The sequence below is a fragment of the Dipodomys spectabilis genome, unplaced genomic scaffold, assembly GCF_019054845.1.
Source record: "Dipodomys spectabilis isolate Male_0828 unplaced genomic scaffold, ASM1905484v1 ptg000102l, whole genome shotgun sequence".
NCBI lineage: Eukaryota > Metazoa > Chordata > Mammalia > Rodentia > Heteromyidae > Dipodomys > Dipodomys spectabilis.
Window position 1 is genome coordinate 488,190 of NW_024870779.1, and position 144,179 is coordinate 632,368.

At 36.3% G+C, this 144,179-nt stretch overlaps 2 protein-coding genes, 1 non-coding gene and 1 pseudogene across 4 annotated transcripts; 2 read left to right on the forward strand and 2 right to left on the reverse strand.

Annotated features, from left to right (window-relative positions):
* Positions 1-4,052: 4,052 nt before the first annotated feature.
* On the forward strand, positions 4,053-107,990 carry LOC122113987 (pleckstrin homology domain interacting protein). 2 transcript variants are annotated; one of them, XM_042687124.1, is made up of 40 exons: positions 4,053-4,303; positions 4,415-4,473; positions 4,603-4,632; positions 4,821-4,880; positions 18,112-18,262; positions 18,354-18,452; positions 30,569-30,729; positions 38,562-38,783; positions 39,012-39,112; positions 42,556-42,626; positions 44,855-44,955; positions 45,046-45,086; positions 45,568-45,666; positions 46,288-46,441; positions 46,864-46,998; positions 59,751-59,879; positions 60,958-61,183; positions 64,465-64,602; positions 65,533-65,716; positions 67,908-68,025; positions 70,646-70,786; positions 74,849-74,925; positions 75,211-75,439; positions 77,688-77,807; positions 79,871-79,978; positions 80,364-80,488; positions 80,617-80,699; positions 83,599-83,710; positions 83,881-83,942; positions 90,339-90,494; positions 91,673-91,793; positions 94,137-94,262; positions 95,846-95,915; positions 96,397-96,447; positions 96,883-97,032; positions 100,091-100,243; positions 100,839-101,002; positions 101,454-101,713; positions 101,979-102,167; positions 105,026-107,990. In XM_042687124.1, exons 1-40 carry the CDS (start codon positions 4,264-4,266, stop codon positions 105,664-105,666), a joined length of 5,457 nt encoding a protein of 1,818 aa, XP_042543058.1. In that variant the 5' UTR covers positions 4,053-4,263; the 3' UTR covers positions 105,667-107,990. The 2 variants fall into 2 exon arrangements, with proteins under 2 accessions (XP_042543058.1, XP_042543059.1); XM_042687125.1 differs by having other exon boundaries at positions 4,096-4,303; positions 67,911-68,025.
* On the forward strand, positions 51,413-51,485 carry Trnaa-ugc. Its single transcript has one exon. It is a non-coding gene; the product is annotated as a tRNA-Ala (tRNA).
* A 12,603-nt stretch (positions 107,991-120,593) lies between the features above and the next one.
* Positions 120,594-129,807, reverse strand: Irak1bp1 (interleukin 1 receptor associated kinase 1 binding protein 1). The gene is made up of 4 exons (XM_042687102.1): positions 129,183-129,807; positions 128,596-128,661; positions 121,064-121,194; positions 120,594-120,974 (listed from the first exon to the last, which is right to left on the reverse strand). Exons 1-4 carry the CDS (start codon positions 129,492-129,494, stop codon positions 120,698-120,700), a joined length of 786 nt encoding a protein of 261 aa, XP_042543036.1. The 5' UTR covers positions 129,495-129,807; the 3' UTR covers positions 120,594-120,697.
* Positions 129,808-136,882: 7,075 nt separating this feature from the next.
* LOC122113980 lies at positions 136,883-138,555 on the reverse strand (annotated as a pseudogene).
* Between the last annotated feature and the right edge of the window lie 5,624 nt (positions 138,556-144,179).

Below are 144,179 nucleotides of genomic sequence, written 5' to 3' on the forward strand. Positions count from 1 at the left end.
TTGCCATCTGGAATATTTTTTTCTATTTCATCCAGTGTGTTGCTCCAAATCTTGGGGGAACATGTTCTAAAATTGATTTTCTTCTTTAGTCTTTGTAATTGTACTGTTAAATTCATGGGTTCATTTTTTAAAAGAAATACACCAATCCATGAAGATATGTATTTCGTTCGCAAATTAAGATTAAAAACTTGAAGTTATGAGGCTCATTTAACTTGGTGGGGACGGGAGGAAGAGGGACGATGAGTGAGTTACTAACATTTAAATACAGATTAAATAGATTACAGAATTGCTGGGTCTGGGTTATCTGTCACATACTAAAAGGAAATACACTCTAAGATACAAGAGATACAAGAGAGAATTGTTAAATGACGTTAAACAGCAGAAAATTACTTAATAATGGAATGGCTTACTAAACTTTTTTATCTTTATTTTTCCTACAGGAGCCAGATGTACTTCAAATTTGATAAATACTCATGCTTTGTGAAGAATGTGTGTATTAAAAAAAAGACAAGCATAGACAGAAACGTGTAATAGTGGGGAGCAGGCCAAAGGAAGAGTGTGACTTGTTATTATTACTGTTGACATTGTAAATTTTTATTCTGTTGTTGGGTAGGTATTTTTCATAGGGCATTTTGTGGGAAATGTTTTCTACTTTTGCATTTCTTTACTTTATAGGGCAAAACTCATTATAAAAATAGGAGCATCTTAGAACAAGATTTAATGTATAATTTAACAAGTAGTGGTTGTAGAAATTTTTAGAATGATGGTGACTTTCATGAATAGAGACAACCAATATTTCACAAAAGTAGACTTTTTAAACGTTTATAAACATTCCTACTCAAGAAAAGACACAAATGGCAGAAATTGACCATTAGAACAATTGCTTATAAAAATTAGGAGAAAGTTTTTGTTAAATGCACATCTTGATGAAGAATTTCACCAAAACTTTCACATTTCAAAAAATTTGTAATTCTCTCAAAGAGACTATCATATAAAAACATCAGTCCTCTTTTCCAACTTTTACTCTTCTTTTTGTTAGATTTCTTATCTCAAGGGCATAGAAATCTTTTTAAGCTGGCATTTTGTTTTTGAAGTACATGGGAAAGTTAAAATAAACAGAAAAGCACATAGACACACAAAAATGTTTGCTGAGAAAATAATTTCAGTAGTCATTGTTTGACACTTCCAAATAGACTTCCACAATAGATTTTATTTCTACTTGATATATTTTGTGTACATATGTACAATAAATTATTTAATAACCTTTGCAGTTAATAGATGAGCCTAGGATTCAGGAATGTGTTTTATGTTAAAGAATTAAAGGTTATATGGAATGTTATTTTTTTTTTAGCATTTGAAGGGCTTGATAAAATTGTATTTAACAGTCATTTCTAGAAACAAGTAGCTTATTTGGCTGAGGTTTATTGTCAGGCAGCCTATATTCTCATAATAAATCAACATTAATTAGTTCAAGAGCAGGATCATCACAATTTTCAAATTAAATATTTTTAAAATAAACTTAAAATACCATCAAAGGTTAGTCAAAATCACAGGAATATATTTTGAAAGGAGACTTTTTCCTCAAAATTTTTTTGGAGATAAGTACTCATAGTATATTTAGGAAGAAATCTTTCATGGCTTCTAAAAAAAAGCATGCATATTTCATGTTTACATAACACCCAGAAGATATATATGGCAAACTTTACTCTGAGTAATTTTATGTTCCATGTCATAATTTGATTTGTTTTCCTTCATCAGGATGAAACACCTTGTAAGTATTAGACTCATATATTTCTAAACTAGAAAATCCCAACTGGAATTTTTAGTTCTTAAAATCTGGCTATTAGAAGAGTAGCACAATAGTGTATGACATCACATTGTATTCGGAGAACATAAGACATAAAAAAAAAAAGAAGTTAAGAGCAAATATAACATCAGTCATTGAAACTCACAGAACTGCAAAAAGACATACAAAATATTTAAACCCTATCCCTCAAGCAGCCAGCTCCTATACCTGTGAGAGGAAGAACAGAATTAAATGCTCTTAAGAAGGCAAACACTGGCAGCATCCGTGCATAGCTATGTCAATAAACAGCAGTGGCTCTAATAATCATACAGCAGAAGGACCAGTCATAGTAACCTCCTGGTTTGATTTTATTGAGTTAAAAAAATGCAATTTTGCCATCCATTGTTTTCAAAGGGCATAAGGCTTTAGTCCCTTCTTTCTGACTTTTGTGGGATATTTCTGGCTATTTTAGCACAGGGCACAGCACTGGGGCAGACTTGCAGCGCTGCTAGGGCAGCTGCAGACAGCATTTCTTACTAGGAAGGAAGGTAAGAAGACACAAGGGCACAGGGCTTGATGAAATAATCTAGAAAAACACCATACAGCTCACATTTGTGATTTCCTCACAAATAACCTTTTAAAACCAGGCTCATGGAAATACAGCTTATTAGCTACAATTTTTAAGGAGACTCTTTTGTTAAGGATTAACAAAAGAATGACTGTGTCCTAATTCTCTTTTAAAATGCCACCCCTTCCCAAACACTGAACTCCCAAGTCTTTTTGGAAAGTGCTTAAATCATCTGGAAATAAATATCACTTGCTGTCCTTGTTTTCTCATAAATGGCTTTTTCCATGGTTTCTGTGGATTTCACCTTCCTCCCCACTCCTAAAAAACGAAACAAAAAAACGGTCCTTACCCTCATCAGCACAACACAGACGTATGATTTAGCATATAAAACCGTTAATTACGTACTGATTTACGAAAAATTATATTCTTTCCCTCTGTTTTCGTCCCTTTTCAAGAAGTCTTCTTGTGATTAACTGTAAACAGCAACGGTTTGCACCTTAAATTAGAAGCCATTAATTAGCATGACGAAGTCAGCTGCAAGATACACAATTTATTTAATCACTAATCACCTTGGCTAAACTGTAGCATACCCTTTGAATATCCTTAGGTAAATTATCGATCTGCCGCTAATTTACCTCCACACCAGGGATAAATATTAGTGTCCTTTTCTTTCCCTTAGGTTTACATTATCCCTTCCTGTAAGCACTTAAAAAAAAAAAAGCAGCTTTAAGGGTCTTTAATCCCTATCCCTAATTAGTCCTCAGTAGCCTTTTTCTAATCAGGGAAAAGGAAGGGGGGGGGGGGGAAGAATATATTAAGTATAAATCTGGAGTTCGCCTCTCCCGTTTGATAACAATAACAACAATAATAATTTTTTAAAAAACAACAAAAACACACGCATGCTGAAGGCCGGGGTAGTTAACAGCACAACTATGCAGAGGTGGCTGCAAGCAAATAACGGGTTTGCACAAACGCCAGGGCTTGATAACAAAAAGCAGCCCGATCGTCTCTAACCCTGAGGCGCACAGCGCTGGGTCCGGCGGGGCGAGCGAACCCGGCCCGGGCTGCGGGAGGACGCGGGGCTCGCAGGGATGCAGCCCGCAGCCTCGTCACACATGCACATGGCACGAGACTGGCACCGGCACCGTCCTGCAGCCCGGGCCGGGCGGCGCGGGCCCGAGTTCGTCCGGCGTGAGAGTGATCCGCGCGCGCGCGCGTTTGTGTGTGTGTGCGCGCGCGAGCGTGAGACCCATCCTGCGGGCACTTCCCCTCTCCGGGCAGTTTTGCTTCATTTGTTTCCTATTTCTGCTACAGAGAAAAACTAACTTCCATCTCAGCCGAGCCAGCGCCGCGGAGCGGAGCGGAGCGGAGCCGAGCGGGTGCTGCGGCCTCGTGTGTGCGTCAGATCCCTCCGCCGCCGCGGCGGCGGCCTTTGCTGAGAAGCCGCCCGCAGCCCAGCCGGGGATCCGGACCCCCCGACATCTTCCTTCTCCGACTGGAGACAAATAAATAAATAAATCGCGCCCCGGTGGGAGGAGGCGGCGGAGGAGGGCGGGGGTCGCGCCGCGCCCGGCGCTGGGGTAGGGGTCGGGGCGGAGGCGCTCTTTTTCTCTCCCCCTCCCCCCCTCCTCCGCGCGGGCCGCGCTCTGCCGGGGCCGCGCAGGCGGGGACTCCTTTCCCGGCGGAGGGATCCGCGGAGGCGGCTGCGGCCGAGGCGGCGGCCTCCGAGTTGTTGTTTCCTCCTCCGCCGCCGCCGCCTCCTCCGCCGCCGTCGCTTGAATGGTGGAGCCGCGGCTCGGCTCGTGAGCTCACGCTGACAGCCACAGGGCGGGCGGCGGCGCCGGGCCCGCTTCCCCTCGCTCGGCGGCGGCGGGCGGCCCCGCCGGCGGCCCCGGAGCCAGCCGGGACCATGTCTCGCGAGCGGAAAGGCCTCTCGGAGCTGCGATCCGGTAAGTCGGGGGGCTGCCGGGGCCGCCGGCTCCGGGCGATGCCGCCCGCGGCGCCCGCGCCCGCCGCCGCCCGCTCAGCCCGGTCTCCGGTCCCCTCTCTCTCCCGCGCAGAGCTCTACTTCCTCATCGCCCGCTTCCTGGAGGACGGACCGTGCCAGCAGGCGGCCCAGGTACGGGGCGCGCGGCGCGGCCGGGCCGGGGCGTCCGCGGCCCGGGGCGGGGGGGGGGGGTGTGGGGGGCGGCGGCGCGGGGCCGGGCCCGGGGCGCGGGGCTCAGCTCGCCCCGCTTTGTTGTCGCAGGTGCTGATCCGCGAGGTGGCCGAGAAGGAGGTAAGGGCGGCGGCGGCGGCCCGGCGCGTCCTCTCGCCGCGCGGCCGGCGGGGCCGCTGCGGGGCGGCCGCCGCCGGGGGCCGGGGGGCGCGGGGGCGCGGGGTCCGCGGCGGGGCCGGGGCGGGCGCGGGCGGGCGCGGGCGGGCCCGGGGCCCGGGACCCGGCTCACGGGGCGCCTCTCCCCGCAGCTGCTGCCCCGTCGTACCGACTGGACCGGCAAGGAGCACCCCAGGACCTACCAGAATCTGGTGAGACGCTCGCCTCGCCGGGCGAAGAAACTTTTCCCCGAGTCGAATAAAAATTGAATTTCCCGCAATTTTTTTTTTTTTTTAAACTGAGACAAAAACTTCGCCCCGGAACCGTGAGAGCGCTAAAGGCCGACGGGGAGCGTGGGGAGGTCGGGGTGGGGGGCGGCGGGGGGCCGCGGCCGGGGAGGGGACCCGCGCTCCGGGGCCGCAGGGGCTGCGGACAATTTATTTGTGATATTTGGTTAATGTGCTAGAAATAAAGATACGTCATGAGTGTTGTGCAGTGCAAGGCCCGGCGGAGGAGGGGCCGGCGCGCGCGGCCGGGCGGGGGCGCGCGCGCGCGGGGCGGGCGCGGCGCGAGGCGGGAGGGCGGGCGCGCGCGCGCCCCAGCGCTCGCTCGCTCGCTCGCTCCCTCTGGCTGGCTGGCTCGCTCGCTCGCTCGCTCAGCAGCTCTAGCTCTGCACGCGCGGCCGGCGCGGCTTTCTCCAGCTCCAACACAATAGCTGGTCGCTGAGTGCCGGGACTTGGCGTGGGCTTCCCCCCCCCCCCAGCAGGCTCGGAACCGAGGCAAGCTTGCTGGTATTATTAATTATTATTACCAGACCCTGATCCTGCGCTCCCTTTTCCTTTTAAAGTTTCAGATCCATTTCCCCTGGTTTTTCTTTTTCTTTCTTCTTTCTCGAGTTGGAGGAGTTCAGCCGTAGGATGCTAATGACACCGGCTTGCACACACATAAAGATCTGCACAAGTGCACAGCGAGGAGCTTGGGCAGGTTTTTGCTACTTGTGATGTACCTCCTGTTCAGTTCACACCCATTAATGGAGGGCCCTGCAATACTTCGGGTTTTTCTTTTTCTTTTTTTTTTTTTTAATTTAACGTTTTTACTCTGGGACGGAACTTGGCCAACCAAAGTTCCTCTGTTTATGTTGGCGTAGATTTTGTCTTAATAGCTTGAACCATAGCCTGTTTCGTGCGTTTTAATTATTTCTAAAACCGTTTTCCACAAGTGGACCTCATTTTACTATTGGGAATAGTGACTTGTGAAGTTTGAAGGAGATAAGGTTTCCATCGCATTTTCTTGACCTCAGTAGATTTTGGTGGTTTGTGTAAATGTTTGCGTGGGACCACATCAAGCCTCTGCGATTTATATAATGCTTTGCTTTTTAGGAAACAGTTGTAACTGGTGTGTGGGGATGGGGGGTTGTTACAGTTACCAGTGTTACTCTGGTCTTTTGTAATGATCAAGGAGTTTCAGGAAGCTCAATATAATTGTTTTCTGTGAGGGGCAGGCCAGGCAGTTGGTTTTGATAGCTTTTGTTTCATTTCGCACAGTTAACATATGTTTCATTTGTACATAGTCACATTGTTTAATAGGTATTGATGTCTGCTCTTGGCCGTTGAAGTAAGCAAGGATACCTACGTTTTATAAATGCAATGGAGACTTAAGCAGATTTAATTTACACACTTCAGGTTTGTTAAGTTTTCAGATAGCGATTAAAGCTAATTTCATGCGATACTTGGCTGAAGTGAATGGGGTTCCACAATTTACTGATATTTGAGATTAGGTTTTAGGGTTATTAGTACTTGACAAACTTTAGTGAATGGTCATATCTTTGTTATTTGAGAGAATTATAAATGACATGTCATTCCATTTTAAAGTTGGAAGAGGTTTAACAAAACTCACTTGAATTTTTTGTTTTTAAAACGTACAAACTCAAGTCCCAGAGAATTTTTTTATTTACTTAAGATAACATAGATTGTGGTGTCTACCCAATACTTGTAGGAGTGTCATTTGTTGTTGTTTTTAGTAAAAATAAGATTTAGGCAATAAAATTGAGATTTAGACTTAATTATCAATGGCAAGGAAGAGAAAAAAGGGGTTCTCAACATTTTACATTTCTCATCAATTTCTCAAATTTAAGATAAAGCAACTGTCTTATCACCGTGTTATCCAGTACTATCATCTTTTTGAATGGGAGTGGCTTTTCTTGCTTGCAGAATTACTAGAACAGTCCTGTTGACATGCTTACAAGACAGTTAAGAATTCTTACTAAAACTTGGGGGTTCTTTGATTGTTTTTTGTGTTTTGATTTAATCAGCAGCAAACTCTGCTGGATGTAGTGTACCATTTGAGGCAGTCATACCCATCAAACTATATAAATGTATAGGTGAACATTATTTGACTTTTTAAGTAATAATTAGTTTAATAGTACAGTTTGAAATTTTATGTTCAGGTAGAACCAAAGTTTCTTTATTTTCTACTGTCTTAATCTTATGGCTGAAAATAGTTTGTTGTGTGTCAATTGAAATTAACATTGTTTTGAAGATTATTTTATGAGTGAAACTAAAGTTTCAGTAGTTTCTACTTCTATCAATGATTTGTTTACATACTTACTGGTCAATAGGGAAATCAGTCTACAATGGAATCATAATGTTTACATTTTGGTCCAGAGGAAAATGGAGTCATAAGGATAAGTTTAGAAAGTTCATAGATTAAAAAAATTGATGCATATATTTTAGGTATCATTAGGAAAGGAAATGCTCATAACCTGAGTATTATCTTTGTCTTTGGTATCATAAACTGAGTTATTACCACTTTCTTTAAGATTTAAAATATTTTAGCAGTAAATGGAATTTATAGGATATTAAAATTGTTTTTGCCTCTACTATTTTTATTCATATATATATAAATATGAGATTTATTTTAAAGCAAAAAGACAGTTTTTAAGTGGAGTAAAGTAAAAAACTTTTTATAGAAGAAAAACCAACTTTTTTGGACAAAGGCACTTTAGTTGAACTGGCTTCTTAATTCTAATTTATACTAGTCACCTTAATTATTGATGACTTTTACAAAATCCTAAGGTAGAATTGTTAAGCATTTTTACCAGATTGGTATCATTGATTGTATTTTTGCTTGCTTGCAAGCCTGTGTTTTTTTCCCTCTCCAAAACTGTGTTAATGTTTTACTAATTTGCTAGGATGAAGTCATTTTTCTTTTTCAAGCAGTGATATTTGCTTTTCTTAAAGTGATTCCATTTTATTAGAAATCTTCCTTTTCAAATAAAAGGCTATTGGGAGATATGGGTTCTGGTCTTAAGCTCTATTGACAGCCTGCTGGTAATCTTGGGCAACTGAAATTTCACTTGCCTCAGTTATCTTTGAAATTTTTTTCCTATTCTGAAAATCTGTGGTTTTGCTCTAGAAATCTTACTTATATAACAGCTAAGTAGATGTAAATTTGGAATCACTTTGTAGGCATTATGGGTAGACTGCTAGAAAAAGTTTACTAGTTCTAACTGATTTTGTGAAACAATGACCACTAAGTCAAGTGGTTGAAAAGTCTGACTTGATAGAGACTATTTGGAGCTCTTTTCTTTTGGTAATGATGGTAAAGCAATGGAGTATATGATGTGAGCCTAGATGGTGAATCCGGCTACTTGTTTACAGAAATCTGGGATGTAAAACCATCATAACTTTGTATTATTTTTGAAAATTGTCACAGAGGCCATGCTTTATTTTAGTGGTCTGTTTTAAAGATGTATTTGTTCTAAACAATTTAATTCAGTGTTTTGCATTCCTCGGTTAGAGGAGATAAGTTCTATCAGTGTTGGTTTTTAAGTCCACTTTGAGATTCTTTGTAAGGTAAGCCACAAGTCTTTGTTTTTGTTATTTAACCCAGAAACTCTGCTCATGTGGTAGCTGTTGCTCCCTTTCCCAAATTTTGTGGCTATCTACTATTTTGCTGTGGAATTACAGCAAATAAAATTATATCCTGTACAACTTCCTTTGGGCAAATAATTCCAAACAAGCCAATTTCATTCTTGCTTTTCCTTTCAACATAAATTTCCGGGTTTAGCGAAAAAACTTGAATATTAATCTAGTTGGCACACAGCAGATAATACTGAGCATATGCATTTAAATTAGTTATTTACTACTGAGCATAGAAGTAGTCTCACTTGAGTTTGAACACAGACAAGGAAAAGGGTGATTAGATGGAGAAATTTTGATGTTAAGGAAATGAAAAGGACAATCTAGTTTATGCATCTTCTGCTTAAGTTGAAATTAAATTTAATGAGATTTATAGAATAAGCCCTAAACCATCTGTGGCAGTATGGATAATGGAGTTTGATACAAAGGGATTATCAAGAACCAAAAGATTTAGGATTCTGACTGGCCTGATCTCTGTCAGAACAGGCATGTACCTTGTCTTGGCAGAAGAAATAACTCTTACTTGTATCATTTGACCTTGATTTCGTTTGGGATAGAAAAATACTAAATTCTAGGCAACTTGGTGAAACATGCTTTAACTGGTACTGTGGTCATACATACAGTAGTAGTAGTTACTTTGAATGCTGTAAAATGGACAAATTAATGAAACGAGTGCCAAGATTATATTGACATGTTAAACAGTTTTTAAGGATTTTTCTTCAGGTAATAACTTTTCTACCAGATTTATGAGTATTAAGTTATGCTAAATAAATGATTTCTTTAAAGAAAATTTCTTGACGGAACTATTTTTCACTCATAAATATGTCTGTGATTTAAAAAGAAATGTCAAACTATCTTTTAAGTAGTTAAAATTTGTCTTTTTTGGGGTCATGCTGAAGTTTGAACTCAAGGCCTCACATACTTGCTCAGCTGGAACTCTGCCACTTGAGTCACATCTCCAGTTTGGCTTTTTGCTGGTTAATTGCATATAGAGTTTCTTGGACTTTGCTACTCAGACTGGTTTCAAACAACAGTTTTGATGTTAGCTGGAGTTGGGACTATAAGCATGAGCCACCTTAAAGAGTTCACCTTAAAATAGTTTTAGTATGTCATGCTTTTTTTTTTCTCCTTCCCCCCCTTTTTAAACATTATGTAATCAGATTTTGACAAATACAATTTGGAACAGTCATATTGTCTTCAGATGATAAATTTATATTGATAATACAGATTAAATTATATGAGTGAGTTCTTAATAGTTGGCTAATTTTGGAAATAAGATTTTCAAGTTGAGTTGCAGTTGTTTACTCGCAATTATGAATAAACCAAGATTAATTTTGATACTTGATGAGGTTTTATATTAATTCTATTATACTAGTTAATATAGAAACTATAAGCATCTTAAATATTCTGAAAGTAGTTTAGCTTAAAGGATTTGACTTGGCATATATAGCTCTTATTAAGCCTTTAATAATCAAAATTGTGTTCTAATAAGGAAAAAAGTTTTGAGAAGGACATAGTAAAGTAATAAAAATAACTGTAAACTTGAAACCAGATTACTGGGTCTCATTATTGATTCCTTTTTTTTTTTTCTATTTTCTAAACGTATGTCATTGGATAAACTGTTGTGTTGAACTTAAGTTTTCTTTACCTATGAGATATGGAAAGTTTAAATTTATTTGTTTATGAAGAATAAGTAATTTTTGAATACAGTTTATTTTCTATGGAAAAGTTATTGCATCATACTAATGATCAGGAAATGCATGCTACTTTGAAGATTATATTTGTTATAACAGATTTATAAGTTTGAGAATTTTAGCTGATGTTTTAATAAACATAGCATAATGAAATAGCAAATATGTCTTTTTAAATTTATAATTTTGTTTATATGCTAGAGTGGACATAAAGATAAGAGCTATGTTTCACAAAGCTGGTTTTTAGAATTTAAAGTACATAATAGAGAGCAGAAGTGACCAGACTTTTGGATATGACAGAATTTAAAAGATCAATCAGGTGTTGAAGACAAAAGGTTGAAGTGTAGTCAAGACAGATTATATTGGTGCCAAACATTAGGAGACTTTTTTCATAAAGATTTAATTATATGTTAGTAGAATGGTATTTCTAAGCCAACACAAGCAAACCAAGAAATTGAAATAAATATATTGATCTAACTTCACTTGAAAAGTTCTTGGAAAAGATACCCAAAACTATTTCCCTGGTTAAGTAAAAAAACAACATATTCTTTGTTTATTTATTTATTTTTTTTGGGTCCGGTCGTGGGGCCTGAACTCTGGACCTGGGCGCTATCCCTCAGCTCTTCAGCTCAAGGCTAGCGCTCTACCACTAGAGCCACAGCGCCACTTCCGGCTTTTTTCTTTTTGCTTATGTGGTGCTGAGGAATCAAACTCAGGGCCTCAGGCATGCAAGGCAAGTGCTCTACCACTGAGCCACCTTCCCAGCTCCACACTATATTCTTTGTAATTTGGAGTGTAATTAAAGTAGCCCTTAACTCTTATATCAGGTACAGTGCTAAGGTTATATGATTTAAGTAACGAGTAATGGCTGCCTTCCAGATGGTGACTATTGGAATTCCATTTATACAGATGAAGACACTGAAGCTTAGAGTGTTTTCTCCATGCGTACAGTACATTCAGCAAGTTTAAATCCAGACTATTTGACTTGAGATTTCTTCTTTTAAGCTACTTTTCCTGAAAAATTAAGAAGCTCTTAATGATACTATGTCCACTTCATACTTTTCTTTCCTCTCACACCTTCTGCTAATGGCAAACTTTACTTGGCTGGAAAGGAAAACTGCTTATCTGGAGAAGTTTACTATTAGAAGGCAGTCTTCTCACTTTCTAACCTTTTTCCTTCAGCATTACAGTTCACATTTTCATATCATTGAAGTTGTAACTTAAGTATTCCAACTTCCTGGGGCTGGTGGGACTCGAACCCATGATTGACAAAAGGAGTCACCAACACTCAGTCAATCGGGTTGGCAATCTTTATTAGCCTCAGCGACTGCTCCCCACCATCAGGATAGCTAAGAATAGCCCTGAGCTCAAAATGGGGTAGGCTTATATAGGAGAAAACCTGCAAGGAGCCACTCACAGGTGGCCAATGGTAGTTTCACAATGGGCAAAGAAGCAAGTTATCTAGAAGCAGGGCTAGCATTTAGTGATTACAAATGGTGATTACAGTTTAGGTAACCAAGGCAATAGATCTAGAAATAGCAATTGTGTGTGTGTGTGTGTGTGTGTGTAATTTCGGACAAGATGGACAGGAGATGAGAAGAGCTGCTTCTCTTTCACAAGATTCTGTTGTACTATTGAAACATTGTTAGTTATGGGTCATTTTTTTAGAAGAAAGATTGGTAAACTATAGCTGCTGTGGGTAAATCCTATACGAAACTAGTTTGTTTAAGGCTTTTGAACTAAGGATATTACATGGAAATAGTATATAGACATCAAAGATTGAGATACACTGTCTAACCCTGGAAAATGTTTTCTGATCTCTGTGCTGAATAATGTTATGACTTAAAAAAAAATCTGTTAAATTCAGATTTTTAATAATTATAAACCATTATTTAAGGATTATTAATAGGTGATTTGCAGTGGATGTTAGGAGTGAAAACTCTATTACTAACCTTCTGGTCTAGCCAATGGAGTAGTAAGCCTCGAGTGAGTGGCAGACTCCGGGTTTGCATTCACAGTAGGCTCTGTCTGAGATACATCTTAGTGGTAGGAGATAAAAGGATTTGTTCATTTCAAAAGGGATACAGGTTTTAAAATTCTTGGACTGGAATGGGCACTTAAATTTTATATAGTGATCATAAGTTTTGTGGTATTAATGTTAATCTGTTCATCACACCTTTCTCACTTTAAACTGAAGATTTAGAAATAGAGTTTTAGAAACAGTGACAAAAGTAGGATTGATCACCTTGATTTCTGTAGCCATCTTTTTCTCATCACTGTAGATACATCTACTTATATATATATATGTGTGTGTGTGTGTGTATATATGTGTGTGTGTGTGTGTATATATATATATATGTATATATATATATATCTCGTTTTAGCAGGTATTTATTTTAAAGTAGGGGAATGGAGGAGATAGGGAAACATTTCCTGCTTCCCTGTAGGAAATGGAAGGTCAGGCTGGACTTGTCTCTAAAAAGCAACATGAATATATTTAAATGTAGGTATGAATGGGAAGTAGCTAGTTGAGAAGGAAGTTTGTTAACATAGAGAGTAGGGACTCATAACTAAGGAGCTCTGGGGAGTTAGAGAGTTAGGATTCAGAATTAAAAATTTAAAAATCCTTAGATTTTTGTCTGTAGGGGGAGGTATGCTTTTATACTGGTTTTCTTAGTAATAAAAGTGAGTGCTAACATTTATTTTCTGGTTTAGTTTAATGTTAACTGAAAACTGTTGGAAGTGTCTTATTTTATAATTTACCTTTGCCTACTAACACATTTATTTGAGGCAGTTGGTATGAATGTAGGTTCTGGAGTGAGATTGCCTTATCTCCTTTGTTTGTGGACTGAGAATAATGATACTATATACTAATTAGGGTTGTTAAGATAATTAACTGGGGGTTTTGTTTATATTGAGACAAGGTCTTGTTTGTAGCTCAGGTTAGACCTCACTTGAGGTCAGTCTCCCAAGTGCTAGGAGTGTAGGGATGTGTACTAGTAAAATTTACCACTGTTACCATGGGATCTGGCATTTATTCTGCAGCCAGTATGTGTTTGTTTTGTAAATATTAATATTGATCATTCTTTTAGGTTTGTAATTGTGTTATTCTTTATATGTGTTATGTATCTTGAGAGTTTGAAAGCCAGTGATTATCACAGCAGAAGGCTTTACAAAAGAGAAAAGAGTTCAATAGGGCTGGAGATTAATGAACCGTTAAGTATAAATTTAAAAATAACTTCTTAGAAGTCTCAACAATTAAGGTAAGCTATTTTGCGGTAAACTAGGTGTACATTTTCAAGATTTTTTGGGGGGCACATTAAACTGAACATTGATAAACATGTCAGATAACAGAAAGGTGAATGTGTGGTAAGAGCTCTTTTGTGTCAAGTCAGGAGAGTGAAAGCCTGGAAGACAAATGAGATTGACAGTGGATCATTCTTTAAATGCTACCAGTAGAGTAGCTGTGAGATTAAAGTTGAAAAAAGTAGAGAACTTTTCTTTTCCCTAAGAAGCAACATGAATATATTTAAATATAGGTATGAAGGGGAAGGAGCTAGTTGAAAAGGAAGTTAGTTGACACAGTGTGGAGGACTCCCTATAGTTTAGGAGTTCTGGGGAGTTAGAGAAGTTAAGATTCAAAGCGTAGGTAGAGTAATTTGATCTTAGATACTAAGAAGGGGTAATAATAAGAAACAGGCTCGGTACATGTCTAGGAAGCTTTACAGGAAACAAACCTTGAACTTCCTGATGTTGAGGAAATAAGTGGTGGAAAGGATTCAGAAGAAACATTGTTAGTCTACTATCATAATTTGTTCTGCATACCCTTGTGTGTGGGCACTTCAGAGACTGCTAAGTAGACATACTGAGTATATGTTCTCTGATGCCAATTTTTCTCTGTACTTCTTTCTGTTTTGCTTAGAATTTTGTTTGGTCATATATCGTGGTTTTAAAGTATTATTTCAATATAATAAAGCATTAGAATGTGTAAAGCACTTTTTTTCGTTCTCTGTTTTTATGTTCTATGTTTTGAGTTTGAGGGAAGTGGGAAGGTCAGTAGTTGTTTACATAAAGATTTTCCTGAATCTTTAAAGCAGGGATATTGAATATATATTTTTTTGTGTCATACACACTGTATTCAAAGTCCTGTTTTTCTTGGTTTTCATTTTTTGGGTGCTAATCAAGCACTCTACCATCTGTAGCACACCTCCAACCTTTTTTTCATTAGTTATTTTTGAAGGTGGGGCCTTTTTTTTTTTGGAGTCTACCTCTCAAGTGTCTTGGGTTATTCATGAGCCACCCAGCCTGGACCTTTTATTTCCCCTTGGTATTCATTCTGCCAAGATTTAACTATGGCATGCCAGACTGCTCTTTTAAAGTCTTATAGTATAATATGGCTTCTTCATGGCAGTAGTAATTATAAAGAGTAAGGTTGCCTTCTCTTATTATGCCTACCTTAGAAGTATCTGTATTAGGCAACTTTTTAAAAAATCTGTATTCTGGGCTGGGAAGGTGGCTCAGTGGTAGAGTACTTGCCTTGCATGCATGAGGCCCTGGGTTCGATTCCTCAGCACCACATAAGCAAAAAGAAAAAAAGCCAGAAGTGGCACTGTGGCTCAAGTGGTAGAGCACTAGCTTTGAGCTGAAGAGCTGAGGGACAACGCCCAGGCCCAGAGTTCAAGCCCCACAACTGGCCCCCCCCCCCCCAAAAAAAATCTGTGTTACATAGTTAAAAAGCATAACAGATAACAAAAGATAACAAGATGATACAAGAAACAAAATGATCTACTCCCTCACATAACAGCTCATTCTCCAAGTTGGTCTCCGGAAGAATTCAGTTTCCATTACTTGATATACTTGACAGCAATATACAAACTGTTTCTTTTTTTTAATTCCTTTTTTGGCTGTGTGTGTGTGTGTGTGTTTGTGCGCGCGCGCGCACGCGCGCATGTGCATGCGTGCATTCAGGTATGTGTGCATTTGTGCTTGTCCTGGTGCTGGAACTTGGCCTAGGAGCTGTCCCATGGCCTTTGTGCTCAAGGCTAGCACTGTACCATTTGAGCCACAGCCCTACTACCAACTCTTTTTTGGGGAGTTAATTGCAGATAAGAGCCTCATGGACTTTGCAGCATAGGCTGGATTTGAACCATAATCCTCAGACCTAGCTTTTTGAGAAGCTAGGATTGTGTGATCTACCGATGCCCAACGGTGTGTTTTCGAAGACGGTCTCACTATGTAGATTAGGCTGACTTTCAAACTCCTTGGTTTCAAGACCTCTTTAAACTGAAAAAATTAATGAGGTTCCTGTGTTTACATGGTTTCTAATCTACTGGTGCTTACAATATCAGAAAGAGAATTTAACATATTAGAAACTTATTAAATACTAACCCAGTAAGCTAGTTTCATATTAATACAAGTAGCATTTTATTATCCAAAAGAAATTTATGAGAATAACATTGTTTCCATTTTCATGTCTTTAGTATGTGTCTTAGTAGAAAACTATTTAAGAGTCCTGTATCTACTTTTGCATCAACCCCCCTGTGACATAGTTGTGTAGGTAGCCACTAGCACCCCTTGCCATATACTCATGAGAAGATGAAAGTGTAAAGCAAGTGAAGTCTTAGTGTTACTATTCATAGTTTTTACTGCAGAATCCCCTCAGGGAGAGTCCTTACCCCCCCCCCCCCCCCCCAAGTAGAATAGTTAGTTTCAGCAAGGAGACTTACTTTGTAGCTTGGTAGCTACATTTCAAGTGTTAATGCCTGGTTTATTTCTATTTCGATTATGATATTCTATTTTGATTATGATATTTACTATAAAAGATGCTATAAGAAACGTTAGCATTTCACATCATGGTTTCAAATACTGGCATCAATTAAGTAGCATTTTGAAGTTGTTCCTAAAGTTATCTCTTTCTAGTTGGTAGGTTTATTTTACAGTTGAGGTTGTTTAGGGCAACTGTTAGAATTTGCCTTTATTTCTATAAGATTTTTGGTGGATACTAAAATTTAGCATAGATGCGGTGTTAAGTATTCTTAATGTTATAATGAGAATGTAAACAATATTTGTCTTTCATAATTATTCTGGAGATTTTATCAGTCTCAAAATTATTTTATAGTCAGATACATTTGCCTTCTGGTTGCTTAAAGTTATTGAAAACCCAAATTGCAAAGTATTCCTTTATAGTGTTCTGAATTTTGCTTGTTTCTGTCATGATTTCTCATTTTTGACTTTTATTTATTTGAGTGTGTTCTCTTCTTTTTTTAGTCAGATTTGCCAAGGGTGTGTCAATTTTGTTAATTTTCTTCAATGAACCAACTCAGTTTTGTTGATTCTTTCTATGGTTTTTTTAGTCTCTTTAACTGACTTATTTTGGATTTAATTTTGATTGTTTCTGTCTACTGGTTTGGGGTTTGGCTTGTTCCTGTTATTCTGGAAGCTTGAAGGTACATCATTAAAGTGTTGGTTTGAGATTTCTTCAATTTGCTGAGATAGGCACTAGAGCTATAAAATTTTCTTAAAGTACTGCCTTTGCTGGGTCCCGCAGGAGATGGTATTTTGAGTGTTCATTTTTTGTTAAATTTCATAAATGTTTGACTTTCTATTCTAATCTCGTCAGTAACCCACTGGTCATTCAGCAATGTGTTGTTCAGTCTCCATTAGTTAAGAGAATTTTCTATGATAACTTTTTGTGTTGAGCTCTAATTTTATTCTGTTGTCTGATAAGATGCAGGGAATAATCAAGAAAATGTGGTATATGTACACAATGGAATTCTGTGCTTCCATTAGAATGATACTGCACCATTCATAAGGAAATGGAAAAAATTATATTAAGTGAAGTAAGCCAGACACAAAAAAATATTGGTTGCATGGTTTCTCTCACTTACAGTAATTAGAATGTGCCTATAAATCTACAAGTAAACACAGTGGATGGTAAAAACAAAATGTTACACTTGGGCATGATAAACAGGACTCTATAAACATTCGCACAATGAGAGCAAAGGATCACACAGTGAGACCAAAGGAGGAGATTCTTAGGAGAGGATCACAAAGGCTCAATAGGTAGTGCATATATGACCGTATAAATGATGTTTATCGAAATGAACTTCAAGAAATAGGAACAAGAGTGGGTTTTATTTTTTGTTATTGTTATTTTGCTTTTTCCTCCTCCTTTGTCTCTGTTTTTGATTTCTGTCCTTTTGTCTTGTGTGTACTCTGTTTTGGGGAGGGTAAGGGTAGCAAAGAAATGGTGGGACAAAGAGTGAACAAATATAGCAGTGTTAATATGCTGACGTAAACTATACAACTTGAGGGGGAGAGAACAACTTGGTCGGGAGAGAAAAACTGGGAGAACATAAGGGAAGAGGGGACAATGTTCAAAAAGAATGTATTCTTTACCTGACTTGGATAACTGTAACCCCTCTGTACATCACCTTTACAATATAAATAAATAACCAAATAGTGAAGTAAAAATATGCCATATACTTAGGATATACAAACAAGGCCCTAGGTCTGTGATTCTCAGTGTCCTCTCCTCAAAACCTAAATATAAAGAAAGACATACTATATAGTCCATATATTTTGTTATTGTTCATTATTCACATTGCTCAGGCCCTGGCTTTATAACTTGCTACATGTAGATTCCATTAGTATTTTAGTCTATTTTTCTCTCTCAATTAGTGATGGGTAGGATAACTTCTGAGGGCTAAGTAAAATGTGAGCAAATGTAAAATGTTGATCAGCTAGAAGAGATTACATATTTTTAAAAGCACATTTGACTTAAATGATTATTTTGCTTTAGCAAGTTTTTATGCTTGTCCTTCCATATCTAGGTGAAGTATTACCGACATCTGGCACCTGATCACTTGCTGCAGATATGTCATCGACTAGGTCCTCTTCTTGAGCAAGAAATTCCTCAGAGTGTTCCTGGAGTACAAACCTTATTAGGAGCTGGAAGACAGTCCTTGCTACGCACAAATAAAAGTATGAACATTTTCTAGTAGGATTTAGATGTTCTGTTTATTTTATTTTTGTGTCTTGTTTTTGTATGCATAAAAATATGTGTGTTTAATAGGCTGCAAGCATGTTGTATGGAAAGGATCTGCTCTGGCTGCACTACATTGTGGAAGACCACCAGAGTCACCAATTAACTATGGTAGCCCACCTAGCATTGGTGAGTTGTTTGAGTTCACTATTGTAGTTGGTATACTCCAGGTAAAGAGATGTTGAAAATACAAATAAGAAAGGTTTTTAGTTACTGTGACAGTACAGAACTAAATATTTAGGTAGACATCACTAGAAAAGAATTCCTTATTAATAGTTTTAATACTGAAGACATAAATCTAATTGTGGATTACATATTGTTTATTATTTAGGCTGATTAGTTGTCCCTACTTTTTTTAATTACAAAAAGTCCTTACTAAAGTGTACATTATTAGGTTAATGAGCATCATCAGTATTATAAGTTAGTTTTAGTGATAGAAAATTATTTGGCTGTTAACACTGCATGAATCTTTGTAAAGTTCCAAAGAAGGAAAACTTATGAGCATATTCTTCTTCTTGAATTGCTTTTCTAGATTTATTCCTTTTATCTGTTTCTATAGACCCTTGTTTTACCTGGATTAATGCACTGTCCTCTGAACTTTTTGCTTTTACAACTTCCTTCTAGCTTACTGTGTAACTTGATAAATACTGGTTTTATTCAATTCTGCCTTTGTACTTTTGCTTAAGGAATTTTAAAGAAGCTGAGTATATTTTAATGGTACTTCATCTCCCATACAAGTTAACCCCTGCTTTAATATTTTAATCATAACTGTAGCCTCTATTCTCCTGCCTAACTGGGAATGTTATTCCCTTTCCACTAATCCAAATTTTATGTCTTCCTTTTCTGAATCTTATACTTGTAATCACTGTTAACACTTTGTATATAATCATTGTTACATTTTGTATACTTTTGCTTAGTGTTTGCATATATTTTTTACTGCTTTACTCTCAATATTTTGTATCTTTTTTTCTTCTTTTGTTTCAGCCCTGGGGCTTGAACTCAGGGCCTGGGCACCATCCCTGAGTTCTTGTGCTCAAGTTTAGTGCTCTACCAGTTGAGCCACAGCTCTGTTTGCGGCTTTTTTTGTGTGTGTCTAATTGGAGAATAGGAGTCCTTCTCTGGCTGACTTGGAACTGTGATCCTTAGATTTCAGCCTCCTGAGTACCTACGATTATAGGCATGAGCTACTGTCACCTGGCAACATTTTGCATCTTTATTTCCCATCTTTTAAAAATAGCATAGAAGTGCCTTTAGAAATATAGTATTACAGCCAGGCTCTGGTGGCTCATGCCTGTAATCGTAGCTACTCAGGAGGCTGAGATCTGAGGATTGAGGTTCAAAGCCAGCCGGGGCATAACAGTTCCTGTGAGACCTTTATCTCCAATTACCCACTCAAAAACTAGAAGCAGTGCTGTGGCTGAAAGTGGTAGAGCACTAGCCTTGAGCAAAAAGAGCTCAGGGACTGAACCCAAGCCCTGAGTTCAAGCCCCACAACCTCCCCCCCCCCACCAAAAAAAAATACAGTAATACAGTATTACACATTTTGTTTTACGTGGAACATTTGGTTATTTACATGTAAATATTGATGGTTTTGAATTTACTGTCTCTTGCTACTTTTACGTGAAACTACTTCTTTTCTGATTGCCTTTGGGATTTTTCTATTCTTTATATTCTGCAGTTTGACCATGATATGTCTTGATGTCAATCACTTTTTGTACAACTTACTTGACATTCATTAGGCTTCTTGAGCCTTCAGTGTCTTTTATTGAAACTGGAAATTTTCTAGCCATTCTTTGAAAAATATCCTCTTCACTCTTCATTCTTTCTCCTTGAGGACTTCACAGTTAAACAGATGGAAACTTTGTATTTCTAGGGTTTTTTTTCCTTCTCTTCCTTGGCATTTTGATTTAGGTTTTTACAATACCTCTGTTACCACTTTAGTTCTTTATGTGTTGCTTATGTGGAAGGCTGGTGCTAAGTTCCGTAGTCTTGGAGAGTGTAGATTATGCCTATTGCCTAGGAATATTTAAGTGTAAGGAAATAGTTTTGTCTTGAAAAACAGGTTTATTATCCAAGGGTAAGTTTATACAATAAATGGAGATTTTGTCTTCATTTATAATTTAAGTTTTTTTTTTTCAAAAAACTTGAACAGACAACAAGGAGTCACTTAAAACTAAATGCAAATTCTTCAAAGAGAAAACTCTTGTTGTCTTAATGTCAAGGTTATCTTTTGCAGTATTTCCAATATTGTCTTTGAATTCTATAGTTATTAATTTCATATTTAGTAGTTTTTTACCTGTATCCTTAGGTCTATTTCTTTCCTCATTTATTAGAAAGGTTGTTTTTACACTATTACAAATCTACAAAATTTAGCATGATTTTAATATATTATTTGATACCATTTGACCTGTAAGTCAGTAAATTATAAAATTACACAATTCTGGTTTTTTTTTTCTTCATTTATTTTCCCCCTAATTGCTCTTTAGGACTATTCCATATTTCAGTTTTATGTTGCTCCTAGATACCCACTCCTCACTGAAATACATTTGTTTCAATATATTATTTTCTCAGTAGCCATTTTATTCTTTTAGAGCTCATTTTCTTTCCCTTTGCTAGTCACAATTTTAGTTTAGTAGTTTTATATTTAATACTTTCCAACTTAGTCATTTTTTATATTGATCTTTTTTTAAAATTTAGTTATATTCTTTTTTTATCTTTTTTTTTTATCCTTTCTCTGAGTCAGGTAACAGTGGCTCATGCTTTTTTAATCCTAGCTAAGATCTAAGGATTGAAATTTGAAGCCAGACCAGGCAGGTGAAAATCCGTGAGACTCCTATTTCTTTTTAAATTTTTTTATTACTTCATATTTTTATTGACACATTTCTCAAATCTTTTTATAGTGTGTTGATATCCATCTTTTTTATTTCTGGTGTGGATATATAATGTAAACCTGGGGCACTTTCTTCAGAGTGATTTCATTTCTTTTTTTAATTTATTGTGAAACGTTATTTCTAATTAAACATACACATACATACACACATTAAACACACGTGAAACTGGAAGCAGAGCTGTGGCTCAAGTGGTAGTGTTTAGGCTTGAGATCAAAGGCTCACAGATGGTACCTTGGCCCCGAGTTCAAGCTCCAGGACCTGTACACACACAAAACAAATCTTCTAATGGTTTTCATATTTCCATTTGGTAGAGTTTTACTTTTTTCCATTTCCCTCTCCGCTTTTTGGTGATATTACTGGGGTTGGCAATTGTTCTTCAGTTTCTCTGTTGCTTGAGAAACTGTATTTTTCTCCCCAGTTAGGATCTTGCCAGCTTAGACTGTGATTCTCCTACTTAGCCTTTCCTATAACTGGGATTGCAGGCTTAAACCACCACATCTGGCTTATTCTTTGAGTAATATTCTTACTAATTTTCTTTTCCTGTTCTTGTCATGAATTTAAATCCTATTTCTCTCCAGTAGTTGGGATTATAGATATGAGCTACTGTGGCCAGGTGTTCTTTGCTCTGTTTTGTTGTTTCTTACAAGCATTGAAGGCTGTTGGAGGCAACAGGTTTGTTTTTCTTGGGGGAGGGAATTAAGTTAATGTTCATTATTCAGAGTGTTTAAGTTTCTTTTCAAAACTTTGAAGAATGATGGTTTCTTAGGTTAGTATTAATTAGTGCTCTTTAAGCTGTGTTTTTAGTTCTTTACAAATAATGGGATTAGATTTGATTTTTTAGGTTGTAGACATGATGAGATGGGTACTTTCCACCACCCTAGATGTGGCATTGAGTAAGCATTTCTAGTAGTGAATAGAAAGTACTTGTCATTTCTCCTAATCATTGCATATTTGTGAAAATGCAGTTTTATTATTATTGAGGTGTTTTACATAGGAGTTGGTATTAATAAGTCAGATACGTTTCTTTGAGTATGTTTTTTTTGGACAAAGTCCAGATATTGCTTTCTCCCAGTTTTCCCCTCCTGTCCCTGCCCACAGGTTGTGTGGTTCATTTTCCACATAGTGTCTACTATGACTGCATTTGTTCACTCTTCCTATATTGCATATTTTTATAGTAATTATTGAGTGATGTTGAATTTTCATATCTTTGTAAGTGAAGCATTATATTTTCTTATAAGGTCTCTTGTCTATTTCATTTCTTTAGAGATCCTTTGAAGATAAGAACTTTTTTTTAGATACCTTTGGAAAGTAGAAAGTTAATTTTAGATAACAGGATAATAATTTGCTCAGCTTTCTTTTTTTTTCTTTTTTGGGGTCCGGTCGTGGGGCCTGAACTCTGGGCCTGGGCGCTGTCCCTCAGCTCTTCAGCTCAAGGCTAGCACTCTACCACTTGAGCCACAGCGCCACTTCCGGCTTTTTTCTTTTTGCTTATGTGGTGCTGAGGAATCGAACTCAGGGTCTCAGGCATGCAAGGCAAGTGCTCTACCACTGAGCCACCTTCCCAGCCCCTTGCTCAGCTTCTTAAGGAAGTTGCAGAGGAAAGAATGGTCTCCCATAAAGACTTTAAAAGTAAAGGAAGGCCAGGTATGATGGTGATGTGTTCTTCCAGCTACTTGGAACCAGTGGCAGACCTAAGCAAAAGCCTGAGAATTACCAAAAAACTAAATGACTGTGGGTTTTGTCCAGTATCATAATAAATCTTTTATGGTACCTGCTGAATTTTTAAACATAGGAGACTTTCAAATAGGAGATAAAGTAAAACACCAAAACTATGGGTAAATATTTGGAGAGTAGCTACTATTGTATATTCATTTAAGTTGCAGTCATAAAATAAGCAACGCTCATGGGATTTGTATTCCCTGTGTGATTATTTTCACTTAATCTTATATTCCCTACTACCTTTTTAAATGGACCAAAAGCTGATTATAGGATTATCCTTATCCTAATATGGCAATCTTCTTTGAAGTTGAGATTCTTGATCATTAGAGTTACTATTAGTACTGCAGTGATTTATCTTGCAGTGTAGATGATGTTGTAAAAATAAACTAACCTATATGGAATTATTTTCTAGATTATTTCTTGAGATAATTAGGAGTATTTTGTTACCATGTCCTCTTAATATTTGTATTAGTAACCTCAGGAGAGTTTTTATTGAGAGCCTTTTCATTGTGCCTCTGTTGAATTAATTGCTCTTACATGGTCCCTCTTAAATAAATTAGTACCCGAACTGTCTTGACATATTTCTCTAAATTGATGTACTGTTTTATCATTTTAGAGCTTTTAAATTAAACTGGATGTGAATGCTGTATAGTAGACCATTTTTTTAATCCATTATCAAACTGGAAATGGACATTATAGCAAAATATAGATTCATTCCATATACATTTCACTTACTTTTATGTTTTTTTTTTGTAATTGCTTTTTCAAGACAGGGTCTCTGAGTGGCCTAGGTTGACCTTGAACTATCTAGGTAGCCCAAGGCTAGCCTTTAACTTGCCTTTCTTCTACCTCAGACTTTGAGGTCCTGGAATTACAGGCATGTGCCACTATGCCGGCTCTTAGTGTTCTTTAAGTTCTTGTGTCTTATTCTAGAGTCTATTTTCTATCAGACTAAATTTAAGGTAATCTGTAGACATTTACATTTTGTATTGCTTTTTTAAAGTTCCTTGTTAGCTTGAGCTATACCTTAATTACAAAATTAGAATGAATAGAGAAAGTTTAGGAAACAGAGAACTCAAAAATCAGTCTTTACTGTCTATTGTTTATACTTAGAAACTTTGCCTGTCAGTCTTTTTTTCTTAGTATTTATCCTCCTAGTCAGCATGTAGTAAAGAGTATTTTGTTTGGCACCATACTGTTAATCAAACCTGAGCTCTACCTCTGGGAAGGTTACATTTTAGCCTTCACTTTCTTAGTGAAAAGTATTGGTTCCTTGATGAGATTAATAGTACTCACCTCAAATACTGGGTGGAGATTAAATAGAATAAGTATAAAATGTTTTGAATACGGTCTGGCTTACAGAAAAGCATTTTGTAAATATCTATTTTGTAGACTTGCTACTTATCATAATCACATTTTATATACCCTGCTTATTTTCGTATTTATTAGTTCCATTTCTTTTCATTGGGCAATATTGAGTTTGAACTAGGGATCTCATGTTTGTTAGGCAGGCAGGTGTCTTATGGCTGAGTCACACTTTCAGCCCTATTTCTTTCGCTGGTTATTTTTGATAAAGGGTTTTGCTTCCTGCCTAGCCATGTGCCTGGGCATGATTTGCTTATTTTAGACTTCACATGATAGCTAGGATAACAGGCTCCCAGCCCACATTCAGCTCTTTAAGGATTCTCCCAAACTATTTGCTTGTCCTGGGCTTGAGCCTTTTCAATCTGAGCCTCATAAGTAGGTAGAATTATAGATGTAAGCCATACTGACACCTGACTCAGTAAGGTTTTTTTGTTTTTGGTGGTACTATGTTTAACTTCAGGTCCTCACTCTTTTGCTAAACAGTTGAAGCCCATCTCCAGCCCTTTTTGCTTTTAATTTTCAAGTAAAGTCTGTTTTTTTTTTTTTTTTTTTTGCCTGGCCCACCTGTGCTGCAGTCCTTATATTTATACTTCCTGTGTGGCTGGGCTGAGAGACAGAAATCAACACACAAAACATGTTCGTTTATGTAGGTCTCACTTTTTGCTAAGGCTTGCCTCCATAATGATTCTCCCAAAAATTTGTCGCCCAGAAAAGTGGCATTATGGGTGTGATCCACCATCTTAACATTGTTTTTGCGTTTTGCTGTCTTAGGGCTTAAAATCTGGGCCCACAGCTCCACTTCTGGCTTTTTCTATGATTAGTTGGAGATAAGAGTCTCACAGATTTTTCTGCCTCTGCTGGTTTCAAACCAAGATCCTCAGATCTCCACTTCCTGAATAGCTAGGATTATCTTAACATACTTGAAAACCTTTTAGTAGGAACCTTTCCAAGTCGTGGTGGCTTTCCTCTTCATTTTTTTTCAGGGTATTTGATTCTTGTATTTTTAGCATAGCCTCTTTGTTTTAGAGAATTATAGTTACATATTTGTTTTGTGACTCCTACTGAGTTCCTTTTCACTAGCGCATTTTTGCTATTCTCTAAAATGAGTAACATTTTATGTAATTTCTATGCCCACACAATGCATGTGCTTTAAATTCTGAAATCAACATATCCTATAAAGATAACTGTATTTGTAGTGAACTTAATCCTTTCTGTAGAAATTACTCTCTGAACATCTGGTCATAAATACAGCATTATGTCTTTGATAAATCTAATTCTCATCATTGATGACGTAAGAGAGCTAAGTCAGATTGTAACTTGCTCTCATGTTTGTAGTTTACTTCATTTATTTCCAAACTTTGGTGTTTTGTAATATTAGCTTAGTTAAAAAAAACCTTTGTTTGTACAGATTGTAAAAATTCAAATGAAATCTACGTATTAAATACCCAGAATTCCTCTCTGGTATTTTAATTAAGAAACTTTTTCTGTAGTTATCAAATATAAAACAATTAATTTTGCATTTTACTCTCAGTATCTGGGAGTCTTCCAAGTGTTTTTATCCAGAATTACAGCTAGGATAAAAGTAGTTGATTGAGATATAAAAGTGAATTTAATGAAAATTACTTAAAACATCCTTCTGGGGCTGGGAAGGTGGCTCAGTGGTAGAGTGCTTGCCTTGCATGCATGAGGCCCTGGGTTCAATTCCTTAGCACCACATATGCAGAAAAAGCCGGAAGTGGCACTATGGCTCAAGTGGTAGAGCGCTAGCCTTGAGCTGAACTGCTGAGGGACTGTGTCCAGGCCCAGAGTTCAGGCCCCACAACTAACAACAACAAAAAAATCCTTTTGATAAACTACCCTGATGTCCTTTCTTAATCTGTGTACCCCTTTGTTATATTAGAAAAGAGATTAGTAAATTGAAATGTTAAACAAGTGGGTACTTGGGAAGGAATAAATATCTCTAAAGATTTATCTCTATGTGTACTAACACTACAGGTACATTAAAGGTTAAATGAGAAATTTAAGCCACAATAAGCAAAAGAAAACGTATAAATATTTTACTGTTTTCTCAGTAAGACAATTCTTTTTTGGGGGGGGGGGGGTCCGGTTGTGGGGCCTGAACTCTGGGCCTGGGCGCTGTCCCTCAGCTCTTCAGCTCAAGGCTAGCACTCTACCACTTGAGCCACAGCACCACTTCCGGCTTTTTTCTTTTTGCTTATGTGGTGCTGAGGAATCGAACCCAGGGCCTCTAGCATGCAAGGCAAGCGCTCTACCACTGAGCCACCTTCCCAGCCCAAGACAATTCTTGATATTGAAGTTGAAGAAGAAATAAAATGAAAATATTGGTAGAAGTGATTATGTGAAACGAGATTGTGAGATGTGAGAGAACAGCATAGTATAACAGTCAAGTGTGTTATGGGAAATGGAAATGTTGCTTTAATGTAACTAGAGTAATTGAAGTTTATGAAGAGTAGCTTTAAGTCTCTACAGTGTCAGATTTGAACACAAATACATCACACTTATAGCCTCTCTTAATTTATTAAAGAAATATGGAAGAACTATTAAGTATGGTTTATGAGGAAAACTCTTGCAAATTGTGTTAGGCTTCTTTCACTTTTGTTCCTATTTTCTAAATTGGAGTATTTATTAGTATTATAATAGAGAAATAAATCAATTTTTGAGAAAGTGAACTAGTAAGAAATGACAAGTGGTAGAGTATTTTCTCATACTGTTATCTAAGCTAGTTATGGGTATGAACCCATATCTCGATATGCTTCTAGTTTAAGCTATTATTTAGAAGTTGTAGGCTTTTTATTCATAATAATTGTACATATTTTGCTTCAAAGAACATTCAGATCTATTTCTTATAAATAACTTTGTTTAGTTATTTTGTTGCTTTTGCCTGCAGTATTAAAGTATTACTTCAAATGAGTAACTGGCATTGAGTTTTGGAAATTTTATTTCTTTGAGAAAATTATGCAATAGATTTTCTCCTTTGTAAATGAAATCCTTTTAACAGGATAGTTGAAGTACTTAGATTTTTTTAACTCTTTTCATATGTCACATAAAAGTATCTTCATCTTTTTGGTGGTGGCTGATTTGTTTTTTTGTAGCACATGGGCTCTTCTTGTTCAAGCATTTTTGCTCGTAGCTGGTACTTTACCACTTGAGGCACGTCTCTACTTCAGGCTTTTCCTGCTTGATTGAGATTTGTTTGCTTCATTGGCTTTGAATCTGGATCCTAAAATCTCAGCCTCTCGAGGAGCTAGGATTGTTACATGACCACCGTTGTCTGGCTCACTTTCATTTTATTCCTAAATCTAGTTACTTTATTACTACATAATTGTTAATTTACCAAATATGTATTGATCTGCTAAGCACCAGCTGTAACTTCAAGCTCTTAAAGCTAACCAAAGTACAAGACAGAAGAAAGTATAGTCCTACCATATGGAGTTTATGCTGTAGTGGGAATATGCAGGAAATAAGCAGATTGCATAATATCCAAATAAATGTATATTACCAGGCAATAAATGATAACAAAAATGGATTATATAAAAGGGTGTCAGGAATTACAGGTAGTGAGTGGGTTGTAAATAAACCATCTTGTATATGTAAGATTCATTTATGTACCCTATTATTTAAAAGGCTGTGTGTTACATTGTAAATGAAATAAAGAATTTAATAAAGTAGTTAAGTTCTAGTAGTGAGATATATGCTATGCAAATTCATTGAATGTGACTCACAAATTCTTTTTTCCATTGTTGTAAAACTTACCTATTTGATATTAGTCAGGCTTTACTCAAATTCAGTCTCCATAGTTATACTTCAGCTACTGAACCATACATATATTTTCTTTTCTAACTCCTGTAGTTAGAAAGTTTGAACCACCAACTAATGTCCTGGGAACGCTACATATTATTTTCACTATATCATGTCTCTTAGTGCTGCTGCACTGTAGATTAATGATTGATAGTAAAGTCTCTTCTCCAGTTAGATGTATAAGCATTGGTGACTAAGCATTTGAAGGATAGTGTGAAATACAGTTTTAACAATACATATATTTCACTTTTAGTGTGTCTCTGGAAAGTTTCACTTGAATAGTTGACTGGAAAGAGAATGTAAAGATCTTTTTTCAGAAGACTCTCAAAAGATTTAATTCTAGTTCAGTTCAAAGATTCAATAGGATCTGTGTTTAAGATAGCAGCAATATTTTCTTAGGTGTAAAGAGAATACGTTTTGACTGGACAATACTTTCATCAGCGAGTTTTAAGTGGTTTTCATGGCATCTTACTTGCTTGGTTTTCATTGTGCAGTAATGGTTTTGATGTTTATCTCCAGCAGTTGAACAGTGTTAAATACTTTCATGAAATTTGACATTTTGAAAATTCATGGATTTCAGTAGAAGGAATTATAGTACATCTTGGTAGCAGAATTAATGTTTGTGTGATATGTAATTTTTTGTTTGAGTTTGAAATGTCACTGGTCCTGGGTGCCTAGATGCTTTGAGTTCTCTTTTGTCAGGACCATTGATATCTGTGGTTTTGTATGCACAAAATTAATTGGGAACCAAAGTGTTAAAAATATATTAACTTTATCAGGTCATTTCTGAATAAGAAGAATCTGTATATAGCTAATCTGTAATGGGAACTCTCTAATCTCTGTGATGTATAACTAGCTCTAAATACCCCAGTTCAAAACTGTCAGATTTACAACCATCTTAGAGTTTCCAAGGTGTTAGAATAGGTTTTATAGAATTTATATTATAATACAGAATGAAACACTATTGGAATATAAAAGGGTTGCCGTACTGAAAGAACAGGAAAGCAGAATGCAGCTTTTCTTTGAAATATTGTTTAAACTTTAAACTGTCTGTTTTCATGTCTTCTCACCATGACCCAAGATTTAAACAATTTCGGCTTGTAAATGTAGTATGAGCCAAACATATATTGGACATAAACTTTACATTATACCTGAATGTTTTGTTTACTTTAAGACATAATTTTACTTTAGGACATAATTCAAGGCTCTAAATCTGAATTAAATAGTATTTTGTATGTATTTAATTTTCTTTTGGACTAAATTTAATTGAGAAACTGCTATCCAATGTAGATGCATCTTGGTTGGGAAAAAAACCTATTAAAAGATAATCTAGAGATTAATAACCCAGTGAAAATATGTTTTGAGCATCTTTTCAAAAGTTATCATTAAGGAAAATTAGTAATAATTGAGTTGAAGGAAAGCATGATAGGCTAGCATCAAGAATATCAGGTTTAAATACCCAGTCAGGTCTTGAAGAATAGTTAAAACAAATTTAATTAGACAACAGAAGCTTAGGGGCTTTAGGAGAGGAAATCTTGAATTTGGGGATATTCCCAATATGGCTAGTTTTTTAGTCATGCCTTCACTTTTTCAAAGATTTCTTAAACAGTTTCTAAGGTACTTGGTGTTCAAGTTTTACTGATTAGTGAAAATAAACATCTAGATTTCAGTTTTAACTCTTGTGAGAAAACCTATATACAGTAATACTGTATATAAAATACTTCCTTTTTTTTAAAAGGAGTTTCAGTCCAAGACTTAGGAAGTTTGGATTTTAATCCTAGCTTCATGTATTTAACTTGGTTTGCATACTTCTGTTTTAGTTTTTAATTAATTTATATTTCTGCTGGTCTCAGGCCTAGGCATTGTCACTTAGTTTTTTCACTCAGGGCTGGTGTTCTACCATTTGAATCACAGCTGCACTTTTGGCATTTTGGTGGTTAATTAGAGTAAAAGTTTCATGAACTCTCTTGCCCATATGGACTTTGAACCTCAGATCTTAGCCTAGTGATTACTTGCTTTTAAAATGAATAGTACTGAATTTATTTTATTTCAATTGAAATCTATGGTTTTTTTTTTGTTTGTTTATTTGTTTGTTTTTGTTGGTCGTGGGGCCTGATTTCTGGGCCTGGGCACTGTCCCTCAGCTCTTCAGCTTAAGGCTAGTGCTCTACCACTTAAGCCACAGGGCCACTTCTGGGTTTTTCTGCTTATGTGGTGCTGAGGAATCGAACCCAGGGCCTCATGCATGCAAGGCAAGCACTCTACCACTGAGCCACCTTCTCAGTCCCTGAAATCTATGTTTTTATTGACTATTTTGAAGTCTAGGAGTCAAATTAAATAAAGATACTTTATTTTACAACATGTGACAAATAGAAATAGGTGAATTCTTAAAATTTTATAATTTAAGAAAATGTATTTCTGAGTTATATTCATGTTCCTGTTTTCTTGGCAGCCGATACTCTGTTTTCAAGGAAGTTGAATGGGAAATACAGACTTGAGCGTCTTGTTCCTACTGCAGTATATCAGCACATGAAGATGCATAAGAGAATTCTTGGACACTTGTCATCTGTGTACTGTGTAACTTTTGATCGAACTGGCAGACGCATCTTTACTGTAAGTAGTTTTCATGTATTTTATTCATGGATAGAATTGAAGAAGCATTGTAGGTGAACTTAAAATAAAAACGTTTTTTAATGGGAAACAAAATTTAGGTGATTTATTTAATAGGTCATAACAAGATTTTACTTAATTTGGACATATTCAAGTTTGGAAAGGTCATATGTAAGTTACAGTTTTATGGGTTTACATTTTAAATAACAAATAGCACAATTTGACATTTTATAAAATGTCATAGTATTAAAGCTAATCAAAGACTGATAAGTAAATCATGTACCATTTTATAGAAAGTCACTGGATAGCTTGGAAAGAAATCCTTTTAAATAATGATAGAAGAAAATTTGAGGTTCGTAGCATTTTTTTTTCTCCTTTTTTTTCAATACAGAGTTTGAACTTGATAGTTTCACACTTAGATATATAGGCACTCTTTCACTGAGTCACACTTTTGGCCCTTTCTTGCACTGGTTGTTTTGAGGTAATAGCTCTCTTTTTGGCTAGATCCAGGGCTGTACCATGAGCCTATAGCTAGGATTTCATATTACACCCAGATTTGACATAGTAACTCACAAATGCTTTTTCAGAGGGTGGTTTGGGAGACAAAACTCCCAACCTCAGCTTCCTGAGTAAAGCCACCACACCTGCTTGATACTAGTTTTAAAGCTCTCTAGGTTTATTTATTCTTCTAACTTGTTGAAGAATTTTTTACATTTAAGTGAAGGATTTTTTTTAATATTTGGATTTATTTTCAGGTATCTTAACTGTTACATTATTATGAATAATACTTATTACACTAGTATTATTGCACATTATCTTGTAGGCCGAAAGTATGCAAGTATATCTTGTTTATAAACCAAGACCTACTTCTTCACTTCCCATTCATAGTCATCTGTGAAACAGCTAAATAGAAGAATATGGGACAGAGTTCTTATACATTTGATTACTAGCTTTATCCAGGCATTTGTATACTTTTCTTCTATCAGAATTGTTCTCCTTCACCTTACATTTTGTCTCAGTGTTCTCTGTGCAATAAAATGAAGATTTCTAAACTTTCCAACATGTCACCCTTTTCAGACAGCTGCATTTGATGAAGTGTTTGTTATATCTACAGTAGTAATTTATTCTTTAATGGTATTTGAAAATTACTTACTTAGGTTTATTATTCACCTCAAAACCTAAAGCACATTCAACATTTCTAAAGTTTGAAAGAATTCTTTTAAAAAGTAGTAAGTGAAACAAAGAGCAAGAAGTATTACATTGCATTTGCACTTTATTTTTGTAACTATTAGGTTATACCATTGCACTGACATTATTTTTTAAAACATATAATAATGTACTTTATTTTCAATGTAAATAAATCACCTTGAAGGAACTTAAAATGGTAGGCAGTCCAGACACTTGTGACTCATGCCTAGCTAGTTAGGGGGGTGAGATGAAGCATAAAGGTTCAAAACTAGCTCTGGCAGACAAATCCTAGAGACTTTTAACACTGGTTAACCAACAAAAAATTGAAACTGGAAGTGTGGTTTAATTGGTAGAACTCCAGGCATGAACAAAATGGTCCTGAGATCAGGCACCAGAACCATCACAAAATAAAATCATGGAGATTATAGCATTTATCATGCATAATGAAGCATTATGTGGTTTGATATGAATTTGAAACCGTTAGATTTTTATAAAATGAAACCCTACTGAAATATTATTAAACGTTTATTGTTAACGTGCTTGTCTAGCCTTGCGTAAAAAACTTTGCAGTCATTTTCTAAATACTTAATTCCTACGCTAAAGGCCATTTGGTTTGGAGAATAAGAATGGTAGTGAAGAGGAACCTAATTCTTGTTTATACTTTTTTTTTTTAAAACTTGTTTTGAAGGTCTTACCGGGGATCTATAAGGTATTTTTAAGGATGTTATGTAATTTTCTAATTGTGTGTCAAACTCTTAGTCTTTTTAGTTTTCTACTGGTGATTTGCAGTTACCGATTCTAAATGTTACCTTGCAGTAGGATATGCAAAGGTGAGAGCAGTTTTCAAAAAGTTTTTACTTTTAAGATATTTTTACTTAAGCTGTAGTGGTAGGATACATAGGAGCTCACTCTTCATATTGCCTCATAAAGCAGAATGGATGGTGGATGGTTTATATCATTCAACTAGGAGACACTAGATGCTAATGGTTTGAAATTCAGTTTTGAAAATTGATGGGATAAAGCTTTGGGACAGTAGATTCTAATGATTGACCAATGAGAAGTTCCTGCTACAATGACAATTTGTTAATGCTCCAATAAATATTTCCTTTCTGTGTATTTGTAGATTTTAGACCTTGCAAATTTATTTCTAAGATATTTGTGTAGATACATTTGGAGTTTTTCTAGGGATTAATTCTATTGCGTTTTCTAAACAGGCACAGCTATAGGAAGTATATGGCTCTTGTCAGGCATCAATCAGGCTCTTCCTCATGACTATTACTTCCTGTTAGTGTAACTTGCTCTTCATCAGGACTGTTACTTCTTGTAGTTCAACTATAGGAAATTAACTCACTTGTTTAAATCTCTAGTTTTATTGTCTTTTAAAAAAGAAAACAGGAATAGATGATTGAGGTAATTAAGCTAACAACTTTTGTGGGAGTAAAAATAATGCATGTAAGCAGTGGTCAAGGTGTATAGAAAGAAGTCAGGAAGTTTTAACTGCTATTGCTGTTAATGTTCTATATACATTTATGTAAATTTTATATTTTGCCCAATAAAGCATTTATAAATGCTATACAGAGTTTAAGAGGATATCCAAATGAGTAAGTGAAATTTTATATTAGGAAAATTTGTCTCTTTTTTGTGTCAGAATTTTATTAATGAGTGTGACCGCAATACTGATAGGGGGAAGAAAGCCAACAAAACTTAAAAAGCCTACAGAGGAGATAAAATAATTGTGTCAGATTTTATTTAATTTTCCCTTAACTTTTTAAGAATTTTCCACTTGGTTCAAAATACTTCTTTTAATTTATATTATTTACCAACAAAAAACAGAATTAATGAATTCTCAAGACTAAGGAAAAAAACTGAAAGATGATTACATCAAAGACAGATTTCTCCTCTCCCCTACCCCTTTTTTCCAGGAAGGTAAAATATAGCACAGTCAAATTAGGGCAAAGGAACATTAACTATTTCAATCAATGTAAGAAGTTATAATGAAGTATACAGTATATAGAATTGAAAGATTTAGTGTCTGTCCTTGGAGAATTACAATGATAAACAGGCAATATTAAACCTATAGTAAGAATTTTGAGAGAGGGCACCTAAAGTACTTAAGTATCACAGGAAAGAGGTACTTGGTTCAAAGTACCAGAAAACATTAACAGTAATACTGGAAATGACACTGCTTGAGCTAGATAATGCAGACTTAGAGAGAAAAAAATATTTATAAACTTTGGGGAATATAACATATAATTATGTTATTGGGGATATGGCATAGCCTAAATAAAGTTGCCATCAAAATAACTAGAGATGTTGATAGGCAGGACGAAATCATCTTTTATAACCTACAAGGCCTGGGGCCTCTTTCCTGAAAGCCAAGAAGAACAAATGATGACTTGAGATAGGAGGATGAGTAGAATGTACCTTTATTAAATTAAGACAAAGAGCTTTTAACTTCTTTTGTACAGGTGTGTGCAATGACACCGGGCAGAATGTCTTTAACATATGATTGTGAAAGATAGGTTGAAACTAAGGGTGCAATGACAGTGGTCCATGAAAGAAATCATTAGAGCTTGAATAGTCATAGTGAAAGAAGGGATAAAATCATAGGTTACAGTATGATTTTTAAGATTTGACAATGCTTTGTATGTAAAAAGAAGGGAAGAGTATGAGGTGACATGTTTTAAAGTTGTTCAGCAATTTAGGATGTCTTATTTACCATGGTAAGTATTTGAGTGGAAAAGTTTTTAAAGATGTCTTAGAATTCTGTTTAGAAAAGAAAATAGAAATGCTCAGTAGCAGTGGGAATATGAGAGAGATATCTTGGCTAAAAGATGTAGTTTAGAAATCATTCACTAGAGAAAAAGAATATTTTGCTTTGAGTATACATAACTTAAAAAACTGAACCTTCAACCTTTAAAGCATACAGAAGAACAGTCTGTCAGTAATTGAGGTAGAGTTGTCTTAGAGGCTAAGGGTGGGGAAGAGTGTCTTAGAAGCCAAGAGATGAGTATGCTATGGAAGAGAAACCCTAAAAGCTTAGGATTTGAAGATATTGTGTGAAGGTCATTGATAAATGCTGTTATGAATATTTGTGTCCTCCCAACCCCCAAGTTTCTATGTTGAAACATGATCCCCAAAGTGATATTAAGAGATGGGTCCTTTAATGAATGGAATGAATCACCTTAAAGAAGAGAGACTCAAGAGGGCCTGTTTGCCCTGTATGTCATACAAGGACACAGCTAGGGGTTGCCCAGTAAGCAGAGAAAGAATTTTTACTAGACATTTAATTGGTAGGCTCCTTGATCCTGAACTTTTCATTCTCTACAACTGTAAGCCATGCATTCCTGTTACTTAGAAATTTCCCAGTCTTAAGATATTTTAATATAGTACTCAGACTAAAACAATGAGCTTAAAAAAGATGTCTTATTCTAATGTTAGGAATAGGAGTGACAGCAAAGCACTGAGAAAAGGATGGGAATTGAGAATTTTCATGTATATACTTACTGTAGTCTAATAAAGCTTGATGATAAATAGTGACAGTCTGTTTTCTATGTCTGAAGCACTTCCATTGAAATTTGTAATTTGATGTTATTTTGTAAAGGCTTTATTGTGAATTTCTTACAAGTGAAGACTTAACACTTTTAGAATTGTAGTGCTTGGTAAAGTATCTGGTACATACAGTAAACAGACACTGAAAGATTGACATTGATGTTTAGGCATATTTGTAAGGGAAACGAAACAGTAGATTAATAAGAATATTGATGGCCTCCTCTTGGGGAAAAAATGAACAAAATATACATTGTAAGCAAGTTTTAGTTCTGCCTGAAGAGCAAAGTACTTTTTAGGTTGAATAAGAAAATGAAGTTGTATTATAGGTGACAGTGTAAATGACATCTTTGACTTTGCTTTCTGTTTCTAATGAAAGTGAGCTGAGAGTGATGATTCATGTTATAAGTATGTAGTAACAAGAGAAGTTAGAAATCTGTTTATTCAGCCAGTAGCAATAAACTTTGTATTTAATACTGAATCTCTTGAGGTATTTGAAGTAAAAAATCGTGTAATTCTTTTACTTTTAGGTCCAAGTAGTAATCTTCAATTTGGCTACATGGTTGAAGCTTTTCTTTTTTTAAATCAGGGAAAAGTTGTACATTATCTACATTTAAATTTTAAGATCATCTCAGCAAATTAACCTATTCCTGAAGTATGCTGTTTTCTGCTTGCAAAAAGGTTAACTATTCTTTGTCACTCACTTCTGCACTCTATATTTTCTTCATTATTTAACACTACATAGTTGTCATCTGTAAACTTACAACACTTTGTTTTGTAACAGCATCTTTAATGAGTTCAGCATGTTATTTTATTTACATTGTCAGAGTACCTGCTCAATAAGCCATAATAAAAAGATCTTTTAACAAGTTACTTTGTAACTTAGCTTTCTGTTCAATAAACAACAATTTGTTGAATTAAGCCTTTTAAAAGAGACCTTCCAGAAACTAATTTATTAAATTTTGGGGCATTGATGTTAAGCTCTCTGATGGTTTGTGCATTCAATTTGATTGATTTGAGGTTCTATGTTTGAAATTGTTTCATGAAATTTTTGTTAGTAGTTGGTGTTTTAATTATTAAGGAAAATCCAGGATCTTAACAAAATAAGCCAAGTAAGAGATCTATAGACCTTTTTACTTCAGAACAATCGAGTTAGATGTAGTAATAGACGTGGTGTATATTTTCATCTATAGAAAATGTTCATGTTTGTGTTTATCTGTTTTGTCTCTCAAACTTTTTTATTTGAAGAAATGTTGCCATTCTAAAATTTGAACTATTTTTAGACTAACAAAAGGTTAGGAATTAGAAAAGACCTAGTGACGTGCTGGAAGGCATGATCAGTGGAACCATCACCTTTACTGTATAAAAAGTATTTGAAAAAAGTAACAGTGATCTCACTGTAAATGTCTGTTCAAAAAGCACATTTTTAAAGATTATAGTGCATGTGGTCTTTTTGTGTGTAGCAATGGAATAAGCAAATTCTTAGACAAATACGAGTTTTCCTGGTTCTATTCTAACTGTGTAGTTTCAAATACTGTCTGTACTACTGTGCTTTCAGGACAAAATATGTATTCTTTTTACCTTCATTGTTTTCATCCTTTATTGACAAGATATCTTGACATTTAAAATACCGTAAATTCTATTTTTGGGTATTTAAAATGTCAGCTAATCACTATAGACGCTTCACTAAATGATACCATGTTTACATGATACCATAGTTACATACCTTACATAAAATGTCATATCATTTGCGTATAACTCACATCTACTATAAATCATCTCTAGCTTAGTTATTCCTCACAAAAAATACAAATGTTATATGAATAGCCATAAAATGCTTACACATGTTTAATGCAGGTACACTCATTTTTCAAATGTTTTTAGTCTATGCTTAGAAAATTGAATGCATTGTGTTATGTTTCCGTCATTAAACAGATGAAGTGAAGAACTTGACTCCGCTTAAAGAAGTTGAGTTGAACAAATGTCTTAAGGTCTTTATTTTACTATTCAGCAATTGCCGAGTGTTCTCACATATGCCAAGCATTTTTTTTGAAAATTTTCATGGTCTGCTATAGTTCTTTGTATACTTCCTACACAAAATCAATAATCTTTGACTCTTCATAGTAACCACCTTATGCTCTAGTAATTCAGTTTTATCACTCATTCTCTTCTGCCTGCATACTGTTATATCAATGTTGAAATGTTTTATTTTGTAGAATGTTCATGCTGATAACAGATTATTATTTTTAAAATTTGATCCTGTTACTCATCTGTGATACCCTTTATTAATTTACATTACATACCACATTGCTTCATCCTCCTACCTTTATACCTCACTCTGAGTTAGATTGCAGATTAGCAGTTCCATGAATACTTTAGTTATTTCACATCTCAGTGCCTTTGATCATACTTTTGTCATTAGTTACTAGATAGATTTTTTTCTTAGTTTTCTTGTGTGTGTGTAGATACTGGGGCCTGAGCTCAGAGCCTCTTGTTCTCACCTAGCTTCTTTGCTCACAGCTGGTACTCTACTACTTGAGGTATACTTTCATTACAACATTTTTGTTACTTAATTGTAGATAGTTTCTTGGGCTTTTCTACTTAAGTTATTTTCTGATACAGCCTCCCCTCTACCTCCCTAGAGCTGGCCTTGGGAAGCAATCTTCATTCCTCTGCTTATTATATAACTAGCATTACAGGCACGCAACTTATGCTTAGGTGTGTTGTCTATCTGGCTAACATTTTGTCTGGTCTGGATTCAAACCCTGATCCTCCCAGTCTTTGGAGTAGCTAATGTACAGTTGTGTGCCATCACAACCGGTTCAGGTTCAAATTCTTTTATAGGGCTCTGTTTGTAAAGACTTGGCACAGTTGCTCACAACTGTAATTGTAGCTACTTGCAAGGCAAATACTGGTAGGATTATGGTTTGAGAACATCATCTCCACAAAAATGCTGGATGCGACGGCATGTACATGTCATCCTGGCTATATTGATAGGTAGGAGGATCACAATCAGGGCAAAAACATGAGAATGTACCTAATAGAATTCTGGGAAATAGACGTAATACACATATGAGTTTTGTATCTTTTATTTAAAGGGTTCTGATGACTGTCTTGTGAAAATCTGGGCAACAGATGATGGGAGGTTATTGGCTACTTTAAGAGGACATGCTGCTGAAATATCAGATATGGCGGTAAACTATGAGAATACTATGATAGCAGCTGGGAGTTGTGACAAAATGATTCGTGTCTGGTGTCTTCGAACATGTGCACCTTTAGCTGTTCTTCAGGGGCATAGTGCATCTATTACATCACTACAGGTAATTGTTTCAATCCTTTTTGAAACTAAGTTTTAAGAAGTTTTGTAATCTAGTATATTAAATGAATATTTCTGGTTTTACAAATTAATATAGACTGAATATAGTACTCATACTCTTGAGTTTCAGTTAATTTTAATAGCTTTTAGTATGGTAAAATAAGTTATCTGGAATATTTCACTCTTGAAAAATTTGTTTTTTCCCCTGTGATTTTTTTTTTTTTTTTTTTAGTTTTCGCCATTGTGCAGTGGTTCAAAGAGATATCTATCTTCTACTGGAGCAGATGGCACTATTTGTTTTTGGCTGTGGGATGCTGGAACACTTAAAATAAAGTCAGTTGCTATTTTATTTCATGTGTTTAATGATTAGAATTGCAAAAATAGTCAAAATTAAGAATAAATTACTTTGTTTTTTTAAGTAAATTCTTTTTGTCTTTTCACTGACCTCTTTAATATTTCCCTTTTTTCATGCTTCACAGAAAATTTTCTTGCATTAACTTACATGCTTTCTTTCTCTTTGCCCTAGCCCTGTTCTTTTCTTTCAGAAATACCTTTTTTTTATTATCTTTTTCTATGTGATGTATATACTTTTGTTTCAGTGGCTTTTTTTGTGTGTGTGTGTGCTGATAACATACCTGCGTTAGGAATTTCATTTTCTGGAGTAATTTTTAATTGTGTTACTGAATCTACAAATATTGTAGATCTAGAGAGAAAGGTAAAACAAAGTTACACATGAATGTATATGTATGCACATGTAGGTTGGGTACTTATTAAAATCTTCAGTTTATCAAAACAAGTTGGCTGGACAAATGATGACACTGGTAAAAGAAATATTTAAATTGCTTTCCTGTAACTAAAGGAATTTTCTTGTCAGGACCAAGAGGACAGCAGTTTCTGTTGTTGGTCTTTTCTGTGTATTGTCTCTTAAATAGATGAAGTGAGGTAAAAGAGTGCTGTATTTGGCCCTTAAGCAATGTCTGAACAGTGAATTAGTGTAACCATTGATTTGAAAGTTTAGCTAGACATTTCTTCTTAGAATCTCAGAGAGTTAATCAGATTAGAAGGTATACCTCAGTACTTATCTGTTTATAATTGTCAGCCGAAGTTGGATTATTTAATGAAATATGCATAAATCTGCTATTTTCTAAACACTGTTCAGACAACTGTTTCCAATGGGTAGCTGATGTATTTTAAACTTGATATATACAAATATTTCTGCAGTTTAGTTCTTACAGAAGGGGAAATAGGGGACTACTGTATCTTAGCAACATTATAAAAGTGTCTTTTATTTGAAAAGATGTAAGCATTGTGTATTTTGGGTTGGGGGTACAAGCCTGGGGAGAACTCAGGGCATAGGCACTATTTTGATGACTTAAAAAAAAAAAAAATATATATATATATATATATAGTTATTTTACACAAGGCTAATGATCTACCACTTGAGCCATACCTCCACTCTGGATTTTTGGTGATTATTAGACTGGACTGGCTTCTAACAGTGATTCTCATATCTCAGCATCCTGAGTAGCTAGGATTGCAATTGTGAACCATTAGCACTTACCCTTTAATTGCTTTTAATAAACTTTCATAATAAAAGATAGGATATTGCTGGTGGTATGGATTGAAACTAACCATTTTTATCTCCTTGTGAAAGAAGTGATTTAGCAAGTGAGGATATAAACAATGTTTTTCAAAGTTTTAATTGTCTCATCTTGTTTGTGCTCCTTGATTATATTACTGAGTGTAATAGTGTTTCTATACCCTTGAGAAGTAGGTTTTTTCATATTCATTAATGGGCTATATATACCTTATTGAATATTATGGTATTGAGTATGTTGAACACTGTACAGAGCATCTTACATGGAATAAATTAATTTTTCCAGTAACTCTGAAGTGATTTCTGTCATTATTCCCATTTCTCAGATAAGGGGACTGAAGTTCAAAAACAGAAACTTGCCTATGTCACACACCTGATTCATGGCAGGACTGTGACTTGAACCCAGGAAATCTTGAGCTAAAGACTTCTTTTAAAAATATTTCAGCTGGGCGGCAGTGGTGCATGCCTGTAATCCTAGCTACTCAGGAGCTGAAATCTGAGGATCAAGGTTCAATGCTAGCTCAGGCAGAAAGTCCATGAGACGCTTATCTCCAATTAACCACCAGAAAACTGGAAGTGGCGCTGTGGCTCAAGTAGTAGAGTGCTAGCCTTGAGCTGATGAAGAGCTGAGGGACAGCGCCTAGGCCCAGAGTTCAGGCTCCACAAATGACCAAAAACAAAAAACACACACAAAAAACGTTTTTTCAAATGTGTATTCAAAAATAATTTTTTATGGTTGCCTACTTTTTTTTTCTTTCTAAATATAAAATGATTAGAAATGGTGGTGTTTGTAGGGTTATTTGCATAGTCTTGAAATTTATTCCAACTAGTGGTGACTTGGCTTTAAAGAGTATTTGGGCCAACTATTAACACAGAATAGGGCTACAGTAGTCCATAAGATTGTATAAAACTGACATATTTAGTTATTGTCATAATTTCACTTGAATTTAGGTAAATTTATAGTTGAATAAAATTTAACCTTACCAGTGCTAAGAGCTCCTGAATAGTAAGAAAAACGTCAATTTAAAAGTTTATGTACAGGGCTGGGAAGGTGGCTCAGTGGTAGAGCGCTTGCCTTGCATGCTCGAGGCCCTGGGTTCGATTCCTCAGCACCACATAAGCAAAAAGAAAAAAGCTGGAAGTGGCGCTGTGGCTCAAGTGGTAGAGCACTAGCCTTGAGCTGAAGAGCTGAGGGACAGTGCCCAGGCCCAGAGTTCAGGCCCCACCACCGGACCCAAAAAAAAAAAAAGTTTATGTACAAATTAATCTTCTAAAACTATATTGCTAAAATTGTGCAGCATTCTGTAATAGAAGGATCATTGTCATTCCTCAGAATTGTAATTATTATGTCAAAATACTATACTTGCACTTTTTTTCCCCAAAATGATCTCTTAAATTTTAATCTGTTGTCTTTTAAAAAATGTTGTGGATTGTGAAAGTTGCACTTAAGGTTAAAGCCTAATTATTTTTACATTTTCTTTGCTAATAAAGAAAAACAGGTAAAGATTTACAGGAAGGAGCATTATGTACACACTGTTAATGTGTTAGAGCTATTGTCTAAACTGAAATATGTAATTTTGTTTTTAAAGAGTTCATAAGATTTAGTGTAAAAATACTAACAAAAAGTTAACAATGTAAATATATTAGAGTATAACTGAATTCTGAAGATCCTTATTTTGAATGAATTTTGTAAATGACAACATTTCAGCCTTAAGATTTTCATTTGGCAGACTGTTTTATCACATTAGATTAGATAAACAAAAAACTCAATTAATGTCCAATACAATGGTGAATGTTAGAAATGACAGTTAATACCTGTTTTTCTAATGTGTTCCCGTTTACAAGTAACTTGTTTCTTTATGTATTGTTATGTTGCTATTATATTATATGAAAAACAACCTGTTAGATTTAATTAGAAGTAAATACGAGTAATATCTAGTGTGATGGTGACTTTGGGAATGTTCTATGTGTAGACTTTTTTTCTCATCAAGATCCTACAGAGTGTACCTAGAATTTTGCAAGATCCTATGAACATGACATGTGGTATCAAAGTTGTTTTAGGAAGGGAGCCATCTGTTGCTTATTTAATTATGTTTTTGTGACTGTTTTTTGAAATGGCTTATTTCTGGTGTTCTGGTCCCTTTAGAAAATTTTTAATGTTTTATTTTCTTTATTGTAGTCCAAGACCTGCAAAATTTACAGAACGCCCTCGGCCTGGAGTTCAGATGATATGTTCTTCTTTTAGTGCTGGTGAGAGTCCCCCATCCCTAATTTTTCACTTAAGTTGTTCCTTAGAAAGCTTCTAATAGAGCAAGGTATCAGTGGCTCACATCTGTAATCCTAGCTAGAGATCTTGAGGATTGTGGTTTAAAGCCAGCTCCAACAGGAAAGTCTGTGAGACTCTTCCCTCCAATTAACCACCAGAAAACCGGAAGTGGTGTTATGGCTCACGTGGTTGAGCGCTCACCTTGAGCTGAAGAGCTCAGGGACAGCACCCAGGTACAGAGTTTAAGCCCCACAACCGACCAAAAAAAAAAAAAAGCAGCTTATAATAGAATACCTAAAATATATTGAGTTTTTATTATAAATCATATCCTTGGGCTAGGAAGGTGGCTCAGTGGTAGAGTGCTTATCTTGCATGCATGAGGCCCTGGGTTTGATTCTTGAGCCCCACATAAGCAGAAAAAGCCAGAAGTGGCAGCATGGCTCAAGTGGTAGAGCACTAGCCTAGAGCTGAAGAGGTGAGGGACAGCGCCCAGGCCCAGAGTTCAGGCCTCATTACCGATTAAAAAAAAAATCATATCCTTATACATATTTTGGAGCTAATTAGTAAATAAGAATTAGAATTTAAGCCACAGATTTTTGAATGTTTCTTGAGTTTCACTTGTATAATCATATAACTGATACTTTTCTTAAGACCATACTGCTCTAATAGGGAAAACAGTTTCAAAATGACTAGTCTTTAAAAAAGGAATCATTGCATTATTTTATTGGAGATGAGATATTTTAAATTTGGTTTCTGTTTTCTGTGGATATTTGGAGTTATATGCTTGTACACAGGTATTTTACTCAATTATTCTTGCTGTATTAAAAGTACTGAATAAGCACTTGTGGCTCATGCCTGTAATCCTAGCAACTCAGGAGGCTGAGATCTGAGAATCTTGGCTTGAAGCCAGCTCGGGAAGAAAAGTCCCAGGACTCTTACTCCAATTAACCACTCAAAAAAACCGAAAGGACTGTGGCTCAAAGTGGTAGAGCATTAGCTTTGAATAAAAGAGCTGAGGGATATGCGCAGGCCCTGAGTTCAAGTTTTACAACCAACAACAACAAAAAGAACTGAATAATGAAGATTATGCTTCCAATTGTAACATGGCAGCAGTTTGAATTGAGCTTTTTAAAATGATCTTTTAAGTATTTCAGGCAAATTGATAAGAAAATTAAACGTTGCACACATGACTAGATCTATTATATAAAGTTTCTAATGCCTGTTTCTTCTACATGTGTTTATATTTGTCCTTTGTGTTTATAGTTAGTTCTCCTTTATGTGTTATTTTTTTTTTAATTTATGGATAGCACTATTACCTGAGATAAGAATAAACTCAAATGAGGGCTGGGAAGGTGGCTCAGTGGTAGAGCGCTTGCCTTGCATGCCTGAGGCCCTGGGTTTGATTCCTCAGCACCACATAAGCAAAAAGAAAAAAGCCGGAAGTGGTGCTGTGGCTCAAGTGGTAGAGTGCTAGCCTTGAGCTGAAGAACTGATGGACAGCACCCAGGACCAGAGTTCAAGCCCCACAACTGGACCCAAAAAAAAAAAAAGAATAAACTCAAATGAATATGCTTTTAAAAGCAAATTCAAAGTTAATTTCTGAATCCAGATTTCCAGAGCTGCTGTCATCAGACAATATTCTTTTGGCAATAACACATAGATATTTATTCATGATGTTGTTTATGCACATTTTTTAAAGATAAATTGATGTTTTTTAAGGGCCCAATACATAGATCATGTATTAAAAGGACCTAAAATATTTATTATACATAAGAATTTGACACTATGGGAAAGTATTGCTGTGAAAGGGATTTAAATTGCATGTATAAATAAATGATGAGAAGTAGAACATATGTAAGTCTAAAATGAATTTTAAAGAGAGCAGGACCATTTGATTGCCAGGTTTCTAGAAACAAGTTACTAAGGGAGTTACTCTTAAAAGTTTGATAGAATTTTAGTAGCTACAATGGGATAAGAGAAGAATATCAGTAAAGAATGCCCTATTTCTAGGGAGCATGCCTAATTTTTAATAAATAATGAGAACAAAACTGAAAATACAATCAAACTTACGAAGCTTTTTAAAGTTGTAATTCAATGTATGTTTAAATGTGAATGGTTGTAGGGAAAATGTTTTTAATTGGAATTTGATAATGTGGATTAACTAATTATCAGAAATTTTTAAGGTTGTTATATATGCTATTATTTTTCATAGGTGGAATGTTTCTTGCCACAGGAAGCACAGACCATATTATTAGAGTTTATTTCTTTGGATCAGGTCAGCCAGAGAAAATATCAGAATTGGAGTTTCATACTGTAAGTATTACAGAAAGCAATTAGATGAGCATTACTTAAATGAATTTAATAATTTATAGGCACTACTTATTTTTGTCTTTTTAAATATAGGATAAAGTTGACAGTATCCAGTTTTCCAACACTAGTAACAGGTAAAATATTCACAATTGCCTCTAATTCCTAGTTAAATTAGAAAATTGGGATAATTGTAGTTGTTACAATTTAGGCTGTATAGGAATTAATCACCTAATTTAAAGCTCCTGACCAAGTAAATACAGGCTCCATATAAGCATGTAAGCATGTATCTTTATATCTTATAGAGTTTAGTTGAATGCTTTTAGTAATGGGAATTTTAAAAAAATTAGGGTTTTTTTCCTATTGGAAACTTAATTATACTTTTAGGTTAGCTTTGTATCACTTTTGAATGATTTTTTAGACTTAGTCACAAGCATTGAAATATTTATATAGAGAGTTTTCAGGGCCCCTAATATTTCAGAAATTCTTACAATTATAGAGACTGGTTTGTTTACTGGAATATAATGTTTTGTCTTCTTAAAAGAAAAATCTGGAAAAAAGGAGTTTTGATGAAGTGTGTGTGATTTTTCTTTGGGGACTGGACATCTTTTAATACAGGTTTGTAAGTGGTAGTCGTGATGGGACAGCACGTATTTGGCAATTTAAACGAAGGGAATGGAAGAGCATTTTGTTGGACATGACTACTCGTCCAGCAGGGTAAGAGACCAAATTTCAAATATTAAATGCAGATTAGACTATTTCATGTATTGTATGATAGGTTGAAATGGAAACCATGTTAAGATTGCTTCATACTTTGTTAAAATTACTTTATGTAATAATTAGAAGTGCTACTGGAGATGAATGGTGTTAATTTTTATCAAATATTTCATTGGTATATATGAAAAGACCTGTGCAATTATTTTTTTTAAGTGCAGTTTTGTTACAGGAATAATTATAGTATTGTAGATTTTGATACTTTGTTATTTGATATTTTGTTTATTTTTTGTTATTGTTTAGTCATCTGAGATGGAAGAGTACAACAGTCAGGGCATGACAGCACATAGCACAAGGAGGAATATGAGCACAATGTCAGAGTGCCAAAGATACAGTGAACATAGATAGTTACAGTAGTGATAGTTGCCCTTAGACAGCTTTCTTAATGACTTTGGCATGCTAGACTAATGAAAGTCCTTGATTTCTTGATGCATTATAGTGACCTTTACCATCATTCTGTGTTGATTAAAAGTATTTAGTTACTGTCAAATGATAGTATCCATAAATACCAAATATAATTTAAAGAAAATCTGTTTTTTCTTTTGTCATACTTCTTTCTTTCAGCCAAAATCTTCAAGGTATAGAAGATAAAATCACAAAAATGAAAGTGACCATGGTAGCTTGGGATCGGCATGACAGCACAGTTATCACTGCCGTCAATAACATGACTCTGAAAGTTTGGAATTCTTACACTGGTCAGCTTATTCATATCCTCATGGTAAGGGAAAATACAAGTATTGATTTTACTTATTTTTATATAACTGAAACTGACCAGAAAATCATTACTTTCACTGAGGAATAAAGTCTTTTATGTTAGCTAAAAGCTCTTCCTTACCAGGCTAAAAGGGCTCTTGGGTTAATGGAAATAATTTTAAAAGGCATTTTAAACAGTTTCACTTGTTGTAGTCACTTCTTGTTTTGGTATGTAGTGATACATTGTCATGTTTCATTAAATGATATCAATACTTTGGACAGTATTACTAGCATAACTCTTTTTTTGTACATTGATAGAGTTACTAGTTCTTAGTATTTAAGTGTTGATATTTTATTAAACTTAATTTTTCCCTTTTTTAATATTTATAAATCTTTTACCACTTCAAAAATATTTATAAATCTTTTACCACTTCAAAAATATTTCAGGGACATGAAGATGAAGTCTTTGTTCTTGAGCCACATCCATTTGATCCTAGAGTTCTCTTTTCTGCTGGTCATGATGGAAACGTGATAGTGTGGGATCTAGCAAGAGGAGTTAAAGTTCGGTCTTATTTTAACATGGTAATTATGTCATTTTTATTTTATATCTGTTTTTGGGGACATTTTCATAAAGATACTCTATATCATAAAGGAAATCCATTTAATAGCTGGTTTTTTAATTTAAATTTCTTCCTATGATAATTATTCCTACCATTCGTGAGATGCTCAACTTGCCTATGAATTTAGTGGTAACTGGCTTAGTTTTAGTTTAGTTATAGCCTTGAGACATTGACCAGAAATTCACAAGTATGATCTACAGTATTGAGAAGAAAAATTATTTGGAAAACCATGTGACTAAGATAATACTTGTTTTGTATTACTCTAATAGTTGCCTAGAGTAGCATAATTTTATTCAAATACATTGATTTCAAAGTGAAAGCTCATGGCTGGTGGCCATGCCTATAATCCTACCTACTCAGGACACTGAGATCTGAGGATCACTATTTGAAGCCAGCCCAGGCAGAAAAATCCATGAAACTCTTGTTCCAATTAACCTCTGGAAAACCAGAAGTGGAGCTGTTGCTCAAAGTGGTAGAATGTTAGTCTTGAGCAAAAGATCTGAGGGACAGTGCCCAGACTCTTGAGTTCAAGCCCTACAACTTACAAAAATAAATAAATAAAAATACAAAAGCAAAACAAATGAAAGCTCATAACTCAGGCAATACTTACCTTTAATTCATTAGTAGCACACTAGGTATTAAATAAAATTATGCTTTTTTTGCATCTGCATTTAGTTCTTTTTATATTGATTTTTGCAAACCACTGAACATTTATAGTTGTATAAAATAACATATAGCTTACTCTGTGCACTGTTTGGCTTTCTAATCACTACATGAAATATAAAGCACTCTTTAAATACTATAGTGTATGCAGTTTATGTTTTATGAAAAAACTGCTTCCTTGGAACATCAGTACTTTTCAGTAAGAAAGTAAAGAAAAATTGTTTTGTATTATTTTATCATGGTTAGATATATTAAAAATGTACAAACAAGCTGGGTGCTGGTGGCTCACAACTGTAATCCTAGCTATTCAGGAGGCTGAGATTTGAGGATTGCAGTTCAAAGCCAGCCTGGGCAGGAAAGTCCAGGAAACTGTCTCCAATAAACTATTCAGACAAAGGCGGAAGTGGTACTGTGGCTCAAGTGGTAGAGCCCTGGCCTTGAGCACAGAGAGGCTCAGGTACAGAGCCCAGGCCCTGAGTTAAATCCTCAGGACTGTTTAAAAAAAAAAAAAACACAACAAAACATAGAAACAAAAAATTGAAAATATTAAAATATAGAAAACTTTAATGATAAATTATAAGACAATGCTTTTAACTGAATATTGACAACATTATTTCACAGAAGTAGTCATTTGTGAACTAGAAATGTAGCCCAGTGGTAAGGTACTTGCCTGCCATGTATAAGACTGAGTTTCATCCCCAGCACAGTCAGGAAAAAAAAATGTCATTTGTGAAATGTAATGATTTGTTTAAAAAGAAATTACTGGGGAAGTGGCGCTGTAGCTCAAGTGGTAGAGCGCTCGCCTTGAGCTGAAGTGCTGAGGGACAGCACCCAGGCCCAGAGTTCAAGCCCCACAACCGACAAAAAAAAAAAAAAGAAATTACTGGGTACTAGTGGTTCACACCAAAATCCTAGCTACACCTGATGCCAACATCTGACAGCATGTCATCAAAGCCAGCCTGGGCAGAAAAGTCTGTGAGATTATCTCCATTTGAATACCAAAAAGCCATAGACACTGTGGCTCAAAATGGCAGAGCTTTATCCCAGAGGTCAAAAGCCCTGAAACAATGTCCAGGCCCTGAGTTTACGCCCCAGAACTGGCACATACACACATAAATTATATGAAAGGGATGCTCTTTTATAAGATCAATAATCAGAATAAGTTCCTCCATAGTAAGTAAGCATGAAAAGTAACATTGGCTTTCATTATAGCTATACCTTAGCATAAGAATTATAAAATTCTTATATTTTTCTAAAACCATAGTTTTGGTTATTTGGGCTAAAATTGTTAGTGATGGATGGATTTCCTTTTTGATTGTATAGAGTTGGATTTTTCAAAATCAAATTAATAGTGTCCTGGTTAAGATTTTTTTTCTCTACTTTATTCATGTTTTGATTTTGCTTCTTTTGAGAACGTATCTGTTGACTAAGGGAGTTAGTCATCTCTCAGTTTGTCTTTATGGCTTCTAAAAAATGAATTGAATTATATATATATTCGTGGCTTCAATTTGTAACTCGATAATTTGAAAAAAGCATGCATGTAGTAGAGCATATGGAGGGAAAGTTTTCTCATAATTGAGTATTGCTTTCACCTGTTTTAAAGGTGGATTTTCCATTTTTATGTGAGTTGATCATACTACTATTCAATCTTTTCAGTAGATGAAAAAATTGTAGCACTTAGAAATTGAAGTAATATGCTTTAAGCCCATTACAAATTTGTGAGGTAGTCATGGTCATAAGTAAACTGAATACTTTGAATACTAAATAATTAAATAATTTATAAGTATTTTTAATTAGGTGAGGAAATATTCCTGATCTCTATGGATAAGACAAAAAACTAAGTAGTATACATAAAATCCTGTAATAAGTAAAATTAGGTAAAATATGTACCGAACCTTTAAGCTGGGAGAAAGAAAACACAAAAAAGATTTGAAAAATAGCCATCAACAAAATCCTGTCTTTAAAAAGCAGAAAGTGAACTACTCTTATCTCATTTAAGATACATCTTTTAATGTTTTAAATGATTCCTAACTGATGTTTTTAATAGTTTCCAAAATACTTCCAACATTCATTACCATTTGAGTCTCATAAGAAACCTTGTACACAGGGTAGATTTTATTATTTATAATTTCATGAATGGAGAAATGGCTCGTTACAGAGATTAACTGCTTAACCTAGAATTCTTAAATCACTGTGTTGTATGGGAATTTGTGGTTTTAATCCTGTGTTTTTGTCAATTGCTAATGTGTTAACATTTTTTTGAGCATTTTAATGACATTACATAACTAATTTTTATGATACCTAATTTAGGTAAACGCTGAGGGCAGGTGGTTAGCTCTTAAGTGGATCTTTTTAGATCATAATCTCAACATTTTTCTCTAACTTTTAATTTGTAGGTTAGGTCAGTGTCCTACTTTTTTTCTCCTTTACTCTTTAGTACATTTTATTGTTATATCTATTGGCAAGTAAAAAATAGTGCCTCTGGAATTGTTATTAAGAAAACACAAACAATCTGTGGGAGGGAGGCAGAGAAATCTGTGGCCTTACTGCCCACTGTCATGAGTGCTGGGCTTTGGCTATAGTTATATTTAACTTTGTTTAGCTTACTGATGACACCATGTTTAATTGGTAAAATAAAACTTGGAATCTAAATTGAATTGCTGATGTTAAATGACACTTAGAACACGGATTAAGTTTACTAAATAGTTTTGAGCACCATGTGAAATGTCTTTAGTTACTCAATTTTAACAGTATTGAGGATGAATGATTCTCACAGAATATTATTTTTAGAGTAAAACCAAAAGGTAGTAAGTATTATGTAAGGTAGTAACATTTCAAGTGTTTTTTTAATTTGAGGCTTATAAAATGATAAGTAAATTCACCATTTAGCCTATAGACAGACAAAAAAGTAAGGACAATACACTCTACCTTTAAAAGAATAAATGTTTATAGTCCAGGTGTGGTGGCACACACTTATTAAGATCCCACCTGTTTGTCAGACAGAGATAGGAGAGAGGATCTTGATTTCAGGTTAGCCTAGGCAAAAAGTTACTGAGATCCTGTCTTAAAAATAAGCCAAGTGTGATGATTGGGACCTGTAACCTCAGTTTCTTGGGAGGCAGGTGGGAGAATCATGGTTTGAGATTTACCTTTTGTGCCCCTAATAAAGGAGTGAAAATTTCTTGAATGGATTTTTTTTTAAATCAATCCTGGGGCTTGAACTCAGGTCCTATGCTCTTTTGCTCAAGGCTAGTGCTCTACCACAGCTTTACTTGAGATGTCTCATGGGGACTTTTCTGCCTAGATTGGCTTTGAGCCATGATCATCAGATCTCAGACTCCTGAATAGCTAGGATTACAAGTGTGAGCCACCAGTGCATGGCTTGGATTTTTTTTTTTTTTAAGCAGGTTTTTGGGGTTGAGAATATAATTTTGTGGCACAGTGCTTGAGTAACGTGAGGCCTTGTGTTTAATCTCCGCCACTGCTTTGTAAACAACAACAAAGCTGGGCAAGGGGATATTACTGAGCACAGCCTTGCCTAGCAAGCATGAGGCCTGAGTTCAAACCCAATTCCACACCCCCAAATAAATAAACCTGAGGTTTTTAATTAAGACCTGACTTTTCAAATTCATAAGATAATGGAATTCATGTAACAATTCAGTAGTTTGTGCATTTGTAAATTAGCATTTACACAATTAAAATACTAAAATTCGGGTGGGAAGGTGGCTCAGTGGTAGAGCGCTTGCCTTGCATGCATGAGGCCCTGGGTTCGATTCCCCAGCACCACATAAGCAAAAAGAAAAAAAAGCCGGAAGTGGCACTGTGGCTCAAATGGTAGAGCACTAGCCCTGAGCTGAAGAGCTGAGGGACAGCACCCAGGCCCAGACAGAGTTCAGGCCCCACGACTGGACCTAAAAAAAAAACTAAACTAAATTCTTTTTAAAAAATTTTAAATGTTATATTAGAAAGATTGAAGAGATAATGAGATTTTTAAGTGCCTATTTGAGATATGGTAATATATTTTTATAAATATTAAAACATTTACTTTTATGTTTAATAAACATATTTCTTGGTAATCACAAATATTTTTATCTGTATTTAAACTATAACTTAGAGTTTTTAAAATTTTCTTACACCTTTTTTAGGGTAGTCTAAATTTGTGAACAAAAGGTTTAAGATTGAGAATTCAGATAAAAATTCTTAGTTCCTTTTTTGCTTATAATTTCCTAATTGATTCAGAATATTATGAGTGGAGTCTCAGTTTGGCTAGTGGTATTCTTCAGAAAAACCTAACGGTATTAATTTTCTATTTTTATTGTTAACTTTCCTCTTAATAGAGGATCTGAATGAAAAGCATTTGGGAGATGAGCTATTGGTTTGTTTTTTTATTACTGACAAGACATACTGCAAGTATATGATAAGTGATGTGATGTTCTAAAAAGTGTAACATGGGGTATACAATTAATAGCATATGTTTTCCTTGCATTCCTCCCCTATATTGTTTTATCTTTTAACTAAATTAAAATAACCTTAACTTTAAAAAGCTTTTGCTGAAAAAAAAAACTTTTATTTCTTTCTCTTTCTGTCTCCCTTTCTCCCTTTCACTCCCATTTTCTTCCCTTTTCTCCTTTTCTACCCCTTCCTCTAGGTAAAGAAGCTAACAAGAATGTTGTAGATAAAATTACAAACATTAAGAATCATTTGATTTTTTTTTTTTAACCCTTAATTCTTGGCCTGAACTTTTTCTTATCTTTTATTCAGGTTTTAGTTACATTGTCTTTATATGACTGGGAAAAATGATATACATTTGGATTTTATTGAAGCACCTGGTGTGTATTAAGAATTTCTAAACCAGAGAGGATAACTTAGTAAACCAATGCTTTTGTTTAGTTTTGATAAGTGATAAACCTCAACATAGAGTTTTCCTAAACTCTGAAGACTCTAAACCCCAATTTCATATATTAAAAGGCAGACGTATTATTCCCAAAAATAATTTGAAAATGAGTGCGGACTCTACTGATGCTTTGTTTTTACCAATCTTTGAAAAGATACAGATTTAGGTTTTACAACCTTATATATTCCAAAAAACAAAGTTACTTTTTGGTCTTTTTGCCCTATTGAATTACCTGTCGTATTGTACAACTAAGATTTTAACAAATTTAAATGAACACTGATTTAAAAGACATAAAATATGACATCCTCATTTCTTAGCATCAGACCCTTTGACTATTATCAAATAAAAGACACTTAGAGTGGGATTTTTAGGCCCCATGTTTGTAGTTTTTTTCACCTCTCTGGCACTTTTGCTTTATCTCTTGCTATTTCCTTTCTCTACAGTCCTAGCTGTTTCTGACTTTCTCTCATATATTTCTATTTCTGTCATACTATACTTGCCTTTTCTCTGGTTTTTATTTTAATTGAAGGGTACAGTGTCTTTTGTTAGAAAATGATTTTACTAAATTTGATTTTTTGCTTTACTTCTGTTGTTTCATGGGTAAATTCCAAATAATGGTTTTTGTTTAAAGTTTTCCTTATTTTTATAATTGTTCTTTTCTCTTTTACTTGAAAGACAATTTAAAAAAGTGTTCCAGTGTCCACTAATCCAGAACAATATATTTCTCCTTGCAACGTTCCAAACAAGCAGAGGCTGCCAATCTACCACTCAGAATTTTTGCACATGCATACTTCTTCTGACATAGCATGTTCTCAGTGTGACCTATATTTAGTTTTAGACAGTTGTACTTATGTATCTGTAGGAAAGGGAAAAGGAAGCTTAAAATAGGAATAGCACACATCATGTTATCTCTTGTGAATTAGTTCAAGTATCTTTTTTTTCTTCTTCCTTCCTCTTTTCTCTTCTCCTCTTATTTCTCCTTCCCTTTCTTTTTTGCTTTTTTCTTCTGCTTCCTACCTACATCAGATAATATCATGTTACATAATGCTTGGAATGTTTCGAGTCTTTGTTTCATCTTCTCCGAATAAGGAATTATCATTTCAAGTTTCTGGAGTTCCTTAGTCTTTTTTCATCTATATCTTGATACCAAGCATATATTAGGATTTTTACCATAAGTGTGAATTTGCCTCTTAAGCTTGTTGTAGTATATTTTATAAATTACTTTGATGTGCCAATTTGACATTTTGTGACCCGTCATCACAAGTATGAGCTATCATAGTTAGAAAGTACATAGAATTATTTAGAATGTAAACAATTGAAGATATTTTGATTGCAGTTATTTGATTGCTTATTTTGTGTTAAGCAGACATTTGAAGAAGAGAAAGATGTTTTGATTTTTAGCTAGTTTGTTAAGATGTCAGTTATTCAACATACCTGAAAAAGAAGAAGAAAACAACAGGCTAGTTTTTCAGAAAAGTCTATTCAAGTGAAGAATAGAAATTTGTCTTCAAAAGTAAATAGCAATTGAGTCAATAAGAAAGAGAATAAATTTTATAAAGGGAAGAAACATTGTAAACAATGTGAATTTTAAGATGTTCATGAGGTAATTTAGAATGTCTGTTTGGAGTAGATTTTGGAAATGATGGGTGAAAAGGTGTAAAGTGTAAACCATAAATTGAACTGGCCTTTAATCACCTAAGGTTAAGTATCAGTGTACACCAGTGATTTTGGTTAATTTTAGCTAACAGAACAGTACTTTTGTTGTTACTAGTAGTATTTTGGTATGAAATTGTTGGGAAAGTTATGTTAGTCATTCAGATAGGAAAAATCACAGGTAAACAGGAAGAAATTCTTGTAAGATTAGTGCTTTGTGACTGAAATAGACTTTGGGACAGGAGAGTGATAAGTAGGAAGCATTTAATGAATATGTTGAGGATGGTGAGCCCGAGCTTGACATCAGTAATATTGAGGGAAATATGTAAAAGAGAACTACTTTTTAGTTTTTTTTTATGTTGGTTGTATTGGTCTACCTATAAGGAAATGGCCAGCCAGCATTTGGAGACTAGAGATGATAGGAACAGAGAGAAATAAATGTTGATGTTTTCCATACATAGATTGTATAGATTGTTTTCTTCTTCATGGAGATAGAGAATGCAGAGTAGAAGGCATAGAACTAAACTTTCAGTACTATTCATATATAGCAGAAGGGAGAAGAGATCAAAGCTCTATAAAGAGTAGATAAATGTATTAGACAAACACCATATGCTACCATTAGGTTAAAAGAGAAGGAAATATGAAGGGGAAATGTGATTGTGAAGATGAGTTATTTTACAATGTTTTCCTTTGGATGAGAATTGGGCTTATTTTTTCAAAATCACTTTTATGTAATAAATTATTTCTACCCATCTTGACTGCTGAAATATGAATAGTTTGTATTCCTTAAGATATTCTAGCTACTTAGGAGGCTGAGATCTGAGGATCTCATTCAGTTCAAAGCCAGCCTAAGCTGGAAAATTTGTGCCACCTATTTTTTTGTTGGTTGTAGAGCTTGAACTCAGGGCCTGGGTGCTGTTGCTAAGCTTTTTCACTCAAGACTACATTCTACTGCTTTAAGCCACAGCTTCACTTACAGTTTTTGAGTGGTTAATTGGAGATAGAGTCTTATAGATTTTCTTGCCCTGGCCGGCTTCTAACCGCGATTCTTAGATCTCATCCTCCTGAGTAGCTAGGATTTACAGGCATGAGCCTCCTATGCCACTAGCTTTCATGACACTCATCTCCAGTTAACCACCAAAAAGCTGTGGCTCAAGTGGCTAGCCTTCAACACTAAAAAGCTCAGGGCTAGCATTCAGGCCTTGAGTTCAAACCCCAGTACTGCTCCCCCACATCCCCTCTCCCCCAAAAGACCTTCTTTACAAATAACGATAATAAAGATAAAAGGATGCTCAAGGTATATTTTAATCATACACATACATAATAGTATATTTTTTTTGTATTTATTATATATTAAATAGATTTACTTTCCTTCTTGTTGCTGAAATCCTGAAGTTCATTATATATAGTAGGAAAGATTTTATAAGGATTATACAAAATTTACATTTAGCATTCTGTGTTCACTTGATTCTCAGTATATGAGTTTTATAAAATTCTTAAAGTCTTACAAGACATAGTTTTGAATTTTGGAATATCTTCTACTGTTCTTTTAGCCTATGATAGTTTGTTTTTTGTTTATTCACATCTAGTTACAGATGTGAACATTTTTCTAATAAGATAGACTGTAGCTTTCTTCTTGTGTTTTGGGTTGAGATTCTCTAGAAATATATTCCTATGTTCAGTCTAAACATCTAAATATATATTCATCATGATTAAAACACTTGTGCCTGTAATTTTAGTCTTCATTCTAATGCTTTTAATATAATGTTCAGATTGATTCAGGTCTTCAAACAAGCCTTTCAGAATACATCAAACACTAGGATTTGGAACTGGATAAGAGACTCTAGTGACTACTTACATGTTTTTAATTGTTTTTTTGGAGATACTAGATGATTTGTGCATTACTAGTAGAGAGCATTCTTTATTGCCAGTCTTGGGACTTGAACTCAAGGCATGAGCACTGTCCCTGAGCCTCTGTGCTCAAGGCTAGTGCTGTACCACGAGTTACAGCATGACTTCGGGCTTTTTCTGTGTAGTTTCACGGACTTTACTGCCTGGACTGGCTTTGAGCTGTGATCCTAAGATCTCAGTCTCCTGAGTAGCTAGGATCACTGGCGAGTGCCACTGGCGCCCAGTGGCTCTTAACATTCTTTGACTTCATTCCTATGTCCTTTAATTATTCACCTTTTCTGTTTGACAAAAATTTAAAAAAAGTTTTTCCATAAATAGAAAAATTCTGCCATCACCAAAACTCCTCATATTTTTGTATTGATTTAACTTTTTCTGAGACAGAATAGTTCTGTAGTCCATGCCAGCCTTGAACTCCCAATCTTCCTGTTTCAGTCAACCCAGTGTTAGGATTACAGGTGTGTGCTTCCATCCCCAGTTTCATTGTAATCTTTTTAAGGTTCACTAGCATGTTTGTAATACTTCTTGAAAATATTTCAAGAATTCTTGAGTTAATGGGACAATGTTCTAATAAGAGTACCAATGATTTTAATGTTATCCCATCCTAGTTTAGAAATGCAAAACAAAATATCACAGTTACTACATGTCTTACTTTCTTTTACTTACTCGTATGGAAATTCTTATTACTTATCACATGGCCGTGTGGCCTAATGGATAAGGCATCCGATTCTGAAATTCTTATTACTTGTTAAATACTATCTCATAGATTATTTCAGCTAGTCTTTAAGTGTTAATATATGTTCTATTATGTGGCCTTACATGGCCTAAGTAATACACAGCAACAATACTTAATTTTATGAGAGAACTAATTTGTCTAATTTGTTATTATTTATTTCTGTTTTATACTTTTTTGCATTCTTTGTATTCAGTAAATACTAGCATAAGCTATACCATTTTTTAGCTATAATACACATTCTAAAAACAGGTTATTAATCACATAGGACAACTAAAATGTAGCATCAACTAGATAAAGCATTTCATAGGTGAGTGTTTAGTATCCTGAATACCTTTTTGTATGCAAAAATATACCTTGTTTGCTACTTTGGTAGTGATGAGAACTGAACTCAGGATCTTGCTCATGTGGGGCAAATCATGCCAAGTGTTCTACCACTGGGCTTTTAACTTCTTGAAGGTTTGTAAGTTCTACCATGGAGATACATACCCACACCAATATGTTTTTTTTTTTTTAATTAATAAGGTCACAAGCACCTTTTGGTGAGTAGATTCTTTTAATGTATATTTAAGTGAATAGTGATTAAATGGTGTATTTTTTATGCCCCTACTTCTTTGTGATGGTACTGAGACTTGAACTCAGGGCCTTTCACTCTTTGCTTGTTTTTTTTTTTTTTTTTTTGTATAAAGCTGGCACTCTACCTCTTGAGCCATATTCCTACTTCCAGTTTTGTGCCTGAACTAGCTTTGAGTGAAATCTTCAGATTTCAGTCTCCTGAATAGGATTACAGGTGTGAGCCCCAGAGCTGCTCTCCTTTTTTCTGATTAGATTGGAATGTACTTTTGTTTTCATATAAAAGTCACTTTAGATGTAAAACAGCAACTTTACACTAAGAAATTAGTAATATACTTCCATATTCAGAGTAGAATGCAGTGTAGGACACAAAGATCTTAAGTGTTTGCTTATTTGAAGCTTTGTAAGTTCTAGCTCTCCCAAAATATTCTTTTAGAGTTCTACTAACTTAAATGTAGCCACATTGACAGATGTGATGTATTCTAAACATCACACAAAAGTCTGTTAGATTTCCTTTGTTATTACTGAGTTGGACCACTTTCTAATCGCTTTTTCTATACCATCATACACTTAAAAATCTTAAGACTTATTATAATGTTGTAGATTGGGAAGCCTTAGATCTATAAAGTGTTTTATCATTTTTTTTTCCTCAAAAAGTAAACTATAACTAAGAAGAATTTAAATCTATAATTCTAAATTTTCTATGTAAAATTCTATTTAGAGGAAAACATTTGTTCCCATGGTTATTTGTAACCGTTTGTGTAACTTTTTGAAATGTAAACTTAAAAAACTTGAACCCTAGCATTTCTTCTTATGGTCTTTCATTTTTGCATGTACTTCTCAGCCTGAGAAAAGTTCTGTGCCTTTTGCTTGTTTTCTAATTATTCTCAAGTAGAGCAATTAAAATCAATTACCTTCTTCTGCTATCTTATCCTACAATTTTTCTTTATACCTGAGAAATCCTGTTTCACTTAGAGTTCATTTTCTTGCTTATCTATGATTTTGTGGTTATAAGACATTAGATAAGTTTACTAGTTTTTTTTATTATATTTTAGGAAAAATCCAGTCTTTTCCATTAGCACCTTACAAAGCAGTGTTGATAAGTACCATTGTGTATATTTCTTCTTTTCAGCAACCAAAGGAAAATTTAGCTATCTTTTGGACAGTCTTGTCTGTGGTATTACATTAACTTCTTAGGCAGAGCCTTTCCTTTTATAGTGATAATTTCTCTTTTAACCAAAGTACATACCTTCCTTGAGAAATTGACAGTTCTTCTGAATTTTAACTCACTTCTCTGTTTGGTGAACTATACTTCCATTCTTACGCCAAATTTTTACTACTAAAGAAAATTACCACTTTCTCTTTCAAAGCATTTTCTGACATATTACTAATAAAGCTGAATTTGTTCTAGATCAGTGGATACCGGAACAGAAAGGAGGTATTTCTTACCTGATAATGTGTGTGTGTGTTCCGATTCTGCTAATCCAGAAACCCAATCTCATTTGTTGAAAATCATCCTTAGTTATTATTTGTTAGGGAGTCAACTCCCTGTTTTAGTTGTTTCTGAAATTCAGTCCCTAGATGTGCTTAGATAGGGTAGAATTTTTACCTCTTTCAGAATACTGCTAAAGAAGTTTTCAACTGGAACATAGTCTGAAGAAGCACTGAGAGCAAAAAATTCAGAGTGGTGATTGGCCACCTCTGTTTGATTGACAGGTTGCAGGGAGAAACCCATTCGTTCTGGATTAATGGAACTGGAAAACAGAAAACAATTATCAGGTAAAGAAACCCTTTTCTTTAACCTTTGAAATTCATCATTTAAAACATGAGTCAGACTACCAGGGAATTTATTACCAAGAAGAATGAAATTTAGTGTCATGTAAAAAGTGTTCTCTGGCTACTACTTCCACAAGTGTTGGAATTTGCTACAGTTGCTGCATATTGTTAGTATTTGCAGAAAGGACATGAATGAGTGGAAATATGTGGATATATGGCTCAATAATGTTTTAAATCTGGGACAAAAATATGAAGCAATTCTATGGGTGGGGTGATTGGTGTTCTTTCATTTCCTGATTTGTGTCTGGTCTGTGGATAGAGTTCTTTATTTTTTAAGTCTATTAATCTGGCATTTTTCATGAATACTCATAATTTTATTGTACTGTACTTTTTGTACTTAATTCACTTTTATTAAAATGTATGCATTCTTTATCATAAAATTTTAGTAACAGTAGTAACCAGCTTTTAAATGTTTTTGTGGCAGTTTTCTGATTGTTGATTAAATATATTTCAGATTGAAGGCCAAGGACATGGTGCAGTTTTTGACTGCAAATGCTCTCCTGATGGTCAGCATTTTGCATGCACAGACTCTCATGGACATCTTTTAATTTTTGGTTTTGGGTCCAGTAGCAAATATGATAAGGTAAAGTATGATAGTTAAATATTACTTCTATTATTTCCTGTCTCTTTTTTTTACTCATAAGTATTTGGGAACTATCAACTTTTAAAATGATATTTTTGAATTCAGCATAAAGCTTGAAGAATTATTTTAAATGCTGTGGACTTAATCTTTTTTTACATATAGAAAGGAAGAAGAAAATCGGGCTGTTGATTTTTTTTTTTTTTTTTACAAAAAGATACACCTTATTTAAAAATTTGCATATTTGGAATAGCTCTTAGGTTGTTAGAGTAGTTTGGATGGGAATATTAACCATAGAGGAACAGGTTGTTAAGAGTAGTTTGGATGGGAATATTAACCATAGAAGAAAACTTAGAAATGTGTACTTACATAGCTAATACACATTCATCCAGTGTATAAATAGTTTCTCAACTGGTGATTTATGATTGAAGATCCTGCCTTTATGTAATGACTAAAGGAATTAAATTACCTATTGATGATAGACTAGTATAAAAGTTGATTATTTAAACATACTTAAGTTGATTATTTAAACATACTTCAGATGAAGCAATGATATTTTAAAGTAAGTTACAGATGTGTCATGGTTGAGTTTATCATCGGTATCACAAAAATTTTAGTGAATGAAAATACTTATTGTTTTAAAAATCCTGTGCTATTTTTATATTATATAAACTTGAGGCTGGGACTATAAATGATGAAGTACATGCTTAGCTGGAGTGGAACTCTTGATTCAATCTTAGCATCCAAAATAGTGAAATAATAGGTAAACCATGCTTACTGTTTCTAAGGATCCTAAGATAAAGCTTATGTTGCTGTAAAACAAATACCACTAATGATGAAGTTTAATTACAATTAATTTAAGAAAAGAATATTCCTTTTTTTAAATCCTTCAGTGCTGGAGTTATATGGTTGCGAAGCAGGAACTATACAACTGAGCTATACCTTTAGTCTCACAGTTTTTTTTTAGATTGTTGCTTTGTACTATAATATGTAGTATAGTGTTTGCTTTTTTTCATTAGAAATGTTCTTTGTAGTGACAAATTTGTATTTTCCAGTCTTTTATTGACCTTTCTTTTTACAGATAGCTGATCAAATGTTCTTTCATAGTGATTATCGGCCCCTTATTCGTGATGCCAACAATTTTGTATTAGATGAACAAACTCAGCAGGCTCCTCACCTCATGCCTCCTCCTTTCCTGGTTGATGTTGATGGTAATCCTCATCCATCAAGATATCAGAGATTAGTTCCAGGTCGAGAAAACTGCAGGGAGGAGCAGCTCATCCCTCAAATGGGAGTAACTTCCTCAGGTAGGTATGCATTTTTATAGGGACCACAAGTTTACTTTTTCAACTTTGCTAATAAGTTAAACTTTAATTTCATTGTTTTGAGCAAAAGAGTAATCTTTTCTAAAGTTCTTCAAGTAATGCTTCAAAAATTATAAGATGATCATCTTGTAAACATTGAAGATTTAAAGCAGTAATTTTGACTTGCATTAGTTTATAACTTCTGCATACTAATTTGGTCAACTCTGTATTTGGTGTGAGAAGAGTAATTTAGTAATTCAGCAGCATTTATGGAAAAATCTTCCTGGCATACCCAGCTGTATTCAGTAGGGAATTAATCATGACCTTTGCTGACAAGAAGTCAGTGAGATGATCAGTTATAGTAAAATTTATAATGAATATTATAGTTTGTGAGAAAAACTATAACTAGTGTGGCTGTTCTCAGTGAAGTCTTTCAAGGGCAAAAAGTACCAACAGCTATTTTACTGAAGTATTATTGAAAAATCAAGTGAGTTGAAGAACTGAATAGCAGTTAAAATGTGTGCAAGGTCTATAGACTCCTCCTTCCCCCTTATTTAATAAATGTACCATATATTATATGGAAATAATGTAGAGGCTCCATAAAGAAGATGAGGCTACTTTTGTCATGAGTTGAATTTATTTTAGAATAGAAAAATTACAAGGTAATTTAGGTTTTAGATGATGTAATGAACAAAACAAATATTTAAAATTTTGTGATGAGTTAATAACCAATTTAGATTAACTGGAAAATTTAATCTGGTTGCAATAGAGCAAACCAATCTTAATGGATTGGCTATGAAATTGCGACAAAGATGGACACATTGGTTAGAAAGCCTACTCTTAACACTTAGAGAAGTCTACTTAACATGAAGATTAAGGGAGACGTATTAGAGAAATTGCCTCTGCTGTCCTCCAGAGAGAACAGTGCAGACTAGGATATCTGGAATATATGCAGTTATTAGGTCTCAACATGGTGACTACATCAACTGAGAACAACTAGTATTAAGTGTAAGACCATACGCTGACCAGGAAAATATTTAGACAAATACTGCTTATAGCACCACATTGAGAAGGAAGGCTTTGGAGTGTTGCAGTCTAACTGATACAAGCCAGATGATGTCTAGGTCTCACAAAAGGTATGTTTCTGGGATTTCAGGCACAGGAAGCAAAGCAAAACAATGACAGTGTTTCATTTAACATTTTGCAGAAGCTATTGTAGATAATAATTCTGTATTACCTATGATATTTCAGTATTAGAAGTTGAAAAATGAAAGTTAAGGTCTAAGGTATGATTCAAGTGGTAGAATTTTGCTTACCTAGTGAACGTGAGTTCAAACTTCCACACCAAAAAAAGTAGAGATGAAAATTTAGCAGTATTGTGTGGCAGAACTACAAAGATTCTATCTCATTGTTCTTTCCTTCTACAAGATGCTCTTAGAAATGTAAAGTGGCAGAAATAGTTATCAGTTACTAGTGCTGGACTACAAGAAAACCTTTCACAGTAATTTTGGCTTTATTGTCATAAAAGTTTTTAGTACTAGCTAGGTGCTGGTGGCTGATACCTATCGTCCTAGCTACTCAAGAGGCTTGAGATCAGAGGATTACATTTCAAAGCCAGCCCAAGAAGGCAAATACATGAGACTCGACTCTTATTTCCTTTTAACCATAGAAAGCTTGAAGTGGAGGTTTGGATCAAGTAGTACAGAGCTAATGAGTGAAGAAGTAAAACAAAAGAGCAAGACCTTCAGTTCTAGTCCTAATACCAACACAAAGAAACAGATAGATAGATACATACATACATACGTGTGTGTGTGTGTGCGTGTGTGTGTGTACTTTTAAAATGTTTCATTCATTATTCATTATTTTACTTTTTTCTTTTTGGTGTCCGGTCTGGGGCTTGAACTCAAGGCCCTGAGCTGTGCTTAAGACTAGCACTCTAGGGGCTGGGAAGGTGGCTCAGTGGTAGAGCGCTTGCCTTGCATGCCTGAGGCCCTGGGTTCGATTCTTCAGCACCACATAAGCAAAAAGAAAAAAGCCGGAAGTGGCGCTGTGACTCAAGTGGTAGAGTGCTAGCCTTGAGCTGAAGAGCTGAGGGACAGCGCCCAGGCCCAGAGTTCAGGCCCCACGACTGGACCCAAAAAAAAAAAAAAAGACTAGCACTTGAGCCATGGCTCCTTTCCAGCTTTTTGCTAGTTAAAAGAGTCTCAAGGACTTTCCTGCAGTCCTCAGGTCACTGCCTCCTGCGTAGCTATTGCAGGCATAAGCCACTGGTGCTTGGCTATTTTACACTTTTTAAGGACAAAAGTAGTTAATACAAAAATAGAACAAAACAATTGTTTTAAAGATTCTAGTTAGCATCATTGTGTACTATATTCCTGTTTTGTGATAGAATTCATTCTTAGAAATCTTGTGGAGCCAAGAGAAATGTATGTTGGCTCTTGTAATAAATTGATTTGTATGCAGTTTTATATAGTGACACTCAGCAGTATTCAAAGATGCCAGTTTTTCTAAGCAGCAAATCAGAAAAGAATGTATAGACATTTCAACTATTCTTACTATATTCTAGTTTTGTTACTTTGGACAAGTTATTTTATCCTATTGATTTATAGCTTTCTGTTATAAAACAAAATAACACATGCTTACCACATAATTTTCTCTTTTCCTTATAGCTTTCTTACCAACAATTTAATTCACCGTATTCTTTGTGTCTTCACAATTTAAGTCTACCATAAAATTCTAATCAGATCTCATGTACCTCCATGCCTAGTATTAATTACTCTCTTCTTTATTTTCATGGTGGTATTTTCCATATCTTAAATCCTCATATATCTTTTTATTCATTTAGCAAGCTTGAACACTTTTATATGTCTCATAATGTAATAGATTTAGAAAGTAAAAATTTTAAGTGGGTAATAAAAATTGTCATCTCAAAGGAATAATGAACTGTGTAAAATTCTGTTTTTTCTACTTTCTAAATGTTTGACTTGGAGCATTTATTTTGGTTTGGTGTTTGGTTGTTTGAAGATGAAGTTAGTTACCAAAAGAAATATGAATACTTTTGAATTATGGTAGACAGTAAAAGGTAGCAAACATACATTCAGCATTATTAATGAATTAAAATAGTTTTAGTTTGATTTCTATTTCCATCATTTATTGTTAATCATTTTAAGTCTTGTATCAAAGAAAATTAAGGTTTCACTATGAGCTAATCAATGAGGCGGATGTGTAAGTGTTCAAAATAGTGACTGAAATTTTCTTGGCATGTTGTGTGGTATGTTACATAGGGCTGAACCAGGTTTTAAGTCAGCAAGCAAACCAAGAGGTCAGTCCACTGGACAGCATGATTCAGAGACTGCAACAAGAGCAAGACCTTAGACGCTCTGGTGAAGCAGGTATCAGTAATGCCAGCCGTTTGAGTAGAGGTAAGATGAGACTTTAAGTGAACCTCCAGGAGTAGAGAAAGACTATAAGATGAAATCATATTTTGGATGACTGTTTAATGATCTAAAATGTGTTCACAAGATAAGATTTTGAATTATACATGAGTTTAAAAATATGATTACTCTTCTTAAATTCCCATAAAAAGCATCATTTCCTGTCAGTTTTGCATGCTAGGCATGCATTCTACTAAGTATACCTTCAGCCCAGAAAATCCATTCAATAATTTGTGGAACAAAATTATACAGTTATGTTTGTAACTTTATCACCCTCAGTTGTTGTATACTTTAAATGTTAAACTCATGGACCATACTGGCTTTTTTTTAACGGTTTCTCAAAAATACTTAATTTCTTTATTGTTGTTAGAAAATTTTTTTTTTTACATAGAATCCCTGAAGCTCAATATTTCATACTGTTAATAACTTATCTGATCAGTTTAATAACCATGTTTTATTTCCATTATTTATTTGTAGTGGTACTAGGGCTTGACCTCAGAGTCTTACTGCTTTTATGCTGGTGTTCTACCACTTGAGCCACACTCCTAGTTTTTTTAACAAGTTATTTTTCAGATAGATTTGAGTTTTTCCCTCAAGCTGAATTCAGACTATGATCCTCTTACCTATACCTCTCAGTAACTAGAGCCACAGCCAAGTACCCCATTCCCAACTTGGTTGAGATGAAGGCCTCACTAACATTGCCCAGATGACTTCTATCTCTGACTGTGATCATCCATGTATCTCGTCCAGAGTAGTTGGAATTACATGCATGTGTCACCATGTTGCTTCATTAAACTTTTGCTGGTGGTTTAGTTTCTGATTTGGTTATCGAGTTTCGTGTGGAAGGTAATAGAGTTTTGATTACAAACTAATGAAGTGTCTGTAGGATTTGTAAGTTTTTATTATATTTTTACTTAGGCTCTATAAGTTCTATCCCCGAAGTTCATTCACCACCAAATGTGGGACTAAGGCGGAGTGGACAAATTGAGGGAGTGCGGCAGATGCACAGTAATGCTCCAAGAAGTGAAATAGCCACAGAACGTGACCTTGTTGCTTGGAGTCGAAGGGTTGTAGTGCCTGAGTTGTCTGCTGGTGTGGCCAGGTAAGGAATTACTGATTTGTTTATGCCATTGTTGCTTCTTTTCATTTTGAATTCTATTTTTCAAAATAACTTTTTATTTTAGCAGCTGAAAAGCTGGTATTTAAAATAATTTGTAATTGCTAAAAACTTAAACCTTTAAATATGTGGTTTTCTAAATGATTCCAATAAATGGCTTAAGATAAGGTGTCTTAAGATGATTGAAGGAAAATCACCTCAAATTGACAAAGTAGATTTTATTGGGTAGCATATTTGAAATCTTTGTTACTTAAGACACATTGTATTGTTTATTGGTAAATATATAACTATTTGGTATATGTATCAATTATTTTCTCTTTAAATGTATACATTTGATTTAAAAGTATTAGTTTGGTGTAAGCATAGTCTCATAGTCCATGTGAGGGAGATGCTTTATGTTCAGTTTATGTTCAGAAGTGGGTAAATACCTAATGAATGAGGTCCTTATGAGCCTCACTAATCCAGTTATATACTATAGCAAAAAGTATGACAATCAAAACGTTTTTTCCAGCTATTCCACTCTGCAGATAATATCACTATATAATATTTTTCAAACTTTTTTTTTTGTGGTACGGTGGATTGAACCAAATGCTTTTAAACCATTTAAACTTCATCCCCTTTTTATTACATTTGTTTTTGTTTTGTTTTCTTAGATAAAGTCTCTCTAACTTTGCTAGAACTGTTCCTCAAATCCATGCTGGCTCCTACCTTTACTTTCCAAATAACTGGGACTACAGACATGAATCACAATACCAAACTGTGTTTTCAATTTTGGTGTTTGTACAGGTTATGTTTTTTAATTAGACAATACTTGAAATTTGTATCTAGATTTAGGATTAACTATATCCTCAGATACAAGTTTGAACAGTTCTTTATATTATGATAAAGATATCCTTAATGAAAATTATGTCCCATAATATATTTTTAGTTGAATCCTTGTACACTTTTTCAATTTTAATGGTAAGGTTTAAAGAGTACTCAATAAATACCCATTTTCAAAACTAATTAGAAAATACCACAGAGGAGAATTGGATTTCAGAGTATTACTTTTTATTTACTTGTGAACAATAAAACTTTGCCTGATGCACTTTGTCTTAGTAAAACCAACCCCAAAAGTAAGTAGCCGTGGGTCACAGGTCTTTTACCAACTGAAATATGTAGATTACTTGTTAAAAAAACAAGATAGAATGTGTATATTTTACTTAGTGGCAGTGACTGGTCCATGCTAAGCTGCATGTTCATAAATACGATTAGTCCACTACTCCTCTGAGGAGTAAGAAGTGTGATTGCTAGTTGATGGTCAAGATTTGTGTGTATGGAAGGAACAGATCAAGGATTTCTCTTCAAATATTCTTTACCTATCTCGTGTTTAACCATTAAACCTAAGGTCAAGGAAGGCAATGGCTCTCATTTAGGTCATTCTTTGACCTTCCAGTTTGACTTGGATGCCTGAATAGAGCAAGTTTCACAATAGTAGAGCCTTACTGGGAAACATGGAGATATTTTGAAGCTTCAGGAGTTGTATTAGCTCAGCTTTAAGCTCTGTCATGTCTTGCTTTTAAATGAAACAAGCTCTGTGTGGCACACAAGATTATCAAAACACAGGCTCTATAGTGATGCTATTAAAAAAAAAAAAAAAAGAATCCAATATCTAACCTTTAGAAAAGTTACCTAAAACTGTTTCTAGAATCTAATACATAACCAGCCTACCAATGACTGCAGAAAGTTTCAAGTCAGAAAAATAAAAATTAATCTTTTCTGTATTGTAATCACTTAATGCTAGATGTCTTGAGCATAAGAAGATAGCTCAGAAATCTTTACCATTTACTTCCATCTGCAAAGAAAATGACAGGAGTAGCATTTCATCTCTGATAATTAACAATCCTCTTTGGGGGAGAAATCAATTGCAAAATTCTAGATTAAGCTGAGAGCCAGTGGCTCAATGTTTGTAATCATAGCTACTCAAAAGGCTGAGACCTGGAAGATGTTAATTCAAAGCTGGTCCAGGCAGAAGTGTGTAAGACTCCAGCTGCAGTGAACCAGCAAAAAGCTAGACTAGAGTTCTGGCTCATGTGGTATAGGAGCAAGGGAGTATGTGAAGTCCCTGAGCAAGCCTCAGTATTGGCAAACGAAGAAATTTCTAGATTAACATATGACCTTTAATACTCTTTTTCAGTAGGCAGGAAGAATGGAGAACTGCAAAGGGTGAAGAAGAAATAAAGACTTATAGGTCAGAAGAGAAAAGGAAACATTTAACTGTTGCAAAAGAGAATAAAATACTTACTGTTTCAAAGGTAAATATTAATTACTTTGGTATTTAGTAGTTATTGTACAACAAAGACCATTTTAAAGGCATCTTTTTTTGGGGTCTGGTCGTGGGGCCTGAACTCTGGGCCTGGGTGCTGTCCCTCAGCTCTTCAGCTCAAGGCTAGTGCTCTACCACTTGAGCCACAGTGCCACTCCGGCTTTTTTCTTTTTGCTTATGTGGTGCTGAGGAATCGAACCCAGGGCCTCATGCCTGCAAGGCAAGCGCTCTACCACTGAGCCACCTTCCCATCTCCAAAAGGCATCTTTTTAAAATGAATTTTGATACTGGTGGATGCTGGTGGATACTGATGGCTCTCACCTGTAGTCCTAGTTATGGGTCTGAGATCTAAGGATTATATTTTGAAACCAGCCCAGTTAAGCAGAAAAAAAGTTGTACTGGCTCAATTGGTAGAGCTCTATTAGCTTGTGAATAAAAAAGCTGAGTAAGAGCTCCAGGCCCTGGGTTCAAGCCCCAGACAAGCGAGTGGGTGTATACGCGCACACACACACACTAGCAAAGAATGGTACTATTGTAAATAGGATAATAAAACTAGTACAGGATAGTAAAATTACAGGACAGTAACGTTACTATCTGCAACAACTTATCAGTTTATCTTAATACTGTTATAAGTAATGTTCCTTAACTTTGTCTATTATGAAGGATAGATTGTTTTTACTAGTTTTCCAGTTTGGGTTTCTCTGTCATTTTAATGTAGCAAAAATTGGAACTACTAGGTTTCACTTAGTTTTATATATCTCAGATAGATTTCTCTGCCCTGAGGTCTAGGAATCACAGTATCTGTTCTACTGATTTGTGCCCACTCCCGTTTCTGCACCATCAGAACCCTTCTAACTAAGCAGTGAGCTAGACAAATAATGAATAGGCTTTCTGATCCGCTAACATTGGTTTAAACAAGTTGGAAATACTTTTTGGTTTTCTTTTTCCCCCTATTAAAGCCTTGTAGGTCTTCCAGTCTAGTTATGGTTCCCTTAGTTTTGAGGATGAAGATTTTCCTTATTCTTCTGGATTTGACGTCGGGCCTTCAGATACCAATGTCCTTACGTAAGCTTATAGGATGAAGAATCAGTGAAGGGGGATGATGCAAAGGACACATGTGCTTTCCTGAGAAAGGCTCTTTGGTGTTGCTCAGCATGGTTGTGCCACATTTCACATTGGTCCAGTTGACATCCCAAGTAAAGGAAGAAATTTTGTGTATATGCAACCTATGAAGGGAAAGAACAGATTTATTTTGGTTGATAATCTGCTTTCTCCTTATCACTTATCAACACATTAAAAATATTTGTATTCTTCATTTGGAATTTATCTTCTAGAAGTATCAGATTTTGAGTAACATTTTACATACAAAAATAGTTTTAAGGATGTGGATTTGCAGAAATGATTATTTTTAGTGAGTGGAGGGAGATTTATTCAATTCTTACTAGGGGATTAGTTTAAATTATATGACAGAATAGTTGCACAAGTTTTTGTTTCTTTGTTCCTTTATGTATTTTTGTATATTTTGTGCTTGTATGAAAACATCTGTTTCACTTCCAGTCCTAATAATATAATTTAAATTCCTGAGTATTTTCTGTCAACAATCTAAGAGTAATGTTCTTTTTTATTGTCTAAGGATAAGTCTGATTTGAACTTAATTGGTTAAAGATTATCTCTTTTTTGTATTTTTGGCTCACTATTATATGTCCAAATGCAGAAAATGATTGTTTCTTTTTTTGTTGTTGTTGGTCATGGGGCCTGAAATCTGGGCCTCGGTGCTGTTCCTCAGCTCTTTAGCTCAAGGTGAGTGCTCTACCACTTGAGTCATAGCACCACTTCCAGTTTTCTGGTGGTTAAATGGAGATAAGAGTCTCATGGACTTTCCTGCCCAGGCAGGCTGGCTTTGAACCATGATCCTCAGATCTCAGCATCCTGAGTAGCTGGGATTTATAGGCATGAGCCATTGGCACTGACCAACTCTTTTCTTTGTTTTTTGTTTTTCTGTAATAAGACCATGTACTTCATGGGTATGATAATTGTCACTTGTTTGGGGGGTTGTTTTTATTAACTTTTTCCCCAGGTATATATTCTTAATGTTTCTTGAAAGTATCTCTGACAGTGTCTTGGGACTTTGTCAAGTGTTGAGGGGTTACTGGTTGTTTTCATCTGCTGCAGGATATTTTTCTGAAGTTAATTCAAGCAGAAGAAAGATAGTAGTAGCTATCTTTCTGGGCCTGGACACTGTCCCTGCACTCTTCAGCACAAGGCGAGCGCTCTACCGCTTGAGCCACAGCGCCACTTCCCCATAGTTTATTCTTTCATGTACATTTCTGTAGATTTGGTGTTTGAACAGAAGAATTTGCTTGGCTTAATCTATCATGAATCTTCAAGCCTGGATCATTTATTTAAAAAAAATTTTTTTCTTAAACTCAAGAAGTGAATTAATATTGTTATTCTGGAATGTTCCCTAATATGTTAATATGTGTGAGTTGGTACTATAGTTCATTTCATTGATATCTTAAGTATGATGTTTATACTTAAAAATTAACTATTAAGCCTATATAAGCATACTGTGAATAAATTTAAAATAAATTTATTCTAATTTTTTATAGAATCATACTCATGAGCATTTCCTTGACCTTGGGGAATCCAGAAAGCAACAGGCAAATCCGCATAATTATCGTACAAGATCTGCACTGGAAGAAACCCCTAGGCCCTTGGAGGATATAGAAAATGGCACAAGTTCATCAGATGTAAGATCTCAGCACTTCATGAATTTCTCTATTAGTTTTTTTTTTAATCTGACTTGCATTCTTTATGTTCATTGATGTAAGTCTAATTCTAAAGTAGCATGTCAGCTGTTATAATAGCATGTTCTATAATAGTGATAGCTTCCTCACATGGTACATATATTCATTGCAAATTTCCAAGACAAAATGAATACTTCCCAACTTACATATACAGGTTCTAAGGTTCCGTTCAGTTAATAACACTCATTTACCTATTAAATGGTAGACCTAAGATAACATCCATGCTTCTTTTACTTTAAAGCTAGGCTTTTAAGTTGGTATTACAGTGCTCTGATAAACTGTAACTATAACAACCATCAATAGACATGTGACAATTTCAGCTAATTCATAATCTCAATATAAACTTATAGATTTCTAAATTTAATTGTTAATTTTCACGCATAATTATTTCCACAAATATTATTCTACTAAATTAAATATTCTTTGAGCAAAGACAGTCAACTAGTTAGAACCTATTCAGCCTTAAAAACATTTTCTCTGTTCATCACATTCTTTTCATAGTAAAGCCAAAGGTGGATTTAGCTTAGATAATGATGGCTATTCAGGATCCTACTGCAGTGTCTTGAAGTGACATACAAAAGTTTTCTTAAGTGTTTTGAGATTATTTTAACTGCAATTTAAATGTGTTTCATAGCTGTGCACAGTGGAATGTACCAATGGCACTTGGGAGGCTGGTGCAGGAAAGAAGCTGAGCTCAGGATTGTAGGCCAGCTTGAACAATCATAGTGATGCTTTTAAAACAACTTTTTAATTGCTGTAAAAAAAAAAAAAAAAGTTCATTTCTAAACACTTTCAGTTCTTCTTTGGCCAGCTGAGAGTTACATATGTATTCTGGCAAAACCCACAAAATACACTGCATGAACCAGACCAGTGATGGTTTTGTTTGTTCTTTTGAGATAGTCTTCCCTACCCTGCGTGCGATATTGTCGAGTTGATCTCCCAGTTCTTGAACTTGGTGATTATCTTGCCTCAGTCTCTTCAGTAACTGGCGATATAGGTCCATAGGTACAGTGTCTCCTGCCTGTGTTACTCAGGAGGCTGAGATCTGAAGATTGTAGTTCAAATCCAGGCCTGGTCAGGAAAGTCTGTGAAACTCTGACCTCCAATAACCAGCAAATAGCCAGAAGTAGAGTTGTGGCCCAAATGGTAGAGTGGTATCCTTGAGCAAAAACTCAGGTTCAGTGCCCAGACTCTGAGTTCAAATTCCAGGACTGGGACCCAAACACAAAACATAAAATCAATGAGAACTGATTATTTGTGTTAAAAGGTTTTTTTTGAAATATTTATAAAAGGTATGTCTTTTATATGATTTCACAAAATATAAATGTGATTTAGTTTATTATACATTTCCAAGATTTTGTTACATGAAAGAAATTTTACTGAATTTTTCAGTTCTTTTCAAAACTAATTTGCTGATACTTTTATCTTTTCAGAGAAGCTACATGAATTTCTAAAGCAATACCTTGAATAGAATATATCAAATACATTTTTATATTTTAGGATTTTGTATTTAGAATATAATTAATTCTGATTTTCTTTTTTTTTCTTTTTTTGGGGGGGGGGGGGTCCGGTCGTGGGACCTGAACTCTGGGCCTGGACGCTGTCCCTCAGCTCTTCAGCTCAAGGCTAGCGCTCTACCACTTGCGCCACAGCACCACTTCCAGCTTTTTTCTTTTTGCTTATGTGGTGCTGAGGAATCGAACCCAGGGCCTCGAGCATGCAAGGCTAGCGCTCTACCACTGAGCCAGCTTCCCAGCCCAATTCTGATTTTCTTTAAGGAAGTGACATGAAACATGGAAAGAATCATTGTTGGCATAGATTCTGGTTAGGTTGAGTAAAGATTAAATTTGCTATGTATTAGTTTTTGATCTTTTCATACTTGGCTTAGTTTTCAAAACTCTTTGGAATAATCGTTTAGTTCACATTCTTCAATAAACACCAAATTCTCCCAAAACATCTTTTTTTTTTTTTGCCTGCAAAGGAATGTACTTTATTTCCTTTTGAAAAATGGTTCAGGGGCTGGGAAGGTGGCTAAGAGAGACAATGCTTGCTTACCATGCATGAAGCCCTGGGTTCTGTTCCTCAGAACCACATACACAGAAAAAGCTGCAAGTGTTGGTGGGCTCAAGTTGGTAGAGTGCTAGCCTTGAGCAAAAGAAGCTCAGGGACAGTGCGCAGGCCCTGAGTTCAAGCCCCAGGACTGGCAAAGAAAAAAAAAAAGGTTTATTGTACCCAGAAATTAGTAGTATTGAGCCAGGCATTGGTGGCTCATGTCTGTGTAATCCTAGCTATTAAGGCGGTTGAGATCTGATATTTGTGGTTTGAAGCCAGCCTAGGTAGGGAGGAACACTGAGTCTCTTATTTTCAGTTAACTACCAGAAAGTCAGAAGTGGAACTGTGGGTCATGGGGTAGAATACTAGCAAAAAGCTCAGAGACACTTCCAGGCCCTGAGTTCAACCCCCGCCCCCCCCATGATTGAAAAACAAAAACATAGAAGCATTTAACCATTTTTATAGAGATATTTCAAGATTTTGAACTTAAATAACTTGGGTTTAAATTAAGCCTTTTAATTATTAATTACACTGCCTTAGGCAAATTTCTTAGTGTTTTTGAGCTTCAGTTTCTTTTTTTTTTTTTTTGGGTCCGGTTGTGGGGCCTGAACTCTGGGCCTAGGCGCTGTCCCTCAGCTCTTCAGCTGAAGGCTAGTGCTCTACCACTGGAGCCACAGTGCCACTTCTGGCTTTTTTCTTTTTGCTTATGTGGTGCTGAGGAATCGAACCCAGGGCCTCAGGCATGCAAGGCAAGCGCTGTACCACTGAGCCACCTTCCCAGCCCCATGCTTTAGTTTCTTTAATGAAATAATCTGATGCTAACACTGTTGATACCAAATGAGATGATATAGATAAAATACTTAGAATAGTTTCTGACATACAGTAGAAGCTTACTAAATTGGTGGGTTATTATTATTGGATTGTAAAGTTTTTATGAGCAAAGAAGACTGATGAGATTTTATGACCTAAACACCCTGATTTTAGGAAGAAAATACCTTCACCCTATAGTAGTTGCCTTTGAGTCATAAATATTTGCTTTAGGATACAGTCTAGTTATATTTTAATCCTTTCTCATTTGGGTAAAATAAGGCTACAGTTAGGATATCTGTTTTGGTATGTTAAAGATTTCAATAATAAGTTCACCATAAATGTGAATGATTTTGTGGCTCTGAAAGCATCTACAGTAGTAACAAAAAACTTAGTAGTAACAAAAATACCAGCCAAGCTACTTAGGACATATGTTCCGAGGATTGTGGTTTGGAGCCAGCCTAGGAATACAAATCCATGAGACTGTTGTCTCCAATTAAGCAGCAAAAAACTGGGACTGAAGAGAGTGCTTAAGTGGTAAAGTGTCAGCCATGAATAAATAAAACTGAGTGCTAAGGTCTTCAGTTCAAGCTCAAGTACTGTCCAAAGGGAAAAATTAGTCTAAGAAGGTACAGTACAATGACTCACACCTGTAGTCCTAGCTGCTCAGCAAGTGAGGATCAGAAGATGATATTTGAAACCAACAGTACCCTCATTTCAACCAGTAAGCTGGGAGTGTTGTTTACCTATCATTCCAGCATTCAGGAGATAGAGGATAAACAGTCATGAGATTAAATTGAGCTGTGTTGTGAGACCCTTTGTCAAAAACACCAGGTGAGCTGGGGATTGAGATACATATCACTTTGGGGTAGAGTGCTTGCCTGTCATGTATAAGGTCTTGGGTTCCAATTTTCAGCACAGTTTTAAAAAATTAAAACAATTTCTTTCAGTAATAATTGGTATTATGACTTTGTATACATTTACTTATTGCTGTTTTGAATTCAAATGTAAAGGCTATGCTTTGGAACTAACCTGAGACAGGTGTTAATTATCCCAATATTGTTGTTATTAGAAGATAGCCCTGATCCTGTAATTATAGGATATTCTTCTATAAAATAATGCAATAATGTCTTCGATGTCTTTTAGGAAGGGGAGGTAGTTGCTGTCAGTGGTGGAACTTCTGAAGAGGAAGAGAGAGCATGGCACAGCGATGGCAGTTCTAGGTAAGTGACAACTTTTACCACTCAGTTTTATACAAAATCTCTAGAAAGTGAAATTTTTGTAGAGATTGTATGGGACTTCTCCCTCCTTTCTTCCTCCTCTTCCTGTTCTTCTTCCTCTTCCTAAAGAATTTTAAAAGGTTTTGGAATTAAAACAATTTTTTTTAGTTTATTGGTTATGATGTACTGTTTTAGTATTCCCCTTTATTGTGACATTTCTTTTCTGTTTTATAAAAGTCTTAAAGTTGTATCCTACATATAGATGATACATAAAAGCCTTTTCCTTAGTGATTACTCCAGTGATTACTCAGACTGGACAGCAGATGCAGGAATTAATCTGCAGCCACCAAAGAAAGTACCTAAGCTTAAAACCAAGAAAGCAGAAAGCAGTTCAGATGAAGAAGAATCTGAAAAGCAGAAACAAAAACATATTAAAAAGGAAAGGAAAAAGATAAATGAAGAAAAAGATGGACCAACATCACCAAAGAAAAAAAAGCCCAAAGAACGAAAACAAAAGGTTGGTTTAAAAGAATTACAAACTTAGTGCTTTCTTCTATGAAAATAACTCAAAGCATACATTTTATAAGTATGATTGATCCCAGGGGTATTGGTAATTTGAAGCCAGTCCAGACACAGTTTTATGAGACCATCTCAGCTAATAAGAAGCAAGTCACAGTGGTGGTACATGCTGTGTCTGTGAGAAGCATAAATGGGAGCATTGGAGTTTGGGCCAGCTGGGTAGGAAGCAAGATGCTGTTAGAAAAACAAGCATTAAGGGTTGGGGGAGTGACTCAAGTAACAGCATCTGCCTAGAAAGTACAAGTTTTTGAGTTCAAAGCCTAATACTGCCAAAAAATGTATGTGTTGAACATAGACATTGTTGAAGTTTATTAAATAGTAAGAGAAAGACTGAAGTACATACTACTTTTTAGGCTTTCAGATAATATCAAGACCATGTGCTCACTTTTTGTGACCAATAAACTGCTCAGGCATAGTTTTATTCTTATCCATGACACTTAAAATATTAAGGAGCCAGGCTCCAGTGGCTCACACCTGGAATCCTAGCTACACAGGAGGCAGAGATCTGGGGATCATGGTTCAAAGCCAGCCAAGGCAGGTGAGCCTAGGAGACTTACCTCCAATTAACCACCAGAAAACTAGAAGTTGAGCTGTGGCTCAAGTGGTAGAGTGCTTGCCTTGAGCTGAAGAGCTCAGGGACAGCGCCCAGACCCAGATTTCAAGCCCCACAACTGACCAAAAAAAAAGTAAAGGATTTGGCTTGACAGTATTTCCTTTGTTAAAAAACAAAAAATACATAAGAAGCATAGGTGAGAAAGGAAAAGAAATATCTCAGACTATTTAGAAATATAATGCCCACTTCATGGAAATAATTAACCTCTGTAGTACTACTTAACCTTTTTGAAAATAACATTAGTTCTTAATAAGATCAGAATGTAAAATTTTTTTCTTGATTTGTTTTATGGAAAGGTTAGCCAGTGTCTCCGGCCTGTAATCCTAGTTATTTAGCAGGCTGAGATCTGAGGATCAAGATTTGAAGCCAACTTGGGCAGGAACATCCTTGAGACTTTTAATCTCTAATTCATCACCAGCAAGCCAGAAGTGGACCGTGATGCAAATGGTAGAGGGCCAGCCTTGAGCAAAAAAGCTAAGGGAAAGTGCGCAGCTCTTGAGTATGCCTCAGTACTGGCACACGTGTGGGCACAGGCACACCCACATACAAATTTGTACAATTGTATTTTAAAAGAGGAGACTCAAAGAGCTTATCATTTGAGATTTGTGGCTATGTCTTGCCTAGTGTTATCAATGTTATCAATAGATTTTTATTTTGCTATTTCTGTCTCAGTGATTTAGATTGCTTAAAACAGCTGTTGCTGCCGCCAAGAGTTTAAGTTATTTATTTTTATTAAGTATTTTTCCAAAGAGGCTTCTATTCTAGAAGTGAGGTTATGAGTACAGTGCTTTCTGATCAGTGCCCTCTCTTTCATTTTTCTCTATCCTATGTCTGCCCTCAAATCACATAGTTCAACATTAATGTTGAACACAACATTGAACACAGCGATTGCATTCTTGTGCCCTTCTTCCCATTGCCTACCCCCTCAACCCAGAATGTTTCATTTTGTTTTAACAGCTAGTACTAATTGGTCAAAGAGGACCAATTAGGACTCTTCCATTTATTTTAGGTTTTTACAATGCCTAAGAGTAAAAATACCTGGCCAAAGGTGCTGATGTTTATCTATTACTGGGTTTTTTTTTTTTTTTTTTTTGCGGGGCGGGGGGGGGGGGGGGGGAGGTTTAGTCGTGGGGCCTTGAACTCTGGGCCTGTGCGCTGTCCCTCAGCTCAAGGCTAGCACTCTACCACTTGAGCCACAGCACCACTTCTGGCTTTTTCATTTTTGCTTATGTGGGGCTGAGGAATCAAACCCAGGGCCTCAGGCATGCAAGGCAAGCGCTCTAGCACTGAGCCACCTTCCCAGCCCCGTCTATTATCTGTTATCCCAGCTGCTTGAGAGGCAAAAGTCTCCTAGGAGGATTACAGTTCCAGGTCAGCCTCGTCAAAATTAGTATGCCATTTATGAAAATAAAAAAAAGTCCCAACCAAAAGAAAAGGGCATTGATTTGATGTCAGAGCCACTTGCCACAGAAGCCCCTACAATGACTCAAATAAAAGAAGAGAAAGATTCTTACTCCCCTTTGAATCTCTGTAGTAATGTAATATTGCTTTGTAATGTTCTGTATTTCCGTAGAGACTGGCTGTGGGAGAACTAACTGAGAATGGTTTGACATTAGAAGAATGGTTGCCTTCAGCATGGATTACTGACACCCTTCCGCGAAGGTGTCCGTTTGTGCCCCAGATGGGTGATGAGGTACTTTTCAATTATCTTTTTTTTTCCTTCACGTAATAACCTTCAAATAGTAACTTTCATGTAATTACGCTTTATCTTAAATACAACTTTTTATTGCTCTTGAAACACATCTAGAAGACTGCAGAAGCTTTACAAAAGTATTTTATCCTGGAGAGTCATAGCAGTGATGGAGAAACTGCAGCTATCAGGAAAGATCAGCTGATAATCTTTTAAGACCATTGCAAAATTGTGATAATTGTCATTTTAAAAATCCGCATTTTTTGATAGGTTTCATTGCTAGTTTTTTTTGTAAATAACATTTTTTAAGAAATAAATATATGACATGTTAAAGGAAGATAATATTTGAAAGTTTATTTTTATTTGCTAATTTTTGTCAGTTGTGAGGCCTGAACTCTGGGCCTGGGTGCTGTCCCTCAGCTTTTCAGCTCAAGGCTAGCTACCACTTGAGCCACGGCGCCACTTCTGGATTTTTCCGCTTATGTGGTGCTGAGGAATTGAACCCAGGGCCTCATGCATGTAAGGCAAGCATTCTACCACTGAGTCATCTTCCCAGCCCCTACAGTTTATTTTTAATTTAATTTTAGTTTGGAAAGTTTTACCTGTGTTTGTGATTTATTCTTAAAATCTATAAACCTCAAATAAGACTTTTCCCTGTGGAGCTGAGTTCACACTTTTCAAGCACTCTACACTGGGCTATATCTTCCAACCCATATTTCAGAGCCTGTGATTCTAGCTGCTTGATAGGAGGGAATTGGGAGGTCACTATTGAAGAACAGTCCATGCATAAAAACTGACATTTGAATTACGGGCTGGGCTGGATGGACTGGCTGGCGCTTACCTGTCATCCCAGCAACCCCACACAGTTGTAGCACTCATTGCCTGGCAGGCCCTAGCATCAAACAAAACCCTATCTTTGGAAGTCAACAATGCAAGAATGGGCTAGAAAGCATGACCAAACTTAGAATGGCTGCCTAGCAAAAGTGTACAGCTCTGAATTCAGTAGCTAATACTGCAGAGAGAAACAGACTGACAGATTAGCACCAGAAATTAGAATGAATTGAAGAATTTAGATAATTCCCTTGGGTGGTAACTTATTTGATACACAGTTTAACCAAGAATGTTATCTGGTATCCAACAACATAATAAAAGAGTTGTAGAGCCTTCTTTAGTAAATACGCTCACTCATAGTAGTATAATATGGTTACTGACCATTTAATAATAAAAACAAAGTTTTAATGCAAGAATGACTATAAAGAAGGTTGAATTTCTTTAAAGACTTTTTGCCTCATTATAGTGTTTTTAAGTAGACCAAAAGTTAGTGCTTCCTTATTGAGTCAGACTTTTGAAGTTGTGTTTTTCAGTTGTTGGTGCTTGAACAGTCAGTATGATTAAAAAGTCCTACTATTCAGTACCATTCCTTAGTTTTTTTCCTGCCATCTTCACTGGGTTTCAAACCCAGTGCTTTTCTTTCTCACATGATAGTGAGCTACATCCTCTCTCCTTAAGTCATTCCTGTATTTGAAATCCTAGACACCTGAAGCAGTAATGAAATATATATAGGTAGGACAGTGTCTATTCCAAAATGTTACTAAGAATTTAACAGCAGTTTAATAAGTTCTCCTATTTTATAGTGATGGAGAAGGGGTACTTGATAAAATGTTTCAAGTAGTAGTTATGCAAAGTAATTTTTAGCAGTCATTTAAGTTGGATCTTCATGAAACAGGGATAAATATATGCTTTCTTATTAAGATGTGTTTTAAGGATTGAACTTAGATAAATAATGAAATTAAAAATTAACTACTCATGAATTTCTAATATATATCCAATGTCCTGTAATTTAGAATACTTTGATTACAGCTAAGAGGCTTTTAAACAACTTGAAGAATGGAGGTATAAAAAATTAATACTAGAATTTCTAGGACTAGGTTTTCAGCCGTTAGATCCACAGTTCTGCCAAAAAAGTGGAAATTCTTTAGCTCAAAGGATATTGGATTTTATCTTCAGTTTTAGGTAAGTCTTAGAAATACCTAGATTTAAAAATTGTGATTTTATTTGCTCTTTAGGTTTATTATTTTCGACAAGGACATGAAGCATATGTTGAAATGGCTCGGAAAAATAAAATTTATAGTATCAATCCCAAAAAACAACCATGGCATAAGATGGAATTACGGGTATGCCACTGACTTACTCATACAAAGATAAGTTCATGGAATTTATAGCAAGTTACATCGGGAGTTAACTCTTTTTATGATAAGAAACTGTATTGTGAAAATGCCTTGTTTAATTGAAGTAGTCCTGAGAACAGAAGGTGAAAATTGGCCAACACTAATATCTACATATTTTAAATTCAATGAGTATGTCTAGATTTATCAACTATAGTTCAAAATAATCTTTTTTTTTAGTTGTATTATAACTTGCAAATCATAAGATGTACCAACTGTAAGGACATAGCTCAATAAATTTTTGCACATACATACAGTAATCACCTAGTTCAAGATCAAAACCAAGAAATGTTGTTTATTTTGTAAAGGTGATGCCTTATTTTCTCTATCTTAGGAACAAGAATTGATGAAAATAGTTGGCATCAAGTATGAAGTGGGATTACCTACCCTTTGCTGCCTTAAACTTGCTTTTTTGGATCCTGATAGTGGTAAACTGACTGGCGGATCATTTACCATGAAGTAAGGACTGTTGAAAGAGGCAATGGTTTTATTAGTATTGCAGTATTTTTCAAGATTCAGATGAATTTGAACATGTCTTAGATATTTTTAAGTGTATAACCTAATCAATTGTTTCTATTTATAATTAGATACCATGACATGCCTGATGTTATAGATTTCCTAGTCTTGAGACAACAGTTTGATGACGCAAAATATAGGCGGTGGAATATAGGTGGGTAATTTTTTCAGAAGCCATGGATGTTTTTAATACATCCTTTTTTCCTTAAGTGATTTGCCTTTTTTTCAGAATTTACGAAATCAGAAAACTTCCATTTGTAGTAATATTAATGTAAGATAATGTTTCAGAGGTATTTTTAAGTTTTAATAAAACTGAAAATTCCTTAGTTGATACTTATGTTTCATCTCTTACATTTGGTAACTGTTATAAACCACTTAGAATTGTTTTACATGTTAAGCTGAATTGTTATCCATAAATATTAACAGGATTCATATTCAAAGATAAAATTGCCTTAATAAATTGAGTATAATTTGGAAAGACACTTAAAGCCAAGCTGTCTTTTTAGAAATGTTAAAATCATAAACTCTTAGAAATTTTAAAGTCACAAAAGTTCTTAAGGCATTAAATATTAATTTTTATAAAAATAAATTTGATCTTCATTTCAGTTCTTCTCTTGCCACTCACCACGTACTCTACCCTCCTTCAGTTATTTTTCAGGGAGTGTTTTTTTTTACTATGTTACCCTTGGCCTGAGACCATCCAGGTCTCTGAGCCATTGAGCCCAGCCTAAATCAAATGTTTCAAATGATAATTTTTATTAAAAAATTAATAATTGTAAAAAATGGTAATTTTTATTAAATCTTAAAAAGATTAGCATTAATTATGCATTGAATTTTTCTTGAAGTTAATCATTAATTGGTGTTTTGTATCATAAGTAAAATGTATCCACCTATAAACTGCCATTTAAAATCTCATTAGTAATTTTTACTTTAGTCTTCCCTTGTGTTTTAAGGCTTACTCTGACTGGTAGACTACATTATTTTCTTAAATTTATTGTTATTGTAAGACACTGCTCTTTGTGGTTAATCATACATGCATTACCCAATTAATTTTCTTTAGCTTTCTGTCCTCAATCTGTGTAGGCTCACACCGGTAATCCTAGCTACTCAGGAGATCTGAGGATCACAGTTCAAAGTCTACAGGCAGGAAAGGCCATGAGTCTCTTATCTTTTATTAACCACCAGAAAAGTCAGGGACAGTACTCAGATTCTTTGAGTTCAAGCCCCATGACCAGCACCAAAAAAGGAAAAAGAAAAAAAGGTTGATGGAAATCACCATTATGTCTACATGAAGTTATGGTGATGTGAAGATTGCTGTTTATTAAATTATAAAGTAGCTTTAAGATGGTCATCCGTCTACATCTGGGGAACAAGTACAGACTTATCTAGTACACTATATTCATGTTTCCTATTAACATTGCCTGTTAAAATACTCAAATGAAATTTGTATCTAAAATCATGTAATTTACTTCTAGTTCCACTTATCATATTTCTCTTGTTTTTTTTCTTTTATAAGGCATTTTATGCATACTTTTATAAACTTGTAAATCATTTGGTAATAATGAGATGATGATTTTTTTTGGGGGGGAGGTCCAGTCGTGGGGCCTGAACTCTGGGCCTGGGCACTGTCCCTCAGCTCTTCAGCTCAAGGCTAGCGCTCTACAACTTGAGTCACAGCGCCACTTCTGACTTTTTTCTTTTTGCTTACATGGTGCTGAGGAATCGAACCCAGGGCCTCATGCATGCAAGGCAAGCGCTCTACCACTGAGCCACCTTCCCAGCCCCAAAATAAAACTGATTCTAGTTTATTTTTCCTTAATAGTATGTTAAAAATAAAATACCTTAATTGAAGGCATTTATTAAAACATCACCATTTTTTTATAGATGGGAAAAATTAAAAAATAATGTATTCAAAGTCATACAGATACTGTGTTTAAATGCAAGTCTTTCAGATTTTCACCTATGCTAACTAGGAGAAAACTCAAAAAGTATTGTGAAAGCCAAAGATAAATAAACCATACACAAAAAAGAAGAAAATGTCTTCCTCTTTTCTTATGATATGGAGGAAAGCTGAGAAGATTTAGATCAGAAAAGGCTGTAGTGTTTGTAGCTTATTTAGGACTTTGAAAAGCAGTGCAATACAATGTAATTGTTTTTTGTTGTTGCTGTTGCTGCTGGTCCTGGGGCTTGAACTCTGGCCAGGGGTACTGTCCCTGAGCTGCTTTTGCTCTAGGCTGGTGCCTTACCACTTGAGCCACAGGGCCACTTGTGTGTCTTTTTCTGTGATTATATTTGGAGCTAAGAGTCTCATGGATTTTCCTGTTAGTCTGTCTGTGAACCTCAATTCTAAATCTCAGGATTACAGGCATGAGCTACCAGCACCTGGTTTGTGATTGCTTTTTGGTAATGAATTAGACAAGGGAACATTCTCAGTTTTATAAAAATTTGGGTTTGTTGTTGTTGTTAGTACAGAAAAGGTTGTGTATCTCTCTCTATATGTGTGTGTATATATATACATATATATATATATACACACACATATATATAATTACACATACATACCTCGAGATTATTTGAGAGGAAAGAGGGCAAGTTGGGGTTTTTTTTGAGCCACACCCAGAGCCCTTACTTACAAGGCTGATGTTTTGATTGTTGTTTGTGTGAAGTGAAATACAGAAAATAAGAAATTAAAGATGGACTATGAATATTTATTGAGTGGAAATTACCTAAATTATATATGTAAGTAAAATGTTTGGATATAGTCCTGATGGTGAAATTAAAATGCTGGATATGCAAAAGTGCTAAAGTGAATTTTTCATATCTAAAGGAATATAAGAAATGGGATTAAGTCCTCTTCAAGTGTGCTTATTAAGCATTTTATCACACTCTCAGTATTGCTAATTTTACATATTTATTTTGGGAATATGTGGGTTCATTTTCTGTCTTGCAAAATCACACAAGAAGTTTTAAGTCCTTATAGCTGTACTTTAGGGAAAAGCAGTTAGATGCAACAACATATTTCAGAGTAATGATATGGTTTTGTTCTTTTCTAGGTGACCGTTTCAGATCAGTCATAGATGATGCTTGGTGGTTTGGAACAATTGAAAGCCAGGAACCTCTTCAACCAGAATACCCTGATAGTTTGTTTCAGTGTTACAATGTTTGGTAAGAAAGTATTTGTATTAATTTTAGTTAGGCTAGACTTACTTTCAGCGTTTTTCCCATATGTTGAGGAAGAAAAATACTTTTCTCAAACACAGAAGTAATTGTTCATAAAATGGGATTAAAAATTTTTTTACAGTTCAATAAGCATATTTTTATTTTCCTTTCTAAAGCTGGGACAATGGGGATACAGAAAAAATGAGCCCCTGGGACATGGAGCTTATACCTAACAATGGTGAGTAAATTTGGGCCACTATATGAACTTAAATAGATTTACTAACTTGCTACCATATAAGATTGTTGAAAAGATCCAATAGAAAAACTTATTCAGTAAATATTTATCATACATTTATTATTGACCCTAAAGGCTTATGAGTGAGCAACATAGAGATATAGTCCTAGTTAGTTGGATATTTTCAGTCTAGCAAGGAAGAATGTGTTAAATTAGTACAGTGACATGTGAGTGTTATTACTCATCCCTAAAACACGACCATTTGGGAGAGAAGTTATTTTTGTAACTAGCAGAATACTTAAAAGATAATAACACTTAAGAGTATAGTTTTGAGTTGGACTTAAATCCTCACTCTCACTTTACTGTGTGCTCTTGACACACTCAATCTTGGCACACTTAATCTCAGAACATCAGCTTTTGAGAACTCAGATTTTAATTACATAAGCAAATAACCTTTCTTGTAGGGCTGCTTTGAGAATTATCTATGTAAAGTGCATATTATAATAAGAGCCTGACACATGTAAGAGCCCAAAAAGGAAGAGGTAGTTACTATTAAAAAAATTAGTAATAACTGCCACCTTAATTATATATAGATAGATAGATAGATATCCATATATAATTATAGATAGATAGATAGATAGATATCCATATATATATATATATATATATATGGATATCTATCTATCTATCTATCTATCTATCTATATATATATATATATATATTATATATATATATAGATATCAGTTCAGATTTGGGAGTTAGCCCTAGGCAGTGAGTATGACATCTTCCTTATGCTGAGAAAAGGAGGTTATGGATAAAGCATGGCAATTGTGTTTATTTTCATTCACTCATTTTTTCACTGTGTGTTTGTATGTGTGTTTATTTGTTTGTGTGCATTTAGGCATGTGCTTGCCAGTACTGGGGCTTGAATTCAGCTTCTCAACACACCTGGTTGGCTTTTTTGCTCAGGCTGGCATTCTACCACTTGAGCCACATTTGCACTTCTAGCATTTTGATCATTAATTGGAGATAAGAGTCATATTTTTTATTTTTAACAATGTATTCCTTTGTAATCCTCAAATCTTTTAAGAATAAGGTTTTGCATTAATAGAAGTAATTATTTGTAAGTCATTTTAAAATGGAATTCCTGAGTAGCTAAGTAGTTAATATATTCTAAAACTCAGCGAAGAAATAATGATTGGAAAAACTAAATTTATTCTCAAAAACTGGAAATGAACTTGAGAAATGAGGATTTTTAAGATTAATTCCTTACAAAATCATCTCTTAAAATAAAATACTAACAATTTTGTTTTACTGCTAAATTAAAACTCCAAGGTATCTTGTAACTATGTTACAGAAGTCATTGAGTTTTTGTGAGCTTTAAAACCCTAGGTTAATTAGAAGAGGAGTAATACTGGCTTTGTTAATGGCTTTTCTATTTTTTTCAAATAAGTAATTATACTTGATTTACTAATTTGGTTCATAATCTACGTGTGTGTGTGTACATGTATGCCTATGTATATTGATAGGTTATTGGGAGATACATAAGTATATACACAATTTAAATACAGTATGAGGAAGGATATTTAGTAGTACACGGAATGGTAAATTTCCTAGTGTTTCATAATGGATTCTTATATCTGCCACCACCCTCATGGTTGTTGTAACTAAAACGCTGAAGATTTAGATGTGAAAAAATGGCTTCATCACCTCAGCAAAAAGCGTTAAGAATCATGTACCTATGTTGCGACATTAGGAAGTTTCTGACTTTTCTGAAAGTATTTGTGAAAATTACTTTCTTTAGTTCAGTTTTACCTTGTATTATGTTTTATTAAAGTAAATAAGGCAATTATATTTTAAAATGATTCAGGTAGGTCAAAATATTAAAAGTAATACAACCTATAGCTTGGGCTGATGTGATTAAAAGGAAGGAATTAATTGAACTTGGCCATGAGTAGTAATCTTCTTACCCTTTCACAACATAGTTAAGTGATTCCAATTTTTGAGTTATTTAAAGAACATATATTTTATGGGTAGGAAAAAGCTCTTTAATCTGCAAAATGATTTTTATCACAAACTAAACATCCTTGTAGCCTTTCGTTCTTCTGCTTTTGTCCATGTTGTCTCTCCTTGGAACCAACACAGCTGTTGGAGCTATGAAGATCTCCCTGATTGTACTTTACCCTGCTCCATGGTACCCTGTGCTCACCAATGTCTGAATGCATATGAGAACTCAGGATTCTCGTGCTTATCAAGATGGGATGTTTTCTTTTCCTCCTGGCATTGAGGGAAAGCAAGAAAGAGTTTAAAAGAAAAATCCTTTATTGGAAGGTTTCAACTCTGGCATTGCTAAGCTTGGGATCAGATCACTCTAGTTTGGATTACCTTGGGCACTGCAGGTAGGAAAGATAGCAGTATCCCTGGCTCTAACCATTAGACACCAGTAGCACACATTTCCTCAGTTTGGGACAATGGAAAATACCTTAAGTCATTACCAAATATCCAAGGAAGGGAGCCAGGATCAGTCTTTCTACAATGGAACATTGGCAGATTATTGGGCCTCTCTTCAGGATCTTTGAAAACACAGTTCCTACAGGATTGTGGTCTCTTCTAAAGTGTGAAGCTGAGAGAACTGACATTCTCTTCATAACTGCAAAGAGAGCTGACTGCAAAGCAAAGCTAGCAATACTGCTGCAGTCACAGCTATGAAGGTACTAAGATTTACTGACCCATTAAAGATGAACTTGGACAAAGCATGTATCATCTGCGAATGACTTTTTCCTAAACACCAATAATAGAAATGAGATTCAGAGCAGAAAGTTGGAAACAAAGAACAGCCATCAATAGAGTAAGCTACAAAGTAGGTCGTTTGGCTTCTCACTTCTACAGAAAAGAAAATGAAACCTAAAGATGACTGCTGTGTTATCTGGGCTTAAGGTTCAGCTGAATTTATGAAAGAGTCTAGGCTCAGGTTTGGGATCGCTCACACCTATAATCCTAGCTACTCAGGAGGCCCATTGCTGAGGATGATGATTCTAAGTCAGCTAAAGCGGGAAAGTACATGAGACTCTCTTATCTCCAATAAATTACTCAGAAAAAGCCAGAAGTAGTACTGTGGTTCAAGTGGTAGAGAGCTAGCCTTACACAAAAGAAGCTCAGGAATAGCCCCCAGACCTTGAGTTCAAACCCCAGGATTGGCAAAAAGGAAAGAAAAAGACTGTGCTCAACCAGGGTGGAGGGGGTGGGAATCCCTCCAACGAAGACCTAAACCATTGCAGACTTTAAAAGAAACAAAAACAAAATGGGAATGCCTTATTCTTTAGAACAAATGTAAGAGAAGAGAGTTACCTTTTTTTTTTTATTTTTTTTGTGCCAGTATTGGAGATTGCACTCAGGACCTTGTACTTTCCCTTGGCTTCTTCCCCCCCCACCCCCTTTCTTTCTCTGTTGGTACTCTACTATTTGAGCCAGTTCTGGCTTTTTGCTGGTTAACTGGAGGTAACAGTTTCATGGACGTTCCTGCCCTGGTTGGCTTAGAACCAGGATTCTTACATCTTAACCTTCTGAGTAGCTAGGATTACAGGTGTGAGCCACTAGTGCCCAGTAAGAAGACATTTAAAAGAAGCAGAATAGTTTTTTTGTTTTTTGTTTTTTTCTTTTTTGGTCAGTTGTGTGGGGCCTGAACTCTGGGTCTGGGCGCTGTCCTTCAGCTCAAGGCTAGTGCTCTATCATTTGAGCCACAGTGCCACTTCTGGCTTTTTTCTGCTTATGTGGTGCTGAGGAATCGAACCAAGGGTCTCATGCATGCAAGGCAGCACTCTACCACTGAGCTACCTGCCCAGCCCAAAATGGATGGTTTTAGAGAATCTTTTTTTTTTTTTTTTTTTTTTCAAGGAAAGGTGTTTATTTACTGGTCCTGCCATAGCAACAGTTACTAAGAGCAGACTGGCAGAAGTCCTGCCTTCAGGACTGTCTCTGAGAAGATAAGGAAGAATTTACTCATTTAGGAAGGGAGCAAGGGCTTGGAGTGAGTTTCCTTCTCAATGGCTACAAGCAATTTACTGTGTCTCACAAGGGCAGTTTGCTGAGGCCAGCCCAGGAATTCCACAATGTGTAGATTCCCAGGAGACTTTGCTTTGAGACAAAGACTTGTATATCTTTAAGTCCTGTGTTCTGACCAAGGCAGTCAGAAGAATTGCGTTTTGTGTGTGAAGACCGAGACTGGTACTTCTGGATTCTACTGGTTGTCTAGCTAGAAGTTCTCATACTTCTGAGATGGAGAGGTTTAGAGAAGTTCAGGGCCCCAGAGGTGTGACTCTGGGTTACCCAGTCACACCTTATTCAGCTTTCCCCCATTAGTCTAGTGTTCTCAGGTCTTTTCAAGCTCTAGTAAAATTTGACTTGTCTCAACTGCAAAGAACAAAAATAAAGGTATCACCCTACAGGCATATTGGTTTTGCTTTTGGTAAACAGCTAATGTTTAGAACAAACAGTAAGAAAAAAAAACTCAGCAGTACTTGTTCTGAGGGTCTAGTAGAGTCCCACAGTAACTCCTTAGAGTTATATAAACCACTTCCTCCAAGAGATTAGTGATTAAATCTGGAGATGCCAGAACTCAGAATTTGATAGTGAGCTTCTTAGAGCATATTCTTCCTGTGGCTCAGCATCTCCACCCCACACTCTGGCCATTGAAATGTGTGCATTTCTCCCAACTTCAGAATGTCAACAGAGATAAAGGTACATGCTTCAGATTGAGCTGACACTAAAACTACATAATGGGCTTTGTATGTTTTGATGGAGGTGCTTGCTTCCCCATTGTACCTACAACCCTGGGGTTGTGAACACCTTGTTTGTACCAAAGAAGTTAGTCAAGGTGGGAACAAAGATCTTCTGTTTCTTTAAGGAAAACCAAGTCAAACCAGGGCTCAATGTATACCATAACACGAGTACTGCCCTCCCAAGTTCTTGCAGCATAGAGAAGCAGCAGGCTTTCTGGGGTGATAGGTTCCTCAGAGGTCATCATCACAGTCAACAAGTAAAGACTTTCCAAAGCAGCAGCCGTGCACATTGGCTTGGGATAAACCATATCCTCCAACGCCAAGAGGCAATTGTCACATTGTATAGCGAACCAAGGAAGACAGAGCCTGAACTCCAGAGATGAGCTTCAGTAGATGCAAAAATTTTATGTAAAACCTGGCACAGGTGCTTACATCTATCTATACTTTATATAAAAAATAAAATGATTCAGAAAATATTTTTCACTTGTAAATTATGTAAGTTTTCAGTTGTACTTTTGAAGTAATTATAATTAAGGAATCAATTTTAAATGTAATCTTTTTGAAAATAAATTTTATTCTTGAAACATGACTTACATTTTGTTATGAAAAAGATGTGCTTTGGACAGAAGGGAACCTTACTTCATTGTTGGTGGGAGTGTAAACTTGTTCAACCACTTTGGAAAGTAGTATGGAGGTTCCTCAAAAGACTCCACATAGAGCTCCCCTATGACCCAGCCATTCCATTTTTGGGCATTTACCCAAATGTTTACAAACAAGACCACACTAAAGCTACCAGCACAACTATGTTTATTGCAGCATTATTTACCATAGCTAAGATATGGAACCAACCCAGATGCCCCTCAGTAGATGACTGGATCAAGAAAATGTGGTATACATACACAATGGAATTCTATGCCTCCATCAGAAAGAATGACGTTGCCCCATTTGTTAGGAAATGGAAAGACTTGGAAAAAATTATATTAAGTGAAGTAAGCCAAGCCCAAATAACCATAGGTTCCATGGTTTCCCTTATTTGCAATATCTAGTATATGTCTGAGTCAAGCAGAAAAAGTCAGATAAGGTGATGTTAGGGAAATGAATCCTAAGATATGTATTCAAATGTTTTTTTCTTTCATGCGATTGTTTCTAACACATTTATAAGATTATTTCTTTGTTGCTTTGTATGTCCCTCTCCCACAGTATAACCCCTGCTTTCACTGTATTTGATGTCGGTATAATTTGTGGAGGGGAAGGGGAAAAACAAGTCCTTTAAATAAGGATACAGGTGGACCCATTGCAACAATAAGTACAAGTTACATCGAAAACGAACTTTACAACTTTGGTGGGGGCGGGGAGCGGGGAGGATTGGGTGGGGGGAACGGGGGAGGAAGGGAAGGGATGGGAAGGGGAAACAAAGGAGGAGGCTACAATGCTTGGTAAGAAATGCCCATGTAATTGTAACCCCTCTGTACAGTGTTTTCACAATACAAAATAAAAAAAGAAAAGAAAAATATGTTTAACAGATCCTCAAAAAGTTATGCTTTCTTTCTGTGAAAGATTAATTCTATCTAAGGGTAACTGAAACAAATAATTACTATTCTACTTTTGTTTCTATTTCAGCTGTATTTCCTGAAGAACTAGGTACCAGTGTTCCCTTAACTGATGTTGAATGCAGATCATTAATCTATAAACCTCTTGATGGAGAATGGGGTAGCAATCCTAGAGATGAAGAGTGTGAACGAATCGTTACAGGGATAAACCAGTTAATGACACTAGGTAAGCAACATGACTTTAGATGATGCTAGGAGAAAGCTAGGAAGGAGAATAACTAATGGTTTCTTGATCAATGAAAAATGGAAAAATGAACAATGACCACAAATTTGATTATCTAAACTCCATGCTCTTATACAGTAAAAGGTGTAATTAATATGAGTAAAAACTAGAGACAACAGATGGTAGCATATTTAAATTTGAAGTCTTTTTTTTTAAAGTTTTATTTAAAGTTTTTTTAAGTTTTATTTTATTTATTTTTTTTTTAAGTTTTATATAAGTCTTGAAGAGGGGGGAGGTAGGTCAAATCTAGGACCTTTAACATAGCAAACCACCCTTAACCATGGAGTTATTTCTAGACTTGTAGTCTTTTTTTAAGTAACAAATTTTATTAAGTGGCATAAAAATCACATTCATTAATATATAGACTTGTCTTATAAAGTGGAAACTCATGCATGCATAAGCAAAGAAAAACAGGGAATGAGTGGTCTTAACTGTACTCTAGATTTCCCTCTATTGCTTTCCTGTGTCCAGTAAGCCAGTGATCCAGAGTAAAACTTCTAGATCAGTTTCCTCCTGTACTTGCCTGTTATGTAAGCTAACAGTGATAAGTTGACATAATAGTAACTTAATTTTTGAGAAACCAAAGATTATGCTTGAATACATTGTTAATGACAGCTTGCCTAAAGCCTTTTGTAGATTCCTGGTGAGAGGTTGTAGAAACATTTGTATGTCCACAGTTGGCTGGTTTTATATTCAACCTGTTATTTCTTTATAGAATAACCTAGAATTTTTTAATGTAATATGTAGAATAATCTTAACTCTGATATTTATGAAAAGAGAGTAATAAAACTACATAGGGTATGCTATGGGAATTTTGTTGTTTTTATGCTGGTCCTAGGGCTTGAACTCTTGACTTTGCTGTCCCTGAGGTTTTTTGCTCAAGGCTAGATGCCAGTAGCCTGTGGCACTTCAGCCACAACTCTACTTCTGGCTTTTTTGATAGCTAATTGGAGATGTGTCTCACATACTTTTCTGCCGGGGCTGGCACATCCCCAGATCTCAGCCTCCTAAATAGTGAGGATTACAGACATAAGCTACTGGTATCTAGCAATTTACTGTGTTTTAAGTCAAGTTGGATTATCTTAACCATGCAAAAATAAACTTTTTTTTTTTTACTTTAGATATTGCTTCCGCATTTGTGGCCCCTGTGGATCTACAAGCTTATCCCATGTACTGCACTGTAGTGGCCTATCCAACAGATCTAAGTACAATTAAACAAAGACTGGAAAATAGGTTTTACAGGTTAGAAACATTTTATGTTGCTAATATGAAAAGCTACCTTATCCTTTCACCTATTGTTAATGTTTGTCAATTTTATGTGTAGGTAAATGCCCATGTGAATCTTAGGGATTCTGGGTTACATTGAAGCATGTGATTCAGCTGATTTGGAATAGGATCGGTTTTGTATACTTCTTTCAAATTACCTGCAGTGCTTATGCTACTTCCTATAGACTATGATTCAAATACAGACCCTGGATAAATGTTTTTCTAGACATGATGTGATGGATGTTCAGTTCTTTCATGGGATATTTTATAAGTCAAGAGTATTTAATTTTCTCATAGATACTATACCATACTATTTTTCTTTAGCTATCAAAACTTTTTATGTCATTTTGCTTATAATTGGTTTATGACAAAATTATGACATTTTAACAAAAATGTAGTCAGAAAAGATTCAGTTTTTCAAAGTTGAGCATGAAATAAAACGAGTTAAAAAGCAAAAAGCTTCATTAATTTTCAACTTCTAGTTAACAGTTTCAGTGCTGTGTCTTGCCTGGGATTTTAATGCTATATATTACTATATTGAAATTTTATTTTTGTGGCCAGTTGTATATTTACTGTAGTCTTTTCTGTTTTAACTTAGAGAGTTTATTTATATTCAGAACTCATGTTTCTATATAAAATGTAACTTTGATTCTTTTACTACTTAAATCATATCATCTACCTTGTACTGGAAAATACCATTTGTTACTTTTTACTAACTCAAGGTTTCTCAGTAGCAGATTTATTGACATTTGTTGCTAGGAAGTTCTGAGAATCTGTCCTGTATCTCCACAAGGAACTAATTACAGTCTCTTAGTTGTAAGAAACCAAAAATGTAGCCAACACATTGCTAAATGTCTCTTGTTCGGAGGACAAATGGAATTTCGAATTGAGAACCACTGGAGTGAATATTAGACCAGATTTGTTAGCTAAATTGTTGTTGGGTCATTGATAATTGGTCAAAGCATTAAAAAGAAGAAGCTCTAGGATGTGCTCCTCCTCACTAGCTATACCCTCAGCATATTTCAGATCTTTTTCAGTATCAAATGTTAGAAGTTGAAAACAAAAATTGGAGAATGGTAACTACATTTGAAGACCCAAAACTGTTCAAGCATAGACTTTACACCTAGAGCTTGGTACAATTTGTGATTAGTTGATAAGAGAGAATTGTTTATATATATTGGTTGTCAGACTACAGCTAGAAAGATAGGATCTAATCATCTCCATCTGTTGTTGTGAATATTCTTTCTCATAGAAACAATGCTCATTTGTTAAATGTATATGGTATATCATAGTTTGAAGAGACTTTTTTGGTTTTAACTTAAAATGAATTTAGGGATAAAAGGAACTTGGTAAATCTTTTATCCTAACTTAATCTTGAGTATGTTCTTAATACAATAAATACCTTAGTGTGGTATTTTATTATTAAAAATCACGTGTTATTGTTTAAAAAGCATTTTGTTTCCTCTTACAGTTTTTCTCTGTGATACTTGTAGTTCATTCTCTTGCTACAACTGTCAGTTTTTTCTGCTAGTAATACCTCTAATTTTGTTTTCCTATGTGATACATTGAAGATACCTGTGGTTCTGTTACTAGAATAAGCCTGTTAATCTGTTTTAAATACACAGTTCTTATATAGCCTTCTGTATCTACAATTACGTACTTTTTATTCCAAGTAGTCGTATTTCTGTTGATAAAACATTATGCTTTTCTCATAATTACCTGTTGCCCTCAGAAGTCACTTTTATGTTTGCTTTCACAAATAAAATAGCCTAGCATGGTGGCTCACACCTGTAATCATAGATACTCAGGAAATTGAGATTGGCGGATTATGGTTTGCAACTAGCTGAAGAAAAACAAAAATTATATAGTCCCAGACACTTCTAGCATTTCCAAGTGTGAGAATGTTTCTCATTTCATTTAGGTAGGTTTCTTATGAACTAACATCATTCTCATTTTTTCATTTTATTTCTAAGTCTCATCAGTATCCTAACTCTACTTTTTCACTTTACACGTTACTTGATTACTGATAGTATTAGATTACAGTTATTTCCTTTAATATGAACAAGTCAGGAAAGTGATACTGTATATGACACGAATATGTATAACAAAAACTAAAAATTCATATATTTTCTGCCAGTTCCCCTGTATTCATTCCCCGTCTTTTGAAAGAAGTATGGAATAGTTTGGTATGTCTGCTTCAGGCATTTTAAGATAGGGGTGATTTGTTTAAGATTAAGTTACAAAATCAGAATGACTTAGTTCTAAATTGTGTCCAGGTTTCTAAATGCAATGAGATAAGACTCCTGCTTTTTCTTTAAGGCGGATTTCTTCCCTAATGTGGGAAGTTCGATATATAGAGCATAATACACGAACGTTTAATGAACCAGGAAGCCCAATTGTGAAATCTGCTAAATTTGTGACTGATCTTCTTCTACATTTCATAAAGTGAGTTATCTGTTCATACTTAATTATAATAGTTGTACTAATGAATAACGCTTTGAAAATGTGAAATAATTTAAAATGCAAAAAGCTAAAGTGGTAGAGTAGAATCGTGTGTGTGTGTGTGTGTGTGTGTGTATTACTGCTACCATACAAACATAGCTCCTCTAAAAGTAGAAAGCCTGTGTCAAAAAATTTAAGACTGACGGGGTTGTAATCCTAGCTCTTCAGGAGGCAGACACAGGAAAATTAAAAAGAGGATCAGAAATTTCTGGGATGGGAACATGAACATGTAAAATCCCACGGGGAAAGGCCCTGGATCAAACCCCTAAAAGAAAGGCAATGGAAATTGAGGTAGACTGTATGAATAGAAGTCACAAGGACACAGTGTTCTAGATTTGGGTTGGGGCTACATCATGGAGTGCCTTGAGAGTTCCAGCCAAGTAAGTAAGAGCTCTGAAGTTAAGCCTTAAAAATACCAATAGCAGTTTGACTAGAGTGCCTAATAATTTATAAAGAGGAGACACAAAGCAGAAATAGCAAATTGGAGGTGGGTGCCAGTGGCTCACCTGTAATCCTAGCTACTCAGGAGGCTAAAATCTAAGGATCAAGGTTGAAAGCTCTAGCTGAGGCAGGAGGGTCTTATTTCCAATCAGCTACTAAAAATGCTAGATGTAGAGCTTTGACTCAAGTGCCTTGAGCAAAAACGTTTAGGGACAGTGCTCATGCCCAGGATTAGTCCCACATACACAGACACACACAGAGCAAATGGCCTACTACCACTAAAGCAGTAAAAGGTGAAAATGATAAGGCTTAATTGATATAAATGAGAAAAAGGCAGGTACAGAGAGAGTGTTGGGAATGTTGTTTTGTGGGTTTTATGTTTGTTTGGAAACAAGTTTTTCTAGATAACTCAGCCTAATCTCAATTTGGCAATCCTGCCTTGGCCTCTCAAGAGCTGACGTTACAGACAAGTACCACTATACTCAGTTTCTAAAAGAATTCTGATAGAATTCAGAGTACTTGATCACTAGTTGGTTTTTAAGGTAGAAGCAAGGACTGATACTAAATAACTAAAGTCTCCCCAGTAAGAATGATGTACTGTTAAGAGTGGTATTGAACAACTTGTATTTTACTCACAAATTAATATATTGAATTAAATCCCCTTTGTACAACTACTTAAGGAAAAATAAGTCAATAAATTCAAAAAATGGGAAGGGAGTGATGAGTTTAAACAGAATTTTAGGTTATGATGTCAAGAGAATATAGTTAAGAACCAAATATTATGGAATGTCTACATTTGAGAATTAAAGAAAAGAACTGGAAGATCTCAGGTATGTTAGGTTTATCTTGAAGACTAAGAAATACAAGCACAGAAATGTAAGAAGAGAATGGAGCAAAGACTAGGAGATTAAAATTGAGCTTGGTGAAATGAACTAGGCCATAATGTATAGTCTCTCTAGAGTGAGGAGTCAATTGTGTTTATATATTGTCAACAAATAAAGTTACTGTGTATGAGATCATAAAGTCTGATTTTAGAGTATAAAAAATTAATAGCTCTAATATAGTAACATTGTCTTGTTATTTAGAGATCAGACTTGTTATAACATTATTCCACTATATAATTCGATGAAGAAGAAAGTTTTATCTGACTCTGAGGTAAGTAACATTTTATTGTGATTTCTATATTGTATTATGTTGTATATAAAAATTTATATATTTTCAGTAAAAGCTATTATTAAACTTCTGTTTCAAAAAGCCAGGTGCCAGTGGCCCATGCCTATAATCTTAGCTACTCAGGAGGCTGAGATCTGAGGATCACAGAGGAGGTGCCACACAGGCAGGAAAATATATGAGAGTCTTATCTCTGATTAACCAACAAAAAGCCAGAAATGGAACTGTGGCTCAGGTGTAGAGTGATTTTCTTAGGCAGAAAAGCTCAGGGACAGTGCCCTGGCCCTAAGTTCTAGCCCTAGAACCTTAAAAAAGAAAACAAGCAGGCAAGTGAAAAGGCAAAACTTTTGTTTGGCTCAATACTGTAACTTACTACAATTTTTTTGTCATGATAATTGACAAGTAATCTATTAAGTTTAATGAAATCTAGAATATTCTTTAAATTGGATACATTCTTACCTCAAAGGAAGAAGAGAAAGACGCAGATGGGCCAGGAACTTCCACCCGGAAAAGGAAGGTAAAACAGTTTTCGGTAGAATTACTTTGCACGAATTATGAGTCATTTTTAACTCTTTAATTTTAAAATCAGATTAATTTCAAGTCAGTATCTATTGTAAAATACATGTTTTTCAGAACTAGGTGAATTATATTTATCTGAATTACTATATTATTCAGGTTGGGCACTGCTATGCCGAAACTGTAAAATTTATAATGTTCCAATATTTTGAGGACTAACTCAAAAAAAAACCTTTGAAATTTGAAGCATTTCATTATTAGATTTTCAGATTAGGGTAACTTAGCTAGTAAAGTCTATGCAAATGTTTCAAAATCCCAAGCATTTCAGGTAAGGGATAGTCAACCCTCTACCTGATTATCTAGTACTTTGTTAAAAACACATATTGTATTATGTAAGAGCAATTATATAAACATATTAAGAGTATTTTTGTTTCAGGACCATCAGCCTAGAAGAAGATTACGGAACAGAGCTCAGTCATACGATATTCAAGCATGGAAGAAACAATGTCAGGAATTATTAAATCTCATATTTCAGTGTGAAGATTCAGAGCCTTTCCGCCAGCCAGTAGATCTCCTTGAATATCCGGTAAGTATTTCTGAAAATATTTTGTACCTGTTAGTTTGCTATATATTATATATAGTAGTTGGTTATTTTGGAGAATTACAGTAAGTTTTTTCATTACGTTTCATTATCTATTGAGTTGTGTAGAGACTGTAAGTATAAAAAATAGAACTCTGAACAGTCTCTAAAGAATTGTGTTACAATCCTAGGTACTCATTTTAGTTTTGCAACTTTCAGCAAGTAACTTAGTATTCCCATCTGAATGTTAATTTTACTAATTCTTTTCTTCCACTCAATAATCCCAAGAATAATCCAACTTTGTTGCAGAATTATGAAGATTAAATGAAAATACAAAGAAATAGTTTGAAATTGTGAAGCACTTTATGGGTGGTGATGGATGGATGGAGGGATGGATGGATTTGGATGGGATGGGGAGGAGTGGAGTGGAGTGGGTAGACAATAGGGATAGGCAGATTGATAATGTAAGTATATGCATATTTCCACAAATATGTAAGCGTTGAGTAAGCATGATCCAAGTATTTATTATTGTGTTCAGTCATAGCTGTCTAATGCAGGTTGGTGGTTTCTTTTTGTTTCTTTAGTAAATGGCTGTATATTGTACTTTTTTTTGTGGGGGGGGGGGGGGGGGGTCCGGTAGTGGGGCCTGAACTCTGGGCCTGGGCACTGTCCCTCAGCTCTTCATCTCAAGGCTAGCGCTCTACCATTTGAGCCACAGCGCCACTTCCGGCTTTTTTCTTTTTGCTTATGTGGTGCTGAGGAATCGAACCCAGGGCCTCAGGCATGCAAGGCAAGCGCTCTACCACTGAGCCATCTTCCCAGCCCCAGATTGTACATTTTTGATGATGTTCATAAACTAACATGTTGAAACCCCTTTCTATAACAACTTAAGGATAAATGAGTTTTTTAAAATGGGAGACGATACAGGTTTAAATGATTTTAAATGATTTATCATGACCTAAATCTTGTATCAGCTGACTTTACTGTTGTTTATCATGTATATTCTAATTTGAAGTGATGAAAATAATTTTTTTGTTGAGCTCTGGGGCCTGGGCACTGTCCATCAGCCCTTCAGCTCTACAACTTGAGCCACAGTGCCACTTCCAGTTTTCTGGTGGCGATAAGAGTCTCATGGATGGGGCTGGGAAGGTGGTTCAGTGGTAGAGTGCTTGCCTCACATGCATGAGGCCCTGGGTTCGATTCCTCAGCACCACATAAGCAGAAAAGGCCTGAAGTGGTGCTGTGGCTCAACTGGTAGAGCGCCAGCCTTGAGCTGAAAAGCTGAGGGACAGCGCCCAGGCCCAGAGTCCAGACTCCACGACTGACCAAAAAAAAAAAAAAAAAAAAGATTTGTACAAAGGATCACTTTCCAAAAAATAAATTCTTGGGGAGATGGAACGGGGAAACAAAGGAGGAGGCAACAATGCTTGATAAAAAATATACTCATTACCTTGCTCATGTAATTGTAACCCCTCTGTATGGTATTTTCTTTTTTTTTGGCGGGGGGGGGGGGGGGAGGGGGGTCCAGTCGTGGGGCCTGAACTCTGGGCCTGGGCGCTGTCCCTCAGCTCTTCAACTCAAGGCTAGCGCTCTACCATTTGAGCCACAGTGCCACTTCCGGCTTTTTTCTTTTTGCTTATGTGGTGCTGAGGAATCCAACCCAGGGCCTTGGGCATGCAAGGCAAACGCTGTACCACTGAGCCACCTTCCCAGCCCTTCTGTACGGTATTTTCACCAGGAAAAAAAAAAAGTGTTTAATGGACTTCGCTGCCTGGGCTGGCTTTGAACCATGATCCTCAGATCTCAGTCTCCTGAGTAGCTTGGATTACAGATGTGAGCCAGTGGTGCCTGGCTGAGAAACTTTTGTCAAGAGACATAAAGTGATTGTCATTTGGAAAAAAAAAAAAAACTGGAAAATACAGAAGAGAAATACTTAATTCTGGCAGTATAATAAATTGAGTTAATTTGAAACTAAATATCTGAAAACAAACTACTAGTTACACAACATTCTAAATAATCCATGCATCAAACAAGTCTCATGAAAAAGCTTAAGTACATTGAAATTAGTGAAAACATTAAAATGCGTAGGATTCATGTAATGCAGGAAAAATGTCTACATTAGAAGATTATATCAGTAGTCTTAAAATAGTATTCGAGCTCACTCAAGAATCTAGAAAGGCTAGGTGCTGGTGGCTCATATCTGTAATCCTAGCTACTCAGGATCTGAGTATCATGAGGAGCTGAGATCTGAGGATCATGGTTCAAAGCCAGCCCAGGCAGCAAAGTCCATGAGACTCTTATCTCCAATTAACCACTCAGAAAACCGGAAGTGATGCTGTGGCTCAAGTGGTAGAGCACTAGCCTTGAGCTGAAGAGCTGAGGGACAACACCCAGGCCCAGAGTTCAAGCCCCATGACTGACCCCCCCAAAAAAAAATCTAGAAAAAACTGTAAAATCCACCAAAATAAGCAAAAAAATGTTGGCATCAGTACTACTGAAAACAGGATAATTTTGTAATTGTTTACCACACTGTTGTCATTTTATATTGTTCTTCTTTCACTTGAGTTACAGCTTCAGTCTGTTGCCTTTGTGTCTTCATTTTTTTTATTGTGAAAATACTGTACAGAGGGGTTACAATTACATGGGCAAGATAATGAGTACATTTCTTATCAAGCATTGTTGCCTCCTCCTTTGTTTCCCCTTCCTATCCTCTCCCACCCCCACTGTGTTTTCATTTTATGGGGTACACTTGACTAGGTTGAGACCATGAGCAATTTTTTGTTTTTCCTTTGTAGAAGACTTGGTAGCAACTATTTCCATGAATAATTCTTGATTTCTGTTAAGGTTCCCGTTTTGGTACTGCAGGTAATTAAAGCCTTCATATATATGTGCAGGTTGTTAGGTTTTTGTTGTTACCAGTTTCTCATTTCATAGTTGTATTTCAGTGAGTCAATATTCTATACAAATTATCTGTACTATAAGGATTAGGTTGCTTTGTTTTAAAAAGTGATAATCATTAATAGTTCTGAGACTTGTACTCATCATCATTTTTTATCTCTCCTAGGACTACAGAGACATCATCGATACTCCAATGGATTTTGCTACTGTTAGAGAAACTTTAGAGGCTGGGAATTATGAGTCGCCAATGGAGTTATGTAAAGATGTCAGACTTATTTTTAGTAATTCCAAAGCATATACACCAAGCAAAAGATCAAGGGTATATAATTAAGTTCTTTATGTTCAATTAAAAGTATATAAAACATCAAATATTTATATTTAAAATTTATAGCAAATTTAAAGTTATATTTTTAGTACTTCTTTCTGAGCACTGTTAATGTTTTCGATTAATTACTTTTCTTAATGTGGTATTGTTTTCCAGATATTGTAGAGCAGTCTGGGTTTACCTTACCTAGCTATTTCCACATTAATGGAAATATTTTTGTCAGAGGTACAAAAATAAGTAACGCCTAAACATTGTTTAACTCTGGTTGGCTAAACAAAACTTGATGAAAGAAGTGTGATACCTGACAGTGAAACGAGAGCAACTAGATGCTTGGCACAGACGGGGATCCAGAATGGGTTGAAACCCTCAGGGATATTTTTGTGTAAGAATTATCAGTGATAAGGTTTTATGTGTATGAGCTACCTGACTTCAGAGTTAAAGCTTGTAAAATCCTAAACACAAACATCATTTTATTGTAAAAATAGTTGCTTATTTTTCATCAGAAGAGATTGAGAAAAAGAAATACAAAAAGTAATACTCAAATTTTAAAGCTTTTTAACACAGGTTTGTGGGGCTTTTCTTTTCATAGATTTACAGCATGAGTTTGCGTCTGTCGGCTTTCTTTGAAGAGCACATTAGTTCAGTTTTATCAGATTATAAATCTGCCCTTCGATTTCATAAAAGAAATACCATAACAAAAAGGAGGAAGAAAAGAAACAGAAGCAGCTCTATTTCCAGTAGTGCTGCATCAAGGTATGTAATTTCTCTTCAGTAGCATTCACTAATCTATAACTTTGTCATCTAAATAATAGAACTTGGTGGTTTTTAATACTCCTTTACTATTCCCTATATTGCAGAATGATATATTTGACATGCAAGTTCCTATGATGTGGAGGATTTTTAATCTTTTAAACTAAAGCTTTACTAGTGTAAGTGCTTAAATTCAAACTGCTAAATCTATACAGTAAAACAGCATTTTTAGGTAGTGATGGCATCATGCTTTCTGTCATATAACAGTAGCATTTATGGCGATCCTTCACTAAATAATCACTTTCCAAAGGCTCACAACCATATGAAATCCACTACAAATCTCATATTTTAACATATTTCATAATAAAATACTGAATTGAACAGTATTGTAAAACTATTTGATATCTACACGTAGAACTATAAGAATGACTTAATAATATGATCTTTCTTACAGCCCTGAAAGAAAAAAAAGGACCTTAAAACCCCAGCTAAAGTCAGAAATCTCTACCTCTCCATTTTCTACACCTACACGATCAGTACCACCAAGGCATAATGCTGCTCAGATAAACGGTAAAACAGAATCTAGTTCTGCTGTTCGGACTAGAAGCAACCGAGTGGTTGTAGATCCAGTTATCACTGAACAGCCATCTACTTCATCAGCCACAAAGACTTTCATTTCAAAACCTAATACATCTGCAGTGCCAGCAAAAACATGTAAGATCCTTTCTAAGTTGAAGTATGTATGGCAGGGCTTGGGGGTTTATTTGCTGTGTGTTTTAGTAATCTGCAAAGGCGAGGGAGGGAAAATGGGTGGCAATGCAAAGGTAAGAGATTTCCTGGGGGTGTTGTAACTTTCAGAATTAGGTTTTGTCATTTTGACTAACTCAAGCAATTCAGATAAAAAATAATCAGACATTTTCTTTTATTTTTTATTTTGAACATCTTACTAGCTTTTACCTTTTGTATATATTTGTTTCAGTACTAGAGAATTCTGTGAAACATTCCAAAGCTTTGAATACTCTTTTAAGTCCTGATCAATCCACTTATAGTCATGGCACTAGAAATAACTCTACAAAAGAAAACATGGAAAAGGAAAAGCCAGTCAAGCGTAAAATGAAATCATCTGTACTTTCAAAGGCCTCAAAATCACCAGCTGTCATTGATCCAGGTAAGGTGTTATTTTAGCTAACTGGGCATGGTAGTGGACAGCTGTAATCCCAGTACTAGAAAGGCTAAGAATCATGAGTTCAAGGTCTGCCTAGACTACGTAGTGCATTCTCTAGGCTAGCCTTGGCTGTACAAGTGACCTCCTGTCTCCAAATAATAATATAATGATGTTACTTTTATCTTTCCAGATATTGTAGATCCTTTTTACAAATAATGCATTTGTTGGAAACTAGCCTCTATTACCCAGTTTATCTTCATATCCACTTTTTTGTTTGTCCAATTCAAAGCCCACATTTTGTATTTGTTGATAAATAATGATATAGAGACAAAAACAACTCATACAGTGAGCTTCATTAAATTCTAATGTAAAATTCTGAATTAAAGGCTTCAAATGTTGTAATTCCTAACATGAAAGAGAACTAAAGAACTATATACTTAGAGTTTAAACAGGGTTTTGTTGATCCCAGTGTAGCAATCATAGTTTTTCTAGGAAAAAAAGTTATAAATGATTAATAGAGCATAGATTACAAACTATAACAAAACAATTGATTAAATGATAATTCATCACAGTTGTCTCTGGTTAGGCTTCTGTGGAATTTCTATTCACAAAAGTGAATGGAAGTCTCTTAAAGGGGTGGGGGGGGAAGGTGTCTTAGTGGTAGAGTGCTTACCTTGCATGGATGAGGCCCTGGGTTCAATTCCTCATGACCACATAATCAAAAAAGCCAAAAGTGGTGGTGTGGCTCAAGTGGTAGAGCTGAAGAGGTGAGGGACAGTGCCTAGGCTGAGAGTTCAGGCCCCACAACTGACAAAAAAAAGAAGTCTCTTAAAGCAGATTTTTGTCTTCAGCCTCCAGATACAATGTTTTTGTTTCTGAAACATCTCTTAAATCCATATTCACTGCCATGGCCTAAGTCCAGACTACATCATTCTTGTTTCTAATTGGTCTTCTAGTTTGTCTTGCTCCTTTTGTCTTGCCCAGTCCATCTTCATATTGCAGTAAAGTGATCATTTTGTACACAGAATTCAGATGTTTACTATCTCAAAGCACGAATACTCTTTTGTTTGCATATATAAATTCCTTTTAAGAAAATGGCATTAAAACTTATCATCCTTTTCCCATAAACATATTAACACAAAATTTTAGAACATTTCAAGGATTCTTTCAAAGCAAGTCTGCAGAATTTCTAAAGGATTGTATGGAATGACTGTCAGGAATGTAAACGAAAACAGCATGCAGAATCCTCAGGCAGTTCAAATATAATTGGTAGAAAATACTTAGGGTTAGGCCCGCTTTGCACCACCATCGCCACTTAAAAAGTACATCTCTTAAGCTTGTGAACAAGAAAATGAAACTTTGAAGTAACTTCCCTCTCTAGATTTTGTTTTTCATAATGTGTTGCAACCCCCCCCACCTATAACTAAATGACAACTCAGAGTTTTGGAGAAACAAATGAATTAGTGGTGCATCTGTGGTATATATGTCTTTCATCTGAAATAGTCGCGTACCATCCTTTGCCATCATAGGAAGGCAGTTCATCTTCACATTTTCATACTACAGATTTGTAAATTGATCTCACACATTTCCTTTTATGGTTTTTTGAAGCATAATGATTTTTTTATTGTTTGTTAGAGTGAGATTTTAATCATACTAAGTAGAAGGTACACAAATGGTCTTGATTGATGCGTAGTTTTTATGATTATTAGTCATTTGCTAGTTATTAAAGAGGTAGGACTAATTATAGGGCATCTTTATTAAGTAATTATGAAAGAGCTGGGTGCCAGTTGCTCACACCTGTAATCGTAGCTATTGAGTAGGCTGAGATCCAAAGATTGGTATTCAGAGCCAATCTGGGCAGGAAAGCCCAAAACACTCTTATCTCCTTAACTACCAGAAAACTGGAAGAGGAGCAGTTGCTCAAAGTGGTACAGCATTAGCCTTGAGCAGAAAAGCCAGGGACATTACCTAGGCCCTGAGTTCAAGCCCCATGACTAGCAAAATAATAATTACAAAAGAATTAAGAGTGTGACATTTCTGTTTTAGTATGATGTAAATTACTTCATCAGATATACTCCCAGATATGATACCCTTTACTTAGAGGATTAGGAGGGAGGGAAGATTCTGTATCCACAAAATTTAAGAAAATTTAGACTGCAAGCTGTACTCTTAACACCATAGACTTACTACAGTCATGTTAAAAGGGGAATCAAATAAGAACCAGACAAGTGGGAGAGAGCTAAATTTTACACTGATTATTTTCTATAATTCTATTGCTTAAAAATAGGAATACAGAAAAATCCAGTGTTTAATGAATGAAACAGTGAATGTTTTGTTATGATTAAACTATGAAAGTACACATGATCCTCTGTGTACTACACATCTACATTAGATGTGTAGTAAAGGAAGTAGGAGTCAAGAGGGATTCACTGGTCATCAGTTACTTCTCTCGAGATTATTATTTGTAAGTATCTTGCCCACTGCCAGTGGGCAAGCCTGTAATACTAGCTACTTAGTAGGTCAGAATCCAAAAGATTACATTTCAAAGCAAGCCTGGTCAGAAAAGTCCAAGAGACTTTATCTCTAAAATAGAAGCAAAAAGCAGGGTTGGAGACCATGGCCCAAGTGGTAGAGTGCCAGCTGAGCAAATAGGCCCTGAATTCAAACACTAGTTAACCACCAACTAAAAATAAAAGTTAAAAAAATGCTTCTCCCAACTTACCTTTTGTCAATTATTTTTCTTACTTTAGTAAAAATATTTGGATTATGTTATCATATATATGTATACTTATTGAGTGGTTTGATGATCAGACAAAAAAGCTACTTGATGTGTCAAGTGTGCTGTTTATTTTTCCCTTTAGGAGACTGTAAGAACAATGCTTTGGTACCAGGAACCATTCAAGTAAATGGCCATGGGGGACAGCCATCAAAACTTGTGAAGAGGGGACCTGGAAGGAAACCCAAGGTAGAAGTTAATACCAGTAGTGGTGAAATTATACACAAGAAAAGGGGTAGAAAGCCCAAAAAGCTACAGTGTGCAAGGCCAGAAAATTCAGAGCAAAACAATATGCATCCCATTGGAGATGAAGTGGTTCCTTCTTCAACATGCAATTTTCTTTCTGAAAGTAACACTGTGAAGGAGGATTTGTTACAGAAAAAGAGTCGTGGAGGCAGAAAGCCCAAAAGGAAGATGAAAACACAAAAACTAGATTCCGATCTCACGGTTCCTACGAATGTTAAAGTGCTAAGGAGAAGTAACAGAAAAAAGATGGATGACACTGTAGATGAGGAGGAAGAGGAGTTTGAAGAACTCAAAGGCTCTGAACCTCACATGAGAACTAGAAACCAAGGTCGAAGGACAGCTTTCTACAATGAGGACGATTCTGAAGAAGAGCAGAGGCAGCTGTTGTTCGAAGACACCTCTTTAACTTTTGGAACTTCTAGTAGAGGACGAGTCCGAAAATTGACTGAAAAAGCAAAAGCTAATTTAATTGGTTGGTAACTTGAACCAAACTATTTTACTTCAAAATTTATAAAGCAGGTACAGTTAAGGAATAGGTAGAACTAAGGCTTCTGCTTCCTTGCTGCTATGATGGATTAGGGAATGTTATCATTTGACTTGCAAAAAAATTTAGAAGACACTTCACTTCTTTAAATGAAAGTATATATATATATATATAAATATATACATATATATTTTAAATGTTTGCTATTTATTGCCCTTAGATAGGTTATGCATTTCCACATTCATTTCACTCACTGTCTACAACAGAAGAAATTGAGGATCCATAATGAACTCAATTTATTTATGAGAGACAGTTTTGCTACACTCTTTAAAGAAACATAATATTCTTAGTGATAGAGCATTTCATGAATTAATTATTTTTGATCAAGCAAGGTACATTTTTATTGATACAGAAGTCATGGCCTCATGCTTCTAGGAAGACATGTTACTGAGTAGCAGTAAATTAAGAAATGTGTTTCCTCTAAAGATAAGTAAAAATTGTCACCATTCAATATATTCAATACCCTAAAAAGTTTTAGTTATAGACTGTTCATCTGCAGAGTATCTAGAGGAAACTTCTGCTTTATTCCATTTCTGCCAAACTTAAGAGAAAGTGTACTGATGAGAAGGAAACATATCCACATTGGAAAACACTGACTGTCTAATTTTTCAGACCTTGATTCTTATATCTATCACTTGATCTCTGTTTATTGTGCCAAAGACTGAGAATCAGTGCAGTAGAAAGCCTGTTTTTGACTGTCAGGACAGCTATGCGCTTCAGTACTGGAAAGGCTATATATTCTAAAGAGCAAGTTATTAAAGAGTTATGCTGAGATATATCTTTTTTTTTTTTTTGGTACTAATAGTAGAAAATTATGCACTGGTGGGTCCTTTGACAGAGATACCTTAGAGAAAATGTTTTAAGTGGTTAAAGGATTCAAGGAAGATACAGGAAAAAAAGGTATGGGATTTGATGTTTACTTACTGATCTGGATTAATGTCATTTCTAAACATTAGACATATCTGATAGGCTAAAATGACTGAGAAAGAAACATGTCTGTGTGTATGTATATATATTGATAAATGGGTATAATTAAATATATATACAGACACATACATACTATTACCCAGGTATAAATTTTTTTTCTTTCAGGATTTTTTAGATAGTGGTAGAATAAAAATAATTTTAAAATTGTCATACTTTATAGTTTAATTTTAAGGGGAAGATTGGTTATTTTCAATTATTAAAGGTTAAAATAGGCCAAATCACTTTTTATGCAATCATGTTTTATACAGTGGTCTCATTGCACATTGTGTTCTTTCTGCACTTTTTACGGTATCCTTATCACGCTGGTATGTCAATATACACCCTGAAGAAAAAACTCCATTTAATGATTGTGCCTTGTATTCTATTATTTTTTGCATCATTAGTAAAATTAAGTTGTCTATTGTAAATGATAACTATATGACTTAGGAGAATGTATTACTATATGTACTGCTATGGAAAAAGAAAGCAGTTATTTATTTGTTTATGGTACAGTTAGTTATTTTATACCTTAAAAACCAACATAAATACCATTTCTATTGTTTAAAAATTATTGTCCATTTTTAAAAGTGTAAAGAATGTAGTATTTTCTGAGGACTGATGGTACAAAAATGTAACCAAAATTTTCAGATACTACATTTTTAAAAAGCAAGGATGGGGAAAGTATATATCAGCATGAATGACCCTAATGTAGAAAAATAAAGTCTTTAATTGAACCTTGGCAAAATACTTATATAATTACATAATTATTTCTTCACCTGTTTCTGATAAGGATAAATGTTAACTGTCATTTAGCTGTCTTGAAGAATGAAAAGTGATACATTTGGGATTTTTTGATCGTTTGTATCTAAATTTGTATAGAAATCCTCTTGTGACATTAAGTAAACCATTTTCCAGATCTTGACTGGATTGCTGTGATTTTGCAGTTGAAAAATAATTTCAAAATTTTTCAGGTTTTTTGTATATTTATTTTTTTCTAACAAATATATTCAATTATATAATTAAAATTCAGTAAACTCTTCATAATGCAGAAATGGATAATGGCTTTGTTGTATAGAAAAGAGTTTCAGTTCCAGATATTAAAAATAATAATGTGTATGTTTGAAACTAAAGTCATTAAATTTATTTGTTGCTTTTGAAAGCAATCTATTTGAAATATGTAATTTCCTGATGTTATCTGCATTATACTAGAAAAATATTAATACTCAAATCCACTTTTGTATAAACTGTCTATAGTTTTAAGTGTGTACAGAAAATAATGGAAAAACATACACAGTCTTAGTGTGAAATACCTCTAGTATGGTGTATGAAACTAGTTCCAACTATAAGCAAAGAAGTGATTATTCACCGTCTTTCCTATAACAAGTAAATATATTCCTGTTCTAAAACACTGTATATTTATGATCTTATTTGGACATTTTCAGACACTGGTTTCTTAGTAAAGCAGAATTACTTGGATCATATTATTTGTAACTAACTGAAACATTTAAAATGTACTAGTAATACCAGATATATCTAGATTTTATATTTTTATAATTTAGCCTCTATAGATTGCAAAATTGAATTAAGAAGTTTAAATCCATCACTATATTTTTGTTTTGTTTTACCGGTTGTGACAATAATATCACATATGTACTCTTTATAGGCCAGAAGGAAATGTTGGCACTTGTCTTAGGTAAGCAATAAAAAAAAAACCAAACACCAAATTTTGTGAAAGTTTCAGATAGGCAACCTGTTACTTGCATGGGATACAGAAAACAACTTCACCAAATCATAATATTCTTTCCTCTTTTCTAGTATTGTCTATCCCTAAGTGAAACTCAGAAATTTAAAATGTTGCCACTGCGTGATTGCAGAATTTAATTACAGATTCTCAACCTCCTCCAAGATATATGAAACGTCTTAAATTTTTACCTTTTGCAATATATTAGCGTGTTGATCTATTTTCTACATCTCTTTATGAACTGAAGACTTAGTGGCCTTTTTTCCATGGTTTCCACCAAACAACTTCACCAGAAGTTTAAAGACTTTCATGGCATTATTACAAACATATCTTCCTTGAAGTTAATTAGAGTAACCTGAGGATTTGTGAAATTAATTAGGTCACACCTGAGGCGCAAAAGTGACTGAATTTAGTTTCACTATAAAATGAACAATAAAACACAGTAAACAAAACATCTTTCTAGCATATTACATCCAGAACTGCCTTTTACCTGCAATGTAGTAATTGATTCATCAGATTTTAACAAATGTACTGGGTAACATTTTTATCTTGTTTGATGTTGATGTGAGTAGCACTTAAATGTCATAAAATATGATTTGTAACCAGTTAGTTTGCCTCCAGTTAGTGTTCCTGACATTGCAGCTTATACTTACATAGAAATTTCTCTCACATGTAAGCTGGAAGTAGTTTTGATGGTCAGCCTTCTATCTTGAGAAAGCAAATGCATTCTGAATGCTTTGTTCACCTAAAATTTTTAATTTTGAGTGGTTGAAAGGACCAATGAACTTGTGATTACAGGGCTATAAATGTTCACCTTAGATGCAGGAGATAGATTTGTTTTAAAATCATAATAGAGGAGTTTTTTTATCTTTTGTGCATTTCCGTCAGCTTATCTAAGAAAATAGTGTGTTTTGTTTCTTTGTTTTGGTCATGGGGCTTGAACTCAAGAGTCTGGATGCTGTCCCTGAGTTCTTTTGCTCAAGGCTAGTGTTCTGCCACTTTGGGCCATAGCTCCGTGGTTTTCTGGTGGTTAAATGGAGATAACAATCTCCTGGCCTTTTCCTGCCCAGGCTGGATTTGAACTGCAATCCTCAGATCTCAGCTTTCTGTGTAGCTAGGATTATAGGTGTGAGCCACCAATATACTCTGCTAGAAAAGCATAGTTTTAACATTAAAAATAAGGTTAAGCAGTAGTTTATATTTAAGTGACAAATATCAACTTATTTAAAAACCTTTAATCTTTGCACATCTACTTCATTCCCCTAATTTCCAAGTGATTCGAGGTAAATTTAATGTTACATTTACTAAGAAACTTTTTCTTGATTGTATAAGGCAAGCACTAAATGTAAAGTAATTTTGAACTACATACAGTAACCAGGAAAAGGTCAAATTGAGTCAGAAGACTGTAAGTACCACTTTGAGTGCTACGAAGATAAAATTTGTACACACTACAGCTCAACAGTGAGTAGAAAATCTGAGCTATACGTATATATTTTTGTTTACATATAGCTCTGTTTTGGAATACTTTTTTAATGCAGATAAAATAATCAGGAAATTAACCTTATATGGCACAAACCAAATAGTAGTGTGTGGCTGAGTTTCTGCATTAGAGTTTCTAAGAAAGTAGTTTCAAGATGGTGTGTAGTACACAAGCATATAAGGCAGATAGATACACATGCTGGTTAAGGAATGCATGTGTAGATTTTTCAGTGATAAAGCTATAAAAAGAAAATATGAAGTCACATTTTTGGACCATACTAAAACTGCAAGACGACAGATCTTACAAAAGATCCTTTAGAAAACTTAAATCCTGTCACAGGCCATTTAGACATGTAGAATGTAGTTCAATTTTTTTTTAAGTAACTGACCTAGAGGGTTGAAGTTGGAACTGACACGTTTTCAAATTAAAATTATGCTTATTTTGTACAGAAAACTGTTATACACAAGAAATCTGTTGTATGTATTAAGTAACAGTTAAAAACAAGTTACTTAGCTTTATTGAGGTTTTGTTCTGTTCCTTCAGGACCTGGAGTACCATGCCAATACACAGCAGTCTCACAACGCGATTAGCAGTGCCCTTTCTTTTTGTACATATTGATTGAACCTTTCTTTACTGTTACGTGGACACTTTCTATGTTAGTTTTGATGCATAATTCTTCGAATCCTTTTATACAAACTAGAATGTATGTGTTAAGATTTCCTGCCCCTGCAATGTAGTAACTATAAACTTATTTTTAAATAAATAGAAAACTTGTTTTTCTAAGCTTTTGTGGAGCCTCATGATTTCTTGATCCCTGTATTTGCTTTTTTTGGTACTATAGGAAATACTTTAATAAATTGAGCAGGGCATTTGCAAAAGTGATAGTGTGACATGCAGTTAGGTACAACTGGTTCGTTGGAGTTTACAATAATTCGAATATTAAAATTAGTTCTTGTTGTAAAATGTTGTAAAATAGTTTTATTCCAACATGATGGGAGGATAAAAATACTTGTCTTTTTGTATCTATTTAAAGCAATTTTGTATGGGTTAGATATTTCTGTAGGAGATGTGTTTCAAAGGAACACATTTTCTCAAATATATTTAGTTTCTGGGAAAAGTTGGATGGTAGAATGATGAAACAAATACATAACATCCTTAGAATCCCCATTATAGTATGAGGAAAACTAGATAAGAATTTAGAAAGCTTTGATAGGTTATTAAAATTAACCACATGAGAATTTATGGTTTGTGGCTCTTTTGCATATTTTTTTCCTTAGGAGCTGTGTTTATAAATGATTTTGCATAAAATAAATTTCTGAGTTGGAAGTGGGTAACAATTCCCAAGTACATTTTTCTTTCCACCTTATAGTATCTAGTACATATGTAGAACTGACCAAGAAAAATTCATTTTTAACGAGCACTTTTTACCGATTCCTCTTTTGTTACCACATTAATCTTATCCACGTTTCTTCAATATTTGATAAAAATAGATTAAAAGTCAAAAATTCCCTTCTGACATTTTCATTTTGATTATTTTAGAAGAATGCTATATCCTTTTCTATCTAGTTACACAGGTAAATGAGTCTGGCTTTTGATTATAGATCAGTTGTATGAAAGGGTTTCACGTATACAGTACTCATACAATGTATTTTGATCAAATTTACCCCCTGTATTCTCCTCTTTTGAACAACTTTTAACCTTTGATTATCCAATATTCTGACCTTGTGTGTGGTACCACATGTGCCTGTCACTTTTGCTCAGCTTGTTCACTCATGCATGGCTAGTTCTTGACACTTGAGCCACACCTCCATTTCAGTGTTTGCCTGGCTAGAGAAGAGCAGCTGACTTCAAACCTGGATGCTCAGATCTCAGCCTCCTGGAAGCAAAGGGCATTCAAATTAGAATATACCATTTAATGTGGAAAAGTTCCATTGAAACTTGTGGCTTATGTGACTTTCATTGATGCCTTGAAGTTTTGATTCTGTTGTTGCAACACATCATTGTATTGCTATAAAATTGTGAGTTTGATTTGAAATATTTACTGATTTTAAAGTTTTTTCAGAGGCTCTGGAAAAATCACAAAAATAGAATGTGAAACATCCTTAACTTTGTATGATCTTAATTTAAGGCCCAATTTGTAGGACAGCAAAAATAACCAGTTGGTGAAGAGGATCACAGATGCTTAAGGAGTTGGTTTTGAAAGACAATGAAATAAAATCCTTAAAAACTGCAGAAACCGGCTTAATTTTCCTTTCAAAAGTGGAAAGCCTTTGTTTTTGTTGGTGGTGGTTGTAGTGGTAGTGGTTGTCTGGGATCCTTGCCTAAAGCAAATTTCTGGGGAAAAATGTTATCTTAGTTGTGCAAATTATTCAGATTAAAGAGTACCATAGTGGTGGGGTATTGTTTGGCTCAAGCCTGTAATCCTACCTATTCAGGTGGTTGAGATCTGAGGATGGAGGTTCAGAGCCAGCCAGGGCAGTGATTTAGCTCCAATAAACCACTCAGAAAAAGCTGAAGTGGTGCTGTGGCTCAAAAGGTAGAGGGCTAACCTTGAGCACAAAGAGGCTCAGAGACAGTGCCCAGGCCTTGAGTTCAGGACTGTTAAAAAAAAAAAAAATGCCAGGCAGGGATGGCTCATGCCTGTAATCCTAGCTACTCAGGAGACTTGAGATCTGAGGATTGTAGTTGAAAGTCAGCCCTGCAGGAAAAGTCTGTGAGACTCTTATCTCCAATAAACCAATCAGAAAGCCGGAAGTGGCGCTGTGGCTCCTGTAGTAGAGTGCTTGCCTTGAGCTGAAGAGCTGAGGGACAGTGCCCAGGACCAGAGTTCAGGCCCCACGACCAAAAAAAAAAAAAAAAGCAGTGTAGTCCCTTTTGAGTACTGTAAGAAGAGCTTGTTTTACCAGAGGTAAACCCAAGGACTCACATATACTAGGCAATCACTTTTCCCACTAAGCTACATCACAGCCCACTAAATTACTATACTTTTTATTGTGTTAATGGGAAATCAACTTTTAATAAGTAAATAGTTCCTGGTTAAATTCTCCACTGCCCACTCCACTTAGTGAATAAGTGTTTCAGAATTCAGCAAATTGCCAAATTTAGAGCGTATGTTTGTTTTTTGGTGTTATTTAGTTCCCTAATCCTCTTACTATATTGGTATTTTGGAAGAAATTCACACATGAGGACAAAACTGATTCCACTGACACAGTGTATATTCACCCACAATTTTCAGTGTAGCCACATCTACCTATAAATTTTAACCGATAAATAGAAGTAATGATTTGTATTTACCAGAGGCGGCTGAAAGGAAAGCAACTTAAATCTATTATATATAAAAATGTTTGAAGAACATAACAGCTGTATGCTGGTAGGATGGGTCTATAATCCTCACTACTCAGCAAGATGAGATCTGGAGATGACGGTTCACAGTTAGCCTAGGCTGGCAAATCTGAGGAGTTTTTTTTTTTTTTTTTTTTTTTGGGGTGGGGGGGGTCCAGTCGTGGGGCCTGAACTCTGGGCCTAGGCGCTGTCCCTCAGCTCTTCAGCTCCAGGCTAGTGCTCTACCACTTGAGCCACAGCGCCACTTCCGGCTTTTTTCTTTTTGCTTATGTGGTGCTGAGGAATCAAACCCAGGGCCTCATGCATGCAAGGCAAATGCTCTACCACTGAGACACCTTCCCAGCCCAATCTGAGGAGTTTTTATCTCCAACTAAGTAACAGAGGCCAGAAATAGAGATGTAGCTCAAGAGGTATTGCGGGCCTTGAGCAAAAGAAACAAGAAGGGTGTGAGTTTCTGAGTTCAGCCCTAGTATAGGCACACACAACTTTTTCTGTAGAGTTCAAAAGGTATTAAACACACATAGAACCACTTTTAAAGCTTGGAAAAATAAACATGCTCAATAAATATATGACCCCAAATAGCTACTCCATAGTATACAGATAGAAAATGCAGGGATATGTAAACAAGTGCATAGTAGACTGCAACAATGAAATTATCTATGTTTATCAACAAGTTGAATCAAGTTAATCCCAGAGGATCTTGGAAATTATATTCAAGCTGACATGCTACTAAACATAATTACTATTTTTACAAAACAATTTCTGTCACCAAAATGTTTGTCAACATTTCATTATCTGAATGCAAGTCATGTTGTGTGTTTGGCTATTTTAAGTAGTGGAGTGTTAGCTTACCTAGTCGCTATCTAGAGTACAAAGGGCTTTAGAGAAACTGGTCTCTCATGTGAAAAACAAAAAAAGTTCATTTTAAATGAAAATTTAAATGAGGACTTAAAAATTTGTGTATACTCCTCACTAACAAGCACAAGACTCTTAAGTTTAGCCCCAATCCTACCAAAAGAAATAAGGTGCTCCTGCTTAAAAAAAGGAAAAAGCAATGCTGGCCGGTAGAGTGAAATTGTATAGTTAATGTTACCAGCTATAAGCTAAAAAAAAAAAAAAAAAAAAAAAAAACTTGCATTCTATACCCAGTGAAACCATTTTTCAAAATGAGCTCAATATAAATAAAATTCCAGACAAGGGAAAGCTGGGAGATTTTATCACCAACAGTCCTGAACTACAAAAAAGTACTAGTAGTTCTTCATTACGGTAAAAGGGAATGATTATAGAATTAAGGAGAAATACCCAAATGGGGGATATATGTGTAAATCTAAGAGACTAATTTTTTCTCTGTTCTTAATACTTTTAAAAGGAAATAATGGAAGCTGTGTGCTGGTGGCTCACACCTGTAATCCTAGCTACTCAAGAGGCTGAGATCTGAGGATTCTGGTTCAAAGCCAGCCCAGGCAGGAAAGTCTGTGAGACTCTTATCTCCAATAAACCACCAAAAGTTAGAAGTAGCTACCATTTAGTAGTTAGAAGTGCTCTACCATTTAAGTTACAGCTTTTAGTAACCTAAAAATCTAAGGGCCAGTACCCTGGCCATGAGTTCAAGCCTCAGTACTAGCACACACACAAAAAAGGAATAATGGTGATTCTTAAAATAGGTACATTATAACTCTTAATTTATTTCCATATAGATGATTGGAAGTAATAGGGGATATATCATAAATGCTATATTCAAGAAGCTTATTATTCCTTAACTGCCCCTGTCTGTCCCTTCTGAATGTTCCAGTTCCCACACAGACCTGTGGACAATGTTGATGTCTCTTCTTCTGTATCAGGACTTCATGAAGTAGAGCTATAAGAAGTGAAGTCTGTCCAAGTCTGAGCAGCAGGTGTCAGTCCATTAGTTAGTCAGTTAGAAGGTGTCAGCTTCTCTTACAGCAAGTCATTAGGCAAAACATTTCTAAAGTGTTAGATTTGACATGAGATAATCAGGTCTCTTCTTGTTGAAGCTTAATATTAAATAAGTGAATAGTTTAAATGATTGCAATGATTAACAGGAGTAACAATTTGGGGTACCATGAATACTCAACATTGCTACAGGATAAAAATTGAGTTGTTGTTTTTTTTTTTTCATGCAGGTACTGGGGTTTGAACTCAGGCTTGAGCACTGTCCCTTAAGTTTTTTCACTTAAGGCTGGTGCCCACCACTTGAGACTTACCTTCACTTCTAGCTTTATGCTGCTTAAGTGGAGATAAGAGCTAGCCCAGACTGGCTTTGAACAACGGTCCTCAGATCTCAGCCTCCTGAGCTACATGCATGAACCTACATGCCTGTAGGATGAGCTACAGGCATGAACCCCAAGCACCTGGCAGTCATGAGCCATTCTTCAAATACATGCAGACCTTCATGATGTGTCAACACATTCATTTTACATTTCATCTGCATATATTGAAACGCTTGTGGAATACAGAAATCTGTATCTCTGAATTCTTAAGATTCCAGGCATGGCCACAACAAAAGAGAGGAAATCTATGTTTACTTTGCAGACATTGAGCCAAGGTAGGTATTTGATATATTAAAAATAATTTTGCATTTTATTTGGTTGACATTCAACTTCAATTAATTATAGTTCACTCCCCTTCCCATTTACAATGAGATACCTTGAATTTCCATGATTAACTTAGCATAAACTAATTTGATGCTATTTCCTTATTTGGACTGTCATTGATTTATTTAAATGGAATTGAAGTATATATATGACTGATTCAATAGAAGGAAAACATAACTTGTTTGTGCTGTACCTTTAGTACAAATAGGGATGTCTAGAATAAGCTTTCAAAGTAAAATCAATGTCAGTGGAAATAAATTGAAGTATACATTTATGTTATAAACCAACTGACTTTATTAGATACCCTTTTATACTGGCAGCAGTGCAAACTTCAGAAGCAAGTTTGGGCAAGGGGTTATGGACTGCCTGCTCTTGAACACATGTGGAGCAAGTGGCAATGTGAAGTAGCAGGCAAAGATGCACACTCACCAACAGTGCAACAGGCTTTGAACAGATTCAGTTCTACACACGTTTGAGACTAATTTATGCCAGATGCTGGTGGCTCACACCTGAAATCCTAGCTTCTAAGGAAGCTGAGATCTCACTATTGTAGTTCCAAGTCAGCCTCATCAGAAAAATTTCTGAGACTTATCTCCAGTTACCCAAAAAACAGCTGCGACTGGAGGTGTGGCTCAAGTGACAGGACACCAGACTTGAATGAAGAAAACCAAATGGGATTGAGTTCAGTTCCCCCACCTTATGATACAAGGGCAGGTAATTAGATAACTAATTAAGAAACCAGTAGGAAACTGATGTGTAGACGACACATTGGACTATTTGCCCATTTCTGACTGTCCAGACTTGTGGAGGGATATGAGATATTCCTAGTTTGAAAGACAAGAGATACCCAGTGCTCATGTACCCCATACTCATGGTAACCAATCAGAAGATTCCTTTAAATCACGAATCATTACCATGTTTCGTGGGCATTCTGGACTGGTACTCTTTCTTACCACTGGATTTGTCCTCTCTTAATGTGTAAACTTTTGGTTTTGGCCTTCGAATCCTGCTTTCCATCATGTATATTGAGCCTATGAAACCCCAGTAAATCTTAAACACTACATAGCCAATAATATGTGGTCTTGTATATTCCATTCCCTCTCTATTGTTCATTTCCATGTGAAACTAGTGGCCGGCCACAAGTGCCACGGCTAATCAGAAGTACTTGTTGGTTGGGAGGTTGAAGCTAGAGCTCCAGAAGAGTGGCTGAGTCACAGATTTGTAAGAGTATTGTTCTTTAGTGAAGTCGTACCAGTGATCAAGTGGCTCTACCACTTGAGCCACAGCCCCACTTCCAGCTACTTGGTGGTTAACTGGAGGTAAGAGTCTCAGGATTTGCTTGCCCAGGCAGGTTTGAAACCATGATCCTCAGATCTCAGCATTCTGTACAGTTCGGATGACAGGTATGTGTCACTGGCACCCAGCACTTTTTAAGTGTTTGCTAAATTAATCTTTCTCTGGAAATAAACATTCAACATATCTTTATTTTGTTAGCCTTTATTTTTAACATGACTATTTTAAAATTCACCTTCATAGAGGAAATCAGTCTCTAGTTGGGCTGAAACAATACAGTTTGCATAATGACTGGCAGGCGTGTGCTCTCCTGGCCTGAAGTTAATTATTGGAATCCATGCTAATGCTGCCGGCCTGCAGTTAATTATTGGAATCCATGCTAACTAACACTGCCAGCCAAGCCATCTTAATCCTCACTTCATTGGAAGGAAAAGGAAAATTAAAGAGATCAAAGTGCCTTGCCAATTTTACCCAATGATAAATGTGTTTGGCAAACATCTAAGTGTGTCATATGTGGCAGCCCTGAAACTATGCTGGGGCTGAGGAGACAGGTGCAGGGCAGGCAAGTGCTAAGTAGCCTTAGGGACAACAGCACCCACAGGGAGGACCTACATGAGCCACGTGTTTCCTGAGTGCTTCAAGTGTGGCAGTGTAGCTAAGAAACTGAATTTTAATCAATTGAGAATCTGCACACTTGGTCCAGTTGCTGGTTCTTTTAAGCATATGTAAAGCAACTTGGCTGTGTGAATCTATTTTTTCAACGGCCTATTTTTTTTTATTGTGAAAATACTGTACAGAGGGGTTACAATTACATGGGCAAGATAATGAGTACATTTCTTATCAAGCATTGTAGCCTCTTCCTTTGTTTCCCCTTCCCATCCCTTCCCATCCTTCCCCCCCCCTCCCCCTTGCACCAAAGTTGTGAAGTTCGTTTTCGACATAACGACTTGTACATCTCAATCAATGGCCTATTTTCTAAACTTAAATACAGATTGTGTTTCTGATGAAAATTTAGTATCTGGATTCATACTTACTGTACTACAAAATATATACTGGATTTTACAAGACTGTACAAAATAGAATATGAAATATTTTATTAATGATTTAAAACTATCATTTGCTGAAATAGCAGTATGTTGGAGATACTAGGCTGCATAAAATGTTATTGAAATAATTTCAACTTTTTTAATCCTTTTATATGTGAGGCAAGGAACTTTTACTTATATATATGGCTCACATTGTACTTGTATTGCTAACCTAAGATACTACAGAAGAGAGTCTGGTCCCTATATTAGTCCTTTTATGTTTGTGGGATAAAACAATGTCCATATCTGCTTCTGTTCTTGAGAAAAACATAATTTTTCTAAGCTTGGTAGTTCCCAGTGGCTTAGTAGCTACTACATGTGTACATCCATGTTGTGTTACCCTGAAATCTGGGAAAAAGGAACTAATGAGCATAGGCTGATGCTCAAAAAAAATGTGGTGTAGTGATTAAAAGCCCTGCCTTTCTATCCTGGGAATTTTACATCTTCTGCCAGGATCCACGAGACAACAATAGAATGACTTACTACCTTGAAAGTAGGGGAAAACTACATCTCAGACCTGATAGCACATAGTTAAAATCATGTATCTATCCTCATCATGAGTTCTATAAACTACAGGTTTGATAGCATTCAAGAATTCTCCCCAGAACAAATCCTCAAAGAAACAGCAACCTAATTAGTAAATGGGCTAAGGACCTAAGGACCTAAGGACCTTCTTCTCAGAAGAAGAAAGAATGGCAAATGGACACATGAAGTGTTCAACATCTTTAGCCATAAAAGAAATGCAAATCAAAACAACACGGAGATCCCACTTCACCCGTTAGAATGGACATTATCAAGAAAACTAACAATAACAGATGCTGGCAGGGATGGGGCAAAAGGGAATGCTACTACACTGCTTACGGGAATGTTCAACCTCTCTGGAAAGCAGAACGGAAGTTTCTCAAAATACTACACATAGAGCTTCTCTATGACCTAGCAATTCCACTCCTGGGCATTTATCCAATAGACCACAAACCAAGCCACACCAAAAATACCAGCACAACCATGTTCACTGCAACATTGTTTACCATAGCCAATATATGGAATCAGCCCAGATGCCCCTCAGTGGACAAATGGATCAAGAAAATGTGGAATTCTATGCTTCCATCAGAAAGAATGATATTGCCCCATTCACAAGGAAATAGAAAGACAGAAAAAAATTAAGCCAAGTAAGCAAGACCCAAAGAAACCTAGGTTGTATGGTTTCCCTCGTTTTTAGAAATTAGAATGTGCCTATAAATCTATAAATAAACAAAAAAGACAAAGTACATTTGGACTTGATAAATTAAACAGGACTCTAAACATTCACACAGTGAGACTGGGAGGATATTCTTAGGAGAGGATGACAAAGGCTCAGTAGCTATGCACATATATGATCATATAAAATGATGCTTATCAAAATGAACTGCAAAAAATGGAAGTAAGAGGTTTTATATTTTACTTTTTGTGGTTTTCTTTGTTTTGCCCTTTTGTTGCCGTTTTTGATTTCTGTATCTTTTGCCTTGTATGTAAGTTCATCTGTTCTAGAGAGGGAAAGGGAAAACAGAAATGATGAGATCAAGGGTGAACTAATGCAGCAGTGATATGCAGTAGACACTATGTTGAAAATGGAATGTACAACTTGTGAAGGAAGGGACTGGGAGGGAAAAATCTGGGAGAAAATAGGAAAGAAGTGACACTATTCACAAAGAAATGTACTCATTACCTGACTTATGTAACTGTCACCTCTCTATATATCACCTTTACAATAAAAATAAAGGATAAAGAATGCCTCTTCTTACGTAAAAAATCTTATCTTACCAATTAAAAAATATAAATTTGTAAAGCTTAGTTTTCATAGAAAACTTAGTTTCACATAAAATTAAGACTTTGAAAATGTTAAGTACCTATAAGAACTACTAAATAAAATATTTCTCTCTCCGGTAAAAATACTACACATCTAGTGATATTGCACATGTGTAACCTAACTACTCAGGAGGCTGAGATCTGAGGATCCTCATTCAAAGCCAGCCAGGGCAGAAAAGTCCATTAGATTCTGACCTTCAATTAACCACCAAAAAGCCAGAAATGGAGCTGTGGCTCAAGGGGTGGTGCTAGCCTTGTCCTTAGTTCACACCCCAGGACACACACACACACACACACACACACACACACACACACACACACACACACACACACACACACACACACACACACACACACACACACACACACACACACACACACACACACACACACACACACACACACACGTGTACACACTAAATCTTCATTTCCTAAGAATGTCTCAGAGTAAGGTATGCAGAACAGAAAGTGTGTTCTGTGGGACTATATTTAAGAAGTGACATTTTTTTCAGAGAAACAAATTTACTATACAATACACATGCTTGTAACAAAAAGAAATATTATAAAAAGTATAAAAATAGATAAAAGTTATATAGTATTTTAATTTCGGAGATGCTTCTTTTTCTTCTCTTTCCCCTTTACCTCAAAGGTTACGAAGACTTTGGAGGCAGCATATAGTGTTGCACTTTTTATTTTCTGTTGTACAGTTAGTGAACTTAAGGGTCCGGATGATGGATGCTCCTCTATTTGTCCTTCCCATTCTTTTGTTTCTTCTTCTTTGATCAGTAAAGGTTTCCCCAGGGTCTGGCCAACGAGATGACAGACTTCTTGAGCTTTGCGCCACGCATTCTCCACAGCAACAAGACAGGCTTGCCGTCTTGGGATGAAAGCAGAGGTCATTAGTAGGGCAGTCATGAGGAGGGGCACGGAGCAGTTCTGGCTCAGTTGCTCAGCTGCTGCACTTACCGCAGGTTCTCCGCAGCACCGGGTGCGTGATAGAACTGGGGTGGCTCAATCACAACAGAGCTGTCCAACTTCTCAACGAGGAAGCTACAAATATTTTGCATTTTTTCAAATTCCGTAAATGTAATACAGACCTGTAAGTGAAAGGACCTTAGTATTATTTTTATGTCTGATGCATTGTTTTGAAATTTCCTCTGAAGGTAACAAAAGTCCAGCCAAATTACAGTCTTTTTGTGGTACGTAACAGGTAAGAACAATCTGTTTGATACTCATGTATTTCCGTCTCCCAGGTGTACAGGTATTCTCGAACACAAAGCCTAAGCAAGATGCTTTATATACCAAGTACGTAAATAATCGCAGCCCTCTACAGTGTGTGTTCATACCTGTAACAAGGAAAGCTGGAAGATGCTAATGATATCCTCAATGATAATCATGATCCTGAAATGCTGCCAGCAGTGAACATGGCCGGGCTGTTCTGCTGACTGCTATTGACAATTTGATCCATGGCTCTTCAGGTCATTTGTCCTTGCAGACTCGGTCCTCTTGGGAGGCCACAGGGGATAGCTCCTAAAGTATTTACTGTGAACTTTCTATACCTGCATTCCAGGCACATGCTGCTTCAGATCTACTACTTCTCGCCTCTTTGTTGCTTAACTTTGGCCCAAAAGAGGCTTACTGGTACAGACTCCTCCCTGTATGTCAATCCCACACACAAGCCTCCAATGTGCAACCAGACCAAGCCAGATAGTTCATCCTGGCAATAACAAAAGGCCTTCAGGAAATAGCTTATCCCACCCCCGGGCTCAGACAATGGGGGATGGCTGCAGAATACAAATGGAGTCACTTGAGCTCACCCTCTGAAAAGTTACTCAAGATGAGAGGTTGAGTAGTAATAACCATGAGCATCTTACTCCCATAGCCATCCACCTCCCATCTGGACAAGAATCTGTACCTGCCTTTCTTTCCCCTCTACTTCAATAGCTACAGGAGAAGCCTAGAATGCTTCTGCTCCTTCCTGAACCTTAACTGCTCACGTTTTAGCCAAATTTGTTTTCACTAGTCTCTGGATTATGACACTACAAGTGACACAGCTTAAGGACAACTCTACTAAACTCCAAAACAGAGAGGAGGCAGCAGACAATGAATGTATCAACACAGGACTGAATATCCTATGGCAACACAAGCGGACATATGTTCTAGTTAGGATTTAGTGCACTGTTTACATTTTAGACAATTCAGCCAGGAGAGCTGAGCCCAGATTAATGCCGTGTCTGACTCTGCTACAAACTTGGGAAATATCCTGTCCTCCTGTTTCTCGGGATCACACAGCAAAGGACAATAGTGTTGCATACTGTTCCATTTACAATCCTCTGTGGGGCTCTTAGTCTGCTCCTGTGTTTAAGGCTGTTGTCTTTCTGGCACCAACCTTGCATGCTGTTCCTTAAACATCTAGTGATTCTGTTCTCCAAAGGTTGAACCCCCTCTACAGGGTACCCCTGGGTCACCCATGACCTGCAATCCTAGGTCTTCTAGCTATCTCCATAACAGAGAACAAGGACAAAGAGACTCAGACCCCAGACTTTATGCCCCACACCAGAGGGAAGAAACCAAAGATGGACCTCAACTTCCCATTCCCTAAAACATTTCAGTCTGCAGCCCGTAAGTGGGGAGTGACAGGTGACAGCCAGCCAGGGGCAATGGGAAATGTAAGTTTGGGCATCTAACCAAACTGATGTGACATTTAAAAATTCATTTTATAACATTTTAAAATTTACCATTTTTCCCCCCATTGGAGGACTTAACCCTAGTAACTTTTATCTCTTCCTCTTTCTAAAAAATTACTTCTTAGTCTAATCTAAGCTATTAAAATTCCTGACTGACTGATAGTAATTATGTCATTTTTTTTTCTTTTTTGTCGGTCATGGGGCTTGAACTCTGGGCTTGGGCGCTGTCCCTAAGCTCTTCAACTCAAGGAGAGTGCTCTACCGCTTGAGCCACAGTGCCACTTCCGGTTTTCTAGTGGTTTATTGGAGATAAGAGTCCACAGACTTTCCTGCCCGGGCTGTCTTTAAACCTCGTTCCTCAGATCTCAGCCTCCTGAGTAGCTAGGATTACAGGTGTGAGCCACCGGCACCCAGCTGTCATTTTTCTTTAATACCACTGAAGTATGTTATTTTTAAAACCTATTGGCAGAAGCAAATCTATTTTGTTTTATCCCTTTGAGCGTATGGAGACAGTTGTATGTTCAGCTACCGTCCTTATAGTGCAGAGCAGTTGTCTTTCATCATAAAGAGTGTGTGTGTGTGTGTGTGTGTGTGTGTGTGTGTGTTTCTGTGCCAGTTGTGGGCCTTGAACACAAGGCCTAGGACTGTCCCTGTGCATTTTTTGCTCAAGGCTAGTGCTCTACCACTTGAACCACAGCTCCACTTCTGGATTTTTTTAGTGGTTATATGGAGATAAGAGTCTCATGGACTTTCCTGCCAGGGCTGTCTTAAACCAGGACTCTCAGATTTTAGCTACCTGAGTAGCTAGGATTACAGGTGTGATCCACTGGTTTCTGGCAAACAAAGACTTTCTGAAGACTTATTTCCCACGTAATTTCAAAACTCAAGCAAATAGACAAGTGAAAACATCCCATTCACCACCTTAAATTACAAGACTGGAACAGTCCAACACATGCAATTTTCTCTTTTGTGAACTAGTCTCTACTTCCACAGAATATATCTTCTTTCAGCATCACCTCTGAAGGAACATCTTATAAAAGCCCATTCTGCTCTCATTTCACCAATTCTTCGTTTCTTCAACACTTATCTGCAGTTTACAAGGCTACTAGAGCTCTCCTCACTGTTTCTCGTGCTTCAGGTACTTTACACTGCCAGCACTTCATTCCTGACCACTCTCTACCTTCTAGATCCTGGCTCCATTGTCACTAAGACAGCTTCCATGAAATTCCTTTGTCCAGTTTTTTATCCATTTTCCGTAGTCTGTAGTTCCTCTCTCTGTACCCTTTAATCCTGGGCATGCAGAATTCAGATTTCTATGCTTCTTGTGGACATCTTTTACTCTAAGTTTATTTATTTTAGCTTCTTAAAATGGAAATTTTCGAACATTCACAAAAGTAGAATAGGATAAAGAACCCTTTGGCATCTACTATCTAGTTCCAAAAATGACACTATTTTTTGGCTTTCCACATACTATATGTATTCTACATTTTCAGTACACATTTCTATTACTTTTGATAAATAACATGAAGCTCTGTAATCACAATAACACCATCTGGACCTGTCCCATCCCTGCTCCAAATTTGCTCTCATCACTCTGTAGTCATTAGTTCCTCCCTACCTCCCAAACTCTGGCAGCCGTTTGTCAGATCCCCACTGGTATAGCTTGTCTTTTCCAGAAAGCCGCATGAAGGGAAGCATGCAATATGTTCTTTGGAGACTTCTTTCATCTGACATAATGTATATGCAATTTACTCATGCTTTTGCATATCTATTTGTTTTGTTCTCAGTAGTAATCTGTTATATGGATATAACCACAGTGTGTTTGCAAACCATTACAAGTTGCTCCCAGCTTTTGACTATTATGAATAAACATGCCTCTCCAAAGTACTTCTAGATCCTTGGCATTTTCAAATGTATACTGTATTACAAAGTTTGTCAACTTTTATTATAAAACCCAGTTGGACTGACTAGGAATGACTCAAAACCACGCTGAAAATCCATCTCATCTCACTCCCCTTGGAAAATGGCATAATCAAGGAAAAAAATGCTGTCCGTTTATGTGTCTTGTTTTGATAAATGTCTACTAAAACCCTTTGCCATTTTTGTGGGTCAGGTTTACTTTTTTGCTTTTGAAAAATTCTATGTGCTATCCGGTCTCATTTAATATACCTAATAGCAAGTGTTAACATTGAATTTTAGTGTTTGCTTTATCCACAGACATAAAGCCACATACATCTTCCTATACATCAGCCACACATTTTCCTATACATAGGCCAGCCTACTGTATTTGTGATACTTCTCACCTAGCCTCTGCTGACTACTAGCACTGAGCTAAAGGTAATCATGTCTTGGGTAGTGTAACATAACAGTAGTTCTGGCTTCCTGTAGCCTTATAAAAATAGTAAGATCTTTGCCAGTGACTCATATTTGTAATCCCAGCTACTGAGGAGTTTGAGATACTGAGGAGTTTGAGAACTGAAGATTGAAGTTTGAAGCCAACTCAGGCAAGAGAGTCTAGAGGGCTTTTCATCTCCAATTAACCACCAAAAAGCTGGAAGTGGCTCTGTGGTTCTAACAGTAGAGTGCTAATCTTGAGCAAAATAGCTCAGGGACAGTGTCCAGGCCCTGAATTCAAGCCCCAAGGGCAACCCCACCCAGACCCACATACACACTGAATATGATATATTTTTTCCGTTTTTATTATTTACTTCATTGTTATTATGAAGGTGATGTACAGGGGGATTACAATTACGTGAGTCAAGTAATGAATACATTTCCTTTTCTACAGTGTCTCCTGTTCCCTCTCCAAGTCCCTTGCTCCCCTCTCCACCCATGAGTAGCTTAGTTCACTTTCATCAGTGTCCAGGGAGCTCCATTGCTGCACTTTTTTACCCTTTTTCCTGGAGTTTTGTACCCTCCTCTCCACCCTCCCAAAGATATACATGTGAATACACCATACACAAATAAAAGAATCATCAAAAAATAAAAAGAGATCTTTTTGTTTCCATATCTTGGAGTTCCTCCCTCCCCTCTATATATGCATAGATATACACAGATACAGCTAGATATATAAAGAGGCACATAGGCATTGCTCCTTTGTGTTTTTCTCCTAAGAGTATCCTCTTTTTATCTCACTGTACCTAGAGTCCTGTATAATTTATCATATCCCAGTGTATTTTAGATCTAATTTCCAGGTATCAGAGAACCTGTGCCCCTGTCTCTCTGAGCTTGGCTTACCTCATTTAACATGATTTGTTCTAGGTCCATCCATTTCCCTATAAATGACATAGTTTCATTCTTTTAATTCCCTTGTGTATAGGTATCACATTTTTGGATCTACTCATCTATTGTGGGGCATCTGAGCTGTTTTCACTACTTGGCTATTGTGAATAGTGCAGCAATGAACGTGGATGTGCAGGTATCTTTATCATATCCTAGCTCATGATGTTCTGGGTAGAAGCCCAGGAGTGGTATGGCTGGGTCATAGGGAAGATCTATGTTTAGTTTTTTGAGGAACTTCCAAAATGCTGTCCAGAATGTTTGTACTAGCTTACAGTCCCACCAACAGTGCAATAGGGTTCCCTTTTTTCCCACATCCCAGCCAACATTTCTTGTGGTTTGAATTCACAATGTTGATCCATCAATCTGGGGTGAGATGGAATCTCAGAGTTGTTTTGATTTACATTTCCTTTATGGCCAGGGATGATGAACATTTCCTCATATGTTTACCTCTGTCATTCTTAATTCCTCTGAAAAGTCTCTCCTTAACTCCTTTGCCCATTTAGTGATTGGTTTGTTAATTTTGGGAGAGGTTCATTTCTTGAGCTCCTTGTATATTTTGAGTATTAGACCTTTGTTTGATGTATTGCTGGTAAAGATCTTCTCCAAGCCTGTTGTCTCTCTTTCTAGTTTAGTAACCATTTGCTGTGCAGAAACTTTTTATTTTGATGTAGTCCCGTTCGTCAAGTCTCTCACCTATCTGTTGTGCCCTGGGACTCTTTTCAACAGTCTTTTCTACCTATACCTGTAAGTTTTAATGTTTTTCCTATACTCTCTTGCAGTAATTTCAAAGTTTCAGGTCTGAAATATTATATATATATATATATATATATGAAGAAATTAGAATACAAAAAACAAAGCAGAAGGAACAACAGTCTAGTCATGTGCTCAGCTCAGTTAGCCTTGTCTTAAATCAAGCAGCTCTCTAAAAGTCCAGCCTCAAAAACAACTTTGTGGTCATACAACTTTCTACTTTGGGGAAGTTTGGCTGTCCAGTCTCGGGTCTATTTCACTCTCCTGCTTATTCCCTGGTGTATCCTCATGATAAACCTCTTAACTAGGATAACCTTTTCCTATCTATGCCCATTAAAATCTGAGGTCCTGTCACTAACAAGTACTGATGGGTAATATTAAAGACTCCCTATCTACAGTCTGGAATCCTAACCTGACTAATCTTCATCCTGGTTTGAATGGTACTTTTTGGTCCCTATCACTACCAAGTAATTGTTGCCAAATGGATCCTTAGTTTTAAATTTTCTTGAATAAATTTTAATTGAGAAACAACAAAACTGTTACAGGAATCACTGGGGCAATAAACAGAACTGTTGAAATAACTCTCTCAAGTGAAAATAAGTTAGCTTTCTAATTTTCATTCTAATTGACTAGGTCCAACTTATCTAAACCTAGTATTAAAATTTAAAAAAAAAAGTAATGTATTCTCTGTCTGCAGATGGCTTGAGGTTAGTTACCTCAACAGATGTTGCATTCACTCATTGGATAAGCAAATCTCACTCTTGTTTCTTAGGATAAGGTCATGTTCTAAATACACACACAAAATGCTGGGAGTCAAAGCAGTCTTCTTGGAACCAACCACAACTAGAGCATACTCGGATTTCAAAAAGTCCTGATCAGCAAGCAAATCTTTAAAGGTAAAAGTATAGGGGTCATCTGATAGAGTATAATTTTTCAAGTGCAATGAAAATATTTTCTTGCTTTTGAAGTGTTTTTTCATTTTTAATTACACTTACCCCAACATGGTAAGACTGCATTGTGGAAAAAAAAAAGTATGTTAAGAGTTTCACAATCTTTTATGGCTTTATTTATTGTTGTTTGTTGTTTTGGATTTTACCGTAATATCTTCATATACCCACTCCCTACCCACTCCCAACTGCTGTGTTTTGGGGCAGTAGTGAGGTTTGAACTCAGGGATTTGTACTTGTCTTTCCTAAGCAGCTGCTTTTACTGATGAGTTCCTTATTTTTGAACCACTTCCTGGTTAGCACAGACCTCATCCAGTTTCACTTAGGTTAGGCTTTCCATTAGCTAGAATAACAAGAACCCACTATTATGTCCAGCTTTCTGTTGAGAAGGGCATCTTACAAACCTTCTGCCTGAAGCTAGCCTTCAAACCCCCATCCCTCAAAACCGCAGCTAAAATTATAGGCAATAACAGCAAAGGCATTTTCCATTTACTTTTCATCTAAAAGAAACTTCTCTCCTGTAGTGCTTCATGTTCATTAGGCCATAATATTTTTAGAAGTTTATTCAGGTGGCATTTAATTGCTCTTTCTCTTTGGCTACTTTTATTCCATATAAACAATTCCTCTGAAATAAATCTCATTAAATTTGTTTGAAAAGATCACCAGAGGATCTTCAAATGAAGCAGATGAACCATTCAAATGATTTTGAGCAAAATAATCTTTTATCACTCTCACGAGGAGCATTTCTCTGGTAGATTTCAGCTCTAGATGAAAACAAACAGCAAGTTGTCCCCAGAGTCACACTACTTCCAGTAATTTGTGCATAGCATACCTCTGCTTCCATGTGATATGCATTTTCCACTCTTCTAAAATCCTTTGTGACGACTATATTTTCTGCCTGAAACAGAAGGAAGGTACAAGAGAGTATTAGTAGGATACGTGTGGCTACTGAATGCAATTACTCGAAAACACAGTAAGGTTACACAAGAAGCCTACCTCATTCCCGGATTTAGATAGTTCTGAGCAAGCACAGCCAACGTGAAATAAATGTTTGAAAAAAAAAATCAAAAGAAATTTCGAGAAAAAAAAATTAAATTCTTGCTACTACTGCATACCAGTTAAGGCTTTCCAGTCAGTCTGGAGTTGTCAGATGTGTTTAAATCATGTGACCTGGCCTTTCCAGGCAGGTGGGCAGGCAGGCCCCCCCCCCACTCAGGGCGCCCCTCACCTGCAGCCCCGCCCAGCCCCCCACCTCTCCGGGGTCCCCCCCTGCGCCCCTCACCTGCAGCCCCGCCCCCCGCGCTCTCCACCCCACCCCCGTGATCCCCTCACCTGCAGCCCCGCCCAGTCCCCGCCTCCTGCCCCCCCCGCGCCCCTCACCAGCTCTCCCCCCCCCCCCCCCCCCCCCGCGCCCCTCACCTGCAGCCCCTGCCGCCGCAGGCTCTGCGTGATATAGTCCAGGCGGCGCCCCACGCTCTTCTTGGCCTCGGCGGCTGCCTCTTTGGTACTGCGCATGCGCACCGTCACCTGCGCCCGGTTGGGGCCCGCGGACACCTCGGCGGTGCCGCTGACGTGTACCTCCCGGGTCCCGGCTGGGACCTGTGTGGAGACCGGCTGCCGGACACCGCGCAGCACTTCTCCCCCGGAGACCTCATTGTGTTCCTGGCCCCGGTCAACCCACGGAACCAGCTGTACGAACACACGAGACGGAGGAGCCTGGGGTAACGACATAGCTTACGGCAGCCGGGTTTCCATAGCAACTGCAGGCCGACGGTGGCCGACGCGGCCCACGTGTGTCGCGGGAACTGGCCAGGGAGTGCTGGGCGCGAAGGATGCCGGGATGGTGCTGAAGGCCCCGTAGTGCGGGGCGCGGGAAGGATCCCCGGATGTCGTTACAGGCCTGAGCTCCAGAAGGAGGGAGCTTCGCGCGTAGAGGACGTTGTCGCCCCTTCTCCGTGAGATCGGCCGGCTTCGCTTTAAACACGTTTATATGATGGCCTTCGTAAACCCCAGCAGGCCGCAGCAGCTCCCGCTCCGTGAGCCTCGCCCCCTCCCAGCCTCACCGCCCGCATTGCAGCCCCGCCTCCAGGGGAAGCTGGAGAGGCCAGGCCGGTGACCTCGCCCCGCCCCGCCGCGTCTGCCAGGGATTTGTGGTTTTGTTTTCCCTGGCTTGGTGGTGCCCGCCCAGACTGGCTTGTTGTGGTCCCCATGGGTCACGGCTGGTTTTTATTTATGTATGATTCACAAGAGGTGGTTTCTCAAATCCCTTTATCCAAGGTGATGTTGATAACTTGTTTTTCCTCTCCCACATTTGTTATGTGGCTGTTTGACGCCCATATCAGGTAGCGTGAGGGACCTATGCGAAGCAGAGAGAAAATAATGGACCGTTGTTTGCACACTAGCCAAACGTTTGGAACGATCGGAAAGTCTTTTGAATTCCCTCTGAAATGGTTAGAGTAACCCTGACTTGGACCCGGCGTGGAGAGGGAAGCAAATACCACGTAGTCATTGCTGGGTTTGGGCACCTTAGCTTCTATTTCCTTAGTTTCTGTAGGACTGGGAAGGTGGCTCAGTGGTAGAGTGTGCCTGGCATGTATGAGGCCCTGGGTTCGATTCCTCAGTACCACATAAGCAGAAAAAGCTGGAAGTGACGCTGTGGCTCAAGTGGTAGAGTGCTAGACTTGAGCTGAAAAGCTGAGGGACACCTCCCAGGCTCAGAGTTCAGGCCCCACGACCGACCAAAAAAATAAAAATATAGATAAAAAAAGCAAGTTTCTGTAATAAAAACTTCAACATCCCCTATTTCAAAGTCCCCCAGTTGGGGTCGTCTTAGCAATACCTGAGAAAATTGCACACTTCTTATTACTACTGGAGTTTTATCGGAAGGAGGAAGAAAAGGGAAGAGAAAAAAAAAAACCTGGACATGTGTTGGCTCATGCCAGTAATCCTAGTTACTCAGTAGAATCTGAGAATTAAGGTTGAGAACCAGCTCAGGCAGACAAATCCAAGACATTCTTGCCTTCAGTGAACCAGCAAAAGCTGAAAGTGGAATACTGGCTCAAGTTGCAGAGCACCAGCCAAAGGGGAAAAAAAGTTAAGAACTAGTCCCTTAAGCATGAACTGAAGAAACCAATGAACAATCTACACGTAGTTTTTCTGTTGTTTTTAAAAATTACTGGGCATTTCTGTTTAATCAAATGATAATACCTTTTCATTTGGCCTAATGCTAACATATACACATGTATAGACCCATATATGAACATACTACACACATGCACATACATATATCTACATGTGTATACATATACATAGGTATGTATATATATATATATATACTTATTGTTAGATGAAAACAGGTACTATTTTAATTTTAAAGCTTTCTCGTTTCTTTTTAACAATTCAAGACTCAAAGCATTTCATTTTCATAATGATAGAGAACAATCTCTGAAAATGATTGAATGTAATAAGCAAAAAAACAGAATTTTAAGGACATTTCTGATATGATAAAACATCCAAATAAGTGGAGACAGCATTCATTAGCTATGCTGAAAAAATAATTTTATCATACATCATACACTGAAAACATTCAAATGAGATAAAAAAGAAAACAAAGGAACAGAAAAAACTTAGTGCAGACCCACTTGTGAGAGTCTGAGTACCTCCTCAGGCAGCTCATTTGTATTTTCTGGTTCTGCTCATCCTTGGCGTCCCAAACATGCCATTTTTTAATCTTTTGATAGATTTCTGGAGGTCTGTCTGAATTTATGAGTTTGGAGTGTTGCATAGGACCCACCTTATAAAATATGAGAACATTTCGGAGCAAAACAAAACAAAAACAACCAAAACAGCAAGCCAACTGTCAGAAGAGGATGAAACAATGTATCCCAAATACTGAAAGAAAAACAAGATAGAAATATATATTCAACTGCTCCTCCAGAATGAGAGCAGAATAAAGATGTGTTTGCATGTGTGAAGCCTGTAGGGATTTTTCCATCTGCAGATTCTTAACCATACTACAGGCCTTTGTCATACTAGTAGTTTAAAAAGAAAGCATGTCAGAAGAGATAATGATCATTTTAGAAATGCCAGAATGCGTTCAGAGATTTATTGAATATGACTCTACGTTTACGTGTGACTGGTTAAATAAAAAGTAAAACTAAGCTGGGGGCTGGGGACCCACACCTATAATTCTAGCTATTCAGAAGACTGAGATCTGATGATTGTTATTCAAAGCCAGCTGGGGCAGGAAAGTCCATGAGACCCTTTTCTCCAAAAAAGCTGGAACTGGAACTGTGGCTCAAGTTCTTAGAGTGCTAACCTTGAGCAAAAATGCTCAGGGGCAGCACCCAGGCCCTGCATATAAGCCCCAAGAGACAAAAAGAGACAGGGACACAGATATACATACAGAATGTGTTCTATAATGTTAAATCATACAGGCAGGTCAATAATTTGAGGCTAGACATAAACCTGTTGAACATGACATTTAGCAGATATGTAATGGATCTTTCAAGTTTTTCACCAGGAACTTGAGGACAGAGGGTTTTTATTTTTTAAAAACAACTGGATTGAGATTTTTCAGAAATGGAAGGAGGTAAGATCCTATCTTTCCCCACAAATAACCTAGACTCTCTCAATAGCTCTTCTTGCCTTTTTTCATTATTTCCCATTTGTTTCTTATGGATTATAGACATGTATTATCTAGTCTTTCTTTCCCCCAGTCCTGGGGCTTGAAGTCAGGGCTTGGGCACTGTCCCTGAACTTCTTTTGCTCTTTTGCACTCCACCAGAGGAGCCACCGAACCACTTTCAGCTTTTTCTGCTTATATGGTACTGAGGAATCAAATCTAGGGCTTCATGCATGCTAGGCAAACACTATATATCACTATGCCATATTCCCAGCCTTAATCTAGTGTTTTGTAGGAAGCAGGTAGAGTAGGGTAGTGGACATAGAGTCTACTTGTATACCACAGAAACTTTTTTCCCTTAACATGTACAGAGACTGTGTCTCATGATTCTTTCTCCACCTTGAAAGTTATGATGTCATCCAGATGTCATCTCTCTAATCTCAAGGGGAAATAAATATGTCAGCTTCTGTTGTCTCCTTGTTAGTCTCTGCTGCCCTCTATGTTGCTACTTGACTGAACTTTTAGACATTTCTATACCTCAGGTAAACTGTTGGTTTACATATTCTCTCACTTTGTTCATCTTCTCCCCATCATTTAACACCCCTGACTTTCTATTTTTTAAAAGTTATCTGATTTATTGTCCTTGGATTTCATGTATTTATTGACACCTTGTAACTATTTAATATTTTAATTGATTATGCCTATTAGAGAACCAGTAACATTTTATAACGCTACTGTAGTTTTAATAACGATCATCAGTTGTAATTATATTGTAACTGATGAACACTGTTTGTATCCAGAAAATAAAGACATGTCTGACAGTTGTTTTCACATACAAGCTCTCACTCGTTAAATACTGCTTATTGATATTCACTCTTTTTGAAAACACTGGATTAGATAGCTTTTCCCATAGGTACTTTAAGCTCCAAAACTTAGATCCTAAGCTTTAATAAGTTCCCAAGTAAATAGGACAGTTCAGGTACATAAAATACAAGTTATGAATTAAATCTTTTAATTTCTTGAATTTATACCAAATGAATTATTTTGTATTGCAACAACCTGTGAAATTATAAACAAATAGAAGAGTACTATTTACATAAATTGTTTATATGGTCACAAATACCATAGTAGGTATTTTTGAAAATGTAAACTAATTCTCTAAGTATGAAGAAAGGAAATGGAATTTTGATGGTTAATCATTAGGGGTCAAGCAGGACAGAGGCAGGCCAATGCTAAATAAATTAGTAAAATATTGAGAATAAAAGATGATATGCAAAGTTGATAATGAAGCAAGGAGCTGGTGGCTCATGTTTGTAATTCTAGCTATTCAGGACACTAAGATCTGAGGCTCGAAGTTCAATGCCAACCTTCAGGAAAGTCAATTAGACTCTTATTGTGGCTTAAATGGTATGGCACCAGCCTTTATCAAAATGGCTAAGGACAGTACTCAGGCCCTGAGTTGAAACCCCAGAATTAGCATACACACACACACACACACACACACACACACAAGTTGATAATATAAAAGGGCAAATGCTATGGGGAAAAAAATAATGTAGAAGCTTGAAGATACATAGACTTATTTAGGAATTTTTTAGTTTTTAAAAATTTAATCTTACTGTAAAGGTGATGTACAGAGAGGTTACAGTTATAAGTAAGGTAAATGAGTACATTTTTTTTTCTATATCAAACATGTATTTTCTAAATTAGAAAGGCAGTCACTCCAAGAAAAGCATTCAAACTTGAATTTGATTACACAGAATATTATGAAAAAACTCACAACTTTATATTCTTGCAACAGTTCTTCATCATTTATTTGCAAATAAATAACTCATATACTAAACCTAAAAATTTAGACAAACAAGATTAGCCAACTATAGACATATAAAATGAAACACCATGTGTTCAGTTGAATGCTGAGTCAACAGCATTCATGGCATCAGTTATGATCTGCCAACTTTCCCCAGAAGGATGAACTTATTAATCCTCTTTTCCTCCTAAAGTACTAAGTCTCAGATTATTATTATTATGTTGTTGTTGTTTTGGTCCGGTCGTGGGGCCTGAACTCTGGGCCTGGACGCTGTCCCTCAGCTCTTCAGCTCAAGGCTAGCGCTCTACCACTTGAGCCACAGCACCACTTCCGGTTTTTTCCTTTTTTGCTTACATGGTGCTGAGGAATCAAACCCAGGGCCTCATGCATGCAAGGCAAGCGCTCTACCACTGAGCCACCTTCCCAACCCCTAAGTCTCAAATTATTAAAGCTCTCTCTCCTTTATTTCTGGACTGCTAAAGTACTGATCCTATTAGCTGTTTGTTTCCTATTTAAGATATGCCATAGATGGATGAGTTGGGGCAGAGAGATGCTTTTCTTTTATTCAGTCCATTAATTGAATACTAGGAACAGGATATGCAAAATTATTCCTTGGATCTCTTCTAAAATTATAGGTCTAATTGAGGAGTATATATAAAACTGTCAGATATGAGAGACGAGTACTGGAGCCTTAAGATGAAGGTGATTATTTTTCACTAGTCTGTTGAAGATACTTATTGTAAATCAAAAAGTCAACAGGTGGACCTGTTGCAACAATGAGAAGTACAAGTTGTCATGTCGAAAACGAGCTTTACAACGTTGGTGCGGGGGGGAGGGGGGAAGGGGGGGAGGCTGGGAAGGGATGTGAAGGGTAAACAAAGGAGGAGGCTGCAATGCTTGATAAGAAATGTACGCATTATCCTGCCCATGTAATTGTAACCCCTCTGTATAGTATGGTCACAAGAAAAATAAAATAAAATAAAATGAAAAAAAAAGTCAATATATATGGTGTGAAAGATCATTTTACAATGTCATGTTCTAATTCTTTCTTTCTTAAAAGAAAATGGTGGGCAAACTACCACCTTTCCAGCTAGTTTTTAAGTGAATAGTTCTGCTTATCAAATTTCTGAGATAATCCTTCCCAATTTACTGGTTTCTAAAACTGAATAAAAGCACAGTTCTGAAATCTAGACAACTATCCGAAACCATTGGGCCCAAGAAAGATATCCCAGGAAAATGGCACACTTCAAAAAGAAAGCCTTAAAGAAGTTTTAGCCAGGGCCTGGGAATGTGGCTTAGTGGTAGAGTGCTTGTCTACCATGCATAAAGCCCCAGGGTTCAATTCCTCAGTACCACATAAACAGAAAAAGCCAGAATTGATGATGTTGCTCAAATGGTAGAGCACTAGCCTTGAGCAAAAGCAGCTCAGGGACAGTGCCTAGGCCCTTGAATTCAAGCCCCAGGACTGAGAAGGGGGTGGCAGGGGAAGAAGTTTTAACCAGGTGTTGTTGACTTACTGCCTGTAATGCTATGCAGGAGGCTGAGATCTGAGGACAGCAGTTCAAAGTCAGCCAGACAGGAAAGTCCATGAGACTTTTATCTCCAATGAACTACCAAAAAGCTGGAATTGGGTCTATGGATCAACGTAGAATGCTAACCTTGAGCAAAAACGTTCAGGGACATTGCCCAGGCTGAGTTCAAACCTCAGGACTAGCACTATTTAAATATATATAATATAATATAATATATATATATATATATGTATTTTTTTGGTCTGTCATGGGGCTTGAACTCTGAGCTTGAGTGCTATCCCTGCGCTCTTCAGCTCAAGGCAAGTGCTCTACCACCTGAACCACAGCACCACTTCCAGTTTTCCGGTGGTTAAGTAGAGATAAAGAGTCTCACGGACTTTTCTACCCAGGCTGGCTTTGAATTGTGATCCTCAGATCTCAGCCTCCTGAGCAGCTAGGATTACAGGCGTGAGCCACCTGTGCCCGGCAAAAAAAATATATTTTTAGGGCTAACTAATGGCTATCCTCAACTGACAACATTAGTGTATCCATACTATAGTAAGAAGCCTCCAAAATAAGATGTTTTACTTGTATAGCACCAAATACAACACAACTTCTAAATAGCTTAAGGACTAGAGACTTTAATAAGAGTCCCTAAAATTTTAACGTTACATTGTTATACATACTTTTGCTTTTTACATGAAAAGTATGTTCACATGTCCTGGCCTGGCATGGTGGTACACACCTGTAATTCCAGCTACTAAGAGGTAGAGGTAGGAGGATGGTGCTAGGCAAAGGAAGCAATGACACCCTGTCTTATAGTGGAAATAGTAAAGTGCTTGCCTAGTATGCACAAGTGCACAAGGTCCTGGGTTCAATCCTCAGCACCAAAAGGGGGAGAAAAGAGGCCTTGGAGTTTTAAAAATTCAGATACATGAAACAGAAAATTGCCTTATAAGAGAAAAAGGTAAAAGATGACTTACATAGCCACTGTATGTCACATTGAAATTCAAAGATATAAAAGAAAAATTGTCCTTTTTGAAAGGAATATTCACTCTTCCTCCTCCCAAAATAGGCAAACTACACTACAAAGAAATTTACATGGACCAATATACTGTTTTGAATGTGTAGATTAAAATAAAAATCTATGTTTATAGATTTTTAGGATTATATAGTTAGCAATATAAAATTCTGCTTTGAGGAACGGATCAACTAGCTGAAATAAGTTAGCACAATCATTTGAATTGGTTGTCTACATACTGGGCAGGGCTTATTCCTTTTCTTTAACTTCTTTGCACATGTGAAGCATGACATAAGATGTCCTGTTTTACCATGAACAATACATCCATTTTTAGGTCGACCTTGGCAAATTACACATGGTTCAATGGCATTAAGAGAAAAGCTAGATTTCTTCATGTTGTGTTTCTTCCTTCTCAGAGTCTTTGACATCTTCTTGGCTACTACTGAATGGTGTTCAAAGTTGATGGTTGAGAATAGTCCTCACTTTCTTATGATTGGCAAGCTAGCATGAGTTCATCATCATTTTCCTCAACACTTGACTCCTTGGAATCACTCACCATTATTATTATTATTGTTATTATTATTTTATTTTTTTACCATCGGGCACATCTAAGCCCTTTTCTGCCTGAGCTGAATTTTCTACTTTGGCTTTCTCAGAGATTTCCCTTTTATCTTTCCCTTTATCTTCCGGAAGCCAGTTCTCAAGAAGGGCCCAACATCTGTTGCAATGTGATAGAAGGGGAGGATTCATTTCATTGCATGAAGTACACTTCCAATAGTCAGCTGCCGAAATTTCAGGATCTTCTCCAAATGAATCTGTATCACTTTCCCCTGCCTGACACACAGTAACTTGGTATACCTCATCATCTTCATCTGAGAGTTCTTGTCCTTCACTAAAGCTATACTCTTCTGAATCAAGAGATTCAACTTCAAATTCTGATCCCAATCAGAAACTGAATCCTGATCCAACCAATCACCTAAATGTTCACTGACACCATCATCAAGATCCAGATTTGAGGGAGTCTTTGTCGATTCACTGCTACTGCTTCTTTCATGACACATCTCCCTTATTGGACACGGAGCCAGTTTTTTTCATCAAAGGAAAGGGAAATACTATCAGATTTGTGGCGCTGTCTTTGTTGTTCATTAGATAATCCATCAAAGTTTTCCCCTGTCTCACTAATTGCTCTCTTTCTAGACGAGGTAGATGGTCTAGAAACCAAATATGAAGATGAAGGCTTCCTGCAACTCTTGCCCAGGACCCTTCTGATCATTCCCACTCCCTAGATGGCATCTGTTCTCATTCATAGATGTGCAGGATTCTGATGGTTTCTGTTATTGACTAATATCAAGTCTCTGTAGATCCTTGTATATATTTTCCTGTAATCCTGTCACTTGGGAGGCAGGATAATCAAGAGTTCGAGGGCAGCATGGGCTATAGAGTGAGTTCAAAACTCTGTGCTCTTTCACAGAGAAGTTCAGCATTCCAAATAAATCTCCCAGGAGATCATTTCAGCAACATACAAGGTGTTGTTTTTCATCATATAGCCTTCTAGTCATAATCTATTGGCAAAGATAAAAAATGATCTCCATCCCAGAATTTCAGTACAGCATATTGTACTCATGTATTTCTAGTGCAGAAGTTCTTAACCTGGGATCCAGGAATGCCAAAGAGTCCTCTTTCATAGGTGTAGGTATATTTTTGTGCACCAACAAATGACTTCAAAAGCAATGGCTCTGGTCTAACCTGGGTCTCTTGTTCCGAAGCTGGAATCTGCGAGGGCTTACACCACCGTCAGCGGACACAGACATGTTGTTATTGCACATTGGCCTGCTCCTCCCTGCGCGGGTGTCCTTCAAGATGCAGGAGGTGGTGGGCTGTGGGGAGTCCTTCAGGCACCTGGGTTCCCTTCACTGGAGGCCTTAGGGCTCAACGACACTGCTCGAACTAAGTCTGAAGAGAAAGATAGCCACAGGGTGACAGCCAGAGAGGTCAGGGTTTACCCCTCAGGCTCAGCTTATGGCTTTATCTTCAGGGAATGAACAGGGGGTCATCTAGACCCTTCCAATGGATCTGAAGTCCCATGAGTAAATTTCTTGTTGAACATTGTTACCCTCTCCCTCATTTTTCTCCCACTTTCCCCATCTCCCACCTACTCTCCCAAGTTGTAAAGTTCATTTTCAACTTAGTGTCTTGTGAGTATTACTGTTGCATTGGTTCAACCTTTGCCCTCTGTCTCATCATAGTGTTGCTCCCTTTCCCTTCTCCAAATCAGATAAGCATATATACAAGACACAGGATAACAAAAACAAAAACAGTGACAACAGGGATAAGCCAAAGGGGGAAAAATGAGAAATTAAAGAAAAAAGAAATAACTTCACACAAGTACATTAAAAGCAACAATAAAAACCCTCATTTCCATATCTTGGAGTTCATTTTGATTAGCATCATCTTATATGGTCATATGTACATAGCTATTGAGATTATCCTAGATATATACTAATTTTTACAAATGAGGGAAACCATGGAGTCTATGTTTCTTTGGGTCCAGCTTACTTCACTTAACATGATTTTTTCCAAGTCTTTACATTTCTTACAAATGGGCTAATGTCATCCTTTCTGATGGAAGCATAGAATTCCATTGGGACGTTTTTAAAATCCTGTGCCCCAGGTTCCAGGCAGAGGCAGTGTGTCTCTGCATGACAGTCTTGTCATGTCATCTGCCAGTGATCAATGATTATTGCCACTACTAATCAGATACCCTTATTTGCTTCTGGCAAAGCTATTTCTTGAAGCAATGAACCAAAAAATCTGCCCTACGTCTGGCCTCCCTGCCTCCTGTGGTGCTGCTATTGTTCTTTCTGCTTACTTCTCTCTAGTTACTTCTTTTCTGTTTGTTTCACTGGCTTCGCAGCTTCTTCTAAATTTATGGCTACCTCTATGGTTTAGTTTTCTTTCTTTCTTTTTTGCCAGTCGTAGGGCTTGAACTCTGGGCCTGGGCGCTGTCCTCAGCTCTTCAGCTCAAGACTAGCGCTCTACCACTTGAGCTACAGTGCCACTCCCGGTTTTCTGGAGATGAATTGGAGATGAGTTTCACAGACTTTCCTGCCTGGGCTGGCATTGAACCGCAATCCTCAGATCTCAGCCTCCTGAGTAGCTAGGATTATAGGCCTGAGCCACTGGCGCCCGGCTAGTTTTCATTTTTATAGACTCATTTTCCTTATTTGTAAAATAGAAGAGTTGGACTAGAATCAAAGATAATACAATGTGATGGATGTTGAAAAATCTTACTAAAAAAAACATAGCATTAGACATGTAATAAGTATTCTCAACAAAAGACCTCAAATAGCCAAAGAAATTCTAGGCAAAAAAGTAATGATATCACAATCCCAGACCTTAAGCTCTACTACAGAACTATAATTTTAAAAAGCTTGATACTGGCACAAAAATGGGCCCAAAGATTAATAAGACAGACTAGAAGACCCAGAAATAAAACCATATACATTTCAGTTATCTGATACTTGATAAGGTAGCCAAAGATATATGATGGAAAAAAGATAGCTACTTCAATAATTGGTGTTGGGAAAACTAGGCATCCATATGCAGAAAACTAACAGTGGATACGTTTGTCACTATGCACAAATACCAACTCAAAATGGATCAAAGACCTCAATGTCATACCTGAAACTTTGAAATTGCTGCAAGAGGGAGTAAGTGAAAACTAGAACTTACAGGCATAGGCAGAAACTTTTTTTTTTTTTTGCTGGTCGTGGGGACTGAACTCTGGGCCTGGGCGCTGTCCCTCAGCTCTTCAGCATAAGGCTAGTGCCCTATCATTTGAACCACCGCGCCACTTCTGGCTTTTTTCTGTTTATGTGGTGCTGAGGAATCAAACCCAGGGCCTCATGCATGCGAGGCAAGTGCTCTACCACTGAGCCACCTTCCCAGCCCCAGGAAGAAACTTTTTGAAGAGTCCCAAGTACATCAACAGATTGGAGAGTCTTGACAAATGGAATTACATCAAACTAAAAAAAAATATTCTGCACAGCAAAGGATGTAGTTAATATACTAGAAACACAGCCTGAGAGAAGACCTTTACCAGCAATACATTAAACAAAGGTCTAATACCCAAAATATACAAGGAGCTCAAGAAATGAACCTCTCCCAAAATTAATAAACCAATTGCTAAATGGGCAAAGGAGTTAAGGAGAAACTTCTTAGAGGAATTAAGAACGACAGAGAAACATATGAGGAAATGTTCATCATCCCTGGCCATAAAGGAAATGTAAATCAAAACAACTCTGAGATTCCATCTCACCCCAGTTTGATTAACCAACATTGTGAATTTGAACCACAAGAATTGTTGGCTGGAATGTGGGGAAAAAAGGAACCCTAATGCACTGTTGTGGGAATGTAAGCTAGTACAAACATTCTGGACAGCAGTCTGGAGGTTCCTCAAAACACTAAACATAGACCTTCCCCATGACCCAGCCATACCACTCCTGGGCTTCTACCCAGAACATCACAAGCCAGGATATGATAAAGACACCTGCATATCCTTGTTCATTGCTGCACTATTCACAATGGCCAAGTTATAGAAACAGCCCAGATGCCCCAAAATAGATGAATGGATAAAAAAGTGGTACCAACACACAATGGAATTTTACACAGCCATCAAAAAGAATAATATGTCATTTGCAGGAAAATGGATGGACCTAGAGCAAATCATATTGAAGTAAGCCAAGCTCAGCAAGACAAACGATGCATGTGTTCTCTCATATGCAGAAGCTAGACCTAATATATACCTGGACATGATAAACAGATGTTCAGACATTCACACTCAGTGATAACAAAGGGCGATATTCTTAGGAGAGGAACAGAAAAGTTCAATGCCTATGTGCATCTAATTATTGAAATGAATTCTGGAAAATGGAAATGAGGTTTGTTTGTGTTTTTTTGCTATTTTTGTTTTCTTTTTGTTTGTTCATCTATATGTCTTTGAGAGTGTAAGGAGGAGGGACACAAATGGAGGGACAAAGGATGAACAAATGCAGCAGTGGTATCCACTAGATGGTCTGTTGGAAATGAAAAATACAACTTGTGAGTGAGAATGGGAGGGAAAAACTGGGAGAGAACAAGGGAAGGGGTGACCTTGTCCAAAAAGAAATGTACTATTTTTCCTAACTCATGTAACTGTAACCCTTCTCTACATCACCTTTATAATAATAACATTTTAAAAAAGTGCCATTAGGGAATTGCAAACTAGAACAACAGTGAGGTACCACTGCACAGACATTACAATAACCATAATTCAAAATACCAATGATGCCAAATGCTGATGAAGACTCTCCTTATGGGAATAGAAAATGCACAATCACTTTGCAGGACGGTTGGACAATTGCTTATAAAATAAATAGTTCTTACCACATCAATATAGCAATTGCATTTCTGTGTAAACACTGAAAATGAACCCTACTCCAAATGATGGACTTCGGGTGAAAAAAATCACTCAATATAAACTCACTGACTATGAACAATGTCATGTAGGGTATTTATAGTTGGGACAGGCCTGGGAATGTGGCTTAGTGGTAAAGTGCTTGCCTAGCATGCATGAAGCCCTGGGTTCCATTCCTCAGTACCACATACACAGATAAAGCCAGAGGTGGTGCTGTGGCTTACGTGGTAGAGTGCTAGCCTTGAGCAAAAGCAGCTCAGGGATAGTGCACAGGCTCTGAGTTTAAGCCCCAGAACTGGCCAAAAAAAAAAAAAAACCCAAAATAAAACCATCTTTTGCCCAGTTTTATCCTGAACAAAATTGCTTTAAAAACGTGAAGTTCTTAAGTTAATTATTGAATAACTTTTTTGATAAGTAACCATAAATAATTAAAAAGTTATTTAATTACAAAAAAAAAAAAAAACAACTTCCAGGTGCTGGTGGCTCAGGCCTGTAATCCTAGCTATTCAGGGAGCTGAGATCTGAGGATCACAGTTCAGAGCCAGCCTGGGCAGGAAAGTCCATGAGCCTCTTATCTTCAATAAACTACTCAGAAAAAGCCAGAAGCAGGACTGTGGCTCCAGTGGTAGAACACTAGCCTTCAGCACAAAAGTTCAGGGCCATGCCCAGACCCAGAGTTCAAACCGTAGGGCTGGCACAAAAAATTCATACACTTAAAAACTTCAGTAAAAGACAAAGACATTTAGAGTAAAATGGTCTGGTCTGATTTTGTGTGTGTGTGTGTGTGTGTGTGTGTGTGTGTGTGTGTGTGTGTGTGTCCATGTGTTCACACACCAGTACCAGGACTTGAACTCAGGGCTTCGTATTATCCCTCAGCTTGCTTGCTTACAGCTGGTACTCGCACCACTTGAGCCACTTTTGCAGTCTGGCATTTTGATATTTAATTGGAGACCAAGTCTCAGCTTTTTCTGCCCTTTATTTTTTTCATTTCTGCTATTAATTTATTAACGGAATATCCTGGGGACTTAGATACTTGACTCCTTAGCATTTTGACAACATAACAATTCACCTCATTATTTCTATGCTTTTTCTTGTTTGCTCCAAATTACTCTCAAGGGGTACATGTATAGATATATAATAATAAAGATCAAATTTTGATTGTGTTTGCTGGTTATTCTAGCACTGTTCTTGTGAATGGCAGGAGAAGATGGATAGTCTGATCTCCTGTCATCCACTGGCCATTTGCCTAAATCCATTTGATAAGGTATATATAACCAATTGGTAACAATTCCTGAGCACTGCAAGTCTTTCTGGAAAGGCATGGTCTCACAGAGCCTGTACAACTGTGATTGGATGTGTTTTTCTAGATCCTTGAATGTGGAGAATTGAGTGTTTCTGAGATTCAGTTTATCACCCTTATGTTAGCGTTAATACCTGCCAGTGCAGAATGATAATACTCACCACTTCCACCTTCTCCTTTTCTTTCTGGGCACAACTAATCTATTTTCTCAGCCTACCACATATATTGATGACTTCATTGCTGAGTACTGGCAAAGGGAATGCAGGTGTTAAATGAATCAACTAATTCCTAGCTTGACTCACAAAAAACCTCTATGTGCTCTTTTGTTTTCGGAGTTATTTTTCATATAGAAGAAAATTTTAAGCTGAATATTTATTTATTTTTATTTTCAAGGTGATGTACAGAGGGGTTACAATTACTTAAGTGAGATAATAAATACATTTCTTGTCAACCTTGTTACCCTTTCCCTCAATTTTCTCCTACTTTCCTTCCCCAACCCCTCTTATTTGCAATAATTAGTATGCATCATATAGAAGAATTTTTTTATTGGCCCAGTTACTGGATCTTGAACTGAGGGCTTTACACTGTTGATTAGCTTTTTTTTGGTCCAAGGTTAGGGCTTTATACTTGTGCCACACCTCTACTTCTGGCTTTTTTTTTCTAGTTAGAGATAAAAGTCTCTCAGATTTGTTTGT

What these genes read in the sequence shown, in the direction of transcription:
- Irak1bp1 (XM_042687102.1), bottom strand. Translation starts at nt 129,494, where the DNA reads ATGTCGTTACCCCAGGCTCCTCCGTCTCGTGTGTTCGTACAGCTGGTT. An exon ending in TGCGGCGGCAGGGGCTGCAG is followed by an intron (nt 128,662 to 129,182) that starts GTGAGGGGCGCG and finishes CTTCTGTTTCAG; the next exon opens with GCAGAAAATATAGTCGTCAC. An exon ending in CATATCACATGGAAGCAGAG is followed by an intron (nt 121,195 to 128,595) that starts GTATGCTATGCA and finishes TTTCACTTACAG; the next exon opens with GTCTGTATTACATTTACGGA.
- LOC122113987 (XM_042687124.1), top strand. Translation starts at nt 4,264, where the DNA reads ATGTCTCGCGAGCGGAAAGGCCTCTCGGAGCTGCGATCCG. An exon ending in CGTGCCAGCAGGCGGCCCAG is followed by an intron (nt 4,474 to 4,602) that starts GTACGGGGCGCG and finishes TTGTTGTCGCAG; the next exon opens with GTGCTGATCCGCGAGGTGGC. An exon ending in ATGTTCTTCTTTTAGTGCTG is followed by an intron (nt 42,627 to 44,854) that starts GTGAGAGTCCCC and finishes TATTTTTCATAG; the next exon opens with GTGGAATGTTTCTTGCCACA.